Here is a 144179-nt window from a genome sequence, read left to right as displayed (position 1 = left end):
TCAGAGTCCTCCTTTGTACAATGGGAATGATGAGAATACCTGTACTCTGTTCATTGGGAAAATCTTAGAATAGTATCTGATGCATAGGAATGCTAAATAATGATAGTCAACAATATTTATCCTATGCTTGATAATTAGGATTACAGACATACCTAAAGACTATGGCTCACCCATGGATCAGAAACAGGCACAGAGACCTGGATACTGAAAAGAATCTTTCATTAATGGTCTCTAGCTGCAGAAAAATTTTGCATGCACAACTCAGGTATTCAAATTTTTGAAGTCTTCCCTCTCTTTTTAATTACTTTCCATTTTTCCTTTCATTTCTCCTCTAACCCAATGGAAGTTCTTTGGATTTTTTAATTCTTGGGTTTACAGCTATCATGATGGGATTATATATTAGTTATATATTTCTTTGTAACAAATTTTCATGAAATTTAGGGTCTTGAAAAATAATATATATTATCTCAGTTTCTGAGGGTGAGGAATTCTGAAGCAACTTAACTGGGTGAATCTGTCTCAAGGTCTCTCGGGAGAGTACAGTCAAGATGTTGACTGGGTCTGTAACCATCTTAAGACTTGAGTGGGGTTAGGGGATCCACTGCCAAGATGGCACACTCAGACAGTGGACAAGTTGGTGCTGGCTGTTGGAGGCTTTAGTTCCCCATGACTTGACCAACCCATAAGACTGTCTGAATGTCTTTATGGCATGCTCACTCCCATCTACAAGACATGTGATGGAAGAGAGCATGAAGTGAGAGACACAGTATATATTTTTTTAAAGATAATTTTTTAGAGCAGTTTTAGTTTCTTATCAAAATTATCAAAATTGAGGTGAAAATACAGAGATTTCCCATACCACCTACTCCCACACATGCCTCCCCCATTATCAACACCCCCCACCAGAGTGGTACAGTTGTTACAGTTGATGAACCTACTTTGACACATAATCAGGATTGTAGAGTTGAGAAAGCAAACTGAATTTTGAAGCCAGCAACCAGGACACCTAGAATGTAAGTTTATGTAGTGAGGTAAAGGGAGAAAAAGGTAGACAGAGGCCAGTTCATCTAAGTCTTTAGAAACTATGTTAAAGCTTTTAAAAATCATGCAGTCATTCTGTAAACAATGAGAGCAGATGAAGTTCTTTTGCTGGCAAAAAAAAGTTATACAAACGGTCTTTTAGATTACTCTCTAGGAGTCAGGGAGGGAGAGATCAGAAACAGGGAAACTGGGTAGGAAGAATTTACAATAATCCTAAGGAGAGTAGGTAATACAACAAATGTAATATTAGAATGTAACAGTAGTCCTGAAGGGGCAATTCGCAGAACTGGTTGGATACTTTGAGAAAGCTGTCCTAATGACTTGGGATTTGGTGCTTGTATTAGAGAATTAGTTGGTTTAAGGAGGAAGATGAGGAGTTTGTAGTGAATTACAAAGGACTAGAGGACTCCTTGTATGCTCTCTTTTCTTTTTGCCCATACTAACATAGAGTTTCCCTGGGTAGTTGCTATCTGAGATAGATTAAATCCCCAAAGTTAGGGGGAATCCTAACATGGAATGAGGAAATAGTGCAATGTGGGGCAGAGCTGGGCTAGAACATCAGGAAACTGAGTTGAATTCATTAGCTCAAGATTCTATGGAGCTCAGCTGGTAACCATGATGGCAAGCCAGGGATGGAGACGTCAGAAGATTGTGGGCTGAGAATGATATAGTCAAGGTCACAGATTTGGGGTCATATAGATGCGTTTTCAAATCCAGCTCTCCATTTTCTAGTTGACCTATGGTTAATATATTTGCAAGAACCTCAGTTTACTAATTTTTAATGGGATACATAATAGGGTCTTGTAAATTTTCAGTGAAATGTTTGGCATTAAAACTCTCAGCATGGTGGCTGGAAGAGAGTAAACATTCTGTAATAAACTAAGTAGATTTACTGGCATGGGCTTTATGCTACTGTAATAGACTGAAACTGTTCTAGGATCTTTTGGACAAAGTGAGTAGAATTGCTGGTCTCTTTTGGAATTTTATTAGTCCCTTATTGCACATAGTTGGGGGAGATGAATTCCCACATATGCTTAAGTTATCATGTGTTTATATCAGGAGATAACAGGTAAAATTGGTTAGCAAAACAATTGGTGAATGTGCCAATTGATAAACCTACTCTAAAATTCATTCTCATTCTCTATGAACTTACATTCTTGATCAGTGATTTTAAGTGTAGTCTTCCCTATACTCCAAATTAGGAAATAAGTGTTGGTCTCCACTTGTGGGTTCCATCCCAAAGGGAAGGTATATTAAGATAAATTACATGCTTGTGCAATTGAATATAAGAACAAAATATATGATTTCTTAATGATTATCTTTCAATTTACTGAAGGGTAATGAGAGGAAAGTATCCTTTGGGATAATTCATCAAATACAGGAATAAGCTTCTCAGTATTTTTTGAGTTGTGACAATAAATCCAATTCAAGCTGGGTTAAGAAGGAAGAGAATTTATTGGTTCAAGTAACTGAATTCCAAGGGGGATGGCTTCTGGGAAAGGTGGATCTCAGGGCTCAAACAATGGCTTTGGATTCTTTCGGCACTTGGCTCTGCTTGCCTGTGGATTAGGTCTTTTCTCAGTCAATATCATTCTTTTAATGGCAGTATTATTGCCATCAGCTTGAGGCCCTTAATCTATGCTCTCAGAAACTTCCACAAAGAGGCATCTCTCTTCTGTGGTTCTGGAAAATAGTCTCAGGTTTAACTCAGATTCGCTGTGATATTACCATGCGCGTTTTCCTTGAACCAATCTCCGTAGCTAGGAGAAGGTCATGCTCTGATCATCTTAACGTGTATCACATGCCTTTCCCTGTTGCTGGTGATGGAATCAATTTTAATGAATGTGTTAGAGTGAAAGTAGGAGGGGGTATTTCCTGAGAAAAATCAATATCCTATTACCAGGGGTAGAGGGAATGGATACTCTGAAGGCAAAAGTTTCCACAAAAATTTGCTATAATTGATGAGTTTAAGTTGTTAGTCAGGATTCAGATATAAAATAGTACCAAGGACAACAGGTGAGAAAGCCATAATCACTCTTCTCTCTGTGGGTTTTCTGCTTTTCAGCCTGCTCACCCTGTGATAGCACATGCTAGGTAGTCAATCAATACTTGTTGAATTGAGTTGAACCTGCTTCATACCCACGCTTTCTCTCAGGGTTGAATGATTCAGGTTTGCTCCCACAACTCATTCTATTTAATTTTCAGAACCACTTCTACGGATACATAATACAGAGCAGGAAACCAAGGGTTCTGAAAACAACATGAATCTTCACATTTTTTTTTTCAGATTGACCTATACTCCCATCTTCCTGCCCTTTAAGCCTCTCAAAACTTTTTCAGAGAAGGAAAAAATGGATGTCTCTGAATGGCCGATGGTTTTTAAGAGGAAGCCCTGGTGGAAAGGTAGAAAAACTGTACCAGATGTAGAAAATTAATAAATAGATGGAAAAACTTATGCTGCCCTGGATGAGAGAGAAGGCATCTCTCTTTCCAAGTGCTCTGGAGGGGCAGCTCAAAGCACTTTCATCTTTGAGGGATGTGATTGGATTCCTTCTGCTACTCAAGGAAAGAGAAGTGCTCACAAGGGCTCATCCTGCACTGACTCCCTGCCACCATCAACCCTGCCTTCTGCATAATTATCAAGCCTTTAATCTTTCTCTGCTCCTATTTTAAAATTCCTCTTTCAAACAAGACAATATAATAGATAACATACATGTAGCAATTGGAAACCAGATATTAAAGTAAGAGAACTCTGGAATGGAGGCCAGGAATTTGGAGGGGAGTGTTGCATTAGTAGACTTTGTGCAGCTCTAAGTTTCCCATATCTGTTCTACTCTTTCATCTACCATGGCCTCTCCAAGAGTTCTTCCTAGCTACACTATCCAGGTATCATGGCAGATGTGCTTGGATAAAGATGCCATGGCAACAGATCCAGTAATGCTAGGATGAAAGCCAATGAGAAAATATGGCTTCTGGGTCAATACGCAAGACTTTTGCTAGTTAATTAAACATATCTTTATTTGATGGTAAAATACTTATGATTGCACAAAAAAGGATGAAAACAGCTCAGTGACATACATCTCAATGCTTATATATGGGAATATTCTCTATTACCTGTAACACAGATGCAACTGGACTGAGAAAAACAAACACACATATCAACAAACCGACAAATGATGTCAGGGAGAAGACCTGAAAAAAGATAAAGATACCCACCAACCACCAGGATCTGTGCCTACTACAAATCCAAGGTATTCTTTGTCCACAGTGGAGTATTGCTCTTTGTAGTGTCAGTCAAGATCCCACAATTTCCTAATAATCCATCTACATGCTTTCTGAAAAAGCATCCGGAAATCAAGAATAGAAAGTATTCATGTGTGTGTGTGTGTGTGTGTATTCATGCTTGTATAGAATAGTGTGACATATTCTATCTTGGAAGATGAAATCCTTAGAGAAATGTAGGAAGGATCTGAGAAGCTGTATATGCTGAGAATTTTCATTGCCCATGCATTTTCTGGATTCAGAGAATCAGACTGAGAGGTGAATGTGACAGATGCTGCACCTTAGTGCAGGTGAGCTGTCCCAGGTCAGTGACTACACAGAAATGAGGAATGAAACTGTTTAGCCATGATTTAAGCTGAAGTCTGAGGAAGGAATTTGCCCAAGTTTGTATTTCTGTATTTTCCAAATTTTCTAAAAGCAGGGAACTAGTATATTAAAAAGACCAACTCTCATTGCTTCTGCACATTAAACAGCATATTATATATTCATCTCACTTGATTCCTGAAATAATACTATGACCTAGTCATGGTAGATGTCATTCTATAAATGGGAATGCCAAAGCCCACAGGGGTTCAATGTTTTGCTTAGCTTGTAGAAAGGGAGTGGAACTCAGATGTTCTTACTCAAGCCCAGTTTTCTTTCCATGAAGCTTCAGACAACAACTTCAACAACAAAGACAAACAAAGGTTAAGCCAAGACCCATCAGAAATATTTGGAGCCCAAAGCAGAATGAATGGTAACAAATGGCTTGTTATTAAATGATAACAAATAATGACTTATTATTATAGTCTGTATGGTAAGGGTAAGGTAATACTGTGGAGAGGATGAACTTATAGATGGAAGCAAGGGAAGAAATAAAGTTGGAGAAGACTGTTGTGGAATAGCTTTTGTTGCTGTCATTAGTAGTGCCCCTGTTTTTAAATTGCCAAGCTGTACATATGGTATAATGCTTATGCTTGAATTCATGACCCTCTTTTATAACAATTGTTTGTTGTCTCTAATTTTTTCCTGTGGTTTAAAAATAATTGTTTTCCTTGCTGCTAAGTCACCTCTACTACCATAATCAGACCTTTTGGTTTTGCTAGAACACCTATACCCACTCCAAGCAATGTCTGCCTAATTTCAATGCAAATCCACTGGGGGAAAGCCCTGGTAATAATCATCTAGTCTGTAGCCCACCTGGAACAGACTTATTGAATCCCAGGGCTCACTATGCCTCTCCTTTACACTCCTGACTTGATACCCTGGTCCTCTGGTCACCACTCCACACCTCCCTGGGAGAATAAGCCTACAGCTACACAGGTGGCCATGGAGCTTTATTTCTGAAGGACATGTGAGTTTAATCTCTGCTTCAACTCCTCAGTGTCTGATTTCTTTATTTTACACAGCTCTGCAAATCTATGTCTGGGTGTGTGCTCTCCTGATACCAGAAACAGATGAAACTCACTGGTCACATCAGTATTTTTACTGATCTTCACTGAGAACCTCAGGAAACAAGCCATGCATGATATCCTCAGCTTTTATCTTCCTTTTTTCGCTCAGGTCTGGAAATTTACAGAGAGGATACATCTAAAATTGGAGTTTAGGAGAAATACTTTTCAAAGGGTTTTTACTGGGCAGGAAATGCTACATCTTAAAGGGTAGCCCTGTGTTCCTATCACTGGTCAGACATCTGAAGCCATTTAAAACCAACATGAAAGATAACCAAACTTTTGGCCTGCAAATTCACAGGGTGGATGAATGAGTTGGCAGTTATTTGCACTGTGTATTCAGTGTAAAGAGCCAATTAAGACATAGACAGTTCAGGATCTTACGGACTTTGTTGGCTAACCAACAACATAAATGAATTACAATCATTATTTATATTACTTTAAATATATAACCACAGCTATACATTCTGAAATGTTGAATGGAAAAATGAAAATTAAGGTTTGGTCAGTGCAGAGAAAGCCTTTGCAGTAGGCACCCCTGTGGTCTCGGCTTATTTTCCTAGCACAGCACTGAGATGGCATGTAAAACTTTCATCAGCACTGGTGTGTTGCTCATTTAGCATTTAGGAAACACAGTGAATAGCAATTATCAGCCAAATAGCAGGGAAACGAAAATGACCTAGTAATCAGAGTAAATATGCATTATGCTGTCATATTATAATGTGTCAATATTGGAGAGAAATAGCAGAACATGGATATGCTGAACCTTTCTTTTCAAGGCTTATATGAATACAAGTCCTGTCTTGGCTCTCAGGCATGTGTTTTGGATGACTGCTATTAAACATGCTGATTTGGTGAATAGTAGGCCATCTTCATCATCATTTGCTTGCTTACAGGTATTATAACCAGAAAAGGCATTGCCCTGATTTTTATAAACCCTTAACTTGCCTCCCAATGACCAGGGGACATATGGAGAGATGATGGCAGCTTGGTGGGAGTTTAGATATTATAAACCTTGCACAGCCAGTTGCTTTAGTTGTTTATTCTAATGCAACTGTATGGTATTATTACAGAATCCTTCTTCCTTTAATCTTGGAAAATATTAAAAGCTGCCAATGTCATTATGCTTAGCATTATCTTCCAAGCAAATCAGAAGGGGATAGTATCAATGTTGTAAAATGTTGCTAAATTGAGCACCTGGATTACATGCTGTGATACATAGGGACAGGGAAGAATAGGCAGCATCTCTATTACAGAAGCTTATGTGACTGGGAAAATTAGGCTAGCTGATGGGACAAGTTCATTAGCAAGGTTCTAAACCACAGGCACACATAATTTTCCCACTTTTTCTATTAAGAGCTAACAGACTTAAAATAGATCTAATAATGCCTCTACAGCAGAAAAAGTAGGGGATTGATGGCTGTAGTGAATGTCTGGTGTTTTGGAGGCACCCAATATCCTTTTCCCATTGCTCAAAGCTTCTTGATATTTTAGGGGGTAGAAGGTGGCAGATACTCTTCCTAAACTGCATATAATCTTGGTGGATTGGTGAATTCAGGTGCCTGTCTGGTCTTTATGGAATTGCAGGCATCCATGGAGATTCCTTCTGCTAGATTATTTTTCCAGGACAGCCAACCAGTGAGCATGTGCCCTAACTTTTTTTGGGGAAAATGTCCACTCATTCCAGCAGAAAATATCTGGTTCTTGATAGTTTCAAGTTGAGTTCTGCAACCTTCTTTTTGATTGTGTGCATTGCTCTGTAGCTTTCCCATAATACAGTTCTTGCTCATATTAACCAGAGTTCTCTTCCTAGCAATCAATGAACCTTAATTAATTTTTTTTTAAACCTGAAATGCTGAGAATGACTGCTTACAAAAGCAAAGGGTAAGAGGGACTACCAAGTCTGAGGTGGATCTTTGGTAGTAATGGAATCAATCTGAATACACTATTATAGTATTTGGATTGTTTAAGTCATAGGGAAAGTCTTAATACTTCAAAATGGTAGTTCCTGACCCTGTGTTCAGGTCTTTCTGTACTTCATCTTGTCACAGTTTGATTAATTAGGATAGAGTTGAAACATGTATGCCTTTTGTCCTTGATAAGACCTATATGTAAGACAAAATTACTCCAGGGATTTGGATTCAGTGTCTACCTCAAACACTGCCTATACTCAGTAGGCAACTTGCAAAGAAAATTGCAGTCACTTTGAAAACTGAAAACTGTGCCCAGATGGAATAGTTTCTCTTGGCCATATCTCACCAGCAGCCAGGAGGTATTTTACTGAATTTTTTTGTCTTTACAGAATCCTAAAATCAAAACATCTGTTAACAAGGATATACAAGTTTTTTGTCTTAGCTGCTCTAAGGTAGGCAAACATAAGGTACAGTTTTTGCCAACAGAGAACATATATAACCTATAACTTTTTTGAAGAGGTATCAGATAAACAAATCTGAAAATTCTGAGAAAGAAGGCAAATAGTCAAGGTGGAGAGACCAGGAAAGAAGGTGGGGATTCTGTTCACTGAGAATTACTGCCGACTTCCATCAACAAGCTGATTTCCCAGGTCTTCCCAGTGCAGGCTAGACCTGGTCACTCACTGCTCCGTCAGGTCAGTCATGAAGCTGATTTTACCCAGGCTGGCCTCTACCAGCAAGGACTTGGGATGGTGATCAGTAAGTGATTTTAGCCAGCGTGTGTGTGTGTGTGTGTGTGTATAAGTGTAAGGGAGTGGCAAGGAGAAACTTCCCCGTTGGCTGTTTTCCCGAGCTTCCTTGAAGGCAGAAATGGAAGGCAGAGAGTATTGCAAAGCAATATCTTTCCTAATGTTATAGTTGTTGTCAGGAGGACACCTGTGAAGAATCAAAGGCAGTGCACAAAGAACAAAACAAAATGTTTGAATTGGAGCTCAGAGGATGAGCACCCCTCTCTATCCACCTGTTCCTTCATTGTGGCCAAACATGTATGGATTATTTTAGGATTGGCTGTTTGCTAGAAGTTCCAGTCTCTGTACCTGGTAGGTCTATTTGCACTTGGCTAAATCAGTCTGGATTGATGATATGCACTCACTCTCATTTTGTAAATATGAAACTCATTATACCAATTAACAACTTTACTCACATTCATTATAACAAAATACAGACAGCAAAAGCTGTTCTCCATTTTTGTCAAATGGGGAGAAACTGAGGAACACTCCAAACAGAACTCAGTAGCAGAGTTGAAAATGAGAGGTCTGGTTTTCTGACTTCAAGATAGCTTAATTCACTAGGGCATGCCACTTCCCTTTGAGCATAAAATAAAAATAGGCCAACTTAATCAAACTGTGTTTGCCAAGTTCCAGTCTATAGGGAACTTTTATTTTTATAGCCAAGAATAACATACACTTTATACTAGGCAATTTTAATGGCAGTACTGGGACAGCCTATACTGTAGTTTCACAAATGGAGTACAAAAGCCCGTGGGTGTATTTACCTATTAAAAGTTGTGTTAGAGAAGGAGAGCAGTCTGCAAAGATAAATGTATGACCTCTTCACCCAGCTGGGCAAAATCTTTTGTTCAATTCCAAAACTGAAATATCATTTGTGATGCTTTCTGTCCTCTATTAGTCTTTTCAGCATTAGTGAATTACAACTCCTACAAGGCAAGGCCTACAGCTTGTCTCTGCCTCTCTGCCTCTCAGACATAAATGTTTGTTGAATGAATAAAGAGATGAGTGAATAAACTTAATGAATCATTTTGGAGGCAAAAAAATTGTCCTTTGTATCTATCTGGGTAGGAAGCAAGGTGTACATTAATAGATTGAATCCAACTCCAATGTAATAACAATATTTATTGAGTACCAGTAGTATTTACTGAGCGTCACTTAGAGGTGGGTTCATTATAAAATGCAATCTTTTTTTTCTGTTCTAGCTGCTTTGTGTATATTCATTTAATCAATTGAAACAATTCTATGAACTAGGTATTATTGTTAGTTCTATCTCAAAGATGAAGAAAAATGTGGCCAGTCACTTGCCATCATCTCAGAGCTAGTAGAGGGAGGAAGGAGGGATATGAATCTAAAGCCAGTGCTCGTACTATTTACTCAACTTTGGTACCCAGTTAGCATCGGCAAATGCCAATCAGTCTGAGTTTCCCAGCTAAGGCTCCCTAACCAGCCACCACAGCAGTGAACTGTTAACTATTCACCCAATGTCACAAGGTCCATGGGTTTCTTTTCTAGAGAGGCTTTGGCTTCATTCAAAGCATGGAAAACAATTGTTGACAATTCAACAATTAAGCCGTCAGTAGGCAAGTTATAGAATTTCACAGAAAACTTTGCAAATGTGAGTGTTCCAGTATCACTACATCTTCTGGAGAAGGCTTAGTTAGCGTGTCCTTGGGAAGTTCAGGGTCCAGGCAGCGATGTGAGAGCCTCACCCAGCGGTGGGTTCATTATGAAATGCAATCCTTCCCGAATGACTGACACCTTGGGCTATAGGGCAGCCCTCAGCTCTCAGTCTAGTGTTGTTGCCCTGGCCTTGGAGTCCATTTGAGTCTTTCAGAGAGTCTTTCCGCAAGGATTTCCTATCACATTGGCTTAGCGAGGGACACTTTAATTTTGCCTGCCTCTCCCCTCCTCCAACTCTATTCTAAATAATTGCGGAGTGGTAAGAGTCGAGTAGCTGAGGATTCACAGTGGAAAGAAGGGTCGCCCCCATTTCTCTTCTCCCTGGTAGAAGTCTGTTCTCTGTACCAAAGTTTGCTTGTTCAAAACCCTGCCTTCATCCTCCAGTGTTTGAGTTCTGAGGGAAAAAAAGGCACTTCAGAACACAGAATCTTTGTTTTCACTAAACAAGCTACTTGGAAAAAGAAAGAGATCAATTTGAAGTTCAATGTAATTTGGCTTTTGGTTTAGGAAAATTTGTTTTGGTTTTGTACCTTTTTTGGTCAATACATACAAAAACATTCTGAAAACTACTAGTCAAACTTATTTTGCTTTCTCATAATACAGTTACAGGAAAATTCTGATACAGGACAAACTAGCAACTCTAATCTAGGCCAGAAATCTCAAGAAAATGTCCTTGTGTGACCTGACATGGTACGAAGAGGACACTAGGGTTGAGAGGTGCAGAGGCACCCTGGGGCATCTCGGTGGGGATGGTGACATGAGAGCAGAGATGACCCAGGACTCAGGCTGGGCTGCAGTGTGGTTATTCTGCTGCAGTGACCAGTTGCTTGTGGAGGCCACACTTTGGATGAAAATGTAACACTGCGCATTCTTACCATCTTATGTCAAAAAAAAAAAAAAAGGGAAATAGGATGTGCCCACAGCTCTACCTTGACCATTTCCCAAGGAATACCGCACACTCCATGATTGGTGCAATTCCAGAAATATGTGTGATTCTTTCTGCTGCTTCTAACTTGACAAGTGTGATCCACAAATCTCTAAAGAATTATGCTTTGCTAAATATTCAAGAGGGTGCCTGACAGAGCAAAAGAAGGGAAATTAGCAGAGACAGAAAGAGCTAGGCAAGAGAAATAAAACAGTTATGGGAATTTAACAAATAGGAAGGAACTTTTACATACCAAAGAATTTACTGGATCCTTTTGGGAAAAGCAAATCTACCATATCAATTATTAATATTTTAACCATTTCCATTAAACTATAATATTTCAGAAAAGAGGATAATCAGCTTAGGACAGCATGATTCCTTTGTAATTCCTTCTGTTTCATTTTATTTAAAACATTTTAAAATAAGTTATTTAGAGGAAGTATCCTGTCTCCTAATAAGAGGAAAACCCCACCCCTTTTTACATGGTGTGATGATTCTAGTCCAAACGCAATGAGTTTCTGGAAATGGCAAGTGAGACACTTGTTGCCATGGTGATTGTTAATAGTTCTGACTCAGATATAGTGTTGCTATAGCAACCACATCGAAGCCCTTGGGAGGTGGTGCAGTCTTCGTTTGTTTTTTTTTTTTAAATCAGCAGAAAGAGGCAAGGAAGAGCCATTTTAGTAGCTTTTTGCTGCACTGCAGTGACGAAGCTTTCAAGGCTGTTTCACCCGAATGAAAGATCTTGTTCCTGCACTGCTGAAACAGATATATTATGCTGTGGGATAAATATAGTTTCATATATCATAGTAGCAAGCACATTAGCTACCTGTTAATGAATTCTAATTTTATGACTAATAGTTTCTAATAACACAGGTAGTCTCAAGTGAATACCTTGAAGAATCCTTAATGTCACTGGCAATACAAGAAAGCCAAAGGTCAAAGACCGAATAGGCCCAAATCATTGCAACATAGACTGTTTAAGCTTAAATGTATCCCCGTAAGGGTGGTGCACATGGCTAACAAAGTATTTGAAGATCTGTTTTGCATCATCTGGGTTTGGTCTTCTAGATTGTATGCTTGTATACCATCTTACATTCCCCCAGTGATTGGCATGTAGAAGGTCCTCAATATTGTGAGTGAATGAATCAACTTGTCAGGCAGTGGACAATGGTATTTGCTTTTCCCTAAGGCCACTCATGTGATCTCACATCACAGCAAGGCGTTGGTACCTTCTGTTGTACCCAGAGATGACTGCATTAAGCAGGTCTGTGTTCTTATAAAACTGCTAAGTAGGTGTGATTCTTTTAGGTCAGGACTTATTCATGATTTTTGTGTTAATTATCGAGGATTAGGCTTTCTTAGAGACCCCAAGCTTTGACATAGATGTGGGAACAGCAGGAATGGAATTTAAAAGCAACTCCTCTCTGTAGCCTTTTCTCCAGTCAGTAGATCAGAGCAGGTCTCTAAGACTATCTTCACTGCTGAGTCAGAATTGAAAGTGTAGCCCTCGGGCTGTACCCTGAGATTGCCTTCTCCCAGTTTAGTCCACTATCAACTGCCCCTTTTTGTTGTTTTCTGCCATAGACTCTTGAGCTCAGGTGAGATTTCCCACGTCCACTATAAATCTCCCTTAAGGGCTAGAATAGTGTGTTGTTCACCTGTGCATATTTCACAGCACCTACAAGGTGGTTTCCTGTAGGAGGACCCCAGAAAAACCAAGTTAAATGAAATCAAAGGAAATTAAATGTCTTCCCTTACTGCACCTTGCCTTTTGATGGATTCTTTCTCCTGTGACTGAAGGTAGCAACTAGTTAGTATGATAAAATCGTAGGTGTTAACGGGCAGGGTTTGTGTTAGGCAGCATTGCCGTCGGGTGGAAAGAGAGGACATAAGAGAGGACAATTTCTGAGTAATAAGAGGAAGCATTGGAATTCTCTGTTATCATAGACCTTGAAAGTAGCTGCTTGTTCTGCTAATTTAAGAGGCTAAACCTGATTCTGTGTATGTAATAAATATTTGTGGAATGAGTGATTGTCTTTTTCTTGAATCCATAAGCTTTACACATGGATTGATGATTCCAGAAAGTGGGCTTAGTTTTCGCTCTTCTTATTGCTCCTGCACAGCTGGAAACTGTAACAGAGTGTTGGCTATATGCTAATGAAATCTACCCTTCATTAGGCCAGTAGTGAAGACAGTTATTCCCTTAAATAAAAGTTCTTTTGCAGCCAGCTTATGAGAATGTAATGTCTTCTTTTCCCATGATACTAGACTGTACTTTAAATGCTTGAAATGCCCGGACCCTCTCATTTCCCATCTTGAAAGTTCATAGCTGCTTCTATTCCCTTTCTAATCAGTTTCTAAATTTTTCAGGGACTTGGTATTAGGCTGTTGTCTTGCCAGTGGGTTTCAGCCCTGGGCAAGTTCGCTATGAATTCAATGTGACCAAAGAAACTGACAGCAAAACGTTCTGTGGGGTGAAAGGGTTTATTACCCAGCGTGTTCTCCCCTCGGAAGGTCGAGCACTACTATCTCTGCCTCCGCCCAGAGCACTGGGCCGAGCTCTCTATATAGCGCAATAATAGCTTATTGCCTAAAGGTGTGGAAGCGGTAGCCTAGCAACAGGCCAGTTACATCATCAGGTGGCGTAAGTTCAATGAGGATCCTGGCCCTAGGAACCCCAACTTCCCCACAGCTGTCTTTTTTTTCCCCCCTGAGTTAACGTTTAAACACAAATGGAAAGTTGATTAGAAATTTGTTCAATGAGCTTCTTTTAAATAAGGCTTGTAATGTAAAACATGATCTTAATAGTGGTTCCTAGTAAGTTCTGTCATGCCTTTCTATAAACGTGCCTGTGGAGGTGAGAAAAAGGTAAAAATTCACAGTAACACTGAAATCGATGATGATCAACCTATTCTGGAAACTGAGGGAATTTCTATCAGCTAGAGGATCTTTGGTTCCAGAATGAAAATCATATTTAGTGGTTTTACCTTTTATGCTCAACCGAAAGTACTTAGGAGGACCTTAGCTCCTTCCTCACCACCACGGTCCGCCCCTTGGGTTACAGAAGCTAGCTTTATTTCCAATAACTTGGGCAGCTACCCCTCTGCCACTTCACTGATGCTTTTTAAGGTAGTCACAGTGCTGCCTTCTCCCTCTTTGCCTTCCCTGTTCCCAATCAAGGGCTCTCCCTCTCTTTGTTTTTGTATCGTGGGAAAAAACACAACATACCGTCTTAACCATTTTTCCGTGTATAGTTCAGCAGTAGTAAATATATTCGCATTGTTTGAAGACCTCACCAGAAAAGGAGGAGGAAGTAACAAGGAAGCGGGGTGCGGTGGTGGGGGAGGGGTGGGTGGGAGGTGAAGCACTGCATCTTGGGAAGTGTAGTCTCCACAAGTGAAATAAAGAGTCTACGGTTTGTATGACTCCATCATTTCAGTGCCAGAAAGCTAGGAAGTGGGCCATTTCAGTCCAGTACATGTTCATAGAAATCCAAGTTGTAGACATCAATCCGGACTAGTTGTATATCTGAAAAGAGGTTATTTTGTATGGTATGACTTTGCTTAACAGGGTGGTAATAGGAGCCGGCATGGTGAGTACAGAGAAATACTGCAGAATTAGGGGAATAAAATTATTAAGACTCAAAAGAAAAAGCATACCTTTGAAAAGGAGTTTGCAAAACCCAGGAGAAAATTTTAGAAAACTGGCTTTTCTAAGAGACTACAAGAATACATCAAGTGTGGGAAAGAGAAGAAGAAATCTGAAAGGATTATACAATGGACAAGGACTGACACAGTGCTCAGCCCTATGGACTGGTATAAATAGCCTGAAGTTGCTGAATATTAACACATTAAAGAACGCATAGAAATCAAGACAACAGGCAATAACCTGCTAATCAAGGGCCCAAATAAATGATATAGATCTTCTGTGCTCTAGACAGTCAGAAAGAGGCAAGATCAATGTTGGCTGGAATTATCAGAGCTAAAAAGATTTGGTTGGCTCAGTAGGAGAGAAGCAAGAACAGAATTCCAGAAAGGGACAGTGGCATGGCTAGAGGCTTTAATTTGTTTTGGGCAAATGTCATTCTCCTCAAACTGTCAGACTGTCTGATTCTCACAATCTGTTTCATTAATTTAACATTTCAAAATCTGACATCACTTTCTGGCCAATATTATCTTACCTGGGCTACTTCTGAACCTTTTAGACAAAGTTTAATTCATCCATCTATCTCCAGCTCATGGACTTCTCTCCGATAAGATTGTCAAATATCTAATGTCCCTACAACTTGTTAATTTTTTATAACCTCAGTCAGTTCATGCACTTCTCAGGCAATCTCCTGTCTCAATAATTTTGTGTGGTACTCAGAGCTGATGATGATCATCCCATTTTACAGGTGAGAATGTTAAAAAGTTAAAGGGCTTTACTAGACTTTCCTTCTGTAGAGCAAGGAAGTGGTTAGGCCTTAAATCCAGGGTATTTTCGATTCCCAGTTTCTTGATCTTTGTGGCAACATAGGTGACAAAATAGTAAGAGTAAAGGATGAAAAGGTGGTGAAAATGGGCAAGTAAAGATGTTTTAATTATTTTTGTAACATAGGAGTAGGACTGTGGCTGTTGGAAGACACTTGGAAGGCATTTGACTTCCTGACAATAGACATGTCTACCCCACTTATTTATTCAGCTGTGGAATAAGGATGGTGAGATTAGAGTGTCCTTTTTGCAGAAGAAGAGAAATGGGCAGTGAAAAGGGACAGTCAGCCTGGACAGGTTCTATTCACCTACTCTAGGGAAGAGGTATGAAATTTAATGTTTCTTGATTCAGCAAATGCATGCAGCTCAGTAGAAGGGAGAAAGACTTAAAGAACAAGAAGTGAAGACCAGAAAAAGGAGAAAAGCAAAGAGGGACAATGATTTGGGGAAAAGTGTCTTTCAGTAGGGCACCTCCTAGAAAAGAGAATATCCCATAACAGCTGTGATGTGAGTTTGGTAACAACCATTTGACAGTGGACAGCCAGGAAGATTTTATCATATTCCTTTTCAAGGCAGGACAGTATGTCCTTTATCACTGCTTTCCATATTCCTACTGACCATGGTCTAAGTTAGGGAATAGTAGTCATGCCGTATTGACAAATGGAACTGTTGCAGGAAAGCAAGGTTCTGGGATGACTGGGGAAATGGTTGGTGGCATGAGGTGTTCATGTGACAACACAGTGTTGTAGCTCAGGATTGTCAAGCTGATCTAACAGTATGATGTCACGCTTGCCAGATTCTTTTATGCAATTATGCAATTGTATGTGTTGGTTCTTGTACTTTCTTGATGCAGACACTTTTGATGGCCAAATACATTTTTCACTGCCTCAAACTTAAGTACCCCCCTCTCCTATTTTTAATGTTTTCTAGCTTTAGGAATCATTGTATGTTCTTTGTCCTCCATGTAGTCTTATATGCATTTGACCTTTTGTTTAATCTATAACTTTAATAATTCCAGTGGTCACTTCTCCCTGTTTCAGAGGTGTAAAAGACTCATATGTGGTGATATAAAGGCCAGAGGTCCTACAACTGTGAACATAGTAACTCCTTATTCATTATCTGTGTGAAGTTACAGAGCTGAACTTAGTCATTTTAAAAAGAATAGTTAACAATTAACATGTGTTTCATTTTGTTTTACCCAGAAGTTACCACTCAAGCTGCAGGCGCTCCCATCCTCTACAGCATTTTAGCCTGGAGAGAACCCAGCGGGCTACTGGGTGAGCGACTGTTCAGGTTTCTCTCATACTCCACCTTGCCTGCCCTGTTTGCTGCCGGAAATACAATTCTGAACCCTAGAGGCACTTGTAACCCTCTCATTATTTTAATGTGCTTTAGATATACCTAATAAAAATGTCTGATTTTCCTCCTGTCTCTTCCACTGAATTAGCACTAATTGGCAGTCACTGTGGAGCTGGTGGGTCCCTTCCTACCTTGCCCATAATTCTCTCCATTTCTAGACCCTCAGCAGAGGGGACCATCTTCCCTGATAAATGTACGTGGGTCCATCTTCTTGAGGACCACTGCAGCCACCTTGGAATTATATTAGTTTGGTTAGGGCTGCCATAATAAAGTGCTACAAATTATGTAGTTTATATAGCAGACTTTAATTGTCTCACAGTTCTGGAGCCTGAGAGTAGAAAATCAACATGCCAGCAGGCTTGGCCCTTCTAAAGACTGAAGAAGGATCTGTTTCATGCCTGTCTTCTAGCTTCTGGTGGGTTGCTGGCAATCTTTAGTGTTCCTTGGCTGGTAGAAACATCACCCCGACTTCTTTCCTTATCTCGACACAGTGTTCTCCTTATGGGCACATCTGTTTCCACTTCCCTACTTTTATAAAGACAGCAGTCCTACTAAATTAGAGCCCTAATACCATGACTACCACTGTAAAGACCCTGTCTCCAAATACAGTCACATTGTGAGGTACTGGGGATTAGGGTTTTGACATTGATTTTGGGGGGACACAATTCAACCCATAATAGAAGTACAGACTTTCTATGTCAGAAAAACAACACAAAGTATTTTTAAAGACTTCCTTTGAAATCAGTTCTTCCCTGGTTTGACTTCTTTGTTTGGTTTTTACCTTTCTCAGTTTCTCTCCTTTAATCCTCTCTTGTCTAGGGCCATCCCTTACAAATCTACTTTCTTTCAGTCTTTTTCTGTCCTTCGAATGTTTGTTCTTTTTCATGTTTTTTTCTGTTTTCTTGCTTATTTCCACTTTTTTTTCATTGTGGATACCTGTTTCTCCTTTGTGTCAAAAAAACGGTTAACATCTCTCTGACTCATGATTACCAACCATGGAGGTGGAATACTCTAGTGAGTGCCAGTGTTGTGAAATATGTTCAGATAACTTATTCCTTATAATTAGTAAGATACCCAATTCTACCAATGATTTGCCTTTTTTAAATATGTATTTCAGAGCAAACCCGCAATAGTCACCCATTTGTTTGCATTCCAATATGCTCTCTTAAAGCAGAAAGAAAGGCAAGTTACAGTGGGAGTGTGGGAATTTGTATGGAATGGATAGATGGCCATATCTGTGCCCATGGGGGTGTGTCCCACATGTAACTGATCCAACATATGTGTCAAGGCAGAAAAAAGGACGAGAGTTTCTCCTTCAGACCCAGACTTCTTGGGTACGAGGGGCCTCCCTTGGGAGGTAAAGAATAATTTGTTTTCAGTCTAGACATGTCCCATTTAAGTTTAAATCAGATACTGTATACTATTCTCAGATAAGATTAAGCTAATTTTGTCACATGTGTGCACATGTGACAAAATTTAATCGATTGGCTTTACTTTTCTACTTTGAAATTCAATAACCCTTTGTATTAATGTTAAAATGTTCTCATCAAACTAAAAATATCAATGATCAGTTTCTCACACAAAAAGCATCAACACTGGGCAGGGAGTTATGAAGTTTGAGATTCAGTCATGGTGTAGACGCTAACAAATCACGTCACATTGGAAAGCCACTTAGATTCAGCAGGCTACAATGTCATTGGCTGTCGATGATGGTGTTTAAATCAGTAGCTGCCAATTATTGTTTTTTACATTTTAGTGGATAATTTTTTTGGAAAATATGAAATTATGAATTTCATACTAACATAAAATGAATGTCATATTTTTATTTAATTCATTAGTTAATGAAGGAACCAATAAGATGCAACTAGTTCCCAAGATAATTCAAACAGCATGCACATACATATAGGTAATAAGAAATGTTTGTAAACAGATGCAAAACTGGACAGTCATCCACAAGGCAATATTTCATAAGAGAAAAAAATCAGTTCCCTTTCTACAGATAAGAATTATTTGCATTACTGTAAGTATTCTATAACTTAGAGAGTTGTAAAATGCTTCAACTACAATAAAAGGTACAGGATTCTTAACATGAAAACCTGAAAGGAGGTACACAGCTGGATACCCAGCAGTCTTTTTTTTTTGTCCATTTTGAAATCCTTTACTATTTTTCTGAGATGTATATTGGAGTCTTCTGTGTCACAACATGTTCTATGGAATCAATCTCAGGTTATAACACACAGGAAAAGCAGAGTTGCTTTGGATGTAATGAGTATAGGGGTTCCTGATTAAGCTTCTTCCTTAGTCTTTCTTTTGGATTGCTCACTGAGACCCCATCCCAGAGTTTGAGAACCATTAGAAAGTTTTTGTAATTACTGATGGCCTTATATCCAGTCCCTCAACCTCCCTTTAGTAGTTCCCACACCCACACATTGTACCCATGCCTTTACCCACTCCCCACCCAACGTGTGCACACGTACTCACATGAAAGACATGAGAGACACTCTGCTATATCAGAGAACAAAGGTATCCCTTTCAGAGTCCATATACATCCTCATAAATTTGAAATTCTAAAACTGTTCATGACTGTAGAATTTTCCATCTCTGAAGTTCATAGAATAATGGCAAGTTTTGAAAAATTCTTCCCACTTGACTAAATAGCCCACACCCTAAGAGCCTTACAGTATTCTTGAAAATCATCGAGAAATATATCAGTTGGTTTTTGATGTGATGCCATCTTTAAAATTAATGTATTCAGTTTATTAATTTTGAAAAACAAGGCCATATTTTTTTTAACTGCCTCTGGGCACATGTACCAAAATATCTTTATAAATGCTGCAGTCATTCCTTTTTGTTGTTTATTTCTATTTTAAGGTATGTGGGTTGTGAAAGCCCGTTGTCACGTTAAGACTGTGAATGACTTCACAGATGGGACACTTTTTCCTCACTGCCCCTTCTGGCCCAGAACGTTTCCCTTCTGTCCTGCCTGTAGACTTCACAGAACTCTGGCCTCAGTCCTGATCCTGGGTGTGGCATGTGTGGAATTCTTACCTTGGTGGCAATGGTGAGTTTATCATTACTCAGACCCAGGCTCATTGTTAGTAATCCCCATCATACGAGCCAATGTTTTATGTTCCCAGCTTCTTACAGTGAGACTTAGCTCCTCAGTTAATTCTGATTCTGTTACTTGTTCTTGCAACTGTGTCCTCCATTCCATTGACCTGTAACTGTTCAGCTGATCTCCTAGACTTGAACCCATGTGTCTTCTCATTTCCCTTTTACTACCCTAAGAATACCTCTATTTTCTCAGCTCCTGAGTTATTTCGGGATCTTCCCTGTCCCGCTCTGTCCTTTCGCTGCCATGTCTTGGCCTGATCTTCTATTGTGTCATCCCACTTCTAGGAGACCAAGATACTAAAGTAAATTTCAATAGTACCTAATAAAACCCCAAAACTTCCTTCTCTTATCCTACAACAGTTATGCCCCTCTCCCTGTGTCTCTCAACATCCATCTCAGATACAGAAATCAATATTTTCTTAAAGAAGCATTAAATGAAATCTCTCTTCTAGTTCTACTAGGTTCTCTGGAAAATTCTCTGCTGTTCCTTCCTCTCTAAACCTTATCTCTAGACTAGGGCAGAAGCATAGACCAAGGAGAACCCCTGATGAGAGAGCTCATTTTTCTAAGTAAGCATAATATACTGGATATTATGCCAAATGTTTAAAAAATCATATTCTTCACAATATGCCTCTGAAGGAGAAACTATTTTTATCCCCATTTTATAGGTGAGGAAAGGCTGAGTAAGTTGTCAAGGTCATCCAGCTTATAACTTTTATAACCAGTATTTAAATTCAAGCCTTTCTGACTCCAAATCTCACTACATCCTCCCATGGTAATAGACTAACATCACAGCCTGTTACAGACATACCTCATTTTATTCCACTTTATAGTGCTTCACAGATATTTGCCTGAAGATCTGTGGCAACTCTAATCAAGAATGTCTATTGCGCCATTTTTCAACAGCATTTGCTCATTTTATGTCTCTTTGTCACATTTTGATAATTCTCACAATATTTCAAACTTTTTCACTGTGACTGTATTTGTTATGGTGACCTGTGATCAGTGATCTTTGATGTTGCTGTTGTAATTGTTTGGAGGCACCAGAACAGCACCTGTATGAGACATCAAACTTAATTGTTGTGACTGTTCCACAGACCAGCCATTCCAGGCTCTCTCCCTCTCCTCAGGACGCCCTTTTCTCTAAGCCACAACAACATTGGAATCAGGTCAGTTAATGACCCCACAGTGGCCTCCAAGCATTCAGGTGAAAGGAAGAGCTGCATGTCTCTCACTTCAAGTCAAAAGCTAAAAATGATTAAGTTCAGTCAATAAGGCATGTTGAAAGCAGAGATAGGCCAGAAGCCAGGACTCTTGTGCCAAGGAGTTAGCCAAGTTGTAAATAGAAAGGAAAGATTCTTGAAGAAAATTAAAAGTACTACTCCAGGGAACACATGAGGGATAAGAAAGTGAGACAACCTTATTGCTGATTGGGAGAATGTTTTAGTCTGGATAGAAGATTAAACCAGCCACATCATTTCATTAAGCCAAAGTAAGGCCCTACCAGTCTGATCTGTGAAGCCTGAGAGAGATGACAAAGCTATAGAAGGAAAGTGGAAGCTAGCAGAGGTTTTTTTGTGAGGTTTAATAAAGGAAGGAAGCCAACTCCATCATATCAAAGTGCAAAGTGAAGCAGCAAGTAGGAGCTGCTGCAACTTATCCAGAAGGTCTAGCTCAGATCTTTAATGAAGGCGGCTATACTAAAGAACAGTTGATTCCAACTCTCATGGTTGCTTGTGAGGGGTTCAGTAACTGCAGATGTGGTACAAAGAGCAAGAAAATTAGCAGGGGAGACTGAAGACATGACTTAACTGCTGCAATGTCATGACAAAACTTGAACAGATGAGGAGTTGCTTTGTGCAGAGGAGCAAAGACAGTAGTTTCTTGAGATGGAGTCTACTCTTGGTACAGGTGCTGTGAAGACTGTTGAAATGACAACAAAGGCCTTAGAATAAAGTTAGTTGATAAATTAGCGGTGGGCTTTGAAAAGACTGACTCCAATTTTGAAAGAGTTCTACTCTGGGTAAAATGCTATCAGAAAGCCTACACACATTACAGAGAAACTGTTCATGAAAGAAAGAGTCCATCAATGCAGCAAATGTCCTTGTCTTATTTCAAGAAACTGCCACGACCCCCCCACCCAACCTTCAGCAGCCACCTCCCTGATCAGTCGGCAGCCATTAACATCAAGACAAGACCATCCACCAGCAAAAACATTATGACTTTCTGAAGGTTCAGATGAAGGTTAGCATTTTTTACCAATAAAGCCTTTTTTAACTAAGGTATGTACATTGATTTTTTTTAGATATAATTGTGCTGTTCAGACAAACTTAGATAACTTAGGCACAAGTGTGCTCTTGTACACTTACTAGACTACATGCTGTGTGCTACTATACTAGTACAAACATAACTTTTATATGCACTGGGAAACCAAAAATATACTTGACATGCTTTGTTGCTGTGGTATGAAATTCAACCCACAATATTTCCAAGGTATGACTGTACTAAATTGGTGGCAACCATGACTGATTTACATTTCATGACATTCAGAGAGAAATCATTAACCAGAAGAAATCTCAGGAGAGAAGCATCAGAAAGCAGTGGTGGGAGCACAGGTCCGTAGATAAGGAGGCTCAAGTTCTAGTCCAGCCTCTTGGGCAAGAAGCATTCAGAATTTCTGTTTTCTCATTTGTGAACTTAGACTTTTCTTCTAAATAGTGTCTGAGGTTTCTTCTGAAAAATGTAACTGTTTGCTTCCTGAGGGGACTTAAAAATAATCCACAGGCAGTATAATCAGTCTCTGCGGTTGGAGAGTCACGAGCACTGTACTTGAGGTACGCGTGAATGGTGGGATTAATTATGCCATCAGTTCAGGTCGCCTGTTGGTCTTGTCCTCTTTCATCAGTATCAGGGCAACTGCTGAGTGAGCCAATGAGAACCAGGCAAGTGTGGGCAGTGGTGTTACTTCCTGGGACTATCACCCAAATGGCAGATCAAATCACCCACTGGGAGGTGGAATACATTCTACCTTAAAGCAGGTCTCTCAGCATGAAGAGCAATTCCAACCTGGTTGGGCTTATGTGGAAAAAGGGGGGAAGTTAAGGAAGATATCCATAACAGATGATGTAAGTGAAAGCATAAAACTACAAGATGGAAATCTGGAAAACATGCTGTACAGCTTCCATGGAACACAGCTTGCAGGAGGGAGGCCTGAGTATTGTTAAGCAACAAGAGCAGCAGAGAGATCACTGTAGTAATCAAGAATGAGGGTGTCAGACATCTGTTATTTTGTCTGCCTGGCTCCCCTTCCTGTTGGAAACTGCTCCTCTACCAACCAACTCTGATGTGGCTGCCCCAGAGGTGGGTAAATGACTGGAGGTGCCAGAGTATCTCGTTTCCCAGCACACAGATATTCACTGAGGAGATGTGTTATGAGCCCAAAGTAGGGCCAAATAGTGTCCTTCTGTGGGGAATTTCTATTGTTATGGGATGAGAGAGGATCTTGTTCTGAATTTATGAGCTGTAAAGATCATCATATAATGGGAATAGCTGGCAGGCCCACCACTTGGAAAGAGTAAGCCAACATGAAGGAAGGGGGAGCAAGAGACGACGGCTAAGGTCATTACTTAAGTACCCTGCCCCAAATATGCCTGAAACCAGAAATTATTCAGACTTCTTAAATATATGAGCTGATTAATACCTCTCCCCCTTTTAGGACAGGTTTATTTACATGCAGTGAAATTTACCCTGTTTAGATGAACACTTACATTTATTTTGATCAGTGTATAAAGACTATATGATCAATATCATGATCAAGATGGAAAATATTTCTATCACCCCAGAAAGCTCCATCATAATTCTCCTTCGTCCATTCTGCCTCCTGGCAACCACTGATCTGTCTTCTTGTCTCTATAGTTTTGCCTTTTCCAAAATATCATGTAAATGGGATTATTATGTATGTAGCCTTTTGAGTATGGCTTCTTTCACTTGGCTTAATGCATTTAAGATCCATCCACATTGTTGACATGTTAGTAGTTCCTTTTTTGTCGCTAACCAGTATTTCATTCTATGCCTAATTCATAGTTTATTTATTCACCAGTTCATGGCATGTGGACTATTTCCAGCTTTTGGTGATTAGGAAGAAAGCCAAAATAAATAATTGCATATAGGTTTTTGTATGGACATATGTTTTTATTTTTCTGGGGTAAGTACCTAAGTATAGGATTGCTGAGTTGTTATATGGGAAATAGAAATTTAATATCCCAAGAAATTTCTAAATTGTTCCGAAGTGGCTGTACCACTTTATATTACCACTGGCAATGAGAATTCCCATTACCCTGCTTTCTCACCAGCATGATGATATATACATACATTTGAACTATTCTAATATCTAATATCTATGCAGTGGTATTTCATTGTGATTTCAATGAAAAATTATGCTAAGTATCTTTTCATATGCTTACTTGCTATCCACATATTTTTAATGAAGGGTCTGATAAAATCTTTTGCCTATTTTTTTTTCTTATTATTACATTGTGAGAATAGTTAATATATTCTGGATACAAGTCTCTTATCAAATATGTGTCTTGCAAATATTTACTCCCAGTCTGTGGCTTGTCTTTTCATTTTCTCAGAGATGTTTTACAAAGAGCAGAAGTTTTTAATTTTGACAAATTTCAATTCATCAATTTTGTAAAAAATTTTTTATTGGTTTCATGGTTTATGCTTTTCGTGTCCTATTTTACAAAATTTTAGCTAAACCCAAGGCTATGAAAAATTTTAATTTTTTTTAGACACTTTGTAGTTTTAAAATCTATATTATAGAACTATGATCAACTTGGTGTTAATTTTGCATATAGCACCCTCTCCTTTTATTTTTTTTAATTTGGTATCATTAATATACAATCACATGAGCAACATTGTGGTTACTAGATTCCCCCCATTATCAAGTCCCCATCACATACCCCATTACAGTCACTGTCCATCAGTGTAGTAAGATGCCACAGAGTCACTACTTGTCTTCTCTGTGCTTTACTGCCTTCCCCGTGCCCCCCTACATTATGTGTGGTGATTGTAATGCCCCTTGTTCCCCTTCTCCCTCCCTTCCATTCACCCTCCCCAGTCCCTTTCCCTTTGGCAACTGTTAGTCCATTCTCAGGTTCTGTGAGTCTGCTGCTGTTTTGTTCCTTCAGTTTTGCTTTGTTCTTATGCTCCACAGATGAGTGAAATCATTTGGTACTTGTCTTTCTCCACCTGGCTTAATTCACTGAGCATAATACCCTTTAGTTCCATCCATGTTGTTGCAAACGGAAGGATTTATTTTCTTCTATGGCTGAATAATATTCCATTGTGTATATGTACCACATCTTTTTTATCCATTCATCTATTGACGGACACTTAGGTTGCTTCCATTTCTTGGCTATTGTAAATAGTGCTGTGATAAACATATGGGTTCATATGTCTTTTTGATACTGGGATCCTGCATTCTTAGGGTAAATTCCTAGGAGTGGAAATCCTGGGTCAAATGGTATTTCTATTTTTAGTTTATTGAGGAACCTCCATACTGCTTTCCACAATGGTTGAATTATTTTACATTCCCACCAGCAGTGTAGGAGGGTTCCCTTTTCTATGCATCCTCGCCAGCATTTATTATTCCTAGTCTTTTCTATGTTGGCCATTCTAACTGGTGTGAGGTGATACCTCATTGTGGTTTTAATTTGCATTTCCCTGATAATTAGCGAGGTGGAGAATCTTTACATGTGCCTGTTGGCCATGTGAATTTCTTCTTTGGAGAACTATCTCTTCATATCCTCTGCCCGTTTTTTAATAGGGTTATTTGCTTTTTGGGTGTTGAGGCATGTGAGTTCTTTATATATTTTGGGTGTTCACCCCTTGTCAGATATGTCATTTATGAATATATTCTCCCATACTGTAGGATGCCTTTTTGTTGTACTGATGGTGTCCTTTTCTGTACAGAAGCTTTTAAGTTTGATGTAGTCCCATGTGTTCATTTTTGCTTTTGTTTCCCTTGCTCAAGGAGATGCATTCAAGAAGAAGTTACTCATGTTTATATTCAAGAGATTTTTGCCTATACTGTCTTCTAAGAGTTTTATGGTTTCATGACTTACATTCAAGTTTTTGATCCATTTTGAGTTTACTTTTGTGTATGGGTATTTTTGAATTTGGTCCAGTTTCATTCTCTTGCATGTAGCTGTCCAGTTTTGCCAACACCAGTTATTGCAAAGGCTGACATTTATTTCCCCATTGTATATCCATGTCTCCTTTATCGTCTACTAATTGACCATATGTGCTTGGGTTTATATCTGGCCTCTCTAGTCTGTTCCATTGGTCTATGTGTCTGTTATTGTGCCAGTACCAAATTGTCTTGATTACTGTGGCTTTGTAGTAGAGCTTGAGGTCGAGTACCATAAACCACCTCACTTTATTCTTCCTTCTTAGAATTGCTCTGGCTATTCAGGGTCTTTTGTGGTTCCATATGAATTTTAGAACTCTTTGTCCCAGTTTGTTGAAGAATGCTGTTGGTATTTTGATAGGGATTGCATTGAATTTGTAGATTGCTTTAGGCAGGATGGCCATTTTGACTATTAATTCTTCCTATCCATGAGCACGGGATGTGTTAACATTTATTGGTATCTTCTTTAATTTCTCTCATGAGTGTCTTGTAGTTTTCAGCATATAGGTCTTTCACTTCCTTGGTTAGGCTTATTCCTAGGTATTTTATTCTTTCTGATTCAGTTGTGAATGGAATTGTTTCCTTATTTCCCTTTCTGCTAGCTCATCATTAATGTATAGGAATGCAACATATTTCTGTGTATTAGTTTTGTATCCTGCAACTTTGCTGAATTCAGATATTTGATCTAGTAGTTTTGGAGTGGATTCTTTAGGGTTTTTTATGTACAATATCATATCATCTGCAAACAGTGACAGTTTGACTTCTTCCTTACCAATCTGGATACCTTTTATTTATTTGTGTTGCCTGATTGCTGAGGCTAGGATCTCCAGAACTATGTTGAATAAAAGTGGGGAGAGTGGGCATCCTTGTCTTATTCCTGATCTTAAAGGAAAATCTTTCAGCTTCTTGCTGTTAAGTATGATGTTGGCTGTGGGTTTGTCATATATGACCTCTATTATGTTGAGGTACTTGCCCTATATACCCATTTTGTTGATAGTTTTTATCATGAATGGATGTTGAATTTTGTCAAATGCTTTTTCTGCATCTATCGAGATAATTATGTGGTTTTTGTTCCTCTTTTTGTTGATGTGGTGGATGATGTTGATAGATTTTTTTTAATGTTGTACCATCCCTGCATCCCTGGAATAAATCCTACTTGATCATGATGGATGATCTTTTTGATGTATTTTTGAATTCGGTTTGCTAATATTATGTTGAATATTTTTGTATCTATGTTCATTAGGGATATTGGTCTGTAATTTTCTTTTTTTGTGGTGTCTGCCTGGTTTTGGTATTAGAGTGATGCTGGCCTTATAGAATGAGTTTGGGAGTATTCCCTCCTCTTCTACTTTTTGGAAAACTTTAAGGAGAACGGGTATTAGGTCTTCACTAAATGTTTGATAAAATTCAGCAGTGAGACCATCTGGTCCAGGAGTTTTGTTCTTAGGTAGTTTTTGATTATCAATTCAATTTTGTTGCTGGTAATTGGTCTATTCAGATTTTCTATTTCTTTCTGGGTCAGCCTTGGAAGGTTGTATTTTTCTAGAAAGTTGTCCATTTCTTCTAGGTTATCCAGTTTGTCAGCATATAATTTCTCATAGTATTCTCTCATAATTCTTTGTATTTCTGTGGTGTCCGTAGTGGTTTTTCCTTTCTCATTCTGATTCTGTTTATGTGTGTAGATGATGTTTTTGTCTTGAGAAGTCTGCCTATGGGTTTATCTATTTTGTTTATTTTCTCGAAGAACCAGTTCTTGCTTTCATTGATTTTATCTATTGTTTTATTTTTCTCATTTTTATTTATTTCTGCTCTAATCTTTATTATATTCCTCCTTCTGCTGTCTTTGGACCTCATTTGTTCTTTTTTTCTAGTTTTGCTAATTGTGATCACTCTCCCCAGTTAAAGATGACCTAATTTTAGTTTCTGTTCTTGCCAAAGAGTCTTGACTAAACATAGATAGGTTTGTACACAAATGCTGAATGAGAAACATTTTAAGAAAGGACTTATCTTGTAGAGATGAATTTCTAGATGACATATCAGTTCTTTCCAAAATCAATTTAATTAGAATGAAAATTCCATTAAGATTTATTTATTTGCACTTGACAAAGTGAAATTTTAACCTGGAAGAATAAATTGGTAGGAATAGCAATGGAAAATTTTAAAATAAAATGGACTTGGTCTGTAAAACATTTAAACATACAATAATAAGTTCAATGTGTTGCTAGTATAAGAATCAATGTGCAAAAAGTGAACACAATAGACATATTCTAGCATTTATGTTTCATATCAGTATAAGAAAAAGAATTTTCCAATTAATGGTGCTGATAAAATTACTTTTAAAAGAAATTGTCTCCTTAACTAATGTCACCAGTCCAGATGAATCAGAATAAAATATGGAAAATTAAAAAATTAGAAGAAGACAGTCTGAAATGGCAATCCTGAGCTGGCACCTTCTTGGTCTTTTCTCAAACTGGTTTTACTCTTTTGGATGATTTAACTGGATTGCATGATTGTCATATAGTCTCATCTCATTTCATTTTACCCACATCATGCAGGAATATAGATTATATTGGTCATCTTTGTTGAAAGCAGAACTACTGTTTGGATGCACAAATTTATAGCTTTATCTTTTTCTACTACTTGTCAGAAGTATTTGTGTTCAGGCAAGATTTGTGAAAATATTTCCTCCACCAAATTAAATGTCGCCTCTAGTATTTTCCAAAGGGAGCATTTTATAATTAACTCTGAGGGCGTGGGGTCTGGTGACAAAATAGAGGGTCTGGATTGACGGTAGTAATTTTTGAGAGGTGAAGACACATTTTTCTTCTCTTCATAGATGCTCCAGCCTGAGGGATTAATGTTTACCTTGATTTAATGTCTCATCAGAAGCATGACATCTACAGCAGTCTGACTGCAGTAGGATTAAATGAAGCATGGCAGTTTCTTCAAGAAAGACTAAACCTCAAGTCTTCAGCCCTTGAGGGGAGGGGCAGGAGACAATGAGAGAGAACAGAAACCTATTGAACTACCAATGATAGAATGAGAATGGGAAATATAACCCCCTTCACCACAGACACAATTGGGCTGACGTTTCTACTCCAGAAATTTAGGAATTAAAGCCAAGGAGGACGCTTTGGGCTTACAAGCATGCTGTCTGGGAATTGGGGGAGAGGCTCAGCTGCTCCTGGGCCACTCCTACCCAATACCACACCAAGCAAGTGACCTTGAGACAAAGAAACTCTGTCTTTAAGGGAGAAAGAAAGGGAGGTTATTTTGAGCATTTGGAAATTGAATCCAAAGCCCCCTCAGGACAAATTTTGCCAGAGCAACGTATTCTTTCTCCCAAAGGCAAGCAAATGAATATGAGATGCTCAAGCAGGGCAGGAGGAGGGTTGGCCCACCCAGAATTCTGCCCTGGCTGAGGACCAGGAAGGGCTGTGGGAATGGAGCATTACTGGTTTCTTTTTCTGCTTCAGCCCCTAATTTCTGTGTTCCTTTACCAAACCTTTCAGTATCTGGTGTTCATGAAATTATTTGTTTCTTGTAACTCTTATATTTTTAGTCAGTACTTTCTCAATAGGATAATGACTTCTTTACCTTCATTCACTCATTGCTGTGTAGAGTGGTACTTCTAACTAACCCTAAAATTGACCACTTCAAATTTCAGGGGTGGATGTTAATTCTTACATATCAAAGTTTTGGGACCCTCATGTTCATTCCCCCAGCTTTCGCATGGTCATAGGCTTCTATCCAGACTTTCCTATTGTGGCCACTCCCCTGGTCCACCTCCTATGGAATTAATTACTTCTTTTTTCATTCTGAGACACTCTCTCTGTCTCCATCTCTTTCTTAGTTCTGCTAAGGAGAATCATACATAGTAGGCCTTTGGGCCATGGCCTTTCCTAAAACAGCCAAGCTGTATTCCTGTTTCAGTCAATACTTACCTGTAAGTGGCAGTGAGCCCTAAGAAAGAATTGAGCCTAAGAGTTCATGTCAGTTAGTACCTGTATAACCTTCAGTAATGTAGCTTCAGGTTTTTTATTTTTTATTATGGGAGTAATACATTTTGATGAGTCACTGTGAAGATTAAATGGTTTAAGAAACATTGGGCACCTGGTTCAATATTTTTAAAACAAAACGAATCTAATTTTTAAAATCAATGCAAGTGTCAAGACAGAGTCTCACTTATTATCATTTCTTTCCTGTACTTGGAGTTACAAAGTTATTCCAAAAAGGCCAGGTTAACGGTGAGAACTGCTTTCTTTACTTCATGAGCAAGAACATGGCAGTCATTACCAATAAGTATAGCCATAGCTCATCACTTCCCTATCATACTTGGTAATAGCAGTCTTGAGGGAACATAATGCTGAGAAGTCTCATCAGAGTGAACCTAGAAGCTGACTCTGTATAGGCAAATGATTGTCACCGTCATAGTCAACCACCTTAAAGAAATTGTCCCTAGTGCAACCATTCTCACAAACTTATTTAAAAGCCTTGGCCAACCCAGTGGGGAGCTCTAGAACAAGAATTGTTCATCAGCATGTCACCTTTTGGACTGAAATTGCCGGAACATTGTATTCCCATCCCACTCAATCACTGAATATGGGCTGCCCTAGAAAAGACCTGACCCTCAAAGAGGCATTTCTCAGCAGCTGAGAAAGCTCTGAAGTTGCTGACATTTGGACATTGTCTGCTAACTGCATTCCCCACCTCAGGGCAGCAAGTCTGTCGTAGAAGGGGACTGGGCAGCAAATATTCTGGTCTACCACAATACGTTGTCTTCAAAATATATTCTAGTGCTTTCTATGCCTATATTCCTACTTCTGTAGTAAAATAAAATTGCAACATGCATTACTTATTGCTATGTGGTAAAACACTCCAAAATTTAGTGGCTTAAAATAACAATCATGTAGTATTTCTTAAAAATTCTCTGTGTTGATTGAAACCAATTGGGTGATTCTACCGGTCTTGCCTGAAGTCACTCATGCAGTTCTAGCCATGTTGTCTCTCACTCATGGGTAGAGGGTCTAAGATGGTCTTATTCATGTCCTGGGGCCTTGATGTTGGCCATTGGCTGGGTCTCTCTCTCCAGGTGATCTCCCATTTGTAACTTAGCCTATTTCATTACATAGAAGTGGAACATTCCAACAGGTGAATATGGAAGCAGCCCAGACACCAAAATTGTTATATTTGACTAGCCAAAGCAAGTCATAAGACTACCCAGAGCCAAGAAGTGGAAAGTATACTCTACTTCTTGATGTTAAGAGCTGCAAAATACCGTAGCTCCATTTTTCAGTCTACCATCTTCTATTCTCTAGCTCCCAAATGCAAAATGTACTTACCCTCTGCTGCTTCCATTCCAGTATATCATTATCAAGTTTGAAATCCATAATCTCAAGGCAAGTTGGAATAGAACTCAATCATTTTCATTGCCATCAGTATGGTTGTGCTAAGGCTATCTGGCATCTAAGACTTGCCATTCTTAAAAGAGAAACTTTTGATATCCCCAGTGACAAGTTACTGACAAATATGGACACTGGAGTTGGCTTATTTACATGAGTGACTTACGGAAAGATTTTTAGATCTGCTATAAAGACTGTAGTCATAATTCACATCCTACATTATTAAACACTTATCATTGTAGAAAATCAAGCCTGTTAACGTTAAATCAAATTCTGAACTTATCAGTCTATGTGGCAAATAGGTCTTTCAGTTGGTTCATTACATTACCTAACCTAATTTGGGCCAAAACATGGAAAAGTATTGTTTCTTAAATACATCTTAAAAACTGTAGCTCTTCAAAAAAAAAGTTGAGGATGGGCATTCATTTTTTCTTTCTTAAAGCATGCTGTTCCATCCAAAACTTATTCACATCAATAGTGAAAATGTATGCTTGTGAGAGAGGCATCTCAAAATGTCTCCAGCCTCTACTAGTTTTCAGGAGTCATAAACCTATTTAAAACCCCAATGACAACCATAAAAAGTGACCATACACTCAGGATTTGGAGATTCATAGATCCCTTGAAATCTTTCATGATAAGGGTATAATTCTTAAAATTTAGGGTGCCTATGAATCAGTTCAGGTTCTTATCAACAAAGGCAGAGTCCTAGGCTCCAGGCTTCAGCATTTGTGATTTAAATAGGCCTGGATAAGGACCAGGAATGCCTATATTTTTTGCAAAAAAACAAGTGAGTCTGATGAGTCTGATGCAGGTTAGTTTGGGTGGCACTTAAGAAACCTAGGAGTTCATGAACCCCCCAGGTAAAATCTTTGATCTTTCTGGATGGATATATATATTACATGTGTGATTCAGCTTTTACTTCTGGGTCAGCAGATAATGATGTTGGAGTGGACTTCAATTGGGTAAAGTGTCATTGTACATACAGAAACATGATATGGACTTCTTACTTAGTTGCAAATTTCAAATCTTGATCCCTTGAACATACCTCAAGCTACTACTGAAGACTAAACACCAACTACACATTCTCCAAATCATCTAATTGCTATTAATTTACATGTATTCATTTTCACATAGTGTGAATCAGTGTGATCTGTTTCTTTCTCATAACACTTTCCATATACAAGGCTGTACTTATTTCTATGTATTGATATCATCCACATACTTGTTATTTTATAAAGCCGTAATATTCCACTCTGCAAATGTGCCATGTGTTTCTCATTGGTAGGCTTTAGGGTGTAAATTCTATTTAATATCAGCTGTATGCAGTTTAAATTTTTAAATAGAAGGTATGTGGTCTCTTCTTTAAAATGGCTATTGTGACTGGAATCAAGTGAAAACGGATCTTGAAAGATATTTGTGGCTTAGATTGATGCATAATTAACCCCCCAAAATGGGTAATAAATTGAACTCAGTATGTTGTCAAGGAGGTAAACATAACTTTGGGCATTAATAAGTGTAATTTCATTAGGCCCAGATGGAAATATAGCAACTAGAAATAAATAAAAAGGAAAAGGTACAGAGAAGTTCCCCTAGAAAAAATTTATCAACTGTATACAAATTTTATGAACTTTAGTTTGTAAGCATGGCAGAGGGCATTTGGATGATATAGAAAGAGAACTACATTGAAATGATACTCTGTGATATTTCACAAACATCCTCAACAGATAAAATTGTGCTTCTATATGGCATATTCTAAAAGATATTATTGTTTCAGGAGACTTCAGCTTTCTTGAAATCTGTTGGAAGTCTAATTTGGCCAAAAAGAGGGCATCTGCTACAATTTTGACACAGACTTTTATTACTGAGACAGTGAGAGAATCAATATAGGCAAATACCATCTTGGGCTTGATTTCAACTAAGAAGAAAAAATTGATTATTAATGTGACAGTAAATGGTTAATACCAAAGAAAAGGAATATTGGGCTTGGTTATTCATGTGCCCTAGACTTTAAAAGCCAATTGTTAAAATGCTTCCTTGATACTCTGAAAGGGAAAACAGAGGATGAAGTATATAGAAAGTTCCATAAATGTAATTTGGACTGTACAAAAGTTTTGAGAAGTTCAATGAGAAGGGCAAAAGGAAAAACTTCTAAGGAAAATAATGTGGTTACATAGGTATTCCATTCTAAGCCCAAGTTCATAAAAACTTTTACAGAAGATGAAGAGACATATAATGAAAGATGAGTACAAAAGAATGACAGAAATATAAGAAAAAGCACTGAAAAGCCTAAAGCAAAGGTGAAGGGAATGAGGTAAGCTTCAGAAAAAGGAAAAAAAAAAAGATGACTAAAATGATTATTCTAACTATGTTGAGTAAGAAGGAGCTATAGATACATGGCATCAAAGAGAGGTGCAAGGAAACTTGAGAATCACAAATGCTATTCCACTTTTTAAAGGGAGACATGTCAATGCCACAAAGTATGAACTAAATAACTGAATTTTAATTTTTATCAACAATTGGGATTAAATTTTTAAATAGAAGGCATGTGATCCTGTAGAAAAGAATGTAGTAGTCATTAGGAACCAATATACATCCACTAAACATGAGTGAAGTCATATTGATTTCATATTATTGATTTCATATAATTTTAAAGTAGTGATTGCCTCTAATTTAGGAAAAGATCATTGACTCAGTGCCTTTTGATTTCTGTGAAGAATTTGATCATTTTTCCTTCATGTTATTTATGATAAAATTGCAAAATACTTCATGGATTACTAAATGAACCAATAATTTGTTTAATAGCTGTTAAATATTTCAGGAGAAAGTTCTTCATTTAATAAGAAAATGGCTGTCTTTGGCAGTTCAAAATTTATACCAGTGACTTGAATCAAGGAATATATTGTTTAATATATAGCATGCATGAGGTTTTGATAAAAAGAAATTTTACTAAAACAATTTTGTGTAGGATATTGATTACTCAGAATAGACTCTTGGGTACCACACATGAATCTGAGTCAGACAGAACCACATTGGACTGTATGGATGATAAGAAAGATTGTTGACTACTCCTAACTAACCCTCTGTCTCTGAAAGGAGCTATTGAGAGTTCATCCCTCTGTGGGAGGTAGGCTGAATGTGGAACCTCAAAAGATGTATAAGTTTTAATCCATGGAACCTGTGAATATGTAACCTTATAAGGCACTTTGCCCATGTTATTAAGCTACGGATCTTGAAATTGGGAGATTATCCTGCATTGTCTAAGTGTGACCAGTGTAATCATAGCTGTCATTATGAGGGGGAATGTCATTCTGACCCAGGAAGGTCAGAATCATTCAGGAAGATGTGAAGACAGAAGCAGACAGAACATAGTGCTGTATGTATTTCTTCATATTGGTGTTCTTGTTTTCTTTAGATAAATACCCAGAAGTAGAATTGCTAGATCATGTGGTAGCTCTATTTCTAAATTTTTTAGGAAATTCCATACTCTTTTCCACAGTGACTGCACCAATCTCCATTCCCACCAATAGTGTAAGAGAGTTCCCTTTTCTCCACATTCTCACCAACACTTGTTATTTTTTGTCTTTTTGATAATAGCCAATCTGACACGTGTGCCAAGGATGCCCACTCTCCCCATTTTTATTCAGTATAGTATTGGAAGTTCAAGACACAGCAATTAGGCAAGAAAAAGAAATAAAGGCATCCAAAATGGAAAGAAATACTTAAATCTCTATCTGCAGATGCCATGAGACTATACATAGAAAACCCTAAAGACTCCACCAAAAAAATGTTAGGACTAATATATGAATCCAGTAAAGTTATGGGATACAAAATAGCATACATAAATCAATTTCATTTCTATACATAATAATGAGCTATCAGAGAAATTAAGAAACAATCCTATTTTACAATTGCATAAAGAAGAAGAATACCTATGAATAAATTTAACTGAGGCACAAGAGCTGTACTTTGAAAATTGTAAGACATTGATGAAAGAAGTCGATGACACAAATAAATGGTAAGATATTCCATGCTCAAGGATTGGAAGAATGAATATTGTTAAAATGTCCATATTACCCAAAGCAATATATGGGTTCAATACAATCCCCATCCAAATACCAGTGGCATTTGTATTTGTATGGAACTACAAAACCCCTGAATAGCCAAAGTAATTTTGATAAAGAACAAAGCTAGAGGTATCATGCTTCCTGATTTCAAATTTTATCTCTGTTTTTATGCTGGTACCACCCTGTCTTGATTATTATAACTTTGTAGTACTACAGTTTGAAATGTTCTTTCTGTACTCAGTTTGTTAAATTTTTATCATTAAAGGATGCTGAATTATTTTATTGAAATGTAGTTAATATGCAATGTCATATTGGCTTCAGGTGTACATTCAATGATTTGACATTGATAAACATTACAAAAAGCTCACCACAATATATGTAGTTATCTTCTGTCACCATACAGTGATATTACAACATTATCAACTGTATTCCCTATGTTGTAGTTTTCATAATGGGTGTTGAATTTTATCAAGTGCTTTTTCTGCCTCTGCTGAGATGATCATATGTTTTTTGTCTTTCAGTCTTTTATTATGGTGTATTGTACTAATTGGTTTTCATATGTTGAACCAACTGTGGCTGAACAGTCTACCTATGTGGAGTGTGCACTGCTGTTGAGGCCAGTGATGGAGACTGAGCCAGGAGCATGCAGTTGGACAGGTGGGGAAAGGGAGTCTGGTTTACAGGTGAGCCCAGTGGTGCAGGCCAGTGACAGAGGATAGGGTTAATCAGGGCCCAAAAGAGGCTTTAGGAGACTTAACTATCATTTTACTTCTGTGGCTGTGGGATCTTGCCATGGGTGCACACACAGCAATGGGATGCGCTTCTGGGGTCTAGGCTCTCATTTAGCACTCAGGCAGCTGCAGAGGCCTGGGCTGGCTGCTGGTATAGGTCCTGAGCTCCAGTGGGGGAAGAAGTGGAAGAGCAAAGAGCAGGAAGGAACTCAGGTAGCTAGCATCAGCAAATGTGAATATCTTTGGGGTAAAAACCCAGTGAAATCTGCAGCAGCTGCGCTGACTTGTGTTTTTCAGTGGTGAAAGCTTCTGGGCTTGTCTTCAGAGCTGGTGCCTGTTAACTACAGCCACTTCTGCTGCATGGATCATATTGGTAGTGCCTGCTTTTCTTCCTTGTTCTTATTGGTCGCTATTCATCTCAGCTTTGCCTGTCTCATGGTGGGGTGAAAATGAAGTAGGTTCTTTGTGTGGTACCCAGAAAGGCTGGGGAACCTGGGCTCTCACCCCACTCTCCCTTTCCCCATGATGGGAGCTCAGAACTCCTCAGCTGGGAAGTTCCTCTGTGGCCAACCGGGGCCTCCTTAGGGGATAGGATGACACAGGCAAGAGGAAGCTGCTCTTCTTTCCCTTGTACAGTTATTCTTGTTTTTTCCACTGTGTTGCTGAGGCTTTGATAACTGTCTAATTGTTGATCTTTGTGAAGGAACAGAAGCTGGGATCCCCTACTCTGCCGTCTTGGTGACATCACTATGGAAATGTAGCCTTTCAGTGCTGGCTCTCTATAGATGATTTTCACCAAAGGTTTTGTTTCCTTCAAATGCTGGCACTACTTATAGGGTATTACAGCTTTGTGTCTGTTCAACCCAAACGCTCTGCATCAGTGTTCTTTTTTGTTGTGATAAGTGCCCTCTGCTTTGGCATCATAATTTGTTTTGTCAGAGTTCATTTTGTCAATAAGAGGAGAGTTTCAGATTCCAGAACGCATTCGGCTGAAGAAGAAATGTAATCATTATAGTGATTTCAGGGGACCTCTGGTGGGAACAAATTATGTCAGTTAAATGTGGGTATTGCAGGTCAATTGATAATAGAATGGAAGTAGTAGAGAGTAGTAAGAACCAGTTCTTAGGCTAAATCACACAAGCAGGCAAGGCCATTCCTAATACTTCAAATGAAGGGATAGCAGTCATCTCCACAGAGAGGTAAAGGGGAAGGAGACCTTTCTTGTCTTAGAACCACTCCTTTCATTGAATACTTTATTGGCTAGGAATTTATTACAGGACTCAGTACCAGGTTTAACTAGCTCAGTCTAGCCCATCAAAGGATGACACCTTCACAAAAGCCAGAAGTCATAACAAAGGCATGTTTTACATTCAGTCAGCAAACCAATGGGTAATCACTACCCATGTTCCCATAAAAAAAGCAAGATAATTCTTTGTGAAGAGGGGAATAAAACTGTCAGATTTCTACCAACACCACACTCCTGATAATCCTCAATTCAACATAAACAGGCCATGAAAGGGCAATAGAACCACACACCATCATAAAAAAGATTTAGCTTTGAAAGCAACCACAGAACAGAAAATCCAGACATGAATGCAAGATAAATTTGGCCACACAGAACTTTGGTCATTCTACAGACAATTTTACAACAATATCTAGCTTTTTGTAACATGAAAGATATGTCTAGTTGAAGGTGAAGAATCATAAAATGATTTTTTTTAAGTATTTAAAAATAAGATTGGGGCTAATATACAAAAATAGTATTTTGCCCAAATAAATATTCAACCCAATTCATGGTTAACAACGAGGATACAAAGTCAGTCAGCAGCTTTTCAATTAATAGGGTGAATTAGCTGAATTGGAAATGAAAAATACTTGATCAATGAACAGCATTAGAATGGACCTAGTCCCTGCCACTGCCAAAACCCCCAGCTGAATCTCTTTAGTCTTCATCAGCATTCTTTGCTCCAGTTTGGTTTCTATTATTAGTCAAGGGAATTATAAGAAACTATAGGCTAGTCATTTAAAGTATGTATCAAGACAAATGTCCAAGACAGTTCTGTAGTGACAAGTCTGCCTGGTCTTACCAAGCAAAGAATGTCACAAAGGCCTTTCTGACTTAGCCAATTGAAAATATTTTGACTCCCCATTCAGTCCTGCGATTAAAGAGAACACAAAGAGAGTACTTAGTTGCCATGCCAACTAATAGGCATCAAATAGTGATAAAAATGACTTTAAAATGAGGCTGCTAACTACTTTATTACTGGAGAGGATAGGAAGGAGAACCCTTCCAAAATGTGTAGAGGATATTATTTGAATGCCTTGTAGTTGAGTGTTCTCACCTGTGGCTGTTCAAATGCCCACATGAACTACTTATCTTGATAGTTGTCTGCCAGAATGCCTGTCTGACCTCTCCCTCGCCAATTCTGTTAGTCCTTTAAGATCCAGCTTAGATGTTTTCCGCTCTGAGAAGTCAAGATTCCCTGACCTGGGCTAGGTGCTCCCTCTTAGGAGCTCCTGTGGGATGCTGCACTCTTCCTTTCTGTTTATTAATCAACTTACTCAATTAAGCCATTCAAAGGAAGGGACTGTCATTTTTATTAATGTACCCATAGCAAATTCTGACACACTCTAGATACACAATGATTTGTTGAGTAAATGAAAAGTGAGCTCATGTATGACTTCTATGTAAACCAGAACAGAACAAAGGGCAAATTTCTTATAAAAAGTCTCTAAAGCAAGGATTTTAGAGCCTTATGGTCTCTCCTGGAAAGTACTGTAAGTGCCATGAAGGCAATGATTCCATTGGTTTTACTTACTGTTGTTTCTCTAGCACTGAGACCTGTGTCTAATATGTCACAGGTACACAGTAAGTGTGAAATGTAGGATTAAGTGGTAACAAATGAACAGAGGATCATTTTAAATAAAACCCTGTTTCAAAGACATCTGTGGGAAGAATCTCAAAGACAACCATAATTATAAGTTGAATGGTATTTTACACTTCACAAAACATGCTTGTTTAATCCCCTTAACATTTCTCTGCAGATTTATTACAACCACCTCCATTATAAAGATGAGAAAACCTGAGCTGAGAAAAAGGCAAAGTTAGAACTGAAATTCTGGTTCTATGACCAGAGATTCTAAGATCTTTCTTCTACACTGACCTTTCTCAATCCATGACATTAAACTTTAATGATTAGGTAAAGGAAAAAAACAAGGAGCCTCTTTGCAGAGGTACCACAGCTTTGCTTCAAAAAAAGACATTTGGAAGATCTAACTATAAGTGACTAGAAATAAAACAAATTACTCTGGTTCCATGAATAATACACAAGAAAGATGGTATAAGATACATGTTTAGAGTACAGTTTGCCTTTCTAAAAATAGAAGAAAAATAGCAAGAAAGATCCTCTGCAAGACATTCCATTGATAAAGAAGATGGTTTTAATTTTTAATTCATTGAGTAAAACTGTTAATATTAATGTCTTTAGTGAGAAGCAGCTGACATGTCTTGGAATAATCCAGAAAGAATATGTTCATTTAAGAATTAATATAAGTAATTAATTATTTGTAACTATGTTATAGGTAATAATAAATAGTAATGACAGGTTGGGAAAATATTAGAAGGATTATAATCTTTTATATCTAGGGAGGATGATATCAGCTCACCATCTAGATATACAACCAGATGATTATCGAGTTGGGTTTATAATTCAAGCCCAGGTCTCTTCATCCAGTCAGTGATGTTTACAGGCATTGCCAAAAATACTTATATGAATGTCATAGACTGAAGAATTCCCTCCCCCAAAATAAATCCTTATTCTATTCCCTAAAATAGGGGATTTTACCTTATATGACAAAAAAAGGCTTTGCCAATGTGATTAAATTAAGAATTTTGCAATGGGAGATTATCTTGGATTATCCTGGTGGCTCTAAATGCAATTACATATATCCTTATAAAAGGATACAGAGAAACTCCCTCATCCAGGGGGCGATTTGACGCAGAGTGGCAGTGTGACCAGAGAGGCAGAGATTGGAGTGAGGTGCCCACAAACCGAGGAATGTGACCACTCTCACAAGCTGGAAGAGGCCAGGAATAGATTCTTCCCCAGAGCCTCAGGAGGGAGGGTGGCCAGGCCCAACACCTTGATTTTGTCTCAGTGAAAATGATTTACGATTTCTGGCCTCCAGAACTGTGAAATAATAAATTTTTATTTTTTAAGCCACCAAGTTTGGGATGCTTTGTTACAGCTATCATAGGAAACAAAAACACACACATAAAGCACTGGCAGGTAGTCTTGCTAAGTGCTGCCTTGATTCAGCCCAGGGGGCTTGATAGAGTTAGTGGGGAACAAGTGCCTTTTGATCTTGACTCTAGTCCTGGAAATGGGGAATCTGCTTGATATTGAAAAGGACTCTTGTTTATCTTTTCATTAAAGAATTCAAATTGGATTTGAACTTTTTGGGGGGTTAACATATGAAAGCTGCCAAGTGGAAAGCATGGAGAGAAGAGTCTCATGTTGAATAACCCCCACTGGAAAGTCAAGGAATGACTCCATTTTTTAGCTTCGGCAAGTAGAGGCCATGGAAGAGACTGTTGGATGAACTAATTGGGGTAGTGTGGGCAGAGGTAGAAACTGAGAGTTTCATTTTGAATGCATTAAATTTAGGCTCTCTGTTAGATACCTAAGAACATATGTTTGCTTATAAGCAAGTGAACATATGAATTTGAAGCTCAGGGAAGAGGTCAAGGCAAGAGACAACTTCTGAGAGTAATCAACACAGAGTTAGAGTAAATCTGACTTAGCTTTTTTCAGAGTATCTAATACACTGCTGCTGATTTTTTGTTAGGAGACTTATTTTTAAACAATATTAGTATTCCTTGCCATTTTTGCAACCTCTCTTTAAGATTATGCAATGTATCACTGAATTCCCTCATTCCATTTATTCATTAAAAACTATGATGCTCAATGAAGTGATTCATCTATATATAAGGGAATGTAATAAAATGTATTCCCATTAAGTAGCTTTTTCTCATTATAGGTGACAGAGATCTGAACATTCAGTTTTTAGCAGCTTTATTTTTTTATCAGAAGTGAGTACAAACTGACCCTCACTAAAATAATAACAGAAATCAGAGAAAGAATATCATTATAAACATCATACTACTGCATCAAATTATACGTTTTTCACTTTAGAAATTTAATATTTTTCAGAGCTAACTCTTGTAAGGATAACCTGCTGCACATACTACTAAGAATGTTATAGAACTATGATTATCTCACTAAAAATACACAAGTGCATAGGTAATAGGAAGTGTGCTATAGATATGGTCATAAAATTTTATATTTTTAATTAACAAGTTGATCTACCACCTTTCCTTTTAGCAGGAAATCAAGACCTCATTAAATGTCCAAAAACCACTAGGATTTACTGTTACAATTTACTGACAGTCCCAAAGAGGAGCTAGCGTACCACTCTCTCACGGAAAGCAAATTGGAGTCTGATTAGTCCACTACCAGTGTTGCTTCTTCCTGGCAAACGGTTCCACAGATGAAGACTGGTCTTACACAACCTATCTGGCTATGCTTATCCAATGCTCATAGTGGGATACCCCTGCCAAGGTGTCTGAAGCTTCAACTTTAGCACTCAATTGAATATCACCTCCAGGGACTGGCTGGTGCTGAGATCCCTTTTCTGATACTTATCCTGTGTATCAGAATGCTTTTCTTCTTAAGCCTTCCAAATAAAATGGTCTTATTACTCATTTTTCATCACACAGTGGGGTTATAATCACTCTCTTAAAAGAGGCTGTCCTTAGTGACACTAGGGGTCCTACAGCCACCCCTCTGAACGTGGCTGTGGTCAGAGTCAAAAGTGCTTTGTTCTAAGGAAGAATTACTAGTGATTTGAAGGGGTTTTTTTTTTAGCTTCTTATCTGCTATAAGAAGAGTAGAAGTATGCTAAACATGTACTTTTTAAAAAGGATTCAGTATTTTAAGAGGAAATATCTTTTGTAGACTGAATGTTTGTGTCCTCCCAAAATTCATACATTGAACCCTTACCCCCAGTGTAGCTATTTTGAGATGGGGCCTCTAAGGATGAAATTATGGTTAAATGAGGTAATAAGGGTAGTGCCCTAATGCAGAGGATCAGTGCCCTTAAGAGACACAGAGAACTCACTTGATCTCTCTCCACACATGTGCCCCAAGGAAAGCTGTGTGAGGACAAAGCAAGGTGGCTGTCTATTTGCCAGAAAGAGGGATATTACCAGAAATGAAATTTACCAGCACCTTCATCATGAATATCTAGTCTTCAGACTAAGAAAATAAATTTCTGTTGTTTAAGCCATGAAGTCTGAGTATATTGTATGGCAACCCAAGCAAAGATGGATCCTTTAAACTTTAAGTGGCAAGTTTAAATATATAAAAGTTTGTAATACTTCACAGAATACATAGGAGTCTTAAAAAATTCAGTGGTCCAAAAAGAGAATGTTCAGACTAAAAAGAAAAACTTCAATAACAGATTATGGAAAACTAACTTGTAATTTGTTGTTAGGCAACACATTAGTATATTTTAAGGTTTATTGTTGCTTTTGTAGTGTTCTGGCAAGAATGGAAATCCTCTTCATCCACAAAGGGCTTGGTACTAAGATAACTTTCCTCTGTCTTGGTGAAGACAGTCTTTCCATATATACCCTTGGCTTATCTTTTATTTCTTATTTACTTTTCCAATATTCTGTTTATGCTAATATCACCTGTCAATAGGCTCCATGATTTCCTTGTGTCCATTATAACACATATCAAGTTGGATAAGGAAACATAAGGGCTTATTATCACACCTATTGCCTTGTTATTATCGCTATATTCATAACAACAGCACAGAACTTGATGAATCATAGGGATTATCTTGTACCTGAATGTAATCTCCAGATGTTATTGCCCAACTCTAGTATCCTTCGCACATTTGCCATCCCTTTCATTTCAGTCGGCTCTGCAACATAACGATGAGAAGTCAGAAGAGCTACAGGAAAGGAGTCAGTCAACCTGGGCTCTCATTCTGGTCCTGCAGATGACCTTTGGCTTGGGATAATTTATTCAATCTTCCTAGCCTTAGCCTGTTCACCCATAGAACGGGGATAAAACCCACCACCATTCCTTCAGAGGATATTATGAGAATGAAATGAGACAGAATAGTGAAAGTGACTTCTAAACTTTCAAGTTCAATATGTCTCGATTATCACTCTGTTTACGTTGCTGTTATCAGGCCCCAGAGATTGTACCAGCTTCTGAGCCTACTGTACAGTATTTATGTCTCCTATCATGGCTCAGTTATATTCCCACTACCAATAATGTCTTTTAGAGAGGAAGGGAATTGAGATCTCCTTACATCCATTATTTAATTAGTTGGTATATCAATGAATTAGTAGGCTCCTGTTTTCAAGACATACCAAGTAAAATTAGTGTTATGACTATTCTTGACCTTGACTGCTTCTTAACAGCCAACCAGTTCTTATTTTCAGCCTATTTTCACACATAAAGACTTTTTATTTATATCTTAGACTTTCATTTAATATAAGTCAATTGTGTTAACGTACTAACATTAATATAAATAAAAATGTATTATCAGTTATATCTCATTATTTATCTGAATTTTAGAAAACAAAATGATATAAAAATAAAGTTAGACAAATACAGTAAGTACAATTTATGTACTGTCATACCAAAAATCTAGGCTTTGTAGTATACATCTTTTCCCTGAAAGTTGCAGCAAACATAATGCAGCACTAAAGAAATATATTTAAGATTCTTTTACCAGGAAATACACGTTTATTTGAAGATAAGTTTATGGTGGAACCACATATGATCAAGATTTTGGGACAGCACCTGCAGAAACCAAAGATAGAGTGGTGAAATAAACCTTTTGAAAATATATATGTCATTTGTCAGACTTTTATATCTTAGCTTGTCAACTTTTTTCATTCTATATGCACTTATTTGTGCTCAGCATATGCATTTTCTCCATGAAGTTTATGGTATTTTTATAAAATGAAGTAGTCTCTGACAAATTTATTTTGTTTCTCCATTAAAGCCCATGTTCTCTGTCCTCATTGTGTAGGTGAGGCACCATGTCATAATAAACTTGTCATTTGTGGGCCACTGCCAATAAACACCAAGCACATGGCTTTTCATTTAATTATTAATATGTCATGATTTTTAAAATGGCTTATTTTAAAGAAATCTTTATGAAAAATCCCATTGTTTGTGTGACCATAGAGGAAAACTTGTACAATGTCTTTAGAAAAAACTTTGATGCTCAGAAATATGTAAAATATACAGCATAGGCACAAATTAGAAAGTAGTCAAGTTGGCTGACTGGGAGAACTACAGAGAAAGTGATCTAGAGCTGGGTATGAAAGATGGGTATGAATTTCCAGATGATAATGATGGGAATGCCTTCTTTCAGGAGAAAATAGATGTATGTGTTGAAATGGTGATAGAGAATTGACAGGAAAGTAAAGGCTAGAGGGCCAACTAAGGAGCTTGAACATAAACCTACAGGTAAAGGGGAGATGCTAAAGGATTTTTTTAAAAGTTATAGCTTTATTAAGATGCAATTCACATACCATAAAACTCATCTTTACTGTACAATTCAGTGGCTTTTAGTATATTCATGGAGCTATGCAGTTATCACTATAATCTAATTTTAGAACATTTTCATTATCCCTAAAGATATTCTATACATATTAGTAGTCATTCATGATTCATTCTCATCCCCAACCCCTGGCAATATGGGACCTACCTCTAAGTATAGATTTGGCTATTCTAGAGATTTTATGTAAGTTTAACCACACAACATGTGTTTTTTTGTGACTGGCTTATTTATTCAGCATAATGTTTTCTAGGCTCATCCATGTTGTAGCATGTAGCAGTACTCCATTCCTGTTTATGGCTGAATAATATTCCATTCTATGGATATAACACATCTGTTTATCCGTTTATGAGTTGATGGGCATTTGGGTTGTTTCCACTCTTTGACTTCTATGAACGTTTCTGTATAATTTTGTGTGAATGGATGTTTTGACTTCTCTTGGATATATACCTAGGAGTGGGTCATATGATAACTTTCTGTTTAATTTTGTTGAGGAATTGTCACAGTATTTTCCAAAGTGTATACATCATTCTATATTCTATAAGCAATGTATGAGGATTCCAGTTTCTCCACATACTTGGAAACACTTGTTTTTGTTTGTCTTTATTTTTTTTTTTATCTTAGCCATTCCATCAGTAAGAAGTGGTATTTTGATGTGATTTTGGTTTGCATTTCCCTGGTAACTAATAAACTTGAGCTTTTCTGATTTTTACTGGTTACTGTTTACTGGTTGTTTATATGTCTATTTAAATCCTTTCCCCATTTGTATTAGTCTGCTAGAGCTATCACAATGAAGTACCATAGACTGGGTGGTTTAAGCAACAGAAATTAATTTTCATATGGTTCTGTAGGTTGGAGTTCAAAATCAAGGTATCTTCAGGTTTGGTTTCTCCTGAGGCCTCTTTCCTAAGCTTGCAGATGACCAACTTATCCCTGTGTCATCACATGACCTTTATGCTGTGCATATTCCTCAAAACTCCTCTTTTACGGATGCCAACCATTTTGGATTAGGGCCCCACCCTTATGGCTTCACCTAACTTTAGGTGAAGTTTAGCCTAACTTTAGGCTGTCTCTCCAAACACAGTGACACTGAGAGTTAGAGCTTCAACATATGAATTGTGGGGGGGACACAGTTGAGCTTATCACACTGTTTTTAAATTGGGTTATATGTCTTTTAATTGATGAGTTGTAGGAGTTCTTTTGTATTCTGACTACAATTCTCTTATCAGATATATGGAATTATGAATATTTTCTCACATTTCATGGTTTGCTTTTTTCACTTTCTTGATGATGTCCTTTGAAAGAAAAAGGTTTTCAGTTTTGATGAAGTCCAATTTATCTATTTTTTTCTTTCACTATTTGTGCTGTAACTGCCATTTCTAAGAAATCATTGCCCAATCCAAGGTCATAAAGATGTGCTCATGGGTTTTCTTTAAGAATTTCATAATTTTAGATTTTATATTCAGATATTTGACCTATTTTGAGTTAATTTTTGTATATGGAATGAGGTAGGATTCCAACATTATTCTTTTGCATCTAGATATCCAGTTCTCCCCATACCATTTGTTGAAGATTATTCTTTCCCTATTGAATTATCTTAGCATCCTTGCTCAGTTGACCATAATGAAAGGGCTTATTTCTGGAACCTAAATTCTACTCCATTGATTTATATATCTCATTGTATATTGATACCACACTGTCTTGATTAGTATAGCTTTGTAGAAAGTTTTAAAACTGAGACTGTCCTCCAGTTTTGTTCCTTGAATTTCCATCTGAATTTTAGGACCATCTTGTCAATTTCTGCATAAAAGGTAGCTGTAATTTTTATAAATCTTATATTGAATTTGTAGATCAATTTAGGAAGCATTACTACCATAACAATAGTAAGTCTTCCAATTCATGAACTGGAATATCTACACATTTATGTCATTCTTTGATTTCTTTCAACAAGGTTTTATAGCTTTCAGTGTATAAGTTCTGCATTTCTTGTGCTAAATTTATTTTTAGATATTCTAGTATTTCTGGTACCATCATAAGAAAATGGCTTTCTTAATTGCACTTTCAAGCTGTTTATTGTTAGGGTATAAAAATACAATTGATTTTTATGTATTGATCTTGTATCCTACAACATTGCTGAAATCATTTATTAGTTCTAATGGGTTTTTGGTGGATACTACAAAATTTTTTATATATTCGATCATGTCACCTGCAAATAGAAATAGTTTCACTTGTTCCTTTCCAATCTGGATGCCTCTTATTTCCTTTCTTGCCTAGTTTTCCTAGTTAGAATTCCACAATGTTGACTAGAAGTAGCCAGAGTGTATAGCCTAAGGAATAGTGTATCGTTCCTTATGTTATGCTGAAAACACTCTTTCACCATTAAGTACTATATTACATGTTAGTTATGAATAAATATTCTTTAACATGTTGAGGAAGCTCTCATGTATTCCTAGTTTAGGTGTTTTATCATTGCTGGATGATAAAAGGTTGCTGGATTTTGTTAAATGATTTTTTCCTATGTATACTTGAGATGATCATATGGTTGTTATGCTCTTTGTTCCATGAATATGGTGTATTGATTGGTTTTACTTTTTTTATTTTGGTATCATTAATCTACAATTACATGAAGAACATTATGATTAGTAGGCTCCCCCCTTTACCAAGTCCCCCCCATATACCCCTTCACAGTCACTGTCCATCAGCATAGTAAGATGCTGTAAAATCACTACTTGTCTTCTCTGTGTTGCACAGCCCTCCCTGTGCCCCCCTCCACTATACATGCTAATTGTAGTGCCCCCTTTCTTTTTCCCCACCCTTGTGCCTCCCTTCCCACCCATCCTCCCCAGTCCCTTTCCCTTTGGTAACCATTAGTCCATTCTTGGGTTCTGTGATTCTGCTGCTGTTTTGTTCCTTCAGTTTTCCTTTGTTCTTATACTCCACATATGAGTGAAATCATTTGGTACTTGTCTTTCTCCACCTGGCTTATTTCACTGAGCATAATACCCTCCAACTCCATCCATGTTGTTGCAAATGGTAAGATCTGTTTTTTTCTTATGGATGAGTAATATTCCATTGTGTATATGTACCACATCTTCTCTATCCATTCATCTACTGATGGACATTTAGGTTGCTTCCATATCTTGGCTATTGTAAATAGTGCAGCGATAAACATAGGGGTGCATCTGTCTTTTTCATACTGGAGTGCTGCATTCTTAGGGTAAATTCCTAGAAGTGGAATTCCTGGGTCAAATGGTATTTCTATTTTGAGTTTTTTGAGGAACCTCCATACTGCTTTCCACATGGTTGAGCTAATTTACATTCCCACTAGCAGTGTAGGAAGGATCCCCTTTCTCCACAACCTCACCAACATTTGTTGTTTGTCTTTTCGATGATGGCCATCCTTACTGGCGTGAGGTGATATCTCATTGTGGTTTTAATTTGCATTTCTCTGATGACAAGCAATGTAGAGCATCTTTTCATGTGTCTGTTGGCCATCTGAATTTCTTCTTTGAGAACTGTCTATTCAGCTCCTCTGTCCATTTTTTAATTGGATTATTTGCTTTCTGTTTGTTGAGGTATGTGAGCTCTTTATATATTTTGGCTGTCAACCCTTTATCGGATCGGTCATTTATGAATATTCTCCCATACTGTATTCCCATACTTTAGGATACCTTTTTGTTCTATTGATGGTGTCCTTTGCTGTACAGAAGCTTTTTAGCTTGATATAGTACCACCTGTTCATTTTTGCTTTTGTTTCCCTTGACTGGGGAGATATGTTCATGAAGAAGCCACTCATGTTTATATCCAAGAGATTTTTGCCTATGTTTTTTTCTAAGAGTTTTATGGTTTCATGACTTACATTCAGGTCTTTGATCCATTTCGAATTTACTTTTGTGTATGGGGTTAGACAGTGATCCAGTTTCATTCTCTTACATGTAGCTGTCCAGTTTTGCCAGCACCATCTCTTAAAGAGACTGTCATTTCCCCATTGTATGTTCATGGCTCCTTTATTGTACATTAATTGGCCATATATGTTTGGGTTAATGTTTGGAGTCTCTATTCTGTTCCACTGGTCTGTGGCTCTGTTCTTGTGCCAGTATCAAGTTGTCTTGATTACTGTGGCTTTGTAGTAGAGCTTCAAGTTGGGAAGTGAGATCCCTCCCCACTTTATTCTTCCTTCTCAGGATTGCTTTGGCTATTCAGGGTCTTTGGTGGTTCCATATGAATTTTTGAACTATTTGTTCCAGTTCCTTGAAGAATGCTATTGGTAATTTGATAGGGATTGCATTGAATCTGTATATTGCTTTGGACAGGATGGCCATTTTGACGATATTAATTCTTCCTAGCCAGGAGCATAGGATGAGTTTCCATTTGTTAATATCCTCTTTAATTTCTCTTAAGAGTGTCTTGTAGTTTTCAGGGTATAGGTCTTTCACTTTCTTGGTTAGGTTTATTCCTAGGTATTTTATTCTTTTTGATGCTATTGTGAATGGAATTGTTTTCCTGATTTCTCTTTCTATTAGTTCATTGTTGGTGTATAGGAAAGCCACAGATTTCTGTGTGTTAATTTTGTATCCTGCAACTTTACTGAATTCCCATATTAGTTCTAGTAGTTTTGGAGTGGATTCTTTAGGGTTTTTTATGTACAATATCATGTCATCTGCAAATAATGACAGTTTGACTTCTTCTTTACCAATCTGGATTCCTTGTATTTCTTTGTTTTGTCTAATTGCCATGGCTAGGACCTCCAGCACTATGTTGAATAACAGTGGGGAGAGTGGGCATCCCTGTCTTGTTCTCGATCTCAGAGGAAAAGCTTTCAGCCTCTCACTGTTCAGTATGATGTTAGCTGTGGGTTTATCATATATGGCCTTTATTATGTTGAGGTACTTGCCCTCATGCCCATTTTGTTGAGAGTTTTTATCATGAATGGATGTTGAATTTTGTCAAATGCTTTTTCAGCACCTATGGAGATGATCCTGTGGTTTTTGTCCTTCTTTTTGTTGATGTGGTGGATGATGTTGATGGATTTTCGAATGTTGTACCATCCTTGCATCCCTGGGATGAATCCCACTTGGTCATGGTATATGATCCTTTTGACGTATTTTTGAATTCGGTTTGCTAATATTTTATTGAGTATTTTTGCATCTATGTTCATCAGGGATATTGGTCTGTAGTTTTCTCTTTTGTGGGGTCTTTGCCTGGTTTTGGTATTAGGGTGATGTTGGCCTCATAGAATGAGTTTGGGAGTATTCACTCCTCTTCTATTTTTTCGCAAACTTTAAGGAGAATGGGTATTATGCCTTCTCTGTCTGTCTGATAAAATTCTAAGGTGAATCCATCTGGCCCAGGGGTTTTGTTCTTTGGTAGTTTTTTGATTACCGCTTCAATTTCATTGCTGGTAATTGGTCTGTTTAGATTTTCTGTTTCTTTCTGGGTCAGTCTTGGAAGGTTGTATTTTTCTAGGAAGTTGTCCATTTCTCCTAGGTTTTCCAGCTTGTTAGCATATAGGTTTTCATAGTATTCTCTAATAATTCTTTGTATTTCTGTGGGGTCCGTTGTGATTTTTTCTTCCTCGTTTCTGATTCTGTTGATGTGTGTTGACTCTCTTTTTCTCTTAATAAGTCTGGCTAGAGGCTTATCTATTTTGTTTATTTTCTCGAAGAACCAGCTCTTGGTTTCATTGATTTTTTTCTATTGTTTTATTCTTCTCAATTTTATTTATTTCTTCTCTAATCTTTATTATCTCCCTCCATCTGCTGACCTTAGGCCTCATTTGTTCTTCTTTTTCCAATTCGATAATTGTGACATTAGACTATTCATTTGGGATTGTTCTTCCTTCTTTAAATATGCCTAGATTGCTATATACTTTCCTCTTAAGACTGCTTTTGCAACATCCCACAGAAGTTGGTGCTTTGTGTTGTTCTTGTCGTTTGTCTCCATATATTGCTGGATCTCCATTTTAATTTGGTCATTGATCCATTGATTATTTAGGAGCATGTTGTTAAGCCTCCATGTGTTTGTGGGCCTTTTTGCTTTCTTTGTACAATTTATTTCTAGTTGTATACCTTTGTGGTCTGAAAAGTTGGTTGGTAGAATTTCTATCTTTTTAATTTGCTGAGGCTCTTTTTGTGGCCTATTATGTGGTCTATTCTGGAGAATGTTCCATGTGCACTTGAGAAGAATGTGCTTTTGGATGTAGAGTTCTATAGATGTCTATTAGGCCCATCTGTTCTAGTGTGTTGTTCAGTGCCTCTGTGTCCCTACTTATTTTCTGTCTGGTGGATCTGTCCTTTGGAGTGAGTGGTGTGTTGAAGTCTCCCATAATGAATGCATTGCATTCTATTTCCTCCTTTAATTATGTTAGTATTTGTTTCACATATATTGATGCTCCTGTATTAGGTGCATATATGTTTATAATGGTTATGACTGAGCCCTTTATCATTATGTAGTGTCCTTCTTTATGTCTTGTTACTTTCTTTGTTTTGAAGTCTATTTTGTCTGATACTAGTATTGCAACACCTGTTTTTTTCTCCGTTGTTTACATGAAATATCTTTTTCTATCCCTTGACTTTTAATCTGTGCATGCCTTTGGGTTTGAGGTGAGTCTCTTGTAAGCAGCATATAGATGGATCTTGCATTTTTATCCTTTCTATTACTCTGTGTCTTTTAATTGGTGCATTCAGTCCATTTACATTTAGGATGATTATTGAAAGATATGTACTTTTTGCCATTGCAGGTTTTAGATTCGTGGTTACCAAAGTTTCAATGTTAGCTTCTTTACTACCTTACTGTCTAACTTAATTCACTTATTGAGGTATTATAAACACAGTCTGATGATTATTTATCTCCCTTCTTATTCCTCCTCCTCCAGTCTTCATATGTTGGGTGTTTTGTTCTGTGCTGTTTTAAGGAGTGCTCCCATCTAGAGCAGTCCTTCTAAAATACCCTGTAGTGGTGTTTTGTGGGAGGCAAATTTCCTCAACTTTTGCTTGTCTGGGAATTGTTTAATCCCTCCTTTATATTTAAATGATAATCATTCTGGGTACAGTATCCTTGGTTCAAGGCCCTTCTGTTTCATTGCATTAAATATATCATGCCATTCTCTTCTGGCCTGTAAGGTTTCTGTTGAGAAGTCTGATGATAGCTTGATGGGTTTTCCTTTGTAGGTGACCTTTTTTCTCTCTCTTGCTGCCTTTAATACTCTGTCCTTGTCCTTGATCTTTGCCATTTTAATTATTATGTGTCTTGGTGTTGTCCTCCTTGGGTCCTTTCTGTTGGGAGTTCTGTGTACTTTCGTAGTCTGAGCAACCATTTCCTCCCCCAGTTTGGGGAAGTTCTCGGCAATTATTTCTTCAAAGACACTTTCTACCCTTTTTCTCTCTCTTCTTCTTCTTCTGGTACCCCTACAATGCGGATATTGTTCCTTTTGGATTGGTCACACAGTTCTCTTAATATTGTTTCATTCCTGGAGATCCTTTTATCTCTCTCTGCATCAGCTTCTATGCGTTCCTGTTCTCTGATTCTTTTCCATCAATGACCTCTTGCATCTTATCCATTCTGCTTATAAATGCTTCCAGAGATTGTTTCACTTCTGTGATCTCCCTCCAGACATCATCCCTTAACTCTTGTATATTTCTCTGCATCTCCATCAGCATGTTTATGATTTTTATTTTGAATTCTTTTTCAGGAAGACTGGTTAGGTCTATTTCCTTCTCAGGTGTTGACTCTGTGATTTTTGTCTGTCTTAGATTCTGCCTTTTCATGGCAATAGAGATAGTTTGCAGAGCTGGGGTGAGTGACGGCTGGGAGAATGTCCCTTCTTGTTGGTTTGTGGCCTTCCTCTCCTGGGAGAACAGTGACCTCTAGCAGCTTGTGCTGGGCAGCTGTGCGCAGACGTGGCTTCTGATTCTTGCCTGGCCACTATGGAGTTTAGCTCTGCATTTGCTGTGGGCGTGGCCTGCCTCGGGCTGCTGCTCCAAAATGGCGGAGCTGTGTCAGAGGGGAAATGGCTGGGAGGCTGTTAATGTCCGTGAGGGACCTCCAAGCTGCCCTGATGCCCAGGGAGTTAGAGTGCCCAGAGTTCCCTGGGATTCCCAGCTGCTGGGCTAAATGTCCTGTGGCATTTCTGTCCAGCTGTGGGGTCCCTGTCTCTTTAAGACTTTCAAAAAAGCACGTGCTTTCCTTTGGCCCCCGGGTGCCGGCTGCAGGGACCTGCCCACAGGTCTTACTGTCCTATTTCCCTAGTTTTCAGCACCCCATGCGTGCACTGTGTCTGCACTCTGGTGCGGATGGCTAGGGCTGGGTGTTTAGCAGTCCTGGGCTCCCTCTCCCTCCCCGCTCTGACTCCTGTCCTCCCACTGGGAGCTGGGGTGAGGGGCCTTGGGTTCCGCCAGGCCACAGCTTGTATCTTACCCCCTTTGCGAGGTGCTGGGTTCTCACAGGTGTGGATGTAGTCTGGCTGTTGTACTGTGTCTTATGATCTCTCTTTTAGGAAGAGTTGTATTTGTTGTATTTTCAAAAATATATGTGGTTTTGGGAGGAGATTTCCAGTGCTCTACTCCCACCACCATCTTGGCTCCCCACCTATTGATTGATTTTTATATGTTGTAGCAACCTTGCATTTCTGGGATAAATACACCTTGCTCATGGTATATAATACTATTTATACATTTTTTGATTCATTTTCCTAGTGTTTTGTTAAGGATTTCTGCATCTTTATATTCAGTATCTTTTTCTCTTGATAACTGGTTTTTGTGTTGAGGTAATACCGATCTCACAGAAGATGTTGAAGAATTTTAAGCAAGGTAATGGTGCTAAGACTTACCTTGGTCAGGAATAAAAAAATTTTTTAAGGCAGATCACCTCAGAGCATGGTGAATGGATTAGAATATGTGAGGTTGGAGGGGTGAGACTTGGAGTCTTGGGGACCAGTGAAGAATTAATGAAATAATGCAAATTGGAAACAAGGAGTTTCTGAATCGAGACTGTGGTCATGAGGATGAAGAGAAAGTGCTAAATACAAAACATATTGAGGAGATGTGAAAGAAGTCTCATTTCTGCATTCTCTAACCTGTCTTTTCTTGGTGTTCAACAGATATGTATATAGGCCCTTGAGGTTCTTTATTTTATTTTTGCTGATGCTGCTGTTGTCCCTTTCTTTATGACACAACCATTGGGAAAACTGTTTACTGTCTTCATACATCTGAGATAAGATTAATTTTAGAAAAGGAATTTTTCTAAAGGACCCAGGGAAAAACAAAAGGGAAATAAGAAAAGAAAGCATGAAAACATACAAAAATGTGCCTCAAAACACCATCAGACAAACAGTCTAGGTGTCTGATCCTCCAGTCGCCAGTTCTTAGCAGGTAAGAAAGCCTGATTCTAACTTATTCCCTCAATGAGGACCAAACCTAGAGAATCTTTTTTTATCCCCTTCCCTTTGATGCCTCCTCTACTAGAGGCCATTTTCAAATACAACAGATTATCTGTAAGAATCAAGGGTGCTTGAATCATCTTTCATAAAACAATTACACTTTCCTTAAGAGTATGCCATCACAGAAAGAAATTATCTAGCAAGAGAGACTGACTTTTTCACTTCCCTTCAAAGATAAGATCACTAAGCAAGTTTTTCTTTCCTCTGTGGCAGTCATCCTCCAATGCCTCGGTAGAGATATCAGTTCTGCCTTGTGTCTCCCAAAGGGCATAGAGGGGCATCTACTCTTCCATTCATTAAACTAACTTTTTCTGACAGCTCTCTATGCCTCTGTCAGTAACTTGCCAGGCCCTCGATTCACAGCAACAAAAAGGCCCATCCGTTGTCCCAGGAGGCAGGAATTGAGGGAAACAGGGCAAATACCTAAAAAGCCATTGTAGTACAGCATAATAAGAACTGATAAACAGTGATGAAGTTTGCTGAGAGAGCACAGGACATCTCAGCTGAACTGGACATAAGAAAAGGACATCTAGGAAGGCTTCTTCAAAATAGCAGTGATGTGTGCTTGAACAATGAGTAGTGGTTAGCCAGGATAGGAAAAGTGGGGGTGGGGGTGGGGATATATGTGTTCAGGAAAATAATTAAATAAAAAAATCGGATTTTGCATGTATTCACCTTCAGGATATATTAAAATTCTTGAAGTTCCCCAAGAATTTTATGGGTTTCACAGATTCTTATTAGAAAAACTTGTATGAGCTGCTTTATCTCTTTAAACCTTAATTATTTTACCTATAAAAGAAAGGATCTGGATTCTATGAACACTACTGTCCTTACATTGTGTGCTCTTCCTGTGAGGAATGTTTTCTTCTTTGGAAAGGTAGTAGAGATATCCAGAAGGGGCTTTTTGGAGTGTGATTGGAATTCTGGGAGAGACTTTTGGTGCAGGGGAATTGATGGGACTGGAATAGTAGGTAGATCGGAAAGCAGTGCTGTAGCTACAGCATCACTTAATTTGGGAGTAAATCAGAGGAAGGAGAGAAGCTAGAGATGGTCATAATGCACTTGGTTGTAGGAGATTCAGAAATAAATTTGAGAAGCTTCATTATAAAGTTGCTTATTAATTGAATTCACTTCTGTTTGCTGTACACATAGTTTTTTTGTGCATTCTGGAATTCTTATATAATATCAGTGTAGTGTGTGAATCTATGCAAACGCTATGGCCCAGAAATTAATTAACTAATTTCTTCCCTCCCTCCCTTCCTTCATTCCTTCTTTCCTCCCTTCCTTCCTAAGGAATTCTTAATCTTGTCACTCTTAACAGTTTTCCAGAAAGAAAATGCAGAAAGTGCTCACTGTAGCGACATCATTCTTGAGGAAGATCCCTTTATTAAAGTGCACTAAATACCAGAAACATAAACTTGTGTCCTTTGGGCTGAATGTTGGACATGTTGGTCCATAAAATATGTGTGAAGATCATGAGCCATAGTTTAAAATTAAGATTTCACATACAAGTTTAAATTCCTGGTTTCTCTTATAAAATTAGAAGAAGATTTGGTAACATTGGATCATAAATCTTAATTGACAACAAGTACTTGGACTTGAGTAGTAAATATGCCCTTTATATGGGAGGTGCCCTCCCATATAATTAAATGCTTCTTGTTTCAGTTTTCCCACTTTTAAATTGGGGGATAATAAGGGAACTTAACTCATATAGTGCTCTCAAAGGTTAAGTAAATTAATAGATGCAAAGCCCTTCAACCTGTACCTGATACAAAATAAGTACTATGTTGATATTTGTGATGATGGTGATTATTACTCCATCCCAATTAAACACAGCCTTTAACACTCACTGTCTTATGTCCATCTTGACTTACTCATTTATGTTTCCTGTCTGGCTCCTATAAACATTTGTGTTTTGATCCCTGCTGTAGGCTTTTTAACATTTGTGGATTTGACATTTGTGATTTTTAACCACTCTAATGCCACCAAAATATCCACGACTCATTGAGATTTGTGATTCTCTTGAAGCCAATGCTAGAATCATCTTGAAAGCCTGGGCAGCAGAAGCAAATCACTTAGGCAGTGAGCGGGCTCAGCTCAGCATCCACCTCTCCCGTGGAGCTGTTGTTCTATTCTAGGCAGTAACTCTCCTGAGGTGCGCCTGAGAAGGGAACATCTATTGTGGTATTCATTTGGCCATCAACACATGCCCTCTGTGCACCTCAAGATCTATGGTCTGTCTTTTTCACTGTGACACAATGTTATCCCTGCTTCCATAATAAGCACTCTGACAAAATACTATTCTATGGCTCAAAGGGTTGGGACATTTGAAAAATAGATAAAATTCTGACTAGAATTGTGAATAATTTCTGTAAGAAGGAAAAGCAGGGAAATAGTTAGGGACTGAAATGGCACCACAGAGTCCCTGCAAGCTCAGCTTTGTTGATAGACCCACACTCAACATGGCAAGAAGAGCATCAGAAATGAATACAAAAAAGAGCATTGAACTGCTGGTCTAAAAGAAGAATTGGGGAATATGTTGTCATAAATCTAGTGACCAAATGAATTAATTTTTTTCTTTATTTTTATGGCCTATTTTTCTTTTCTGTTTGATGAGATCCCACTGTAAGTATATTGGGCTCAATTACCTTTGTAGACAGGTTCATGTAATCTGAAGATTGTATGATTTTGAGAAAATAGATGCATATTTTCCTAATAGGGTTTAAGGAGAGGTAACTACAGGAAGAAGTGGATAAGTTATTTATTTTCCCATTGTCCCTTTCTCCTTCTACTGGACTTAAGTTTCTTCCTACTGGTAAGAAGGCATGTGCTCTGCCTCTACTCCCCTATGTCAGGTCTTAAAAAGCCAGAAAGAACATGGGATCACAGCATTATGTGTAGCTGCAGTCAGGAGTCCTGATGGTACTGCTGTCACAGTTATCTTTGGCTTTAGTGGCTGAACTGGAGCTCACAATGGAAATTGGCTCTTAGCTAAATGTAGTCAGATACTGCTTCTCCAGTTCCTGGCTGTCCTAGTAGAGATTGTCGGTTGATCATGAGTATAATTAATGCTCCTCTCTTCCCAGGTGACAGAAGTTACCCTTAAAGAATTGGCTAAACATTTCCCTTCTACAAATCCCAATTGCTCCGTGAGAAAAACATGAAATTCATTAAAAATATTGGAATGGTCATAATAGGATATTTATATGTGTGCTTTCAAGATACAGAGAAATGTCGCTGAAATCTCACGATAGGGAGGAGGGGTAGCAGGATAGATAGGGGTGGGGTGGGGGGAGAAAAGAGAGAAAAGTTCTTTCTTGGCCTGGAAAATATGGAAAAATATTTCTAGGCCATGGTGTTCCAGAGAACATGCTGAATGGACAGCCTTGTGAAACCCAGAGGCAAATAGCGGAGCTTTGCCCCACTGACATGGCATTGTGACTAATCTCTTTCTGCTTCTTTCTCTGTTTTTGAACCTCTGCGACCATTGAATTCCTGGACGTGGCTTCAGTTTCCCTTTTTCTTCCTTCCTTCTATATCCTGTAACTTAACATGGGTGCCTCGATTGATCTCCCTTCCATTCATTTCCACACTGGGCCCTCTTCCTCTGCCGAACTGTGCATGGCCACCCCTTCCTGTCCTCAGGCATTGACTCATGGTGTTGACATCCTTTCCTGCCCACCTGTGCCCACACACTTCCTGCACTTCATTGTTTCCATTATGGCTTTGTTGGTGTCCTCCTTTGCCAGCACTGACTCAGTGGGGCTTCCTCTGCAATTCTGTGTTGGTGTCTATTTGGATCAGTGTCATCCTAGTCTGACATGCAAATCAAGCACCATTCATTTTTTGTCCCTGCAGAGCAGAAAACACGGAAAATGGTCGGGTGAAAGAGGCAGTGCCATCTGACTCTTTATTCTCACTGTTCTCTGTAAATCCTTGGCACATGTAACCTTTTTAATGAGCTCTGGGTTTTTCCCCTTGCGAAAAATTTCAGTTCAGGAAGTTTTAGTTTTTGTTTTCTGTTTGGTATTGTTTGTAAAAACATTGAATTTCTTAAACATAATTTTATTTGTTCATTCATTTGCTTTTTAAAAAAGACTTATTTTTTAAAAAATGGTTTTAGATTCACAACAGAATTAAAAGGCCCAGAGACTTCCCATATACCCCCTCTCTATACGTGCATAGCTTCCTCCATGTGTCCAACTTTTTAAACTTCTTTTTGTGTGATTTGTTCTGGCATTTGTCTTCCAATCTAAAACCTTCCCCAGGGGCAGTTGGTTCCCTTTGCCTCTGTTCTGCCATAGTAATTTGTTCACATTTCCATCGTGTCACTTCTGATGATGTATTATAATTATGTTTACATGTGTCACTTTCTCTTGAAGACAAATTTTTTATTTTCTTTAGGTCAATTCTCAAATTGTATAGTAACTAAAGAACTGACTTCTCTAAACATATGGTGGAATACAGTCATGCCTGTTCTCAGAAAGCTGCCAAATTGACAGAAATAGAAAATTCTTAGGTCCTGCAATGCAGTCGGACAGAGTTGTGTAATCTGAGGTGAAGGTTCAGAAATATCATTGTCACACTAGCAAGAATTTCAGTACCTAGAACCCTTACAATGAATCTGTATAATGCTATTTGCTAAGGAGCATAATTTTGCCCCACATAGAAGCACAGGTTGTTTCTGGGCACCTTCATGGCTATTCCTACAGGGAATAGATAAAATCTTGAGAGACTCCTTTTCAGGTACTCTGATCTACTGGTTTCTTTCTCTGTGCTGACTGTCAACACCAACACCCTAGGTCACTCCATCCCCAAGAAACAGGAGGGATCTGTGGGAAGTTTTGTTAATGCTGATGCAACCCTTTGTCTCTGTGGTTCTCAGATCATTTTGATGTTTGAGAAAGTTTGGGTGTAGAACTGGTTGGTATCAATGAGCCTTATTTCTTCACTTCCTCAAATCCAGTCCTTATCTTTGTAGTCCTGTGTCTAAGAATTTAAAGAATAGATTTACCACAAAATAATGATTTTATGTTTTAGCTCCCACCACAGTCACAGTTTCTGCACACACCCAAGGAGAGGATTATATAAGGAGCATACACTGGTGAGTGGAAATGTTTCCTCATCAAATTTTCAGTTTTTACTCCAAGATTAAAGTTCACGATAATATTATGTATTGTCCTATCAAGCAATAAGGACTTAGTGATCTGTACTGAAGGCTATATAATGTACAATATATGATTCCTTTTCTTAAGGAATTAGTTATAACCATGTTAGGAAAAGAGAGCATTAGATATGGTAAGGAAATTAAGGTAATCTATATGAGTAGTGTGATATGTACAAACACTGTAAAAGATAATGTGTGAGCAGACTCTGTGCAGGTTGGAATAGTATAGAAAAGTTGAAAGATGAGTATAAAAGGTGGACAGAAGCAGACATTGACCTGTATAGGGATCTTATTCCTCCATTGGTTACTTTGTAGATACTCAGGACAGATAACAAGAAACAGGAAGAACAGTGGACAGTACAAAGTAATCCATGTGCTTGAGGGAGCTCTGACTCAAGGTGGAAAACACTGGTATGGAGAAAGGGATTGGCAGACAGTACAGGGGGTGCTATCCAAGGTTCTGAACCATAGTGGGTTAGTTCTCATAACTTTGCTGATTGGTCCAACCTCTCATGAATGCTGAACCATATGTGGGCAGAGGTGTTGATGGGAGATGGGAAAGGGGGAAAGAAAAGAGAAGTCAGAAAGTGAGAGATTGTTCCACTGATATGTCACTAAGAGCTATGACAATTTTCAAACAATTACAGGTACAGGAAAGCAACCACAAGTAATCTCAGAAAAAATAATGGATAACTATTGGTTTTCTATTGCTGCATAACAAGTTCCCACAAATGTAGGGGCTAACAACACCATGCATTTATTATCTCATAGTTTTTTTGGGTCAGGAGTCCAAGTATGGGTTAGTTAGGTCATTTTTCAGGGTCTCATGTGGCAAAAAATCAAAGATTTGGCTGGATTGCATTCCCTTCTGGAGCTTGTAGTCTTCTTTCAAACTCATGTGGCTTTTGGAAGAATCCAACATCATGGTTCCTTGTTGTAGGACTGAAGTCTCTACTCTCTTGCTGATTCTTAGCCAGGGAACCACCCTCAGATTCCAGAGGCTACCCACTGTTCCTCATCACATGGCCCCCTCCATAAGCCCTCTAAACCTCTATAATTTCAGAAAAAAACCATTCCCCTTTAAGAGCTCACCTGATTATGTTAGGCCCACCCAGATAATCTCCTTTGTACTCAACCTAAAATCAACTGATTACTAACCTAATCATAGGAGTGATATCCCATCACAGTCACAGTTTATATGTCCACTCAAGGGGTGGGAATTACACAGGAAATCTATACCATGGTGTGGGAATCTTGGGGGTCATTTTAGAACTACCTATCACAATAAGCAAAGGAAAAATTAACTTAATTAACAATTTTTATATTAAGATTCTTTTGATTGCAAGTAGCTGTATTAATGCTAAATAACATAGGCTAAAATGGAATTCAATAGACATATACTAGACTATCTTACAGATTCCAAGGAAGAATTGAATAACTGGCCATTGGGAGGTATAGGTACTGGGTAAGCTCTAGACACCTCAGTTAATAGACCCACCTCTCCAAAGCACTAATACTTGGTCCAAAGTAACTGTGCCTTTCAGTTGAAAATGATAAATTCCTGGGTGATAATTTTGAGAAAGGCTTCTACCCTTCATCAGTCAAGTACAGCTGGGGGTAGGGCCTCATAGTACAACATAGTTATGGAACCCATTCCTGTGAATTAGGTCTAATTGCCAGAGAAATAGCAATAGCTGTGAACTGTGCAGCTACTCCAAAGGATGAGACAAAATGTTACAGTGTCGACATACATCAACAAGTATGTGTAGATGGCATGAGAAATATCAGCCAGGTAGAAATGATGTGATTAAAGTGTCATTACTGTTAAGTTATATTAAAATACCCCCCTATTTTCAGTTATAAATGTTTCTATTCTGTTTAAACTGTTGCATTTTTAAATGACACAATTTAAATAGCGTTTAACTGCAGTCTATGTAGTTTTATTTATTTCCAATAATTTTAAAATGTTTCCAATAATTAGGATATCCACCCTTCCCATCTTGGAAATTTGGAGGTGGGTGGGAAATATTCACTCTTCCCAATTAGTCTAACAACACGTTACACTTGTGAGATGGACAAGGAGGGCTGATGGGCAGAAGTAGTTTGAAAAAATTTTGGCTTTGGGGGTCAACAGCACCAATCATTGGAAACAGCCCTTCTGTTATTATACTTGAACCTTTGACATGGGTGGGTTTGACATCATAGTTTCTGATGTTCATAAGCAATACTGAATTTATAAATGATGTACTTTTGTTAAGTCATGAATTGGAACCATGTGTACTGAGAGACAGAGGTGGATGGAGATTGACTTTCCTAGTATGTAAGCTTAGCTGACTGCACATATCCTGAAAGTCTTCTTCAAACATTTATTTTTTGTCTCTACTGCTATTGTACATTTTATAAGATGAGAGGAATTAATTGCAATAGTGGTATACCCTTTGGTTTCATTAAATTTCTAGGGTATGTTTGTTTTTTAATGTAGCATTTTAAGTAGTATTTATATTATACTTAACAGATTTCAAAGCACTTTCCTATATATGATATCTCTTGATTCTCACCATAACCCTTTGAGGCAGTCAGGTAAACCCTAATCTGAGGAAAGAACTCAGAGGGGATTCAAATACAATATATTAGATTCTGGAGCAAAATTCAGTTCTTTTGACTTGTACCCCTGCCCCTGTGTCCTTTTCCTGGATAAAAAGGTGACTGTTTCTTTCTGAAGTTGTGACCTCCAGAAAAAATAACAAAAGCCCAGCATTATCATACCTGTGGGCTCTCCATACATATTCATTGTGATGTTTAGGCCATTTTTCTCAACTGGGAGTCCACAGATCTCTTAGTTAAAGGTAGAATCATCCTAGTAATGTGCTTTCAGTATGGGCTTTGTTCCATACTGGAAAAAAGCTCTTTGAAGCACAAACAAATAGACTCATCCATTTTAATTATTTTTTAATTTCTTTCTAATAAGGGCATCAGAGAGAAAAGACGCTGAACGGGAGAAAAGAAGTGATCCAGGGCTCTGTGACAGGTCAGGCCTTGGGGAATCACCGGGAGTACAACAGTGCAAGACTCCAGTCTTCATTACTAGAGACAGGGTTTAGCTGTCTTCTAGTCCTTTGTTAAGTGAAACAGAAAATACTGGACATGAGGGTATGTGTGGAGGGGAGTGATGTTGGTAACAAGGTGGGCTGGAAGGAGCAATGATAGATGATGCTTCCTATATTGCTTTTTTTGACCTCAATAGTCTTTTGACTCACAGCTGTGTTCTGCTAGTTGGTTGATGTGCCAGGTATCTTTTTGTAAGGGTAAATCAAAATGAAATATGAATGCAGTATCCTCATTTTGTACTGTTTAAAGATACAGTGATGACTATTTAAATATAGTGCTGCCCAAGGGCTCTGCATGGTCCTGAAAGCTGTGTTCAAGATACGTATGACGCCTGCAGGCAATAATGCATGATCAGAGAAAAGAGTTTTGCCCAGGCAATAAACATATGCTACTGTGGTCTTCACCTTGGCCAATGCCCTTTGTATTAATGCCCTTTTCCTCACCTTCTCTCCTTATCACCCATGGTACAGGTTTTAAAGAAAAGGAGTCTCCTCTTAGTGTGATTTTGTGATCTAGGGACACTGTATCTCTGGTAATTTTTTCACTTCTCTTTTTAAAATTTATTCTTTCAATGTTCAAGTCTCCCTTTTTCTACCAGAACAACCATTTACCCAAAATCTATAAAAGAGAAAAACTATCTTGTAAATAAATCATAACAAAGTAATAATGATTTCATGTAAATTTGCATTTAAAATGGGAACTTTAAAAAACAGTTTTTCTACACTGGGTTGTCCTTTCACAGATGAGGAAGTGGGCTCAAAGGAGGTGGGAAATTTACCCAGTTATAAAAGGATACAGGTGAGATTTTCTGTTCTCCAAAATCTGATCTAATTTCATTGCTTCACAATGCTTACCACAAAGGAAAGAATGTTATAGAGGGAATTTCTAATGGAAATTATGGAATTCTAATAGATGGTGCTGTGAAGTCTTGCAAAGAACTCTTAGACCTCACTGCATTTACTTATTCTGCGCAAAGAAAAGCTTACGGCCCAGAATCAACTTTGGTAAAAATCCTGCTTCCCTCTCTTCATAAGGGTAGGTTCATTGGGAACAAAAAGCAATGGGGGTGGAAGGCCAAGCAACATCGGATCTGTGCTTCCTTGGGTCTCCAGGTTTTTCCCTGCAAAAGTGCTCAGGGTCTAAATTCCCTGCAGCCTGACGAAAGTGTCTGCTCATGCCAGCGCAGGGGACTATGATAACCTTCCATTTATCTTTCTCATGGAAGCAGTCACTCTCACCTGCCTAGAGTATGGTTGGAGCTCAGCAGGGAGGGATGGTGGGAATGAAGCTATGTGCACAATGTTTAAGCATATGGAGTCTGGTATCAGCCAAACCCAGGTTTGAGCCCTGACTTTGCCATTTATAACTATGGGACTTCAGGAAAATTAATTACTGACTTTACATATAAGATGAGATGATATTAGAGCCTACTCCATGGCTTGTTGGGAGGATTAAATGGTATACTGAATATAGTGTGCCTGACATAGAGGAAGTGTTCAATAAGCGTTAGCAAATTTTAAAATGCTGATTTGAGTAACACCGATGTGAGCTCCTTTCTGCCATAGGAATAACGCTGTGGCCTGCTTCTGAATGACATGCCCTGATGGAAGAGAGACAAAAAAGGAGTATGTGTGTGGATGAAAAGGGGCATACCAGCTAGAGAGCATGCAGATGCTGCTCTAAGCAGTGGCTTCAGAAGAGCCCTGGATCTCCGTCTCTGGAGCCACGCCTAGGAAAGAAGTCTCTGCTCTGCTCTGAGAAGGTGAATGTGCTCTTTCCTGCAGTCTTGGCTGCATGCTTCATGTTGCAGGGTTAGCTCAGCCCCCACTTTGCCTGTCTCTGCAAGGCTGTCATTGTGTGATTCATAACTCAGTATCAACTGCAGACAAGGGAGGAGTGGATAGGGAAATTTTCCTTCATGTGACATGAAGTAACTAGCTAGGATCAGGGCTTTTCTGTAGAAGTATTAATTACCCTTGTCAGTCTAACCCAGAACAAATTTTGCTTCAACCAAGGATCTTGGTATTTCATTGGCATCCAGTGAATGTGCAATGAAGGCTTTGCCATTTATCCATGAGTATAATAAATTTAGAATCTCCTGTGATTTATGTTTTCCCACCTTTCTGTTTAAACTAGTATGGTATCTATTAATAATAAGCACACAGTTCTGGAATATGAGACAGGAGGAAGGTTATTGGTGACAAGACTAGATAATCAGTGTGTAAGTTAAGTTTTTCAGACTTCTCAGTCTCAGTTAATTGCCTCTCATCTTTTTCCTTATCTTTACTTTTCCCTTTATTAATTGTGGAAACTAATTGAATATTAGAATTGGAAAGAGCCTCCGAGGTTATGTAACCTAGTGTATGGAAAAAATGTGAAGGACTAAAATTTGGTAGGTGTCCTGACTAGTTCTTGCCTTTGATGAGGAAGTTTTACAATGCTACCAAGATAAAAGCAAACTAACAAAAAGCTGACAGTAATGCAGATAATTCCTGTCCATAGAAATACATCTGATAGAGTTCAATTGATTATCACCTATGAATATAGGTCAGTTGTACTAGTTTTGCATATGTAAATATTCTTACCTAACTACAATTGCATGGCACTTTGAGTTATCTTTTTGAACTAGTTGTAGTATCTTACTGGTTCCCTCATTAAAATCTGGGGCACGTGTTCATTTTACATTGGGTTTTACCCCTTAAGAAGCAATGTTTTAACACTATAGATGATGAAACAAAAAAGAGAAACTGAGTTATCCAAACTTTTTATCATAGTTGGACTCAAATCCGTGACTTCTGATCCTGTCTCCAGAAACTAGAATTTACCCCATGATTCTTTCCCAGTCTACTTGCCTGTATTCTATCTTCCTTAATTTTTTTTGGCCCTTCAAAATCAGACTGTATCTCCAGAGTATAATTAATTGATAGCTTCAATTTCTGCTTGGTGCATACCATGTGTATCTGCATTAGATTTGAGAGATTACTTCACAAAAGGTGGTGAAGATGACTGACTATGGTGTATGCTTTTAAAACTATGGGGTCCTCTGCTTCCTTCTCCACACTCCTTCCCCAGACTAGTCAAAACCCATCTCCTTATTTAACTCTCCTCGATACTTTGGCAAGTCAATGGAGTATCATTTATTTTGCCAGAAGGGACTGGCCCTAAATAGAATATAAATACACTTGGGAGGAACAAATAAATACATTAGTGCATTGAATCATTTCCAGTTTGAACTCCAGATGAAGGAAGTTTTTTTTGTTTTTTTTATGTTTTTTTAAATTTATTTATTTATTTATTTTAATTTTTTTGAAGAACATTATGTTTACTAGGCTCTCCCCTACCCCAAGTCCCCCCCACAAACCCCATTACAGTCACTGTCCATCAGCATAGTAAGATGTTGTAGAATCACTACTTGTCTTCTCTGTGTTGCAAAGCTCTCCCCTTTCCCCCACCCCCCACATTATACATGCTAATCACAATACCTCCTTTCTTCTTCCCCACCCTCCCATTCTCCCCAGTCTCTTTCCCTTTGGTAACTGTTAGTCCATTAGACGAAGGAAGTTTTGATAAAATAGAAGACGGGTGTAAAGGATGCAGACATTTGATGTGTGAGGGGCTTGTTCTGTCACACTTTTTTGTAGGTTTGGTATTTGAGATAACTAACTTCTACTCTTATGTTGCTTGATTCATTGATTATTGTGCATCTACTTTACATATATTTATGCTCTTATAAATGCTAAAACTTAATGGTGAGGGCTTTCCTAAGACTGAAGGTGATGGCTGTTGGAATCTCTCAGGCTTATATCTAGTTATTTCAGTTTAGTTTACAAAGTCATATTTTTGTACCAGCTCTTAGGGGTTATAGTTTTTAGACCTTACTCTCTTTTAACCTATTCAGCATTAACACCTTCTTATATTCATTTGTTTAACTTTGGTGTCCAATCCTCTCCTCTAACCTTTCCTTATGGGTCTAGCAAAAATACATCATCATTCCCCTAGATCACAGGTTTCTATCTGGTCATTGAAACAGGTACTTACCAGGTTATTTAAATTTGGCTATAATCATCTCTAGTATTGCAGTATTATACAACACTTTGGAAGTATTAATTTGTGCAGACTCTGACTTTCTGAATATTTGTATACTTGAGTGAATATCTACTTCTCTGTATCCAAGGCACATCCTTAAGTTTCTTAAAATTAACTGCCTTCCATCTCTTCTTCTTTTGTCCTTCCCTTCTTTCTTTCCCTCTCTTCCTTCCTCTCTTCTTCTTTCTTTCATTAAGTATTTCCTTCATTAAGTTCCTAATGTGTGTCCAGCACTTTGCTAGGCACCATGGAATATGCTGTATTATCCAAATTGAGTATTTTTAAATCAAAGTTTTACATAAGCTTAGAATGTACAAAAGCCCAATTTTGCCTGGAGTTGATTTTTTTTAATTTTTAAAATTTTGTTATCATTAATATACAATTACATGAGCAACATTGTGGTTACTAGATTCCCCCCGTTATTAAGTCTCTACCACATACCCCATTACAGTCACTGTCCATCAGCGTAGTAAGATGCTATAGAACCACTACTTGTCTTCTCTGTGCTATACTGCCTTCCCTGGGCCGCCACCTACGTTATGTGTGCTAATTGTAATGCCCCTTATTCCCCTTCTCCCTCCCTTCCCATGCACCTTCCCAAGTCCCTTTCCCTTTGGTAACTCTTAGTCCATTCTTGGATTCTGTGAGTCTGCTGCTGTTTTGTTTCTTCAGTTTTTGCTTTGTTGTTATACTCCACAGCTGAGTGAAATCATTTGGTACGTGTCTTTCTCTGCCTGGCTTATTTCACTGAGCATAATACCCTCTAGCTCCATCCATGTGATTTTTGTTATTGCAGGAAAACATGGAGAACATTGTTTGCAATGTCTACCATTTAGAGAATTTAGAAGAAAAAGGCCATCTTTTGGTCAGATCATGAGAAAAAGTACTCTTTCAACATGGTTAATTATTACTAGTTTTTGTATATTTTTATAAAATACTAATGACTATGATGATGGTAATAATTATATACAGTTTGAGCATTTTGATAAAGTACTTCTGAGACTGATATTTAGATAAGATGTTCTCCAGGTCAAACTGGCCAAGTATCAGCTATATTGAACTATTCTTTTCCTTTCCCTTTTTCATTCTGGAGAAATTCACCAGCACTACAAATTAACCTTGGAAAAGCTTTCCCTGAATTTCATGTTTCTGTGAAATTCCCCTTAATTAAACTATTTAATGTTGTAAGATACAAGAGTGAGACCTGCTTAGATGTTGGGAAAATGGAACTCGTATGCACTATTGGTGGGAATGTACAAAATTGCGTTTGGTAAAATATTTTGGCCTTTTTTCAATATGTTAAACATAGATTTACCATATGACTCAACAATTCCACTCCTAGGTCTATTCCCAAGAGAAATGAAAACATATGTTCACATAAAACTTATACACCAATGTTCATAACATTATTTATAGTAGCTAAAAAGTGTAAACAACCCAATGTCCATCAACTAATAAGTAGGACAATAAAATGGAGTATGTCCATACAAAAGAATATTGTTTGACAATAAAGAGTAATAAATTTTGATACATGCTACAACATGAGTGGACTTAAAAGTATCATGCTAAATGAAAGAAACCAGTTACAAAAGACAGTGTATTGTATGATTCCATTTATATAAAATATCCAGAACAGGCAAATCCACAGAAAGAGAAAATAGATTAGTGGTTGCTTAGGCCTGGGAATGGGGGAGAATTGGAGTGACTGCTAATGGGTAAGAAGTTTCTTTTTGGGGTGATGAGAATGTTCTGGAATTAGATTGTGAGGATGGTTATACAATTCTGTGAATATACTAAAGCCACAGAATGTGTACTTCAAATGGCAGATTTTATGGGATGTGAATTATATCTCAAAAAAGTTGTGGAAGCAAAAAACTGAGGAAAATATGCTAAAAGTAAAAAAAAAATCCTGTAATATATGGATTCATTTCTGTACCAGACCCAAGAATTGTACTGTGTATATATGGAAACTGAATAAATGTTGGTATGGCTGTCTGGAAGTTTGAATTTGAAGTCCTAAGGAATTCTCGGTGGTAATTTTAGAAAATTTGGAAGATTCAGTAAGTGCTGTGGAGTTCCTGTAAGGCATTTACTTCTCTACTGTTAGTTACTTACAAGCTGTGACTCCTGGCTTTTGTTTACTGTTCTTTGAGAAAGGACAGTAATGATGTCCTATGGGGGTCAGGTGTGTGTTTGTGTGTGTGTGTGTGTGTGTGTGTGTGAATGAGAGAAAGAAAATGAAACAGAGACAGAGAAAATGTGAGCATGACACATAGCAGGTACATTATTGTTGTATTATTAGTGTTACCATTGTCTTTATCTAGGAGAACACAGCTTTATTGACAGATGTAACATTTAGGACAGGTATTTAGGGTAGTGAATAAATTAAAACAGCCATAGAGATATTTGGCCTTCAGCTTTGGTGTGTCTAAAAATTTCTCTTCTTTGTCTAAGCAAATTATTATTTCAGTGAAGTAAATTTTTTTACTTTCTGAATTTGCAGAGTATAAAAATTTTTATACTACAATATTTTGCTTCAGAAGGACTTTTTCAAGGAACACTTTTTAAAAAACGTAAGGGCTCCTGAGGTAAATGCCTAACTAGTGGACAGCTATGTGAATTAAAAAGCAGCTGAATTTAGTTACTTTTTAAGAGAAAAAGAATTATCAGTTTAAAAGCAAAGAACAAAGCTTTAATTAAATAATGCAATCAATAGTGAAAATATCCCTTTGAGATGGAAAGACTTTAAGGACTTAGTGAAGGAACTAGGTGTAAAAGAAGAGATATTGAGTAGTTAAAAAGGTTAGAAAGGCAGAGAGTAACATCCATGCTTCCTAAAATTCTGAGTATTAAAAATCTTTAATAAAGCTTCTAACTAGTTTAAAGCTTAAAAAAAACACAAGTTGGGGAGCCAAGATGGCGGCGTGAGTAGAGCAGTGGAAATCTCCTCCCAAAAACACATAGAGCTATGAAAATATAACAAAGAAAAATCTTCCTAAAATAGAGACCACAGGACACAGGACAACATCCAGACCACATCCACACCTGCAAGAACCCAGCACCTTGTGAAGGGGGTAAGATACAAGCCCCAGCCCGGCGGGACCCGAGCGCCCCTCCCCCCGGCTCCCGGCGGGTGGAGAGAAACCGGAGCAGTTTTTTTTTTTGGCGAGCGCTTTTTGGAAGCCTTAGAGGGACGGGCCCCCGTTGCTGGGGAGGCAGGGTGGCGGGACCGGTGAGGAGGTGCCTGGGAACGGCGCCGGAGGACAAAGAATATCCCGCGTTTCTCCCTGCGAGACCTGGGGGCGGGTGCCTGAGACCGGTGCCTGAGGACGGAGGAGGTCGCGCGTTTTTCCCCTTTTTTTTTTTTTCTCTTTTTGGCAAGCGCTTTTTGGAAGCCTTGAAGGGACGGGGACCCCAGTGCTAGGGAGGCACGGTGGCGGGACTGGTGAGCGGGTGGCTGGGACCGGCGCCTGAGGACAAAGAATATCCCCCGTTTTTCCCTGCGGGACCGGTGGGAGGGTGCCTGAGACCGGCACTTGAGGACAGAGGAAATCGCGCGTTTTTCCCCTTTTTTTTTTCTCTTTTCTGCGAGTGCTTTTTGGAAGCCTAAAAGGGACAGGGACCCCGGTGCTAGGGAGGCAGGGCGGCGGGACTGGTGAGCGGGTGCCTGGGACCGGCACCTGAGGACAAAGAATATCCCGCATTTTTCCCTGTGGGACCGGTGGGTGGGTGCCTGAGACCAGCACCTGAGGACGGAAGAAATCGCGCGTTTTTCCCCTTTTTTTTCTCTCTTTTTGCCAAGTGCTTTTTGGAAGCCTTGAAGGGACAGGGACCCCGGTGCTAGGGAGGCAGGGCGGCGGGACTGGTGAGCGGGTGCGTGGGACCAGTGCCTGAGGACCAAGAATATTGAGCGTTCCTTCCCTGCGGGACCGGTGGGTGGGTGCTTTTTGGAAGCCTTGAAAGGACACGGACCCTGGTGCTAGGGAGACAGGGCAGCAGGACCAGTGCGCGGGTGCCTGGGACCGGCACCTGAGGAAAAAAAAAAAAAATCGCGTGTTTTTTCTTTTTTTTTTCCTTTCTGTTCCCTCTCTCATTGTTGCTGTTGTTGTTTTGGTTTGGAGAGTGCTTTTTGGAAATCTTAAAGGGGCAGGACAGGTCACTTAGACCAGAAGCAGGGAATCTGGGGATCTCTGGGCACTCTAACCCCCTGGGCAGCAGGGAGCACAGAGGCCCCTTACGGAGATAAATAGTCGCCTGGCTGCTCCCCCTCTAACGGGGCTCCACCATTTTGGAGGAACAGCCCCAGCCAGGCCAAGCCCACAGCAACAGTGGAGATAAACCCCAAAGCAACGGGGCAGGAAGCAGAAGCCCTGTCTGCGCACAGCTGCCCAGCACAAGCCACTAGAGGTCGCTATTCTCCCAGGAAAAGGCTACAAACCAACAAGAAGGGAAGCTCTTCCAGCGGTCACTTGTACCAGCTCGCAGACTATCTCTATCACCATGAAAAGGCAAAACTACAGGCAGACAAAGATCACAGAGACAACACCTGAGAAGGAGACAGACCTAACTAGTCCTCCTGAAAAAGAATTCAAAATAAAAATCATGAACATGCTGACAGAGATGCAGAAAAAAATGCAAGAGCAATGGGATGAGATGCAGAGAAAAATGCAAGAGCAGTGGGATGAGATGCAGAGAAAAATGCAAGAGCAGTGGGATGAAGTCCGGAAGGAGATCACAGATGTCAGGAAAGAGATCACAGAAGTGAAACAATCCCTGGAAGGATTTATAAGCAGAATGGATAAGATGCAAGAGGCCATTGAAGGAATAGAAGCCAGAGAACAGGAACGTATAGAAGCTGACATAGAGAGAGATAAAAGGATCTCCAGGAATGAAACAACACTAAGAGAAATATGTGACCAATACAAAAGGAAAAACATTCGTATTATAGGGATACCAGAAGAGGAAGAAAGAGGAAAAGGGATAGAAAGTGTCTTTGAAGAAATAATTGCTGAAAACTTCCCCAAACTGGGGGAGGAAATAATCGAACAGACCATGGAATTATACAGAACCCCCAACAGAAAGGATTCAAGGAGGACAACACCAAGACACATAATAATTAAAATGGCAAGGATCAAGGACAAGGAAAGAGTTTTAAAGGCAGCTAGAGAGAAAAAGGTCACCTATAAAGGAAAACCAATCAGGCTAACATCAGACTTCTCAACAGAAACCCTACAGGCCAGAAGAGAATGGCATGATATACTTAATGCAATGAAACAGAAGGGCCTTGAACCAAGGATACTGTATCCAGCACGACTATCATTTAAATATGATGGTGGGATCAAACAATTCCCAGACAAGCAAAAGCTGAGGGAATTTGCTTCCCACAAACCACCTCTACAGGGCATCCTACAGGGACTGCTCTAGATGGGAGCACCCCTAAAAAGAGCACAGAACAAAACACACAACATATGAAGAAGGGAGGAGGAGGAATATGAAGGGAGAGAAGAAAAGACTCTCCAGACAGTGTATATAACAGCTCAATAAGCGAGCTAAGTTAGGCAGTAAGATACTAAAGAAGCTAACCTTGAACCTTTGGTAACCACGAATCTAAAGCCTGCAATGGCAATAAGTACATATCTTTCAATAGTCACCCTAAATGTAAATGGACTTAATGCACCAATCAAAAGACATAGAGTAATAGAATGGATAAAAAAGCAAGACCCATCTATATGCTGCTTACAAGAAACTCACCTTAAACCCAAAGATAAGCATAGACTAAAAGTCAAGGGATGGAAAAACATATTTCAGGCAAACAACAGTGAGAAGAAAGCAGGGGTTGCAGTACTAATATCAGACAAAATAGACTTCAAAACAAAGAAAGTAACAAGAGATAAAGAAGGCCACTACATAATGATAAAGGGCTTAGTCCAACAAGAGGATATAACCATTCTAAATATATATGCACCCAATACAGGAGCACCAGCATATGTGAAGCAAATACTAACAGAACTAAAGAGGGAAATAGACTGCAATGCATTCATTGTAGGAGACTTCAACACACCACTCACCCCAAAGGATAGATCCACCGGGCAGAAAATAAGTAAAGACACACAGGCACTGAACAACACACTAGAACAGATGGACCTAATAGACATCTATAGAACTTTACATCCAAAAGCAACAGGATATACATTCTTCTCAAGTGCACATGGAACATTCTCCAGAATAGACCACATACTAGCTCACAAAAAGAGCCTCAGTAAATTCCACAATATTGAAATTCTACCAACCAATTTTTCAGACCACAAAGGTATGAAAGTAGAAATAAATTCTACAAAGAAAACAAAAAGGCTCACAAACACATGGAGGCTTAACAACATGCTACTAAATAATCAATGGATCAATGAACAAATCAAAATAGAGATCAAGGAATATATAGAAACAAATGACAACAACAACACTAAGCCCCAACTTCTGTGGGATGCAGCGAAAGCAGTCTTAAGAGGAAAGTATATAGCAATCCAGGCACACTTGAAGAAGGAAGAACAATCCCAAATGAATAGTCTAACATCACAATTATTAAAACTGGAAAAAGAAGAACAAATGAGGCCTAAAGTCAGCAGAAGGAGGGACATAATAAAGATCAGAGAAGAAATAAACAAAATTGAGAAGAATAAAACAATAGCAAAAATCAACGAAACCAAGAGCTGGTTCTTTGAGAAAATAAACAAAATAGATAAGCCTCTAGCCCAACTTATTAAGAGAAAAAGAGAGTCAACACAAATCAACATAATCAGAAATGAGAATGGAAAAATCACGACAGACTCCACAGAAATACAAAGAATTATTAAAGACTACTATGAAAACCTATATGCCAACAAGCTGGAAAACCTAGAAGAAATGGACAACTTCCTAGAAAAATACAACCTCCCAAGACTGACCAAGGAAGAAACACAAAAGTTAAACAAACCAATTACAAGCAAAGAAATTGAAACAGTAATCAAAAAACTACCCAAGAACAAAACCCCGGGGCCGGACGGATTTACCTCGGAATTTTATCAGACACACAGAGAAGACATAATACCCATTCTCCTTAAAGTGTTCCACAAAATAGAAGAAGAGGGAATACTCCCAAACTCATTCTATGAAGCCAACATCACCCTAATACCAAAACCAGGCAAAGACCCCACCAAAAAAGAAAATTACAGACCAATATCCCTGATGAACGTAGATGCAAAAATACTCAATAAAATATTAGCAAACAGAATTCAACAGTATATCAAAAGGATCATACACCATGACCAAGTGGGGTTCATCCCAGGGATGCAAGGATGGTACAACATTCGAAAATCCATCAACATCATCCACCACATCAACAAAAAGAAAGACAAAAACCACATGATCATCTCCATAGATGCTGAAAAAGCATTTGACAAAATTCAACATCCATTCATGATAAAAACTCTCAGCAAAATGGGAATAGAGGGCAAGTACCTCAACATAATAAAGGCCATATATGATAAACCCACAGCCAGCATTATACTGAACAGCGAGAAGCTGAAAGCATTTCCACTGAGATCGGGAACCAGACAGGGATGCCCACTCTCCCCACTGTTATTTAACATAGTACTGGAGGTCCTAGCCACGGCAATCAGACAAAACAAAGAAATACAAGGAATCCAGATTGGTAAAGAAGAAGTTAAACTGTCACTATTTGCAGATGATATGATACTGTACATAAAAAACCCTAAAGACTCCACTCCAAAACTACTAGAACTGATATCGGAATACAGCAAAGTTGCAGGATACAAAATCAACACACAGAAATCTGTAGCTTTCCTATACACTAACAACGAATCAATAGAAAGAGAAATCAGGAAAACAATTCCATTCACCATTGCATCAAAAAGAATAAAATACCTAGGAATAAACCTAACCAAGGAAGTGAAAGACTTATACTCTGAAAACTACAAGTCACTCTTAAGAGAAATTAAAGGGGACACTAATAAATGGAAACTCATCCCATGCTCATGGCTAGGAAGAATTAATATCGTCAAAATGGCCATCCTGCCGAAAGCAATATACAAATTTGATGCAATCCCTCTCAAATTACCAGCAACATTCTTCAATGAATTGGAACAAATAATTCAAAAATTCATATGGAAACACCAAAGACCCCGAATAGCCAAAGCAATCCTGAAAAAGAAGAATAAAGTAGGGGGGATCTCACTCCCCAACTTCAAGCTCTACTACAAAGCCATAGTAATCAAGACAATTTGGTACTGGCACAAGAACAGAGCCACAGACCAGTGGAACAGATTAGAGACCCCAGAAATTAACCCAAACATATATGGTCAATTAATATTTGATAAAGGAGCCATGGACATACAATGGCAAAATGACAGTCTCTTCAACAGATGGTGCTGGCAAAACTGGACAGCTACATGTAGGAGAATGAAACTGGACCATTGTCTAACCCCATATACAAAGGTAAACTCAAAATGGATCAAAGACCTGAATGTAAGTCACGAAACCATTAAACTCTTGGAAAAAAACATAGGCAAAAACCTCTTAGACATAAACATGAGTGATCTCTTCTTGAACATATCTCCCCGGGCAAGGAAAACAACAGCAAAAATGAGCAAGTGGGACTACATTAAGCTGAAAAGCTTCTGTACAGCGAAAGACACCATCAATAGAACAAAAAGGAACCCTACAGTATGGGAGAATATATTTGAAAATGACAGATCTGATAAAGGCTTGACGTCCAGAATATATAAAGAGCTCACACGCCTCAACAAACAAAAAACAAATAACCCAATTAAAAAATGGGCAGAGGAACTGAACAGACAGTTCTCCAAAAAAGAAATACAGATGGCCAAGAGACACATGAAAAGATGCTCCACATCACTAATTATCAGAGAAATGCAAATTAAAACTACAATGAGGTATCACCTCACACCAGTAAGGATAGCTGCCATCCAAAAGACAAACAACAACAAATGTTGGCGAGGCTGTGGAGAAAGGGGAACCCTCCTACACTGCTGGTGGGAATGTAAATTAGTTCAACCATTGTGGAAAGCAGTATGGAGGTGCATCAAAATGCTCAAAACAGACCTACCATTTGACCCAGGAATTCCACTCCTAGGAATTTACCCTAAGAACGCAGCAATCAAGTTTGAGAAAGACAGATGCACTCCTATGTTTATCGCAGCACTATTTACAATAGCCAAGAATTGGAAGCAACCTAAATGTCCATCTGTAGATGAATGGATAAAGAAGATGTGGTACATATACACAATGGAATACTACTCAGCCATAAGAAGTGGAAAAATCCAACCATTGGCAGCAACATGGATGGAGCTGGAGAGTATTATGCTCAGTGAAATAAGCCAAGCGGAGAAAGAGAAATACCAAATGATTTCACTCATCTGAGGAGTATAGGAACAAAGGAAAAACTGAAGGAACAAAACAGCAGCAGAATTACAGAACCCAAAAATGGACTAACAGGTACCAAAGGGAAAGGAACTGGGGAGGATGGGTGGGCAGGGAGGGATAAGGGGGGGGAACAAGAAGGGGGGTATTAAGATTAGCATGCATGGGGGGGAGGGAGAAAGGGGAGGGTGGGCTGCACAACACAGAGAGGACAAGTAGTGACTCTACAACATTTTGCTAACTGATGGACAGTAACCGTAATGTGGTTGTTAGGGGGGACCTGATATAGGGGAGAGCATAGTAAACATAGTATTCTTCAGGTAAGTGTAGATTAAAAATTTAAAAAAAAAAAAAGAAAGAAAGAAAGAAAAGGGGGATTACTCCTTAACAGGATAAAACTATTGGTAAATCAAAGATCAACGCATGCTTTAAATATCCTTAATGTTGATCACTTAAAGGGTGTCAGATGATCAGCTATGGAGGTACTCTTTTCTGATAATATTCCTTTCTCTTAATTAAAAAAAAAAAAAAAAAGCAGTTACTGTGTGCTGACCTCCAATGAGTTCTGCACAGTGGTATAGAGGGCATGTCAAAGTGTGGGCAAAGGGTCTGTTTGTTTCTACGCAGAAGATCAAGGCCTAGCTTGGATACCCAGAAAATGAACTAAGATACGATATGAGGAGGAGCTTCCGGCATCAGCACTCTCTGGAGGACTCGTGCCGGGGGATGATCATCAAAAAGCCTCCACAGGGATCCGGACGATGCTGCGGTTGTGGCTGCATCCAGCCCACCATCTCCTGGACTTGCCATAAGAAGGAGGAGGGAGATGTCTAGGCTGGCATGTGCATACAGTGAGACAACGAATTTGACTGGATCTGTACTGTTGGAACTCAACCAGGAGTTGGGAGGGGTGCAAGTTGTAGCACCCCAAAATCTCATGACTATAGACTATCTATGGTTAAAAGAACATATGGGATGTGAACAGATCCCAGAAATGGGCTGCTTTAATTTGTCTGATGGTTCAAGTACAGTTGGAAAATATCCATCATATCATAGATAAATTTTCACAAATGCCTAGGGTGCCTAAATGGTTTTCTTGGCTTCACTGGAGATGGCTGGTAATTATAGATTTGCTTTGTTTATGTCACCGTATTCCTATTATGTCAATATGTGTGTGCAAATTAGTTAGTAGTTTAAAACCTATACATACTTAAGGTACTATACAAGAAGATATGTCAAAGAAATAATCAATCCTCCCAAGTTTCCTTCATATGCTACATCTATAGCTTTTCTTCTTCCTTCCTAATTACAAACTTTAAATAGAATTCGTGCCTCATATCGAATTTACCGAGTATCATAATTCCTCCAGGTGGTAACAATACCTCGAGACAAGTGCTGGGCATAGAAGCCACAGGGCATAAATCTGCAAAGAAGTAAAAAGCTAACCTTTGCAAACAATATGGCTTCTCTCTCACTTACCAACTTTACATTTCCCTGTATGGCCCCGGAAGATGACTGGTTAGCCAGAGACGGGTAAGATTCCTCAAGGGAGGAACAACCTAAGACAGGCACAGTCGCAGGGGGGCCATCAGGTGAGAATTTGGGGATCAACAGAGGTGAGGCTCAGAACCTCACCCCCCCTGCTTTGAGAGAAATCCTCTGCATCCGTGGATGTCTTGCTGCCCTTGTCTAGCCTGGATTAATACTTAGTCCATAGGCACACACCTGATCATCTGATCATCTACATTTGCCTTCTTACAGCACTAAACTATGTTTTCTACCTTTATCTTGCATCTACCTACCACTTCAGCATTTTATTAAAAATAAAAATAATAATAATAATAGGAGAAATGTGGGATCAACATATAAATCAAGTACAAAAATCAAATGAATATTCATATTTGACCTGATGGTTTATAGGTCATATTGCATGATCAAAACCGAAAGTTTCTGTGATGACTGCCCTTGTACTGTTCACCATGTAAGAATTTATTCACTCTGTAAGAATTCGTTCACCATGTAAGAACTTGTTCGTTATGCTTCAGAAGATTGGAGACTGACGAGAGTTAGGCTTGAGATGGATTAATGATTGTACATTGAGCATTGACCCCCCTATACTGAATTTTATTGTTGTTAACAACCATTTGATCAATAAATATGAGAGATGCCCTCTCAAAAAAAAAAAATAAAAATAAAAAAATAAAGTTAAAATAATAATAAAAAAAAAAAAAAAAAAAAAAAACACAAGTTATTTGAAGTGTACACAGTTTCAAAAACTATTGTTTTTCAAGGAGGAATAAAAATCTCTATTCAAGAATGCAGAGCTCTTGCTGTTCATTTTTAGACAGAACAATAGACACAAAAGGGATTGTCCTATATTTTCTACATCAGGAACCTAAATAATTTTCTATTTTAAAATTTTAAGATATACATATTTTCATATTATAATTCTGAAATTTAAGAAAGTCATATTGAAAAATGCTAGGGATTTTTATGTTTTCTTTTTTCCCCTTTTTTTTCTGAAAAGCTTTATTCAATCAAGGTTGCCCTTCAGCGGCATCAGAGAATTAAGGAACTTTGTGGATGAAGTGTTACATTCTGGCAACAGAATAGGAGTTTCTCATAATGAAGCAAAACTTCTACCATTCCTAGTCCATTTTTGTGTTATTGGACAAAGAAATGTAGTAGAAATTTGGACCATCACTAGTCAGGAAGGTAAACTGTATCATCCATGGCAATATATTGGGATGTGTTTAATGGCCAAACACTGGAATATATTTAATGTCCATTCACATTCTGAGCCATATAGAACTGTGCTATTTGAAATGGCATGTGGCTCTTTAAATTAAGTGCAATTAAATAAAATTAAACATTAACTTCCTCAATCACACCAGCCACATACAGTGCTGGCTACCACACTGGACAGTGCAGGCATAGAACATTTATATTATCTCAGAAGGTCCGGTTGGATAGGACTTACATACACACCTATCAGAAAAATACTTATCTTTGCTGATGGACTGACTTGGTATCTATGTTGATTGGTTGAGGTTACTAAACCAAGGCATTTGTTTCACATAGAACTTTCTCTTTGGTGTCCTTGGGCTTATCAAGAAGCATCACAGACATGTGTTAATAGACTCAGGGACTGGATGAGACAATATAAAAGAATCATTTAATCATTCGTTCATTTATTCAGCAAATACTCATTGAATACCTACTATGTTCACTTATGCTGGGTATATGTGGTACAAAGAATATACTGTCCTTAACCTAAAGAAACTGTATCAGAGTAGACAAAATAAAGTACGTACGTCTCTTCCATTCCAGGGCCAATAATAGAAGTAGGTTCTGTGTGAGCACTGTGGAAGGAGCATTTTTTTTTATGGAAATGAGTAGAAAAGGGAAGAATCCTTTTTTAAAAAAAATCATCCTAGGTTTGTGACACTTAAGAAGGTGGCTTCCTTGGTAATGGGGGAGAAGGTGGCACGGAATACTTCTCCTTTATCCCCCACAGAATTCAGCATGACCCTAACTAAATTCATAATACTTGGTCAGTATACCATCTGAATAACATAAAAAATGCCAGACTCTTAAGATTTTTTTGATCTTTAGAGGATTTTTCTTAAGTAGCTATCTCTTTTAAAAAGAGATTAAAACAACAACAAAAAAACAAAAACAAAGAACAGAACAACCAAAGGAACATGATGTCAGGATGTCATGAAGTCCTGGGAGCTCAGGGTGATGGTATGAGCCAAAATTAAGGAAAACATAATTTTCTTGAATTTAATGTATTTTAAATTTACCCTTATTTCAATATCAAACAGAAGGTCCTTACAGATATCAACCTACAGTAGCTCATTTTCTTCTTGCTAATTTCATGAGGAACTATAGATGAATGACAGAAGGAGCCCTACCTGTGGTATTGGAAGTAGTTTGGCCTGGGTAATATTGGGACCCTGCTAAGGAAATCAAGCCAGTAACCAGGAAGATGCTGTGTAGATTAAGGCGAGTGTAATCAACAGTAGGATGGGCATCAGCTCTCCTGAATGTACTTATGGATCAGGCAATTCCAAACTACCATTTTATTCTCATAGTTGCCACCAGATGGATTGTCCAGTTCCTCCTACTCTGTATTAAATAACATGTCTAATAAATATTCAACACTTAGCACATGCAAAATATACTCGTTGAGCCTCCCTAACAGCCACTAATGAGGACATTAGCTTTCAATTAACTATATAAAGTTTTGGGTTTGGACTAGAACATTCATTCAACACCGGCATCAATTTGTAGATCATTATAGGGCATTAGTTGGTTGCTAAACAACCACATGTCCTTGCAGATTTTAGGCTGAGCTCCAATATTCAGACGCTTCAACTCTTAGATTATATCTGATTCTCTCCTCCACCTGGACTACAAGTCTCAGTGGCAGATTTTTTTGGGAGAAGCAGACACTAAGTTCAAAAGATGAGGTGAAATATGAAAAAGTAGAATATCTATCTTGAATTTAATGTATTTTAAAAATGTGAGTTAAAAATGTGAGTGTAGCTTGAGACTGGTGACTGTCAGTCAGATGGTCAAGAGGCTGCCATACGGGGCAGAGAAATCTGCTCATGGGGTATCAGGTTATGACTTTGCAGCTTCACTTTAGTGTTTTCTTTGAATTTACTAGTTTCTTGATTATTTTACTATCGTTTCAATAAAAGTTTTCTATCAGAACTGTGATTAACAAATATTTTCTGTAGTTGTTATTTTGTTTCATTATATACAAGGGTTTCCCATAACACTGTGGTATTACAATGGAACCAGGGAGAAAAATAGGATATAATATAAATATCATTTTGCTAAAGCCAATTGCTCCACTGCAGTGATCTATTTAGTTAAGTATTTCTACAAGTAAGCCTTAATAAACAGACCTCCCAGATTGCGTAAAATGGCCACAAGAGAGAGTTCACAAGTTGAAAGAGAACAAATGACTCATTTTGTGTTACATATACATTTGAGATGGGTTTGCAAATTTTGTGAGGTTTATCTATGGAGCACCAGTCATGGTTGTAGCCTTTGGGATTGTTCTGCAGCCTATTATATTCAGTCCATGAAGCAGGATATGCGCCCTGTCTATTCCTTCCCTACTGTTTAGAGTTGAATTACCTTTCCCCCAAATTCATATATTAAAGTCCTAACCCCCTGTACCTCAAAATGTGACTTTATGTTGAAATAGGGTCATTGCAGATGTGATTAATTAAGATGAGGTCATATGGAAGAAGGACTGCTGTCCTTTTGAAAGGAGATTTGGACACAGACACACATACGGGGAGAACAACAGGCAAAGACAAAGGCAGAGGTTAGGCTGATGCCACTCGAAGCTAAGGAGCGCTGAAGACTGGCAGGGCACCACCAACAGACATTTAGAGGCTTAGAACAGGTTCTCTCTCACAGCTCAGAGCAAAGAAACCCTGCTGACACCTAGGTCTTGGTCTGGGCTCCAGAACTGTGAGACAACCCATTTCTGTAATTTAATGCCCTTTCTTGTGGCAGCCCTAGCAAACTCATATGCCTGTCATAGTGAAGGGTGCAGATGTCCATTTGCTTTCTGGAGAGGTCAGGTCTACCAAATGTCCTGCACAGAGGTAAAGCCTCAGGTGACCGGCCACACAACTTCCAAAATGTAGAGGAGATGGAATCAATAGGCTTAGATGCTACTACAAATTCATTTGTGTCATTCATCAATAATACAGCCCTCGTGGCTGATTCATATCAAATTCATTCCAGCAAGTGATATTCAATGATATCAAAAGAAGCTACACCCTCTATTCATTTTCAGAAGCATGTGTCAGCGCTCCCTAAAATCTGCACTGATCTCATTCCAATAGTCTCTTCTGCGTTGAGGAAGCAGAGAAGGACCTGATGAAAGCCCAATTAAAGAGATTTCATTGACCAGGGCACTTTTCCAGATATAACTAAAAGCACCTGATATATCTTCAGTCCATTAGAGTAAGCCACACCAGCCAGAGGCTCATCAGCAATTAAAAGTTACAAGACACCGAAAGTCCCCAGTGGGTCCTGTGTAGGTGAAAGATAAATACACACTGAGGGGAAAAATGCGTTTACATGTGATTCAAGGCCCTGGTGGAGCCCCATGGCTTTTTCTTGCCAGTATTATTTCTATTTGAGACTGAACCCCTTTCATCTCACATAGTAAGTACTTACTAACATTTGGTAATAGAATCAATGGATGGATAAATAAATAGAACTCTAAGTCCCTGAAAGTGGGTTCTGATTTGCCCCTAAGCTCTAGCTCTTCCTTTTTAAGGATTGGGTATTAGCAATGTGTCCCTGATACCACTGTCTAATACACTCACAAAATGAAGTTCCTAGATATTCTGGTAAACTCTCCTTGCCACAGGCTTCCTAACTGTTATACCCCTTATCTCTTACTTGGCATCAAGTTGTACACCTTTCCTCAAAGTGTGTCAAAATCCATATAGCTCAATGATGCATTTGACAGATACTATAGAACAGTGTGTTTATTCAGTTGTAAAAATAAGTTGTATACATTGATTAAAGTTTGGTAGGCACATAAGCTGCAGCACAGATTGAGGATCACTAGTTTATTGTTTGTTGGGAGTCAGATCCATTAAATCTCTCCTGAAGGAGCCCTAAGACCCTTCAGTTTATGTTATCAATTAGCCACTCTAACCGTTACCATATGTGTATCCTGATATCAGCAGAAATTCTGTATGCTGAATTTAGCATCATTCTGTATGCTGAAGTGGCAGTGATGGAGCAGCGATGGAGACGGGAGTCAGGATTCACAGCTGTGGTCCTCAGTCAAAGGGCAGGAGTGAATTAGCAAACAAGTAAAGCCAGCAATTTTTGGTTGGTTATTCTACTAAGAAGGCTGTGATTAGTCAAAATGCATCTGGCGATTTCCTCTTCTGAGTTAGAGAGCTGGAATCCTTATAATTCCCTTCTCTGACATGGTGAGTGATAGATAGTGCCCTGTCATTTGATGGACAGGGAGTGACATAACTTTATGGGAAGCTAGAGGTCTGGTTGTGTAAGACTTTGAATACAAGGAAGATGGCATTGGTAACCCAGCATCAAGGCAGGGGTTTACCTTTGTTTATCCGGTGCTCAGCATGGGTTTTACACATTCTCATTTAGTATCTTTTAAAACCGCACTTTGGGTCTGTGAGGCTCTCGTCTAAAGCTGGAGGAATGAGGGAGGCAGGCTATAGCCTGGACTGAAGCTGATTCAAGGTATGATCAGTCCGATGGCCTTGGCCTCATCCTCACGATGCACACATCTGAGAGGAGCATGAAAAGTAGGAAAAACGTGTTTCTCAGAGTCAGACACACCTGGATTGGAATCCCATTTCTGCTTCTCATAAGGTATGTTTTATTGAAAGACCTATTCAAACTCTCTTAGGAACTCAATTTCCCTTAATTTAAACTGAGGCAAGTAATAGTACCTTCCTCCCACATTTGTGTATATGTGTGTGTGTGTGTATAGTCCAGTAGACAGCATATGTTAGAGAATATCCTGGAAAGTATCTGCTACCATGCCCAGCACCAAGCAGGTGTTCAATTGCTAATCCTTTCTTTTCTTCTTTCTTTAGAACTAAACCAGAATGCTGGAAATGTTCCCTCTGACTCATATATCCTTGCTGGCAAAACATTGCCCCTTTTAATCAGAAACACATGAAGAAATAAAAATCCAATTTGAGCAAATCTGCATGTTCTTTTAAACCAATAAAAATAAATTTCACCTTGTGGGACCTTAAACTATACAACATAAAGACCCAGTTGTTTTTTTACCCACTGTGTAATTGTTACAATGTGATCTGAAAGAGAGGTGGGTATTCCGCTGAAATACAAATGTTGTAGAAGCTCTGGGTGTATGAATAATGTATATCCAGTGTCCGCTAGAAAAATGTCATTTTTAAGACCAGAATTTGGAGAATAATCTGAGGCTATAGACATTGATAATGAACAAACCTCTTCCCCATTCAATATATATCATTTATGTCCTCTCTTATTTGATATTCTTCATTTTCTGTGTTGGCAAAATAGAGATCCCTCCATAGGTAGTGCAATACTGACACAGGTATTTGTCAGGAGAAGGGAGTTGTTTGTGTCTGTTTTGTTTGTAGTTAGACAAAATGCGAGGGATCTTGTGCTGTTGTGTAATCTTTCCTCTTAACTTAGCATAGTGTTGGCCACATAGGAAGTAAATTCTCATTGATTAGAGTTGGGTGAGTCAGAACACACAAGTATGACCAAGAATAAAAGAGCGGATGAGTCAGGGAGGAGTGAGAGGAGGCAGGGCTTGAATGGAGAAGTGGGAGGAACAGCAGGGAGAAGCTACCGTGGAGAAAAGAACTGCCCTGGGGGTGGGGACTGCTTGGAGATGCAGGCCTACTAACACCCACCAATACCTGTGGGAAACATCAGCCAACAATGATTCTATTTTGTACCGTCCTGTGAAAGTAGAGAGGGACCTAGTTGTATTTGCTATTCTACTAACCTTCTGTGGGTAAAACTGCAATATTTCCAGGATCTCTCACTTGGCCTTAGTGCATCTCCATATCAATAGGTGTTTGCAAGATGTGAAGAGAAGTAGCCTATTTCTTTATCAATAGGTGCATAGAAGGGTGGAGGGAGTGAGGGTATTTCTGGACTGGAGAGACTTGGTGGGGTCCCTTTTTACAGCTGGGTTGCAAGAGATTGGGGTGAGCAGAAATGGACAACTGCTTGTAAGCAATAAATGGATTTCTCCCACTTTATTTCTCCTTTTGACTGATTTTGGCTTCAATGGTAATTTGCCCTGGGCTGGGAACTTATTACTCTCACCCAGAGTTACACTTCCTCATCTCCTACTGATCATTGCTCAACTTATTCATGAGGTCTTTTATGGCCCTGTTGAAATCCAGCACCACCATCTCCCCACCACCCTGTCCCCTGGTAAATCCATCCTAGCATTCCTTATACCTTTTGTTATTTTAATTTTTCTCCATAGCATAAATCCTCATCCAACATACCTGCCTGTTACATATACCTCCTTTGTAATGTTGGCTTTTTAATTGCAGGATTGTTTTTTCCATTGTTATATTTCTAGTGCACAAATCAGTGTCTGGCTCAACATGTGTTAAGTAATGAAAGAATGAACTAATGAATGGATGGGTGAGTTGAGTGTCTACTGCATCCCTGGAACTCTTCTAAAGTGGGTACCGGAGATATAGAAAGTCACTAAGACAGGCTCTTTGCCCTCAAAATGCCTATTAATGCAGACAAGAAAAACAACAGCTTCCATAAATTACCATCAGTGCCCTGAGTGTTACAATAGAGGGAAGTGCAGTTTCTGCAGGATCACAGAGGAGGGCCCTCTAACCTTGATGTCACTGGGACATGGGAGGATGCAGGAAACCTCCCTCAAATGAGTGAAGTCTGAACTGGGGCCTGGAGAATGGGTCAAAGTTAGCTGGGTACTAAGGAAAGAAAAGGACATAATCTAGCAATAGATGTCTTGCGGGTGAACAGCCTGTTAACCAATAATATAAACCCAATTGATTTGTTTGTACCTCTGACCATGCAGGCCTTGTGTGTAAGGAGAGACTGGCCATCACAACTGTGATAGAATCATAGCTTCTAAAGCTGAAAATTAAAGATGAAGCCCTAGATTAGGCACTCAAAAATTAAGGCAGATGCCTAATGGCAATGAGAAGAAATCAAGGTAATAGGAATTTCATTTCCCATCTTAAAAAAAATCATTAGGAATTTTTATACTTAAGAGATTATCTAATTTAGTTTGGAAAAAGCAAGCCTATATAATTGTTGATGTCCAAGACTATGAAGATACTAGCCATATAAGAAAAAAACATCTACTTTGAGTCTATGGTGTTCAGCTCAGGAAAGCAAATTTTTAAACTTTCAGAAATCCTGTGAACCAGTTACTAAATGTCCATTATTAAAAATTAGATTATATAAACTTACAAATAATTCAAATTAAAACAAAGGTGATAAATACTCAAAACTTTTCAGTTACTAATTATTTTAGTACATTTCACTATTAGCTCTGCTCTTGAGGATATTTATATCTATTTTATCTGCATGGAGATATTTTGGAGTGGCCTGTTGCCATACATTTCTTCCCCAAACCCTGAATTCAGGGAAGTCAGCCATATTATAGCATGGAAATGGGCAAACACTAGGAACCAGGTGTCCCCCAGCGCAGAGTCATTAAACATTTTTGTGCACATCCCTGGCTAATAGTTTGAGACCTAATCCAGAGACCTAATAGTTTGAGGGTCTGCAGGTTGAGTTGGTCAGACTTAGCCTGCAGAGTGGACCTGTTTCGTAACTGTGGTTGCTTGGTACCTCTTATGTGCTTCCCTCATACTTTCATAATTTACTGTGCTTGAGTTCTGAATGCCTCCTAGCCTCCTATATCACTGGGTATAGGCATACCACCTGAAAAGGGGATGTGCTTGGAATGTGTTGCTCACAGGATTGTGGAGTGTGGTGGAGGGGCAAGGGGAGTCAGGGACTGCAGTGGATGCTCCTATGGACTTCCTTCTCTTTCATCTGCTTACCTTCTGTTTGAAATGACTAGACAAGTTCTGGGGTTTTGAAACACACAACCTGGATTAATGTAGCAGCTTATTTCTATTTTAGCACAACATAAATGAAACTATAATTGTTTAAACTTTGACATTACAGAACAAAAATACAATTACATCGTATAAATTAAAATCTTCATACTGATTAATATTTTTATAAAAACATTGGGAAATATAGGAGTATCTATTACTCATGACTCATTACTGCTTCCTCTTTTTGTATGAAGTATATATGTCAATAAGAACAAGCTCACACAGTTTATATTACATTGTATAATCCTACACTGGTGGCATTAGTTACATATATTTAATAAAAATTACCTGCCTTTGTCTTCCTAAATCAAAACTATATTCATTTCTCAATTTAGATATACTTTATATGAAGACTTCATTTTGAATGTTTCCTCTGAAGCCTTTTTGAGTTTTTGCTTTTCTGGACAGACAGTCTGATGTCTTGAAACAAGCATGGCCTTTGGAATTCAATTATTCACTAACTCATTTATTTAGTAAATGATTATTGAGTATCTACCAGGTGCAAGGCACTGTCTTTAAGTGTTGAAGTGAGTATATAGACAAAAATCCTTGCCCTCCAGGAGTCATACTTTAATGAAAGAGATGGATGATAAAGCTAATGAGTAAGTAGATTATAGAGTATGGTACAGGTGGTAATAGAGAAAATAAAGCTGGGCAGGGAAGATGGAAAGTACTGGGGGTGAAAGGTGCTTACAGTTTAATAGGGCAGTGAGAGTAGATGTGGATGAAGTGAAGGTTCCTATGTCCAGGATTCTCACTTTGCCCTGGTCAGCTTGCTCACTACACATGTGTGGGAAATACGTTGTTATTAATTGTATATGAAGAGCTCCACCCAGTTCTCTGGGTGACACGGCTGCACAGCTGCAGGAGAGCAGAGACTGGAGTGGTGGCAGTGCCAAGGACAGAGATTGAGACAAGCTGAGACTTGCTCTGAGTGGACAGGAGTCTAAAGATTGATCTGCCATCATGGGAATAAAGTTAGGTATAAACCCTTTCACCCCAAGAATGTTCCATTGTCACTCTTCAGTCTCATTGAATCCATAGTGAACTTGCCTGGGGCTGAAACCCATTGGCGAGACAACTGGCGAGAGTCAGCAGGATTCACTGTTGCCTGAGGAACAGAACAGGCTGCCCTCACTTGAGGAGTGGCTCAGCAGGCTGCACCTGTGGGCAGGGAGACATTTGAGTGTCCCCCCGTGGACATGCGGTCCAATGAGGCTTGCCTCCTAGAGGACTGGGCCCCATCCCAAGACTGGGAAGGAGTGGAGATGACAACTGAGGCAGTAGGGGGGCCCTTGGTATAATAAGTAGGTCCTTTAAGAAACAGAGTGCCTGTGAGGCAGCGGGAATTGTGGGAAGTTTTCCCTCACAATATTGAGAACGGCCCTAAGGGAAAAAGATGCCTTCCTGCAGGAAGCACAAGAAGAGTTAGCATGAGAATGTGAGCTCCACTGAAGAGGTAAAAAATTTGTTGGTGACTGAAATGGCATCACTCCGAGGTGCTGTAGAAATGGTCAAGGTAGCCTGAGAAGGAGCAGCATGAGAGTGCAGGCTGCCAGGTGCAGGGAGGCAAGTGAAGGATGTAGTGGAGCTGTCAGCCCCAGAAATGGAGGAGTGGAGATTTAATGAACAGGTGGGGTGGAGGCCCTGCTGGTGCCGGAGGCATCAGCCCCTCCTCGGTTGAATCCCCACCCGGTTGAAAGCTGGTGAGAAGCCCGAAAGAAAATAAAGATTTGGCCACTGTGGGTTCTTCCAGGAGAGGTGCAGCCCCCTCCCCAGGTCGTGAAGCACTCCATGCTCTGCTCCTATCCTCAGGCTCAAGCAATGAAAGCACGAAAGGAAATACAATCTGCTTCTTGAAGGAAGAATTTAAAGGGCCCTGTGAAGGTCATGAGGGCCCAGATGTGGGTTGATTTGGTAAAGGCAGGAGCAGACAGAAAGAAATTGGATGGAGAGTCAAATAGAGTCTTACTGGGGCTGCGGCAGGAATTGAAACCAGTGTAGCTGTTTCAGCTGCTGAGGATGAAGCAGAAGCCAGAGACAAAGAAACAATATTGGCCTGTGTGCCTGCAAGACTTTCTGCTGGAGAGGCTGGAGAAGGTGGGTATTGTAAGGCCCACCCATGGTCCTTTTGGTTAACTCATTTGAGTAGAACTGGTTTGAATACAGACAGGATGACCACTTGGTGGCAATGGATATTCTCAGGCTTTATTATAATTTTTTGTAAATTTTGTTATTTGTATATTGTTGTAGCCTCTGTTTTTATGGAATTTGGTTGCAATGTTTCAGCTTCCTCACACAGGCACTATTGCAGAGGACTGAGGGCACATAGATTGAGAGGCAAGAATCCTGGAGGGGTAGAGTGTGGATAAAGTGAAGGTTCCTATGGTCAGGATTCTCACCTGGCCCTGGTGTCCTTGCTCACTACACATGTGTGGGCAATTCATTGCTATTGACTCTATATGAAGAGCTCCACACAGTGCTCTGGGCAATGTGGTGGCATGGTTGTAAGGCTGCAGGGGAGCAGAGACTGAAGTGGTGGCAGTGCCGAGGACTGAGATGGTTGCGGGAGTAGAGATCCCCAGAGGCAGAGACCGGCTTGCTGTATGCAGACTTGCTCTGAGTGGACAGAATTCTAATGATTGACCTGCCACCGAAGGAATAAAGTAGGTATAAACCCTTTCACCCCAAGAACATTCCAGTGTCATTTTTCAGTCTCATTGAATCCACAGTGAATTTGCCTGTGGCTGAAACCCAAGACAGTAGGACTTGTTGATGACACCACAGTTGACAGTTGGGCCAGGCCTCAGAGGTGAGGGTGTTTGCTGCAGTAGAGCCATCCAGGTAGAGGAACTAGTGGAAAGGCCCCAGGGGAAGCTTGTTTATAGTGTTTGAGGAACTCTGAGGAGGCCAGTGTGGCTGAAGTGGAATTAACAAGGGGGAGAGCGTTGGTAGATGAATGTGGAAGAGGTGTGGATCATTCAGGATTGTTGGCCGCTGCAAGGAGTATGCTTTTACATTGAGTGAAAAGGGAAACTATTGTATTATTTTGAGCAGAGGAGAAACATGATTTCATTTATGCTTTAAAGATACCATTCTCACTTCTGCTACTCAAAGAGGTTCTCTGGGACCCAGGACTATCGGCATCTCCTGGAGCTTGTTAGTCATGGAGACTCTCAGGCCCCACCTGTGACCCACTAAATCAGTGTCTTTCACTAGGTCCCCAGGTGATTTGTATGCATGAGAAATGGTAATGCAGATGGAGGAGGAAGCTGAGGAAATAGCCAGGGAACAGTTAGGAGGCTCTTGTTATACAGCTGGTAGAAGATGGTGATAGCATAGTCCAGGTTCATATCATTGGTGGTGGAGAGAAGAAAAACTGGATGTGGTGTGTAAGGGAAAGGACAAACCAAGAATGACTTATTGTTTTTGGCCTGAGCAAGCAGAAGGGTGGAGTTCTCATTAACAGAGTTAGGGAAAGGGGTCAAGTTATGTTTGAGATATGTGATGGTTAATTTTACGTGTCAGCTGGGAGGGTGTTCTTAGATGAGATGAACATTTAAATGAGTGAACTTTGTGTAAAGATTGCCCTCCATGTGAGTGGGCTTTATCCAATCAGTTGAAAGCCTGAATAGAACAAAAATTCTGACCTCCCCCAGCAAGAGGGACTTCTCCAGAATACTGCTTTCAGACTTCATCTGCACCACTGGGATGGGGGGAGGCTCTACCTACCAACCCACATGGCAGATTTGCATTTGCCAACCTCCGTAATCATGTAAGCCAGTACCTTTTAGTAAATTATATGTCTTCTGTGGGTTCTGTTTCTCTGGAGAATCCTAAGTAACATGAAATGTTAAATAGTTATATATGTATGTCTAAAGTTTAGGGAGAGAAACAATCTCTAGACATACAAAATTGAGAATCACCAGTATCTAATCTAAATGTAAAGACACTGGATTAAACAAAATCACTAAGAAATGAGGTAAATAGAGAAGCAAGGAAGCCAAGCCAGAAGGACTAAGCTCTGATACCCCCAGTGCTAGGAGGTCAGAGAGAAAAGAAACCAGGAAAAGCTGAAAAGGAGGGTTCCAGGAAGAGGAGAAAACACAGGTGATGCGATACCTTGATGGCACGTGGAGTTTTTGAACAAAGAGCTTGTGATTACTGTTTCTAATGCTATTATTGGTGAGTTAGGTAAGATGAGGATTGAGGATTAGCTGTAAAAATATGCAGGTCTTGGATGACCTTGATAAAGTCAATGTCCATGGAGAGGTGGGACTGTGGGAAAACCTGACTGGTGTGATCTTAGGGAAGAGTGAGAGAAGAATTGTGAATCTTTTACTTACTGGTTTTTATGTTTTTTTAAGGCAATTTCAGGTTTACACAAAAATTGAAGAGAAAGTACAGAGAGTTCTCTTGTGCTTTTACTTTCCACAGTTTCTTCTATTGTTAACATGAATTGATGTGGTACACTTATTAAAATTGCACCAATATTGGTACATTATTATTAACTTAAGTCCATAGTTTACATTAGGGTTTACTTTTTCTATTTGTATGTTCTGTGGGTTTTGACAAATCTGTAATGTCATATATCTACCATCACAGTTAAGTTTTTATATCGCAGATCCACCACTGACTAGCTGTGGACCTTGAACAAATTACTTCAAACTGCATATCTATAAATTGCTGTATTTAAATGAGATAGTATAGGTGAAAATGCTAGGCACTACTAGTGCCTATTAAGTGTCAATTCCATTCCACTCTCTTTTGAATGGAAACAAGGAAGTATAGCCAGATACTATAGTTTTATTAAAATGCAACTTTGCAATTTTGTGGTAATTTAAATATCTTCAGCTTAATGTAACTATTTTCTTTTTAATTTCAGGATGTGTATCTTCTTGAAATAATTGTTTTTCACTTCCATAATTGTTAGTATTTGACCCAGATGCCTGTGTTGGTGCAGGGGGGTAACAAGGAAGCCAACTCATCAGTTGATCTCTATATGGGTTAGTTAGCTCTACAGTAAGAAAAATGGCTCCCTTGCCACAGATAACACATCTCACCTACCCTGGCCATCCATCTCTCAGCCTCAGGCAGAGCCTTCAGACATCCCAGTGTAATTTTACCACTTTTAATGAAAACAACAGCTAGTATGGGGCTTTCAATGATAGAACACATTCTCAGGTAAAAGCCATTACTATATAGAGTTTTAGGAGCTTAAACATTGCATGAGAAGTTAATAATATAACTTTAAAGGATGCTTTCAACCTGACACCCCCATAAAATTTACTTAAGAGCTGCTAAAATAAGTTTGAGGTTCTGGAGTCAGCTGTACTCTTAAGGGAGAAAAAAAGTTGACTGTTGGAAGGAAATCTATTTAAAAACTTGAAAATTTTGATGGACTTCATAAAACAGAAGAAGGGTGGTTATTTCTAAAGGTTCTACTAGAAGGAGTTTTTTTTTTTTGGTTTGGTTCTGGAAGCTGTAATGATCTTCTGTTTCATAGAATCAATATCTTTTTTGATCAAACAGTATTTGGGGAAAACACCTACTTTGTGGAATGATGCCGCTAATGACTACATGAGCTGAACTGAATTGGTGTAATAATACAAAGTACAGAAACAAGTGTTTTTTCTCAGCTTTTCTGAAAAGTGTATTATTATAACCTGTCCCTTCTAAATTTTGAGTGGGAGTTTGATTAATACTTGTGAGGCCTCAGACTGACAATAAATCCTGGCGTGGAGTGCAGTTAGCTAAGAGGAGTGAGCATGTTCGTTAAGGTGGCAGTAAGAACTCAGAATGGGACACAATCCATCTACCAGGTAGAATAACTTAAGTTAGCAGTGGTATTGGTAGCAGCCCAGGGTTGGATAAGGGAGGATTAAAGTGGGCACGGGTTTATGGATTAGAGTTTTGGATAAAGACTTGATAAAATTTAGGGTCTGGTTGACCAGATCAGACAATGGATGCAAGGAAAAGCAAGGCCAAAGAGATGCTGAAGGGAACTCAGATGTGGCCAGAAGCCAGGTTGTTTCATTTTTACTAGTTGCCCAGGTTTCCAGGGGGGAGCCGTCTACCAGATAACTCATTGTGGCCCCCACATAGTTAAGTTTCCATTTATTCAGTCATTCATGTAACATCTTTGTGAGTTTTGGTATATTCAAGTACCATGATGTGATTAGCTATGTAATATATTTTCTAACACAGATTGACTTTTTAAAAACCTTATGTAAACCTATTTTAAAAGGAAGCATATTACTAGTTTAAATAGAAAACTTTTACTATAAAAAAAGGTAACTATAAATACAAATACAATGGGAACAAACCAATGCTAATTATGACTATTCTTACCTATACCTTTGCCACTTTGATATTGTTACCTACTTCCTTTTTATTAATTGACAGATTATCCTACTGTTCAACTATTATAGACTAATACTAAATCTAGTCTCCCTCTCCAGAAGTGATGAATAAAACAGAGAAAGACATTTTAACTTTTTCACTATGTGATTCAATGTTTTTATCACCCAGTCTAGGCATAATGTGAAACCTTATATACCACCTCAAGTCATCTCATTTACCACTCAAAGTCATTTAAAATGTCACTTCTCGGGAGATATTACTCTAGAATTAAATTTCCAAAAACTGGGGTTACAATTTCCAAACTTTTGTGTGTAGGCCTGTGCTGCTCTTTAAAAGCATTGCTGTTGGTCCATAGTGAAATAAAAACTAAAGACAATATGTGAACTTAATGTTAAGTTCATTCAATTTATGACTATTATGAGATGGTATTTTAATGTTAAAGTATTTACTCATATGAAATAATGATGGATGATGAATATTTTTCTGATTTTATATTTAAAACATATAAAGGCTTGTTCTTCCCTATTCTGATAAATATTTTGTATGATTGGTCAACACAACTATTTTGGAAAGTCCATGTCTGAACTTTTAACCTTGAAAGACTGAAGATTCTCTACTTATTCTGTGCCCCTTTTGTTCCACCATCCTAGAATGTGATTTCTATACTCAAGGTTACCTTCTGGTTCAAAGTGTCTGCTATTGCTCAGTCATCATATTAAAGTTCCAGGTCCAAGAAAGAAGAAAAGGTCAGAGTATTAAAAAATGGCACATCTGCCTGCTGATTCATGCCACTTTAAGCAGCCTTTCTGGTTTTCTGCACATTTTGCTTCTATCTTGGTCAGAACCTAATTACATGGCTACACCTAAGTGTGCAGTATGCTGGGAAATGTTGTATGTTGACTTGGTTTCCATACAACTAGAATCAGGTTTCTTTTCCCAAGTATAAAGAGGAAAATAGATATTGAGTGGCGTCTGGTGTCTCTACCACACCATTTTTCAATCTTAGTTCAAGTCGCATGATTCTTTTCCTGAAACATGATCTCTTGTAGATTCTCCCTCATCTATAATAACAGCTCTATTCAGTAGAATTAATTTGATCTTTTATCACTTTCTACTTTGCTTGCTTCTCTTTTCTATCCAACTATAGGAATAGCTGTTTGAGTTATTTTTATACCCCTTCAGACTCACATGTAGCATCTAACACAACATCTTGTATATGGTTGGTACTTACCAAATTTTTGTCAATTATCTCATTAGGGTATCAAGAATGAGTAAAGAAGTATAATAGCAGAGCTGGGAGGATGTCAAAGTAAACCTCAATTTTTCCTGCACCACTATCCCTATTTCCCAAAGTTTTTCTAGGGTTGACTTCTCAGTCATCTGGCAGTCCATCTTTTCTATCCATGCCATTGGAAACTTTTGCCAGCGTTACTTTCCCTTGCATGAAACTTCCCTTCAAACTTCATTTATGTAGTTTATGAGCAAGAGAAAATCTCTCAGGAATGTAGTTGGTTCTCTGTGAAGCAGGAGTTGGTAGCCATCCAGCATCCCTGGCAGAAATCCACACTACAAAGTGTGACTGTCTAAACTGGCAAGAAGTCTCTGGACTCAGCAGAAAAGACACTCTCTGGACAGATAGAAAAATTTGAAGTTCAAACAGCCTTTTCTGGCTTAAGCAACTCGGCTAAAACTCAGTACCCAACAGAGTGAGCTCTGTGTGTTTCACAAGCTTGAGACAATGTCCTAGGATCTCCGGTCTGGGAAGAATTAACTTGAATGCCCCTCCCAGGGCTGTATTTTGCAAAAGAAGAAGAAAGTTAAAAGAGTCTTTGTTTTTCAGTTACCTATGAGTATATCACTACAGCCTAAGAGAAGAAGAAGGTTGAGGTTATTTTAATAGCTGCATCACTGATTTCTGACCCCGGTGTATTTTCTTTGGAAATTTCAGCTGTCTCTTAGAAGTTCTGGAAAGAGTACTTGGTTACTCTGGATATTTGACTCCATGACTTTATTTTGCTGTGACCCTCATAGATCCAATATACTTATCTAACAAACTCCTTTTCTTCAGTTATTCCTTCAAAGTAACAAAGGCTATCTAGATTAAAGCATTCACAATTAAAGACTCCCTCAAAGATAAGAATTTACCATATATATTTAACATACTGATTGTGTACACACACACAGTCTTACTACTTAGTTTGACACTAATCTTTCATATATGTAAATCTGTGGTGATAATTACAGGAAACCAGCAGCTTGGAAATGTAGCCATTGTGGTATGAGCGAAGAAATCAGTGATTCCTGACCTGAGAGATTCTGTAAACGGCTCTGTCCTAACTGTCTAAACTAAGGTTACAGCATTTGAAATGTAAGGAGATAATTTGTTGTTAATCAGGACCATAGCAAGAGGGCATCAGAGTGATTTTCATGTAAACATTTACTAACATATTTAGGCTTTGGTTTTCTTCACCTGTAAAATCAGCTAATTGGACCAGGATATCCCAGAGGTTTATTTCAGCTCCATTTTTCGTGGTTCTACAGAACCAGCTGATTAGACTCAAAATGGTGGATTGACTTCATGCCAAGTTTGAAATTTCTGATACCCTTAGGAAAGTTTACCTGTCTGAAACAACAGTCACATTGAACACTGATCGCATTATGCTTCCTACCCCCTCCCCATTTCCTCATAAATATGGGTTGTTGCAAATAATTTTCCTAAGGTTTAGGCTGGGGTTTGGTAGAATTCTTACTGACTCATTTGGATGCTGTATCATTATCTAATTTTGTTCATTGCTCACTTAATCAGGTGCTTCTACGGAATGGCAGTCTCCCGAATGTAAAAAGCAAATTGTTAATCAGGGCAAGACATGGGAAACAGGTGCACTGTGCTCAGCACTGCTAACTTAATATAGCCAAAACTGTAATCAGGTTTCAGGGGGCACCCAGCCCTACCTATAATAACTTGGGTAAAGTTACTGCTTCTTCCTCATAACTTAATCACTTACCTTCATTCTCAATATAAGTGAAGCAATAACAACATTGCTACCACATCCCCTTCAGGCTCTTACAACATCCGCAGCTTGCATTTTCTGATTGCTTTGGACTTCAGTGAAAATAGGGCACAAATTACTTTTTTAGTGCCCTCTCTTCTCTTTCACCTCTTTCACAATAAAGGTGTGACTTTCTCTTTAATTAAAATAAGTAAACTTAGAGGGCTTCACTTTCTTCATCTACTTCTGTTCATTTCTACCGCTGATCTCAAACTATGTCCTTTTAAAGAGTGAATGTATGTTCACAGTCTTTCACAGACATGTTTCTAACTATCCAAAAATTCAATCAGCAGATAGTTACTAAGCATCTACAATGTGCTAAGGGCCAGGGATGCTCAAACAAATAAGGCATGTTCCCATAAAAAGCTCAGTGTCTAGGGGGACTGGTAGACATGTAAATTGACAAATACCAATAGAATGAGCTATGTCAGAGATACGTACAGGACACAGGTGCTTCTCCCGTCTTTGTTCTGTAAGTCAGGTAGGGCAGTGAGACAGGGCTAAGCAAAGCTGCTCAGAGGAGAAGACATCATTAGCAAGTTTTGAGACACAACAGTGAGTTAAGTACTGAAGGTAGGAGATAGATATTTCACACACACAGAGAGCTAGAAACTGTGCTGCAGATGGAGCAGGGGCAGAATTGCAAATGGCTGAATAATAAAACTGGAAAATAAAGTAGGAGTCCGGGTCAGGGGAGATGGCAAGAAATAACATGGACAAACTAGGCAGGGGCCATGACATGGAGACCCCAGGAAGCTATACTATGGGGCTTGGATTTTATTCTAAGGACTCTAGACACTGCAAAATTAAGGGACTTGAAGCAAGAGAATCACATGATCCCATTTGCATTTCAGTCATATCACCCTGAATGCAAAGTAAAGTCCAGAACAAGGGCAGAGCTAGACACATGGTATGCCCCTAGGAACTTTTGCTGACTAAATGAGTGAATCAATGGTGTTAGGACAAGAATGGATCACATTTAGGCCAGTCTGGAGCAGGGAGTGCTGGTGAGGGATGTTGTAATAATGACTTAAAATAATGTTGAGGATGGGAAGAAGAGAATGCATTTGAAAACAAAGTATGATTGATAGAACTTGGTGACTTTTTAATGTAGGTGAGCAAAGAGAAAATAAAGAATATAAAATGTCTACCAACTTTATGAATTTAAAAATTGGGCAGAGAAGCTCTGGCATTCAATTAGCACAGATGGTGAAACAAAGGAGGAGAGGGTGGAGATGGATCATTCCAATTTGGACAAATCGGATTTGAGGTGAATAAGACATGCAAGTCAAAATATTAAGTTGGATGTTTAAATCAGGACCTTGGGAGATAAGTGTATGTTGAAGAAATAAATTTTGGAGTCATTAGTAAATAAGTAATAATTGAAGATCAGACCTGGATCCTAAGTGGAACAACATGAGGGCCTGCTATAAAGTTAGGCCAAAGATGGAAACTTCAGAATGCCAACCATGGCTGGATTTCCCCACTTGTCCCTTAGTTGTGAACTGCTTTCCTATTCACAGACCTATCTATAACATGCTGATGAAAATTTGAGTGTCTAAATGTAAATTTTTTAATGAGCCTGATTAATAATAGAACAAAAGAAAAAGAATAAATGAATATGATAATCTGTACATGTGAGTAGGAAGATAATGACTGTGGTGGACAATTTAAGAAAACTGACACAAGGAAGACTTGTAAAAGATTTTGGGATATGAAATTCAGGGAAACATATAGCTCAAGGCTCAGTTATTAATGGAGACTGGAATTATTCCTGGAGTGTAACAAGATGCAGTATCCCTGAGAACCAAGGCTATGACTTGGCTAACTAGCCTGAGAATGAGATTGGATTTGTGAAATTCACTGTTCTGAATTATGCTTTGGTAAACTGAAAGCAATGACTTAGCTGGTACCATGATTCATTTACCTATATGACATCACTCTGGGGATGTGGGCTTTCTATATAAAATAAAGCCTCACTATCTCAGAGGCTATTTATATATGAAATGAACTGTGACCCAAAAGTAAGTTTGTTTCCTTGGGTGTTTGTGGCAGAATTCACTAGAAAGTCTCCTGATGGTTTTGATACAATAATATTGTCTACAGTCCCATTAACCTTTGAGTTAAGGGATTTTTAAAAAAGTCTGTATCACTTTGGTTGATACTAAAGCTGATTTACATTTGTTCTTTCCTTAACAGGAACAAAAAATAACCACCCACCATCAGTCATACATTATCCAGGAATACCTAAAAAATTAATTAAGTCTTCCTTCTTTTTTTTCTTTAAGACATATAATCTCAGTTCCTTTGGAACTTCATACTTACATTCATTCCACTAATCTGGAATCATTTTTCTTTCTGTCATCTTGAATTTCTCCAAGGACCCCATATCACACTTTACTTGTGGCATCAAAATTCAAACAGTTCTTCCACTAAAGACTGACAAATATTAAGAGTAGAAAGGAGATTCAAATACAATCCAATATACTATGGTTCAGTCTTCTAAAGCCTACTGTTCACAGCATTTGATTGCCGAATCTTATTTAGCTTGTGCTGAAGATAGCATTCTAATCTAGTCAATCAGGTTTGGGATTAAAACCTTGTTTTCTATGGTGCTCTAGCCAATTTACTTGATGTCAGTTTTGTGTTAAGAACACAAAAAATAATGAAAGAAATTAGGAGATGAACATACTGAAATTTAAAGAATACAATTGTGTTTGAATATTTTTTTAAGAAAGAAGGTCACAATGGAGAAAATATTAAAAGTCAATATAAAGGGAGCAGGAAAATTTGAAGATGTTGAGAAGTTGTAGAAATGAAGTAGCATGGTTCAATCCACTGGTTGAAGAATACTGAGAGAGTAATTTTAGTCACCCTCAGTCCAGTCTCTCCTGTAACCAGTTCTTCCTCAGGGTCCCTATTCAAAGCTCTGATCCCCTTCCCCTCCCCTCCTCTTCATTCCCCACTCTCCCGTTCTTTCTCCCCACCCCCGTCTCTAGGCTTCCTCTTCCTTTTTCTCCTCTGCTTTATTACTGGGGTCTACAATAGGGAATTCAGAAAACTTGCCAGTCTATACACAAGTGTAAGGAATAAGTAAATGCAAGGGTAAGTACAGAATAACTGGAAAACATGTCAAATATATTACATTATTCAGTAGAGTTGAATTCCCTTCAGCAATAATTTATAAAGCACCTCCTACTTGCAAAACATTGTAGTAAGTATTAAGGACACAAAGATTGAATTTAACATGTCACTGTATTAAGGGAGATTCCACTATATTCAGAAATTAATTGACTACTTTCTTTTTGCCGAAGAGATTTGTCCTATTTTTCACTTTTCATCTACTGTTTATTGAAGAGTTTATTATGTAGTAGCATTTGAAAGCTAAATAAGATTTAGCAAAGATGATGGTTCGTGGTTTTGTTGCCTGGCACAGTAAGAATTTTATCAGAGTTCTCTGTGTGCCTAGAACAACCTTGACATTTAAGACTGTAGCATTATACCATTATTCAATTTCATCTACTTGAAATCAAGAACAGAGAGATAAAATTAAGTCAGCTCAAGGCTTCCTTTCTAGTCTTAGTGTAACTATGTCACAAATAACTCATAGTGAAGTATGCACTCTTGCTCTGCAATGGTAAATTCTTTCAGCATTTTTAGCTGTTTATTTTGAAATATACCTCTGTATCTTTAATATGCCTAAATTGCTGTTTTTAATTTGGTTAGTTAGTTTTAGGCATTATCTGTGGTTGGAAACACTTTGGAAGATAAGTCTGCAGCTCTCTATTATTACTGCTCCCTACCATCCTTTGTATTTGGGGAATGGGCCTGGTATAATCCTTAGCAGTTGAGACTGAGGAAAGTGCACTGGGAGGGGTGTTAGAAGTTATAGGCCCTGCCTCACATTCTCTCAGTCCACCTCTTTGCTCTGGCCATTGCTTTAACAAGAAGATGTGCATCCAAGAGTAGCTTGCAACACTTTGTGAATTTCTTGCCCTCTGCCTTGGACCATCACTGTTCTTCCTCGTGGGATGCTTTTGGAATATGCTTAGCCATATTCATGTGTTCCTAAAACTGGAAGTGCAACAGAGTGAACTTCTCTGGGTCAGCCCCTGTCTAGTGGGGGACAGGGGCTGGTAGACACAAGGTTCCCTTCCTCTGTGTCTCGGACTGATTGCCCTGAGAGCAGTCTACATGGTTCTCCTGAGGACTCCAGTAGGACAGAGCTCCAACTGCCTATGGTAGTAGTCAGCTTAATAAGGCATATTCCCAATGACGAATCTAAAGCCTGCTATGGCAATAAGTACATACTTATCAATAATCAACCTAAATGTAAATGGTCTGAATGCACCAATCAAAAGACATAGAGTCACTCAATGGATAAAAAAACAAGACCTGTCTATATGCTGCCTACAAGAGACTCACCTCAAACCTAGAGACATACACAGACTGAAAGTAAAGGGATTGAAAAAGATATTTCATGCAACTAATAGGGAGAAAAAAGCAGGTGTCGCAGTACTTGTATCAGACAAGATGGACTTCAAAACAAAGTAACATGAGACAAAGAAGGACATTACATAATGATAAGGGGGTCAATCCAACAAGAGGATATAACTATTATAAATATCTATGCACCCAACACAGAAGCACCTACACATGTGAAACAAATATTAAAAGAATTAAAGGGAGAAATAGAATGCAAGGCATTTATTTTAGGAGACTTCAACACATCACTCACACTGGACAGATCAACTAGACAAAATAAGAAAGGAGACAGGGGCACTGAAGAACATATTAGAACAGATGGACCTAAAGGACATCTATCTATAGATTACTCCATCCAAAAGCAACAGGATACACATTCTTCTCAAGGGCACATGGAACATTTTCAAGAATATCATATACTAGGCCACAAAAAGAGCCTCAGTAAATTCAGACAGATTAAAATTGTACCAACCAGCTTCTCAGACTACAAAGATATGAAACTAGAAATAAATTATGTAAAGAAAACAAAGCCCACAAACACATGGAGGCTTAATAATATGCTACTAAAAAAATAAGTGGATCAATGACCAAATAAAAACAGATCAAGCAATATATGGAGACAAATGACAACAATAATTCAACACTGCAAAATCTGTGGGATGCAGCAAAGGCCGTGCTAAGAGAGAAGTATACTGCAATACAGGCCTACCTCAGGAAAGAAGAACAATCCCATATGAACAGTCTAAACTCACAATTAACTAAACTAGGAAAAGAAGAACAAATGAGGCCCAAAGTCAGTAGAAGGAGGGACATAATAAAGCTTAAAGCAGAAATAAATAAAATTGAGAAGAACTGAACAATAGAATCAATAAAAGCAGGAGCTGGTTCTTTGAGAAAATAAAATAGATAAACCCCTAGCCAGACATATCAAGAAAAAAAGAGTCTATACACGTAAACAGAATCAGAGATGAGATGGGAAAAATGGACACCACAGAAACACAAAGAATTATTAGAAAATTCTATGAAAAATTATGTGCAAGCAAACTAGATAACCTAGTAGAAATGGACAACTTTCTAGAAAAATACAACCTTCCAAGGCTGACCCAGGAAGAAACAGAAAATCTAAACAGACCAATTACCAGCAGCGAAATTGAACTGGTAATCAAAAAACTACCTAAGAACAAAACTGGACCAGATGGCTTCACTGCTGAATTATATCAAACATTTAGTGAAGACCTAATACCCATCCTCCTTAAAGTTTTTCAAAAAGTAGAAGAGGGAATACCCCCAAACTCATTCTATGAGGCCAGCATCACTCTAATACCAAACCAGGCAAAGACCTCACACAAAAAAGAAAATTACAGACCTATATCCCTGATGAACATACATGCAAAAATATTCAACAAAATATTAGCAATCCAAATTCAAAAATACATCAAAAAGATCATCTATCATGATGAAGTAAGATTTATTCCAGGGATGCAAGGATGGTACAACATTCAAAAATCCATCAACATCATCCACCACATCAACAAAAAGAGGGACAAAAACCATGATCAACTCCATAGATGCTGAAAAAGCTTTTGACAAAATTCAACATCCATTCATGATAAAAAGTCTCAACAAAATGGGAATAGAGGGCAAGTACCTAAACATAATAAAGGCCATATATGACAAACCCACAGCCAACATCATACTTAACAGTGAGAAGCTAAAAGCTTTTCCTTTAAGATTGGGAACAAGACAAGGATGCCTACTCTCCCCACTTTCATTCAACATAGTTCTGGAGGTCCTTGCTATAGCAATCAGACAACACAAAGAAATAAAAGGCATCCAGATTGGTAAGGAAAAAGTTAAACTGTCGCTGTTTGCAGATGACATGATATTGTACATAAAAAACCCTAAAGAATCCACTCCAAAACTAGATCAAATATCTAAATTCAGCAAAGTTGCAGGATATAAAATTAATACACAGAAATCTGTTGCATTCCTATACACTGATGAAAAACTAGCAGAAAGAGAAATCAAGAAAGCAATTCCATTTACAGTTATATCAAAAAGAATAAAATACCTAGGAATAAACCTAACCAAGGAAGTGAAAGACCTATACTTTGAAAACTACAAGACACTCATGAGAGAAATTAAAGAAGATATCAATAAATGTTAACACATCCCATGCACATGGATAGGAAGAATTAATATTGTCAAAATGGCCATCCTTCCTAAAGCAATCTATAGATACAATGCAATCCCTATCAAAATACCAACAGCATAATTCAACGAACTAGAGCAAATAGTTATAAAATTTATACGGAACCACAAAAGACCCCAAATAGGCAAAGCGATCCTGAGAATGAAGAAAAAAGCTTGGGGGATTATGCTCCCTGACTTCAAGCTCTACTACAAAGCCACAGTTATCAAGACAATTTGGTACTGGCACAAGAACAGACCCTTAGACCAATGGAACAGACTAGAGAGTCCAGATATAAACCCAAGCATATATGGTCAATTAATATATGATAATGGAGCCATGGACATATAATGGGGAAATGACAGTCTCTTCAACAGGGGTGTTGGCAAAACTGGACAGCTACATGCAAGAGAATGAAACTGGATTATTGTCTAATCCCACATAGAAAAGTAAACTCAGAATGGATCAAAGAAACCATAAACCTCTTAGAAGAAAACATAAGAAAAAATCTCTTGAATATAAACATGAGCAACTTTTTCCTGAATGCATCTCCTCAGCAAGGGAAACAAAATAAAAAATGAACAAATGGGACTACATCATGCTAAAAAGCTTCTGTACAGCAAAGGACACCATCAGCAGAACAAAAAGGCTTTCTACAGTATGAGCGGATATATTTGTAAATGACATATCTGACAAGGGGTTAACATCCAAAATACATAAAGAACTCACATGCCTTAACACCCAAAAAGCAAATAACCCTATTAAAAAATGGGCCGGGGATATGAACAGACACTTCTCCAAAGAAGAAATTCAGATGGCCAACAGGCACATGAAAAGATGCTCCACATCACTAATTATCAGGGAAATGCAAATTAAAACCACAGTAAGATATTACCTCACACCTGTTAGGATGCCCATCATAGAAAATACTAGGAACAACAAATTCTGACAAGGATGCAGAGAAAGAGGAATCCTCCTACACTGCTGATGAGAAGGTAAACTAGTTGAACCATTGTGGAAAGCATTCTGGAGGTTCCTCAAAAAACTAAAAATAGAAATTCCATTTGACCTGGGAACTCCACTCCTAGGAATTTACCCAAAGAAAACAGCTTTTCAGATTCAAAAAGACGTATGCATCCCTATGTTTATCGCAGCACTATTTACAATAGCCAAGATATGGAAGCAACCTAAGTGTCCATCAGTAGATGATAAGGAAGATGTGGTACATATACACAAAGGAATTCTATTCAGCCATAAGAAAGAAACAAATTGTACCATTTGCAACAACATGGATGGAGTTAGATGGTATTATGCTCAGTGAAATAAGTCAGGCAGAGAAAGACGAATACCAAATGATCTCCCTCATTTGTGGAGTATAACAATGAAGCAAAACTGAAAGAACAAAATAACAAACTAACAGATTCCAAGAAGGGACTAGTGGTTACCAAAGGAGAGGGGTGGGGAGGGAGGGAGAAGGGGATTGTGGGGTATCATGATTGGTACACATGGTATGTGTGGGTTCACAGGGAAGACAGTGTAGCTTAGAGAAGACAAATATGGACTCTGTGGCATCTTACTGCACTGATGGACAGTGAGTACAATGGAGTATGGGGGGGTACTCGATAATAAGGGTGAATGTAATAACCACATTGTTTTTCTTGTGAAACCTTCATGAGAGTGTATATCAGTGATACTGTAATAAAAAAATATATATAAGGCACCTTCCCTCCTCCCTTGTTTCATTCATCCCAACCCCTCTTCCGTAGTAACTGTGTCTATGCAGGCTTTTACTCTAGCCTGTGTTTTTTGGGGAAACTCGGGCTGCTACAGAGGATTTGGGGAAAGGATTCACCCTCTCTTTTCACTTCTGGACATTGTGTTAAGCATATGAGGCTTGGAACTATGAAGAAAGAGGCCAAGGACTCACAAAAGAGGGAATCCACAAAGAACACCAATGGAGGTGGCTTCAGATTGTAAACTGCCAAATTAACCAATTCTAGTACTGCCTTCTTATAGATTTTTTATGTGAAATAATAGTGTCTTAAAATATTCCTATCTAAGAAGTTCTTAATTGAAGACAAAACTATACATTGTGATCTGTCTTGGCTTTATGTCCATCCTGGTGGGAACTGAAAACAACTTACTCTCATGCCCTACCCTTTGCACCTGCTCTTCCTTCTACTTGGAAAGGCCTTCTGTTTCCTTCCTTTTTGTCCTATTCTTTCTTCTCAGCTATCTAATTCTCAGTCTTCTTTCAAGACTCAACTCAAGCTCCATATTTAGTATGGATTAAATTCCTCTCCTCCATGCTTGCCTAACGCTCTGTGTATGCCTATGTCAAAACACCTGAAACACTATCTTATCTATTTGTCTTTCTGTGTCTTCTCCTGATGACAGGAATTACATTTTTAGGGCTTAGCACAATAACTAACATTTAGTTTTATGTCACTGACTGTGATTGATGGGGAGTATGTTGCTGGAGTGGTGATGTGGGCAAACCAGGTGTTAGACACACTTTCAAGGTCATTTGGCCCAGCACTCCTAGTTCATAGAAAACAAAATAGGTAGCATATAGATAGTAAACAATTCCTATAGTAAAAAAATTACCAAGATACTTTGTAAAACAAATGGGAAAGATTAGATGATCTTTATGATTCCTTCCCAAATAAAATTTATATTACCTATTTTCTCTGAAAGGTTTTTTTTATTTTCTTTTTCTTTTTTGTTTTTTAAATACCAAATACTGGCAGAAGCAGTAGAGTCAAGGTTTCTTGACATTTATTTAGTCTTCTCTTTTTTTATCTCCTTTGTCAACTAGTTCAATGAATACATGAATACACCTAGTTCAATGAATACATTATTGAAGTTGGCCCAAGACAACTGTGAGCAGAATTTATGGGTCAGTAACAGACTATTAAAAACAAAATAGTGTGTTGGTTATGAAAGCTATTATTTTTCATATTCAAACTTACTCTTTTATGCTCTGCTCTTTCTGATTCTGAGGGTGGTACCCTGCAGACCGCGCGGCTGCTTTGCGAGCTGGCTCCCCGAAGGTTCTGCTGATAGAACCCTAGCGGGAGGCTGGAAAGAAAAGTGCGATGCTTCTTCCTGCTGGCCTCCTGTTTTTCTCACTGTCACATCAGCAATGGTTCTCAGGGGCTAGTTCCAGAAGCACCTTGTTTCAGTTCTCAGTTTTTCTTCCGTATTCCCACATTCATCCCTCTTTATACAAATGTCCATGCCAGCTGTGGCCCAGCAAGGACCCTCCTCTGAGCACCTGCATCATCAGACTGGAGCATCCTTAGAATTGCAGGGTCCTTCCTTAGAATTCTGGGTCTCAGCTCTTTAGGGCCATTCTCCAAATTTCCTTCTTCTAATTACCCCTGTCCCTGTGTCACCCCAGCCTTAAGGTGGTAGCTGCATTCTATTGTCACTATCTCCATGTTACCTCAGTGTCCTCTTTTGCCTCTTTCTAATTCTCCAAAACTTTTAAAAGAAATCCCTATATTAAATTTTCTCTACTAAAATAACTGGAATGGTTTCTATTTTCTTAACCAGACCCATGGTATGAGACATAAATGAATCTACTAAAAAACATATGTACATATATTTTTATCTAAATTCTTTCTATACATTAATAGAAAGTAACTTACTTGACATCTGTAAGCAATTTTTAAATGTTAAACTGTTGTAAGCTCCTCTGAGCAAACTGAAAACAGTAATGATCTCATTAATTTATTCCCTGGCCTAGTGCAGTGCCTGAGCCATAGTAGATAGGTTGTTGAATGAATGAATGAATTCTCATTCATTAATCTCTAGTTAAACTGTTGCCAGTACAGTTGGCCCAATACCTGGAGCCATGACTTACTTAGCATGAACTTAGCCTTAGCTGTGGCAAAACAGAAGATCATCCCAAGGGAAAGGAACTGTGGTATCTTCTGTGACATAACCCTTTGAATTTTACATCAATTTGGAGATAGGTTTATTTATGATTCAAAGAAGCTAAACCTAGAAACAAAATTTCTGGCCACAGAAAGCTGGAATATGCCAAGATAATAAAAGTCACTATCATTCACTATGTCCTTATTGTGTACCTGCATGGTGCTAACCATTTTGCATATATTATCTCTAATGCCCCCACAAATGTTGGTTAATAATATATTACTAACTGAAAGGGTATCTTGCTGCGACCCTCCTTACCCTAGAATGACTCAGGAGACACGGGCCCACGCAAGAGATTTTATTATCTGAAAGAGAAAATGGCTGCCCCCAGAGAGAGGGAGCAGCAGCTCGTGGGTGAGGAAGCACGTTTTTAAGGAGTAGGGGTGGGGTGTGTTCTGCGTTGGTGATTGGATCTTAAGGGGTGGGGGTCTTACGTGCCAGAATTTGCCTTCACTAACTTTGTTAAGAAACAGACTCTTATAGTCTAAGTAATTTGATTGTCCAGGATCATGTAGCTAATTAATAACTGAACTATGATTTAAACCAGGTTTTTTACTTCAAAGACCTTTTTTTCGGGGGAGCGGATGGGGGAGAAGGATGTCTTCCCAGGACCTAAGATTTGGGCTTGTTAATTTGAGATAGAGACAAATACGCCTGTATTTAGTGTTTTCATATCAAGAGCAATATGCTGTAGTAAGAGCCTGCATTTATTGTTGGCCTGTATGAGAGAGAACAGTTTTAAAATAAAGTTTGAAGTTTTTTTTTCTGTGGAAATGCCAGTAGAAAATAGAACTTTTCTTGCACTTGCCTAATCATTTTTAGGCATAGTTTAATCTACTGCTGATCCAGTGATAGGCTTTGGTCAGATTGTTCCCCTAAATCTGAATCTAATTCCCTTTAGAAATTTGATAGAGATTTAATTTTGATTATTTTGGTGTCAAAGGTCCTAAGGGCTTTTTCTTTCAGGCTCCAGTGGCTTTGCCCTCTCTGACTCTCAGTCTAGGTTGATGAACTCTTGGCCAGCATTAGAGAGTTACCTGTATCAGATACTCGTCTCATTGTTCAATCATTGATCCTTTTTTTTGTTTGTTTGTTTTTCCTGTCTAGTTTTCTCTCTCCTTCTGGCCAAAGGCCAATTCACTCAGTGAAATGACTGAGGCACAATGACTGATTTTGTCTGGACTAAATCCCCAATCTGGCCAAAGCTAGGGAGATTTCCCAGTATAGATTTCTGCTGAATTTATTTCTTATCCTTCTTGCCCTTTAGCAGAACAGAACAACCTTCTCCTCCTTTACTAGAACAGGAGTAAATTGATTCACATATAATAATAGAGAAAGGCCATTAACCTATCAGATTGTTGCTATTTGAGGCTGGTTTCACATTTACACTGCCTCAGCTCATGGGCTGTTTATGTCTTACACAAAATATTTTGAACAAGAAAATGAAACAGAATATTTGAAATTAGATTTCCACAGATAGAAAAGAAGTAAGTTTTGGCATTACTGCAGGTAGGGGAATACATGTTGTATGTGGACAAAGAGCTGACTTGAGTAAGTTGACATTAGAGGGATTCTAGGAAGCAAAAGGAAACTTGATCCCATTCCCCAGGAATTCCTTGGAAAGTGGTATAGAAAGGGAAACAGGGTTAGGGTTCAAAGCAAGTTTTATTTACCTCCCCATTTTTCTTAGAACTTCCTTGGTCAGTAACCTATCTTTCCTAGAATGGTGCTGTTATGGAAAAATTGATTAAAGTCATCTTGAAATAAAGATGGAGCTTTATTTGAGCATAGCTGAGGACTTACATGCCTGGAAACATTAACTCATGGATAGGAGGAATGTTTCAAGTCATACAAAGGCTTTTATCCTTGAGGAGACAGGCAAGATAGAATTTCAAAAGGCGTACATCTTTTTACATAAAATATGCAATGTTAGAAAAAAGGATTGGGGTCTGTACACATTGTTGAACCAAAGGGCATTAAAGGGAAGGACAAATGCTCTTGCTTACCTTATGTCCTTGAGCAGGAATCTGAACAGCAAAGGAGAACAGATGTGGTGGTATGTACGTAACTTTGTTTAGCTTTTAACTCGAGTTTAATTAATAGATGGTATTATAGTTAGAAAGTTTACATTTTCAAGGCTGGGCATTTTGAGACTCCCAGAGTTAATGAAGCCCTCCATAGAAATCTTTCTTTGAAAGGTCTTAGAAATCATTATGATCATTCCTAGTATGGTGGTCAGCTTTTCTTTATTTCACAGAGCTAATCATTAAAGTTTTCTGGTTTTAAAAATACAGATGCAAAGCTATATGGCACCCACATATGCAGTCTACATCTTAGAGCTTAGGAAGGGAAAGGGGTGCTGGTGATTTGTGGATTAATTTCAAACTGAGAAAAACATTCAAGATAGGAATTGCTATCTTGATTAAAGGATTAAAAAAATCTTGCTGGAGATGATCCTGTGTTTCAGTAGCTGGTTATTACGATTTAGCAGTGCACTGCTGAAGAAGATCCCATGTTCCAGTGGCTGATTATTAGGATTTAGTGGTGCACATTCTTTTCTTAACTGCCACAGCTACTTTTCAAATCAGTCCCCTGGGGATGTGGGAGGATGACACCAACGTTACAGTTTAGCTCAAAGCTAACTGAATTTGCCTTAGAGACATAAATATGCAGGCCTACCCAGAACCAAAGAGGGTGTTTAAGCAATTATCTTGAAGGGCTATGCAGACTGAGGCAGGAAAGCAACATTTATTGAGCATGTGCTATGTATAAGACACTGTACAAATGTATAGAAAGACTTCAAATTTGAGGTAATTGTAGATTCGCGAGAAGTTTTAAGAAAAAATGCAGAGAGATCCCTGGTATCTTTAACCCAGTTTCTTTGCCCCACTGGTAACAAACTGTAAAACTATAGGGTAATATGGTGTCAAAATTAATAAAGGGAAGTCTCAGTCTCAGCTGAAGGGGAAGCTCTCATGCCCATCACTCCTCATATACCTCAGACCCCCCTCCAGAAGAGACAGATGTCACACTGTTTTAGGTACTTACCCACCTAGCAGGAGGAAAGGTTTTTATATTTTACCTCCCGGAAAGAGCCCAGCCAAGGAGAGACTGTCACAGCTCAGCCAATGGGAAGCCACAATACATGGGACTCCAAGTATACTTTGATGGACTTTTTTTTTAGGGCAGCCCTCCCTGCTCAGCCATTTTTCTCTATAAAAGAGTGTTCCTCTTCTTTGTTCTCTAGACTTGCCTATGGTTTTGCCAGCGCTTGTTTGTCCCAGGTTGCATTTTTTTGCTATTCCCACAATAACGCATTTTTGCTAGTAAATTAACTATTTTTTTAAGGTTAAAAAGAGAAAGCTTACTTTCTGTAGAAATTCAATTCTGTCCCATTTGAAATAGTAAAATTAAAAAAACAGATGGTTTAATTCCTATTAGCTGTTAAGAGATGATAAATCTACAATAATAAAAAAATTTGTTATCAGTGAAGAGTATCAAAATATCTCAGTAGATCATAATGTCCAGAAATAAAGCCAAATAGGTAGATGTGGTTTTAATTTATTAAAAAGGAAAGCCTAGAATTAGTGTGGAAGAGATAGCATATTCAAAAAACGAACATAATTTGGTGAGGGGTAAAAAAAGCTGATATTTTACCTAACTACTTATATTAAATTGTGGATGAAACCCAAATTTTGAAGGGAAACAAAGCTACAGGTATTAGAACTAGATAAGGAACTATTTTAAAAATATTATTAGAGCTGAGAACTTGACAGTCATGACACAAAACCCAGAAACTATATTGGAAAAAATAGATAAATTTGACTACATGCAAAATAAAGCTACTAAATAGGGAGAAAAATGCCCTTAAAAATTAAAAAATCAAACCAAACAGGGACAAATATCAGTGATATTTGTCGGAAAGGTTTCATTTCTTTGACAAAACTCCTCAACAAATCAATAAGAAAAAGACCAACAACTTGGTAGAAAAGGGCAAAGAATACAGAGGAAGTGTATAGGTAAATGCAAATGATTAATGACAGGAAATAATTCTGAACCTACTCATAATTAGGAAGTTGCAAATTAAAAATTAGTGGAGTGCCATTTTTCTTCTATCAGATTGGCACAGATTAAAAGTTAGATACTGAATAGCATGAGAAGGTGGAGAAAATAGGCACTCACTGATGCATGAAGATATGCTTAGAGATGCTAATTACTACATTGTTTTTAATAGCAAAACAAAGCAAAGCAAGAACAGATGTAATTTAAATGTACCTTTTTAGCGAAGTCTCAGTTGGGTGGAAATGGCTAGGCGTTTTTTCCGTTGTCTGGCTCAATCTTTGATGAAACCACTATTGGCTCAAAAGCTGAGGCAGACCTTAAAAGCTAGAGGCTATCAGCTCATTATATCCCTTGTGACTGGGCAAGTTCTTTATTGAAGAGGGATCTGAGTGGTTCAGAGGAATAAGCTAATATTGATGCCATTTGCATAAAAAGGCTACCCATATTTATATATGTATTTCTTTATATACATTGAAAATATTTAGAAGAATAGACAAGAAAATGGTTAACAGTACTGCCCTGAGTAGTTAGGGTTTGGGGGAGGATATTGCTCTTCTTATATCCTACTATGCTATAAAAATATTTTAGCAAGTGAACATATTGCTTTTATAGCTATTATCAAAAGTTCTTGATGAATTTAGAAATAGTTTCCAAATTTTACTGAGATCCTCCTTAATCAGAGGCTGTGTACAACATACTAAGAATTCTTTACCCTTCACCTGCTCGCAGGCCTTCACAGAATCTCCTAAGGTACTTTCCCCTGTTCTGTCTCAATCATTTTCTATCCAATTATCCTGTGTTGTTTTTCTTTAGGGTTCCTGGACCCAATTATAATGCACATGCACAGGGGGGTGGGGGGTTCCCCAGCAGCGAACAAGGAGTGCATTGGACACCAGCTTGGTGCCCTGCAATTCAACTCAATTCTTTTACTATCTATCCAGAGATAGCTTCAGATTCTAGAGATTAAGGGTTCAGTCCCATATAACTACCACACCCCCCACCCCACTACTTCAGACACTAAACACAAGCCCAAGTTGTTACCTGTGCTTCTGACCAACTGCCCACAGATTCATGGTTCCCATGACCTCCTCCTTGGGTTTGATGGATTTGCTAAAGCACCTCAACAGAACCAGTAAAACTGTTTACTTACTGTTTACCTGTTTATTGTAGAAGGATACAGATGAACAACCAGATGAAAGAGATGGATAGGCAAGGTATATGGGAAAGGATGTGGAGCTTCCATGCCTTGTCAGGCACGTCACTCTCTCCCCAAATCTCCATGAGCTCACCTACTCGGTAGCTCTCCTCATCCTTTTGAGATTTTGTGGAGGCTTCATCATATAGGCAGGAGCAACTAAATCATTGGCCACTGGTGATTGAACCTCCAGCCACTGTTCCCCCCCAGGAGGTCAGGGGAATGGGACTGAAAATTTCCAACCTTCTAATCTTGTGGATGGCTGCACAGACAACCACCCCCACCATCTGGTGCTTCCCAAAAGTCACCTCATTAACATAACAAAAGACACCTTACTCTCTCTCAACATTAGGAAATTCCAAGGGTTTGGGGAGCTATGAACCAGGAACTGTGGAAGAAGACAAAATATACATGAGAAGTATATTTTGGTCATGTAAATGAACAAATGTACATTTTTTTCTCATACATCACAATTTTATTTATAACAATTCTCATCTGAATTTTTATTCATTTGTTTACATGTTCATTTTCTGCCTTCACCAATAGGTAATCAATTCCAAGAGGGCAGGACTTAGTACTTGTCTTGTTTATTGCTTGTAGTAGAGTGCCTGGTACATAGTAAGTACTTAATAAATACTTACTGAATGACTGAATAAGCTACAAGCGATATTAAAAAGAACTAGGTCTTGTTGTTGACTCATTTCACCTGGACATAAATTGGATTTCTCCATCTTGGAAACCTGACTTCATTTTCTGTTCTTTCTGTACAGAAAGACAGGACCTACTCTTTGGAAGAGCTATAAGCTGTGAAGAGTAACAAAATAACATCTACTTTGTGCTTCTGAAGCTTAAAATCAGTAGATAGAAACACAGGTTATTTCTTATCAGCCACACATCCACTTCGGGGTACTTGAACCAGGAAAGACCAGGTGGGAGTGAGGATGAGAGAAATGGTTCTTGCCTCAGGAGCTGGTGGGGTACAGAGAAGTTTCTTCGCCCCCACACTGGAAGACAAAAGTCCCGGGAACCACTAGCTTATCGAGTCTCCTGGGATTTACCCCCATGTGGCAGTGATTCTAAAATGCCTCCCTCCTCTGCCAGTGTTCCTCACACATATGGTTTCTATGGTCCCCCTGAATCTCTGCTGCCTGAGAGGGACCCCTGCCATGTATGCCAGCTGGCTTGTGGGCCCTGTTTTCTCACCTCATTTCTGCCAACCCTGTTTCAGAGAGCTGGGCCTGGTTCCCACTTTATCTAGCCTTATCTGAGAGAGCATTTCCTGAACACAATCATTCTCTGAATGGGAAGAGAAATATAAGCAGGGTACAACCACCTTCCAGTCCTCATTGGATACTCTGCCTGGAAATTTCCACTGTAAGAGATTCATTTTGGGGGCTTAATATACTGGCCTCTTTTGGAATTCAGGTGTTTCTGGGAATAAAGAGAGGCACATTAAAATACTAAAACAATAAAGAGGAGGAAAATAAAACTATTAAAACCTTGGTGTAGAAAAAAATGTGAATTTTAGCATTCGGATTATAAGCTATCAGAAGTGAAAGGAAATTACATTTATACAATTTTTTATTTTAATTCTTTCTTGTTTTTTTTTTTTTTTGCAAAATGAGGACAATGAGCCCTAGGAAAGCACAGTAGTGTGGCTAAAGTTACAGCAAAATTTCCTGAATCCTTGCCTCTTGGGAATTTAAGGGGTAGATCCTGCAGTGTTAGGTGGAAATCCTTGGGCAGGAAGTCAACAGGCTGAGACACTGAGCACCTGGGTTAGCATCATGAAGAATCATGTTTCTGAGGGCCTTTTCCAGTTGTGTAGCGGTTAGCCTTGGGTTCTGGTTAGAGAGTGACAGCAAGATTTAGCTCTTGCTTTGCTATGTGAACTGGGCAAGTAACAACATCTTTAAGTTAATTCACCTTTAAGAGACAGATGGTGATAGTATCTGCTTCATGGAGCTGTTATAAAGATGAAATGAGCTAAAGTAGGTAAGCACATCACAAAGGCCTTGGTTCATAGTAAGTACCTGATAAACACTGGCTACTGAAAGTGAGTTAGGAAAGACAAGGTTTACCTACCTTACATGTTGTGAAGAACTCTCCCAGCACCTGGGGGTTGCTCCAGCCATTTGTCCTTTCCTCTCATGCCCACTGTTTCTCTGCATCTCAATTTTCACAGCTTCAAGAATGGAATAGATGATTCATTTCCCCTACCTTCCTTCCAAAACTATCTCATATTTTTTATAAAAGCAGTTAATTTTAGATAAGACAGCATGTCCTTGGATATCTTCAAATCACAATGTTTTTGGAATTAGGAAAGGGTTAGGAAAGGTGGGAGAAACAATGGAAATGGCAGGGGTTTGTGTTACTTAAAGTTACCACCCACCTTTTCCACTGGCTGAAATGTAGCCAGATTGGAACCTGAATACTTAGAAGGCCATTGTGTTACCTAGAAACTTTATCTTGGGATTTGGAGGTTAGGAGAAGGGACAATGTGGTTCTAGTATATTCCATCCAGCAGTCTGATTTCTCTCAAAGATCCAAGAGGGATATATTGTTTATCTACTTGGCTTACCCCAGCAGAGGACATGGACATGGGCTCAGAGTTTACTCCAAAGGAAATCAGCTTCACTTGGAAAAAAAAAAAAAAAAGCTCTGAGTCTTACATACTCAAGTGAAAAGACTGTGTCATGCTAATAAATTATCTCTGGCTTTCCCAGTCTTATTCTACTCATTGGCCAACTTAGGTTGGCTGGAGGTCCATGGAATCATCCAGCAGTTTTAAATGTAGATTCCTGAGCTCTACCCTACAGAGAGTTTGATTCAGTAGGTTGGAGTAGAGCCTTGGAATAAGAATTTTTAACAAACACCTTACATGAATTAGACTCAGAGGGGTATTTGAAACACACTTTGAAATATATTAGTGAAATACATGCACATAGATCCCTGTGTCAGTTAGAAAGTTAACCTTCTCTCTTTCATACTCTTAACTCCCTTTTGCAGGAACCACTAATTTTACCTAGAGCTGAGATACAATTTCACTGCCAGAGAAGTTGAATAGAACAGATCTAGAGGATTTAGAAAGTAGTTCAACCCCTCATATGGAGTAAAAAAAGCAAGGTACACCACATTTTTGTAAAAAAGAAAAGGAAATAATATATACATGTATATACACAAATATCTTCAAGAGGAAATACAAGGTTAACACAGTAACTAAAGAAATTGGTTGATTTTTAGGGAAGGATGGAAATAAGGTATAGCAATAATTAAAGGAAGCGATACTTTTCTAAGTTTACCTTTCAATCAAGTTTAACTTTGAAAGCACATTAATGTTTTACATATTCAGGAAAGAATATTAATTCATCAAGTAGATAGTAAAATCCTAAAGTTGATACAAATAGAAACAGATGAATTGAACTGTATATCAAACTGATGATGTGAACACAAAGAAGCAAAGCCAGAATTACTTCCAGTAAACTTTGAAGGCTGTATTCTGACTACATCTCACTTTCAGTGGGGTATTTTCTAAAGACGAAAGTAAAGTGTTGGTAGTAGAATAGTTTTAAAGTGAACTGAGCAAATGAATAAATATATTCGTGTTTTGGAGGAATGGCGTTCTCATGGTACGAGAGTGGAGAAAAAATATGGAAAAGGGAAAGGAGAAGTCTGTTGTGTTGGATTAGAATTGGAGGTATTAGTATGAATTTATGACTTTATCAAAATATATATCACTGGGTACATATATTGCTTAGAAGCAATTACACCTCAGGAGCAATGAATGTACCATTCATCCTGATTTGGCTTCTAACTAACCATTTCCATTCAAAGGAGCCAGAACCTCCTGGAAAACTGCCTGATTCTATGTCTGGCACAATGAAGTGCAAGGTAAGCCTGGAGCACTGAGTTGTACCAGAAAGTATAAAAGTGCTCAAGCTCTGGTAGGAAAATGTCCAAAAATATGGAAGCCAGATTGAAGGGGTTCCACTGAACAAATTTGAGACAACTAGAATGTCAAAATAAATAATGCTAAGAATGGGTTATAACAGATTTACTTTTAAAACACTGCAAGGCCATAACAGTACCAAAAACAGTGGGGGTGTAAATAATTGACAGAAGAATAACAACTCATAAATGTAGAAAAGAATATAAAATGATAATTTTCTAAGGCTGTCAATCACTAGTATAATTGATTCAAGCAACAATCTTCAAAGCATGCTAAAACTATTGTGTAAAATGTGGGTCTTTACAGTCACTCAGTTTCAGAGCTATTTATTAATTACAGAGGGAACATGTTCCTTTGCAGTGGAGAAATCCAGCAGCATTACATAAACCAAATGATCAAACTTACAATCGCCAAGCTTGACAAACCGACAACATATGTCTCTTGATATGATGTGTTAAGGACACATCCTGCCCCAAATGTTCAACCTTATTCTGATCATGAGGAAGCAGTAAAAAAAATCTGAATTGAGAAACAATCTGCAAAACTACTGGTCTGGACTCTTCAAAATGTCAGCGTCTTAAAAGCTAAGAAAAAAAAGTTTCGGCAAGGTTGTAGAATACAAATTATTAGAAAGACATGACTAGATGCATAATTCTTGATTGGATCCTGAATTTTTAAAAAGTTATAAAAAAGAATTATTACTGGGGCCATTTGGGAAATTTGAACATTGATTATATGTTAATAATGTTACCTATCAAGGTTAAAATTTTCTGATAATAAATTCCATTAGGGATTAAGTAGGAGAATGACCTTGTTTTCAGGAGATACGTCCTACAGCAATTTAGGGGTGAAGCATATTGACATCTGCCACTTAACAGTTCACCAAAAAGAGAAGGAAATTGAGAGAGAAAGCAAACATGGAAAAATAATAATTGGTGAATCTTGCAAAACAGTACCAGGTGCTCATTCTATTACTAGTGCAACTTCTCTGTGGGTTTGAAGTTTTTCAAAATAAAAAGTTGGAGTGGGGGGAGAGGGCAAAAAACCCACAGAAGCTGGTGTTATGCATTTCCACCTAGCACTTACTGGGCTGGGCATGGCCTGCTTAATAGCCACAGTCATTAATTCATTTTCACTGGACAGTCTGCCTTTCTCCCTTCCCCACCCCCTTCACCAGGATGTGCTTAGGTACAATAGTGAGCAGAGGAGAAGTATGGTGCACATTTTCTGTACTACCATCTCAGAGGGATAGTCCCACTTGAAACACCTCTCCAGGGGGCTAATGGCCTACAGAGCCTTATTACCATCCTGGGATAAGTTCAATTTTTTTTTTATGATAGCAATTTGTTACACCAGTTTGCCACTTGCCTGCTGCTTCCTTTTTAATCCAATAATCTATATGAGAAAAGCAATTTGACGTAGCTCCATCCCATCTGCCAGCCATCATCCAAGCTATATCTTAACTATCAGTGATTTATTAATGGCATCTGCATTAAGCACATCTCCGCTCCACTGGTGTCCTACTTCCCAGCTTCCCACTTGGATACATTCTGTGTGTGTTAGAAGATAAACTCAGCATAGAGATTCAAAGCAACAACAGAAATAATAAACTGGGCCTTCGTTCCAAGAGTAGCTTCTTTCAAACAGTTAGCACTTATGCACATCCATGCACTGAGCAGGTTCATTTCAGAGCCAATTTTAAGCAATGTGAGAAAGTAGGATACTTCTGATCATGCTTTTCACTCAGTCCCCAACCTGGATTTGCTTAGCTGGCTGCAGTTAGCTATTGGAAACTGCAGACGGTGGTAGCATTGTCCCTGTGCCCCAGCTGAATGTCACATTCCTCATCCCCATCTTCTGGGATGTCCATTCACTTGAATTGAGGGCCTATGTGAGCTCTGCACTCTGAACTCTTTCCTGCAGAGACCAAAGGAGCAGGTAGCTATTGGCTGGATGTATGAAGCAGCTCTGAGGAAGGGCCTTTGTTCTCGAAGGTGTGAGCCTGGCTCTTTGCACACCAGGGCATTTCTTGTGATTGCAGAGCTTTATTTTTTCCAGGCACTCTGGCCTACTCAGAACAGAGGCTCTAGGATAACACTCCCAGAGGAGGGACATAATGGGTTTGGGCAGGCAGAAAATGATAGTGTTTAGCAATATCTGCTGTCTGCTGTGAGCTGACCATGCCATTCACTTAGACTCTGAGTGGTTCTTTACCTACAGAAGCTTAGCACATATGGCCCAACCTAAAACCTATGGTGAGAGAAGAAACATGAATATAGGCTGGAAATCTCAGGATCCCACTGCTACCAGTATCTATTTGCAGTTGGCACTTAGTGGGAGTCCATATTGCATAGTTGTTACTATTGGCCGAGTGAATTCTGGTCCCGCAACTTCCTCTCTGCTCTATGACAAGTTTCGGAACCTATTCAAGTCTCAATAATTTCTGTAAAATGATCCTGCCAGCGCCACCTCATAAGATGGTGCTCAAGAGTAATAATGATTAATCAGCAAATCGTCTGTTCCTCCGTTTCTCATCAAGTGTGAATTAACTTATAATTCTCTAATGACTCTTCCTTTTTTTGTAAACAATTTTATTTTTTCTTAGGTGCCCCAAGAGTCCTGGTTGCATTTGCTTTCCTCTCCTCAGTTCTGTTTGCTTTGGACTGACCGTCACCTGGCTCATTCGGCTGTTTGCAGGCTTGCCGTTGCCTGCTGTTCCTGATACCTCCATTCCAGACAGTGGCTTTGAACCCTCTGCTGGGTGAGTGACATATTACCTGTGGTGTGAGCAAGCTGCAGTGAAGAGAGGGGCATTTTCCTGAGCTGATAGGTTTCAAGCAAAGGAGAGTGAAAAAGGATGGTCAGCCTGACTCTCCAACCTATATTTAACAGTCCTTCCGGACTCTAAGGGGGCATGTTAAGTTGTGCTATTAGGTTCACCTAGCAATGTGATTTATAAGGCAACAGTTCTGAATAACTAGCATGTTCCATTTCACAAGTGACTGAAACTCATGGTTTTGCATAGCAAGTTGTTGGTTATGAGTATTTCATCCTCCCAACTAAATGCCAGTTGTTGAAAGGTAGGGATTGTCTGATTTCATTTCTCTTCCTCTCACAGAACTCAGTGCACTGCCTTGTACTCAGTCAGTGCTCCATAAATGCTGGAGTAATAAGTGACAGTGGTTTCAACCTCATGAGCAGAATAATAACATATTTAACTATGATTTCTTGTTCTTTCAGGTGTTTTCTCTCAAAACTCACTACTAAGAAACTTCTGTCCAAGAGTTGCATTTCTTTCTAAAGAAAACATCCCCCTCCATCTTTTTTTAATTAACAGGCCTTTCCATTACTTTTTTTCCCTTTCTCTGTGAGTTTCCCACTATTGTCTGTTTGCAGCTGTTACATGGTTGAGAAACTGAGTAGACATACTAATGAGTGCCTGGTGTGTGGGAGGACCACCTCTAAATTCTCCTGGACTGGCCAGGCAGCCTGTTCTTACTTAACTCATTCTAAAATAAGCCTCTGGTTGGCAGCCAGACGATGGATTATTTGCAGTTTCTTTCTGTGGAGGAAGTTCTTGCTTGGACTAGCTATCTGTATTTCTGTTTAAGTACAAATAAACATGTTGCTTTCCCAAACTCCTTAGGTGTACACCACCCTTCAAGTTGCCTGATCCAGCCTTGCTTACAAACTTGTCCAAATGACTGGAAACAACCGTAGTTTATGTGTTTATTTCAACTAGTTAATTTAGCAAATTATTCTGTGTGTTTTTTCTTTTGTCCACATCCACTTTCTTCCTACAGATTTTGGTCCTTGTAATTATCTTCAGAACTCTTGTGGCAGAAGTTGAAAACCTCCACCAGGGAATTTTGAGCACTTTATTGTTTGTTTATTCTTCCCAGGAGCTTTTAGAAAATGATACTGATAGTTTGTTTTCCAAGAGAGGTTACACAGGTGTCTGAATTTCCTCACATCTGGGAGGACAGTCTGTAATACTAATCTGAGCTTCTCATTCTGAGTCATGCATTTCAGCCAGGAGGTTGGAATCAAGCTAGTTAATCCCCCTTTGGTGTGTTTTGCAGCTGTTAGGATTCCATGACTGTTATACAAAGACACAGACACTCTCACTGATCAGAAAGCCATCTGGGGGAGATGGGCTGGAGGCCTGCAGGCTGTGAACAGGGCACAAGGTTGCTGCCAGCTATCTTGGGAATGCAGGCACCGTCTCAATGATAAAGATACTTTTGGCTTTCCCATCTATCTTGAGACTATTCTTCTTTTCCCATGGAATTCTTAAGTTTGTTTGTTTGTTTGTTTGTTTTTAATACAAGAAAAGCCTGAAGTCCCCACGCCTAGAGAAGTGGCCCTCACTTAAGACTTGAGACAACAAGTTACGTTCTTTCTGTCTAGGGGGCCTCTTTAGAGCATGACCACTTTGTCCTTTAAAAACCAAGAGACTACATAGAAGAACCTGGAACTGTGATGTCTGATGAATCCTCTACCCTGCTGTCCACTGGGTAGGCACTGTGGAAACATGCAAATGCCTCCTCTGTACCACTCTTTTTTCTCTAAGGAGGTAGAAATAAGGGATAGACAATATTAGATTATATATTCTTGTAAAGGGGGCTTGTCTTATTCATCTTCGTGTCCTGCTTCTTTGCCAGCCTGTACTTCTCATTCCTGTCCCTCCAGGACATACACAAATAAGTCTGATAACGTTTGGTATTTTCCTAAAGTAATCTTATCAATCTGTATCTCTCTTTACATCTGTCTATATCTACAGTCTCCTGCAATAGTAATAGGATTCGCTTTGAATTTAGCACTACTTTCACTTACATGTGCCAGGAGCTATGGACTTCCTCAGAGTCTCAAAATACAGCATTTCCTGAATTCTATTCCATGGCTCAGTTGTACCACTGGTGCTACTCTCAAGTATTTGGGTTAAATTGCTGGTGGGTGTTCATGATTTCACCCATCATTTGTCTCAGCTCGGAGAGTTCTTTATTGAAAGAGTCAACGTAAAAAGTCACTCACAGCTGGAGAAGTTGAAAATATGTGATGAGATAATCAGACTAATTGACCAGGTCTGATAATCAGTAGGTAACCCAGTAATTTTGACATGGAAAACAAACAAGGGATTGAGTGGAATGGGTTGATTTTTCCAACTAAGAAGAAAATACCCTTTTAAGATGGGGAGACTATTCTGGCCAGAGATACTGGGATATTTTAATTTCTTTGTATTACATATTGGTTTTACTCACAGACTGTGAAACTAGGTACAGATGATTGGTGAAATAAGAATTGCAGTATGTCTATGATTCAGGCTAATGTGGAGAAAATATGGAGAGAAAACTTGGGAATACATAGCAAACGAGCCTATAGTGGACATTTATTTTTAATCCAATGAGAGTATGAATACATTGACACTGCTGTTATCACCAACAGTAAAACTAAGGCAGAAATACCAACAAGCCCCCACCCCTCTCCTGATACTCTGTCTCTTTAGCTGAGATTCAATGTCTCTCTGATCTAATATCAAAACAAGAAGACATAGCTGTGGTTTTCCATGTGTGGGCCCACATAGCAGCGTCAGCATTCCTGGGACCTTTTTAGAATTACAGATTCACTGAGGTTCACCTACTGAACCAGAGACTCTGGGGGTGGGGTATGGAAATCTGTCTTAGCAAGTCCCGCACGTGATCCTGATGCACACAAGTGTTTGAGAACCACTGGTCCACAACCTTGCTGTTCAGTATGGTGTGCAGATCAGTAGTCAGGGAATCATCAAAAACTTGTAAGAAATGAATCTTGAGCTTCTATTCACAGTTTGCATTTTTAACCAAAACCCAGGTGATTAGGATGCCCACTGAACTTTGTGAAGCACTGGCCATCATCCCTACTTTCTCAAGTCTTGTTTCAACCCCGTCTAGCTCCTGCCCCTTCCAACCCCATGAAACTGTTCTTATTAGTGCCACAAGTAATTCTAATCATGACATTCAATGGCCATTTTTCTGTCAGCCCTCATATTTTACTTTATTTCTCTGCTGCATTTCACAGAACTGCTCATTCCATCCTTTCAATTATGACACAGCATGTTCTCCTGAAAACTTTTATGACTGCCTCTAAGGCTCCTTCAAAGGTGCTTTTTCCTTTTTGAGTCTTCTAAATGTGGGCAACCTCCTTCCATCCTGCCTGCCAGCCAGGGCTCCACACTCAGCTCATACTTTTCATTCTATACACTCGGTCATGTTAGCTCAAATCCCAGTGACACCTAAATCTAATTCTAGACCATTCTTCAGTGTCTAATTGTGGGATATTTCTACTTGTATGTCTTACAGAAACTATGAACTCAGTATTGAAAAACCAGCCCCTCATTAAGTTCAGCTTCCTGCTACTTTTACAGTTTCTCATTCAGTTGGGGTCACTACCCCCTACCTAGTCACCCAACCTACAAACTTGGAATTTAGCCATGGCTAAATTCTTACTTTTCTTTATTCCCTAATAGAGAGTGCAAGTTGCCATCTAATATCTACTCTAAATGTGAAGAATTGAAACATTTATTCTGATATTGGAATAAAGATTACATTTCCTAGCTTACCTTGCAACTGGACCTAGCTATGTGCCTGCGTGATTGGCCCCTGAAATGTAGGCAGAAGTCTTCTGGGAAATATTCTCTAAAGATAGGAAGTGTGCACTGTTTTGATGCTGATTGATTTACAAATATTGTACTATCCTTGCATCCCTAGAATAAATCCCACTTCGTTGTGATTGATGATCCTTACAATGTGTTTTTTAAAGCAGTTTGCTAATATTTTGTTGAAGACTTTTGCATCTATGTTCACCAGTGATATTGTTCAATTATTTTCTTGTTTTGTAGTGTCTTTGTCTGGGTTTGGTATTAGAGTGATACTGGCCTCATAGAGTGATTTTTAGTTTTTCCTCTTCTATTTTTTGGAATACTTTCAGAAGGATGGGTATTAGCTCCTCTTTAAATGTTTGGCAGAATTAGCTGTGAAGCCCATCTGGTCCTGGCTTTTGTTTGTTGTGATATAATTCACTGATGTGAATACTCTAATTAAAATGAAAATTCAATCTTTCCATTCCTTTGCTTATAATTCTATTGATAACCCCCACCTTTCTAATAGAATAGCTTTCCTGCTCATTCCCTGTTAATTTTCTAGCTCATGATAATGCCGAGGAATATGAAATGTCTATGGGTCCCAGAATACCTTTTGTTTTTTCATGGATCCATGCTGTTACTGTTATTCTGGAATGCCCTGTCTTACTTCTGACTGGAAGGCACATATTTACTTACTCTTCAAGATGCAGCTCAAGTCTCTAATCCCCTGGTACATGGGTGACATTTTAGTTCTGCACCCATGAGACAAAAATCAAGAGCATGTAACCCAAATTTGGGTATGGTAATTTATAGATTCAAAATTATATACTTGTATTATTATATGTATGGTATATGTATATACCATACATATATATATTCATTCTATGTGTAACATATATACATTACAAAGCCTACATAAAAACATAAATAAAAAATAATTGGAAGTTTTCAAGTTTTACTTTCACTCCCATGGACTAGCTTATGTCTCCTGGGATAAAAGATAATTTCTCTAATCTGCAATGTTTTCTATGATGATTCCTAGCAAAGCAGAATTGATTGTGCTCTCTTTCATGCCTCCATGGTATTTTACTATATGTTGACCTGTTTCTACTTCTATTTCATGAGATCCTTTAAGCAGGGACTTTATCTTGCTCATTTTCTTATTACTACCACCTTTTGTTTGTCCAGTATTTATTAATTTTTTTAGCTCATTCAGTCAGATGCCAATCAATATTTACTGACATCTGCTATATATTAAGCATTGTTCTAGATTCTGGGAATTCAACAAATTAATCAAAGTTCCTACCTCACTTGGCTTATATTTTAGTGAGAGAGTTGGGGACATACATAATGAACAAATAAATGTAAACAAAATGATAGGTGTGATAAATTTAATGAAGAAAAATAATAATAGTGACATCATTTAGAAGTAGACCTAAGCTGAGGTCTTGAACCGTTGCCATATTCTTGTTAGCCTAACCACCTGAGACATCAAGCAGCTGTGTAGTTCTCTTCATATGGTCCCTTTATCCCCATCCTGTTCCAGCAGGAAGTGTGAATCCTTGTCAGTGTGATAAAACACTGGAGAGGAAGGTTTATAAAACATTAGGTTCTCCTTCCCCTATATTTTATTTCTTCTACTAGAAAACTGGGTTTATATAGTTCTGTAATTGCCTGTATTAATCACTATTTCCTGGCACTTATCCTACACTGTTGCTAAGAAGTCCTAGCGTTCCTCCCGACCCTACTCCTCTAATGTTTATCCTGGACCTAGCCCCGCATGTGAATCTTCCTCCCTAACACCTGCCTCTGTTCAGTTCAGCCATGACATCTAAAAGGCCCTCTGATGTTCAGTCTATTCCTCAGCCAGTTCCTTCCCTCTGCCCTTTGATTATGGATAGGTTTCCCTTTTTCTTCAAATCTTACCTCAAATATTCAGCCAACTTTTTGACATTTTCTTCAGGGATGATACCATTCTCTCCCAACCCTCTCCTAATGGAGCCAGGTCAGTTTTTAACTCCCCTGTCTCCCACGATCAGGAGACAAGGCCAGCATGTCCTTGCTTCCCAGAGGTTATTTTCAGTCCATTAACATGTCCATTAATATTCTTCCATTTGATTATGCTGCCTTCTCTCTTTCCTTGTTACAGAAATCTACCTACACTCAGGGAACTTTTTTACTTTCAAGTTCAATGCATGAATCACAATTACTAGTTATTTACTCAGTCATATTTTTTTGACTAGCACATCTCTTGTGATGTAGTCCTCTATAAGACTTAGCCATCATGTGGTTGGGACTTTATAATAAACACTGTAGTGCCGTACCCATCACTCGCACTGTCACAAGTTTGTGTTTCTTTTAGAAAAGTATTGTTCCTAATGCCTTCACTCTACTTCAGAATTTCATGACCTCTCCACTATACCTTAGAAGTACATTCCTAGCTAGTCTCCCATCTCATGTCTACTGCTTCCCAATCTGTAATAGATACACTTGGAAACATTTCCCAATGTAAGACCGTTTTGGTGGCTCCCGTTGCTCTCTGCATTCCAGGTCCTTTGTAATGTTGTCCTAACCTGTTTATCACTATCACTGCTCTAGTCCTAATGTCTTACATTTCACAAGACTGGAGTATTTGCTCTTCTCTGAGCATGCCCTACCTCCTCTGCCTTCATTAGTATATTTATAGTACTCCTTTGGTTTGAAATGCTTTCTGGTTCCCTTTTTACAGTTTGAAATTCTACCCAGCTTTCAAGGCTCACCTCAGATCTTTCCTCCTCCCTGGGATCATTTATGTTCCTCATCCACACTTCTCTTAACTTTAAACATTTCTCTTTTCTTTGAGAGAGAAATAGATTTCTTGCTCATATTATAGTTATTTATGTATATATCTACTGTGCTACATTATATGTTGTCTAAGAGCAAAGGTGGTGTTTTATTTATCTCTGTCTCCCATTTTGTATTTAACACAGTATCTTGCTGATAGCATTTACACCACAAATATTTGTTGAATCAACTTGAATCAGCAATGCAAACTACTTTATTATATGCAAATCAAAACTCTGATTTAGAAAACAATGGCAGAACAAATTTTTGATTGTTTAGGATTTTTTAAATGTATAAAACAATATAGAAATCCACAAAAATAGCTGATAAACACAAAAAGGTAAGTAGCTGACCAAGAGTGGACAATCAGATACATGCAGTAGAGCAAGAGGAAGAAGGAGACTTTTTAGAACTGTTTCTAAAAGATTGTCATGGGAGCAAAAAAAAAAAAAGTCACTTGATTTGGTAAATTGGCTGCCTTTTGTAGAATATTTAGTTTAGTGTTTGAGAAATAGCATTTTTTTATTTGGCTTCTTATAATCATTTTTAGAGTAGTTGACAGTTATAAAAATGATAATCTTTAAATTCTGTGCTACTAAAATACATATACAAATGTCAATACTATTTCATTCTCAATGGATGTGGTAGTGTGTGCTACATATCATTGATAGTGTGCCTCGATTTATTCATTTTTCTAATGTCCCCGACTGAGGCCCTCCCTGAGCCCTCTAAACAGCATGTCTCTTTCGTATGACTATCAGTTCCTTTCCTTTTTTTTCTTCACTGTACATTACCGATCTATTCTTCACTGGAGTGTAACTACCATGGGGTCAAGGACTTTATTATTTTGTTCTCTGAATATCTCCACTGTAGTCTAGAACAGCCTTCCACATGGTGAGAGTTCAATACATAAATATTTTTAAAAGAATTAAAATGGCAGAAATAATTGATTCTCCTATGACATGTTTGTTACAACACCCAGATGTTGGATAGGATGTTACTTTATATAACTGTAAAGGTCCTTCATCCTTTCTAGAAATCATCTTTTGTAAGTTGACCAACCTACTCTTTCCTTTCTCTTTCCATGATTTACCCTGTTTATCCTATGAGAGAAGTTACCAACTTTAAAAATTTTCCTAGTAAGTGAAAATAGGTTTCTAATTCAGGCTTTCACTCCTTATCCCATCCTTTTAATTCACGGTCATTCTGTTCCTAGCTGGGCCTGGTGACCTACTAGAATCATTACTGGGAACCAGAAGAGGGTACGTAATTGAATTGGTATCGCTGCTGTCACCATCAATTTGTGTAGGAAAAAAGGCTGAGGAAACACAAAGGCAGAAACTATAATTGAATTTGGTTACTCCAAAGGTAAAACACAGTTGCAATTTTCAGAGAGCATAGCAGGTCAGATGGTGTATGGGTAAGGGCTGAGTGAGATGGATTAGCCTTAGGGGATATGAAACCAAAGACATGGACTTCTGCCAGAATGGATGGTCAGAAGTCCCTAACCCAGTTTTCTCAAAGTCAAATCTTTTTCTAGGCATTCAAGTACAATGTATGCTGAATTATAAAGTGAATAGGGGATCAGAAGGGGGTTCTAGTTCCAACTTCTCAATAAAGGTAAAACATTAAGCAAATTATTTAATTGACCTGGGCCACAGTCATTTCACTTATAAAATTGGGACAGTAATGTAATTCCTGCCTCTCAGGGCTGCTAAGAGGACCAAATGACATGGTATTTTTGATTGCTTTTGAATATTGCTTCATGCTGTTTGGAAGCTTAGTCTTATTATTATTACATGATCAATGTCTACAATGACTTATCATTTCAGTTAGCTCATTATCCATTACAGAAAGCATACCACAGAGAATTGGCTTGCTCAAATTATGTTTATTTAACTTCCAACCTCCCATTAATATGTACTATCATGGTTGGGAATTTAACAGCCTGTGAGCTAGGAAACAGGAGAATGATATCTGCCTAACATCCTTACATTTCAGCACTTCTGTTGTCACAGCAAGGGATAATGTTTACTTTGATAATATTTTATCAATGTCATCCCTTTACTCTGTTGCCTGAACTATTATTGTTGTGACTTTGTTATAAATACTACTTTTAAGGGTGACCAGACAGTGCAACCATTATGGATCAATTCTCTATCCTTCTCTGTTCCACCCACAATTTTCCCCTTCCACTATTTTTGCTTCTTCAAACTTCATTGCATGTGGGAATATTCTAGAGCTCATTTAATGTGTTACTCCAATTCTGATATCAGTCACTTAACAAAAAGAGTGTGAACTGCTGAAATTGTGTTCCCCTATTTCATACATCTCCAAAAATGTTGAAAAACTACTAACAGGCTAATGTTCATTTCCATTTGTGTCACCTATTACTCTCAGAAATATTGCCAGCTGGATATAAAGATAAAAGTTTGAAATCCCAAACAGGGTCTGGAAATTGATTGTCTATGAAGAACAGGGTCACCATATGACCCAGTGTGCCCAGAGGATTCTGGTTTATCTCTGGTATCTAGGACTAGCTATTCAAAGCAATCCCCTATCACTCACAAACATGTCTTACTTTAGAAAGTAAATAAAAGGACCACCCTTATTGAGAATGTTATTTCCAAAACAACTAATAACTCTTGGAGCTGTGGGTTATTAGAGCAAGAAGGGCGTTAGAGTCATCTGCCATGCTCTGACCACATGGACACCCAGGAAAAGCTTCAAAAGCTCTGGTCAACCACACAATTTAATTTTGCTGAAAGGTAGTCATGTAACTTTTGATCAACTGAATTCTCTCTCTGACTTTGAGGTTTAGTTCTAAAACGATAGTGTTGGCCTAGAACATACATGGTCAGTCTCTCTCTCTTAGTCTTTATTGATATTTTCTGATTATAAAATTAATACATAATCTTTAAAAACTGAAACATTATGAACCATGTAATAATTAGTAAAGGGCCCCTATAACTCTCTTCTGTAGATGTAGCCAATATTAAATATATCTGACATATATTTATGGTTATGGATAGAGTTTTAGAGATCTATCTAAAGGCCATATGAGTCATATAGAGTGTTGCAGAGGCTGATGACTCTTACTGACTTTTCTAGATATCTATTTAGGTCTCATGAAATCAAAAGGGAGTGAGGGTAGCTTTGTTTTTCTCCCCTTTATGCCTCCCTGCCTTTACATCAGGACCTGTCATTTGACTGTGCAAAAGCTCACACTGATGAAGGATAGTGTGCTGTATTTTGCCTGATTCAACATGGTATGAATTACCTGCCAGTCATATTGTGGCTCCTGGGCTAGAGCAGCTAGAACATCCACGGTCCCCTTTGACTCCTATGGCTATGTTTAGTTGCAATGATTTTGCTGAACTGATCAATGGCGACAGGAGGCAGATATCCTGAGAATCCTCATTTCCCTGGATGAGCTATCATGGCGAAGACTCTCCACTGTGCGCTGAATATAGTTTAGATACCAAAGACACATGTCTGAAATGAAATTCTGGACTTTCCATTATAATAAAACCAGTGCCATAGAAATAAGTAGCAAATCTGGGTCCTATGCTTGCATATGTAGCTTTTGCTGCTAATGAATTAATATGACAGTAAGAGAAAAGAGATAAAATGGAATATAATAATACTGTCATACTTGTCTCACTTGCTGTAAGAAATCAAGAAAGCCACAAGAGCACTTGGGAGAATGTAAAGGGTGTAAAGGGTTACTGAAATGTTAGGTGTAATTAAATTTATTTGACTTGCTTTGTGGTATCAGGTGGAAATTCTGAATACTTCTGATGTCATATCCTGAGTAAAATGAGATTATTATAGTTTATGCTATTTCAGCCCCATTGGTTGGATATAGTTCAGGTGTACCTTACAGCTCTAGGATATGCCAGGCAGAAGGATTTTAATACTGGTGCCTCCATTTTTACGATAAGATACACATTTGGTCTGAGTTTTATCTCTTGGTTTTTATAATCAGATAATCAAGTTGGGCCACTTAATTCTTTATCAAATGGCAGTTTGGATAAATATCATCCCTAAACTATTTCTCACATTAAATCAATCCAAAAGTAGGCTTCTTGATGCTTCTCTACTGCTTCTTCTCATCTTCCCATCTTTTAATTCCTCATTTTCTAATGCTGAGGGCTCACACTCCCTGGGTCCCTGACTTCTGCTCTTCCTTAAGGCCATTTGTGTTCTCAGCTTTGCTATCAGGGACCTGATGCTAAAATTCTATGCTGACACTATCTTTTGAGCTCCTCAGAGGTATGTTATTAATGCTAATAATAAAAAAATACTTTCATATAAAGCACATTTCTGGAATTTGATAACAGCATAAAAAGAAAAAAATTATAACAGGCTGTGATATTTCTATGATTATCCACCTGGCTTGGGTGGATAGCCTATTTGATAATCCACAGCAGTAACAATAGTAGAAGATGGAGGTGTTTGAGGAAATTGCAGTGCATAGGATTACCCCAGCTAGTGTTAGTCTTGCAACTTCTGCTCATCAAATCGGTGATGCAGTCTTCTCCATTGTCTCAGGAGGCACCTCCCTCTCCAGAGTGACAGCGAATGCATTTGATGCTTCTTACCCTCCCAGAGAACCACGACTGCCCCTTTGAACAAGTCACTGCTGCTAAGGAAGCGGGTGACCTGGTGGCATGCAGCCTCAGCCCAGTAGCCCATTCCATCTTGTTTTTTATTCTTTGCTGAATTGAATTGCAAATCTAGGCGGGCCTCAGGGAAAGCACTTATATGTCTGATCTGCATCCTGACTCCCCTCCTCCTCAGGGACAGCAAACACCCTGAGGTAGTGTAGCCAGCCTCAGTTAAGCCATGCCTCTCATCAGATTAGCTCCTTGTTTAACAAGACTTGAGGTAGGCATCCCAGCTGCGCTCCATCCCATTTTACATAACAGAAGGATCGATGCCTGAATACCCTTATCCCATAGAGGGGGGCCTACGACTGTAACTTTGGGCCCTATTTCTCCAGATTCATCATGAGGTTTAGACCAGAAGGCATACTTCAGGTTTCAGTAGGGAGATTTAAAACATAAGAAAGAGCTGAAAATCCTAGAAGAGGTGACAAAAGTGTAGACTAATAAAATGTTGGGTCCTGTTTACTCCTTATAAGCATTTAGCTCAAACAAAAAATGATTTTCTGGATAGCATAAGATCACTATCCTTTCACCTCTTCAGTCCTCTGGCTTCTTTTCCTAATATGTAAAATGTATTGGAATAGTACAAGATAATTCTTGAATACCCTCTTTTTCCCAGACATTCATAAAATCCTTTGAAGGACAAAACATTTTGAGGAGAGAATGAAAAGACCATAAGTTTGGTATTCATTCAACTACTCATGCATTTGGTAAACATTTTATTCAGTGCTAATTACACACAGGCACTCAGGTAAGTAAACACAGTGCCTGACTACAAAGAACTCAGTTATTGGGGGAGATAGAGCCATAAAGGGTAATCATAATCCTGTGGTCTGTGCAAAATCAAGACCATACGGTGTATCTGGATGTACAGAGGGGAGCCTGTAAAAACTATTACAGAAAGAAAAGTTGTCATGACTTATTTACAAGCTAAGAAGGACTGTAGGTGTCTCCATTCATCTCCCCCTTGGAGTCCTCATTGTTATCTTCCAGGCCTGCTCTATGCCTTAACCTGGGACCTGAATTATGGTCATTTTTCCTAGTATCAGGATGATAATCCACAGAAATGATCTGAGCAACCTTAAAGTCATATTTAACTACAGCACAGAAGGCCCATAGAATCCCAAAGCAGAGCCTGTTGAATCTGTCTTGGGTTACCTTTGAACCCAAATATGTCACCAATAATGGAGGTCAGCCCAGCAAATGGATGTATCTGATTACTTATCTAAAGGGAGAATAGGAAATCAGCAATATTTTAAAATGTAAATGTATGTTTCTGAAAACATGACAAAATTATAGCAGGAGGGTTTGCTATTGAATGCTCTGCTGTTATTTGACTTTGCAAGTTGTTGTAGCATGCTGCATTCCTCCTCAGGTGAGGACAGAGGCCTTTTCTCTCTCTAGGACAGTGCCATTGTGCAGTGGGAAAAATAAGATCATTAGGAGACTTGGGGTTTGGTTTTGGTTCTGCCATTCACTAGCAAGGTATCCTTGGTCAAATTAAATAAACTCAGAATCTTTTCTACTAAATGAAGTGGTTGGATGAAACAAACCCCAAGTTTCCCTCTGGCTTTGATAAGATAGTGTCTGTTTCCCTGTGAGTCTCCCATAGTCTGTATTCAGTAAGTGTGTGTGGTTAAGAAAATAGGCTCAAAGCATAAGAAGTTAGCATGACCATGTGCCATAGGTTGGGTTCTCTGGGAAGCAGGCGCTGAGCTGGAGATCAAGCAGGTGGCTTATTAGGGAGTGCTCTTGGGATAGAGCCCTATGGAAGTGTTGGCAGGGGTGGAGTTTGTTCTCCTCAGTTCTTGTCCTCACCATAATAAAGAATTAAAGGGCAGAGCACAGTAGTGAGGCAGAGTAAAGGTTTTATTTGCATACATTCCAAGGGAGGAGCAGGCCAAAGTTAAGGTAGACAAAGGCAGGTTAACTTGAATAAAGCAGAGAGGAAGGAAAAACAGATCGAGGAAGGGGAAGCACCTTGGACTGCTGCTCAGTCAAAGGGCATAATCGCTTGCCAACTCCTTGATGCAGGGTCACCTGGCTCCAGTGTCCACTTGAATCTGCGGGGCATGGGAACTAAGCCCCTACCACCTCAGGATTTGGGGGAGCCACAGAGCACCTTGGAGTGAGATTATGTTCTAAGAACTTCCCAAAGGCAAAGAAAGGAATTTTCAGGCAGGCTACTAAGGAACAGGATGGTATAGTAGCAGTCCTGTCTGGGTCACCCAGGCAGTGGGAACTTGCAAGCCCAACCAGAGCTCTCAATACCCCTCCTTATTTATCTGAAATGGAACAGGGAGAGTGACACACTCAAAGAAAGGTGAGTGTGGGCAACCTCAGCGAGGAGGCACCCTTAAGGGGTTGGGGTCTGGGATTTTATAGGACCTTTTTTGGGTAAGGGTCAGCATGAGGCATGATGTATACAGGTGATTTATAATTCCTTTGGAGTTTTGTCTTAAGAATAGGGTTATTTAGGTGACTGTTGGTTTGGGACTTTAGCATTATTTGTCCACATAGTTTTTGTTTACACTTCCAAGATCTGTCTCCTGCCCTGGTTACAAAGTTACTTGATTAGGGGCTGAAGGAAGAGGAAAATAACAGGATATAGGTTAAGTTGAAGAATAAGCTGGGCTGTTTTGCAGGCTAAGTACATTGCACAATGGCATGATCTAATTGTCATGACAACATGGGCCACACTCACATACTTTCCTTTAAGTGGTAAATATTCGGACATTCTAAGTTACTCCTGACCTTTGAAACTTCAACAAATTAACTCATGAACTCTGAGAGTCCTTTCTGGCTCTCTAGTTTTATTGGCTAACTCTTTGAGTCCCTTTTAGTGGGGCTTTACTGGCCTATTCTCTCCACCCTCTCTTATCTATTTTTCTGCCTAACAGAAGGGGATGGAAGGAAGCAGGACTGAGCGAAGGGACAAGTAGAACTTTAATGTAGTCTCAACAGAAAACCCAGATGGAGTGACCTTTCTGAGACATCCTGAGTTGGAGAAGAGGGCTGGGCTGTGTGTCCCTTTGTTGAGCAATCTGTGCATGCAGCCTGGGATGCAGCTCTCTTTAGCCAATATCAGCCCCCCAAAGGGGCTGACAGTTGAGGGCTTTTTGCCAACAGCACTCCGAGTAGCTGGAAGAAGAAGTCCTTCATTCCTGAAGGGGACAATATGTCTTAGCATCTGCCCCAAGATGTCTGTGTGCTCTCACCCTCTTGTGAGCATCAGTAAATATACATGAAAACACCTGACACAGTGTCTATGCTCCATAGATGTTCCTTTGTTTTTCCGTCATCCATACATCCATCCTTTTATTATTCTTTTTTCTATTCAGTGATTACAGGACTGACAGGAAAGAATCAGATGGTGATTTGTCATACTAACAAAAAAGAATTCCATTTAAGGAAGGAGGTCGAATCTATTAATTCCTTTGCAATCTGAAGCACTTCGGTTCTATTATTCTATACTAATTAACAATAATAAATAACACTTGAACATTGCTTTGTGGTTTACACAGTGTCTGTAACTTATTTTATTTGATTCTTACAAATAACTTATGTGGCAGGCTAACCTGGTATTAATGGTCTCATTGTGGAGATGAAGAATCTAGGGATAAATCTAGTACTTTGTTTAAACCATGGTGATATGACATGAGACACTGAATCCCGGACTGCTGATCAGATCTGCAGGGCTGTTTTATGCACAGGGCAACAGAGATTGTCCCCTGTGACTTAGTGTAGATTTGTGGTGAGGGAAAATACTGAAAGGTGAATGGAGGTGTCACCCTCCCTTAGACTTGTGCTTCTCAAACAGTAACTTGCATTTGAATCACCTGGAGATTTTGTTGAATTTCACTATGGTTCAGTAGGTCTGGGCTGGGGCCTGAGATTCTGCATTTGAATCAAGTGCCCAGGTGATGCTGAGGCTGCTGGACCATCATTTCCCTGTCTTCCAGAGACAGAAACCCACAGTCTTTTCCACAGAGAGCTCAAGATTGGTCCTTGCTTTAAAGTCTAATTGGAGTCAATGATCTGAAAGAAACAGGTCGTAATTTTACTGTAGTTACATTTTCTTATCTCTTCCTACCCTCCATCCTTTCTAAGAAAAAAAGGAAAGAAAGAAGGTAGCAAAGAAGGAAGGAAGGGAAGAAAACAGCAGAGAAGGAAAAGAAAAGAAAGGCAGACTGGCCATGTCACATGTGGTCAGAACCAGCCAAGCTGCACGTGTACGTGATGCAAGTGGAGGAGCAGGTGCCGTGACATGGGATGGAGGCTCTTCTTATGAAACAGGGTCAACACTGTATTCTGTGACAGAGAAAGGAACCCGTCTGCATGAGATCTGAAGGTACTATAGGGAAAGATGTTCTGGACAGGCAGTTGGAGTAAAGGGAGCCCTTGGGGTGAGAAGACCAGAGGAAAGCCCTGTGCTTGGGCTAAACCAGCTCCATTTAATGGGCTGTGGCTGGGAGTTAATGCAACAGAATGCCCCTCGCTGCAGTCCCTGGGGTGCTGATTTACTCCTTGATGGTGTCTGTACTGTGGGATATGGCTTCATTTCCTGGCTTCTCAGGCTGGTGGAGGGGGTGGATAGAAGCAAATGCTTTTGAAGTGATTTCCTTGCTAAAACATTCAAACTGCTTTTCCTAAGGGGATGAAATATTTTCTGAGTTTTTCCTGTATCATTTATTCAAGCAATAGAAGGAGGGATCAGGGAATGGAGACTGGAAAGAGCTTTCATCAGGAATGTTCCCCAGAGTAATACCAGACAGGCTGGGGGAGGGGAGCTTTTTCCTACAAGGCAAGCTCTCTGAAAGCAAGGAGAGGAAGTATGAAAATTGGCCCCGGCTCCCGGGGAAAGCTGTCAAGGCAGTGGTGGAATATACATGCAAACAGAATACTTAACTGGCTTGGTCAAAGCCCCAAAAGGTATTCTATGCAGAGCAGCGCCTCTGCCAGTCACCTGCCACCTCCCGACTGCCTCCATGCTGGCCTGAGGGTGCTGGGCAGGGCAGAGTAGGCCTGTGTTCTCAGGGTGTGTGTGTGTGTGTCTGTGTGTGTGTGATGAAGCCGGACTGGGCCGGATGCGGAGGGCCATGGCTGAGGCTTCCCAGGAGCATGTGTCTCTGGAGATTTTTGGGAGAGCTGAGTTCAGGCCCTGGCGCCAGCCTTCCAGAGGGAAATCAGAAGTGCCGTACATAATTAGGCATCTCCCTTGTCAGGCAAATGGGGAAGGAGTGTGCTTTCCCTGAATGTCAGACTGGGAAATGAAAACCGGGAGTCAGCAGCTCAGGATTCGCCTGCCACTCCGGCTCAGGACCCCTGAGGGCCGCGGTGAGAGGAAGGTGCCGCTTTAAGCATCTATCACAGATGCCACTAGCTGTTGATTTGAGCATCCTGGTCCCTTTTTCATGGAACATTTTTACCCACTTGTTTGAGTGATTTATCACAAAGAAATCACATTCTATCCTTGAACATTGAAAACGATGCCTTTCTGAGAAAACTGCACAGTGAGAGGTAAGAAATAAACAGAACAGGGTTTTTACTTGAAGGAAATCTCCAGGGAACTGAAAATCACTCATAGCCAATTTTGTGAGAGCACTTGCAGCTGCCTAATGGATTTGCATGTGTTATTCCAGTTGAGTTCCACAGCAGGCCTAAAGGAGGCCTCGTGATGGCCATTTTACAGGTGAGAGGGCTGAGGCTCTGAGAGGCTGGGACTTGTCCAAGGTCACACAATTAGTAAGTAGCAGGCTTGGCTCTCAGTAAAAGGTGCTCTGCTGCCTTCCATTGCATTGTGGCAGCTCTCCAAAAATGAGCTCCAAAATGAGCTCTCCCAAAATTACCATCTCCATATGGCAATCCTACTTGGGGATCTATTTTTATTATTGCCTTTAGAAAATAGACTGACCCTCACTTACTTTATAATTCTGGGCCACAGCCTTGGTTGTTTTCAACTTATTAGATATATATATATATATTTTTTTTTTTAAATTTCTCCTACTAGGAAAAAAGAGGAGGCTGCCATGCCTATCCTTCCATCCTTGGTGACGACAGGGGCAGCCCTCTGCACCAGCATCACAAAGATGACCCCACATCCCAGCTTTCACCAATTCTGGTATAAAGCAAGGGAGAGGCAGTGGCATAAATATTAGTATGGGTTTGGAATCCGACTCCCTGCATATTCCAACTTGCTCACTGTTTAACTTTTCTAGGCCTTAATTTTTCCATCTGTAACACAGGACAAATAATACTTCTCTCAGAGGGTCACCATGAGGGTTGAGTGAAATATGCATATGAGGCGGTCAGTAGAGTCCATGGTCCCAGAATGTTAGTGACTGCTATTTTTAGGTGCATGGACTTTGCAAAGGATCCTTGAGAAAGGGTTTGACTTTGAAAGACTTGCAAGAATATAAAGTAGTTTAAATGCTGTTCAATTGTAAGACCTTTACTTTCAGCTCTACGATTCTGTGGGCCTAGGAATTACCAGAGCCAAGTCTGTTTCACGCATCATTGCATTTCTCACCAAACACAAGGCCTTCCACGGAAAAGGTGCTCAGCGAATTCCGGTTGAAGGGGTGAGATGTGGGAGAGGCAGTGTGTGTGTGTGTGTGGTGGGGGGGGGGATGAGTTGGAGGCAGAGTCATGTGAAGTATGGGAATGGGGAAGTGACCTTTGACCATGACAACCCAATGTCTCTGGACTTCCTCTCTATAGTTTTGCCTTTAGGACATAATACTTTTCCTGTACTTTTTCCAAGTACAATGTCAACAGAGATACTCTCAGGATTGTTGTCTTAGGCATGATACACTGCTTTACTAGGGGTATGAGAATCTTTGTTCTTAATAAAACAGAAAAGCAGTTACCTAAATAGGCAGAATTTCTAATTTTTCTCAGCTTTAGAGATTACTTGAAGACTGTTTCTGAATTTACCACCCTGCTATTGTTGGCCCACACCTTCCTCTTCCTGATTATTCATTAAGCCCACCTTCTTACAGGTCTCATCCTGTTTCTCTTCACAGACCAAACTGTGCTTTCCTGGGTTCCCTGCCATTTCCATGGTCACAGCTATACCTGTACACAGGCTTGATCCTCTGCTTCAATGGATTTTGCTCTTCCAGCCGACTTGCCAGGCTTATATGAACTGTCCTGGGAGATCTCCATTTCTGAACTGGAGAAAGCAGAGAGGGACTGTGTTTAAGACCTATAGCGATTTGAGATCAAGAAACCTCTCTAGGTCTGTTTATTCTCAGACTGATGACGAGTAAAATGTTTACCTTTGATTAGGGTCATCTTGATGGGTAGAGCTACCTATATGCCCAGATGGAGAAGGGGAGCTAAATTGAAGTGTGATGTGCAGGTCATTGAGAACTCTAGTTACCCCCAATTCACTTTACTATAACATTGAAAGTGCTTTGTGATGATAGTTATTATTTTTAGGACCTAAAGTCCTATGTTAGAGATGCTCAATCAGATTGAATCAGGCACCCCAGAATCATTTTCTAGCTTTGTCCATTACTGGATCTATGGCCTTAGGCAAACTGCTTTAGTTTCTTCGTTCTGTAAGATGGCAAGTATAATACACCCCCAGTGTGACTGTGGCATGGACTAAAAATAACGGATGTAAAGTGATTCTTGGTGTCTGATACATATTAAATGTACAATAAATGGGAGCTATTTATTATTTTAATATTTATAGGCTGTTCCCCCCATAAGCCACTCACTAAAATATGAATATGCCTCCTGGGAGAAATAATACACTCAGTTTATCAGTTTCAGTAGTTTTCACCTTGGGAAACAGACAGGTTCCAAGGTATGGGGCAAAGAGAAGGGTGTGGAGGGGAAGTGGTCTAGGCAGCGAGCAGGAATGGCAGGAGGGTAGGATCCAGATGGTTGCCCATGGCTGAGAGTCTTGGGTACCCAGGGAAGACAGAGAACCCTGGATGCCTGGGAGGAGATGACCAAAGTGGAAGGCAGGGGCGCCCACAGACTGTGCTGGGAGCAGATGCCTGCCGCCAAGAGTGGACTGGCTGTATGCATGATGGTTGTGCTGGGACCATATGGGTCAGGCCACAGAACTCCTGGCAATGGAGGAAGCCCTTCACCTCTGCTCTGGCTCACAAAATCTTTCAGTGACTCTGTTCTCCGCCATATCCAGCTGCAGCAGAAGGGACCTGGGTCAAAGACAAATTGGCCATTTCTTCAAATACTGTATGAAGACCAAATGAAAGCCAGGCAGCATGTATTTTTTTGTTAGGTGGTCATTTAGCCAATTGTTTTCTCATGAGGGATTTACTTTTACAGAACTGATCTAGAGGCAGAATCCAGAGGCTTCTTTCCCATTTCATCCATATCAGTTCTGTGTTTTGTGTTTTATTTATAATATTTAGGTTCTGTCAAGTAATAGAAAACACAGACATATTGTTCTCGGTCTCTAGTCTTTGGCACAAAGCTCCTAAAACCCTTGTAATTTCCTAAGTGATAAGAGCATCCTTTGTTCTAATATTTGGTCTTTGACCCCGGTTTCTGACACAGCTCTTAAATCTCCAGGGATTGCCTGAGGGATAGGAACATTTCTCCTCTGATGAGGGAGTTCTTCTTGGCCATCTGGACAGCTTCAGGTTGGGGACTGGGCACCAGAATGGCCAAGCCATGATTAGAAGGTTGGAATTTCAGCTCCATCCCTGTCCTCTGGGAAGGGAAGAGGGGCTGGAGGTTGTCTTAATGATCAATCATGCCTGCATGATAAAACCTCTATAAAAGTCCCAAAAGTACCAGGTTTGGAGAGCTGCTGGGTTGGTGAACACATCTACGTGCCAGGAAATAACACCCCTCAGCTCCACAAGGACAGAAGTGCCTATGTTTAGGACCCTTCCAGACCTCACCCTATGTATCTCTTCACCTGATTGTTCATTAATATCCTTTAAAATAAACCAGTAAATGTAAAAATTTCCCTGGGTTCTATGAGCTACTCTAGCAAATTATTGAACCCAAGGAAGGGTTCTTGGGAACTCCTATTGAAAGCCAGTTGGTCAAAAGTATAGGTGGCAACCTTAGACTTGCAGTTGGTGTCCACAGTGGGGGCAGTCTTGTGAGTCTGAGCCCTTCACCTCTGGGATCCACACTAACTCCATGTAGTTAGCGTCAGAACTGAATTGAATTGTAGGACACACAGCTGGTGTCAGAGACTTGTTTGATATGTGGAAAACCCACACAGCTGGCATCATAAGTTTCATGTGGTAATTGTGTGCAAGTAAAGGAGAAACACGGAAGTGTTTTTCATAGACAGCTTCCCTTCTCCCTGGGACACTAGGTTATATTAGGGAGCTTTTTATGTGACATTTCAAGGTTGAAGAGAATGATTTCTTTTTACCATAATGAGGTACAGAAAAAGGCATTTCACTGAAAGTGTTGATCTCCCATTGGTATGTGATTATTTCTGAAGAACTGTCCTCTGAGTTGAGGCTGCTGGAAACCCTCCATCGGTCACTCACTCACCTACCCAAATCCAGAATTTTTCACCTGGTGGCCCATGAGAAATTCTCTGAAATTGGGCTGGAATATAGAAGTAGATGATTTAAGGAAGTATATGTGTGGAACATTCATTATGAATGGTGAGGCAGCAGCATCTTGCTCCCTTCCTTAAATGAGAGCAAAAATATCTGGGTGGTTGGGGGTATGCTGAGGCTTGGGAGCAATTTACGGGCAATTTACCTCGGCTACCACTCCAGCTAACTTCTTCTGGAGCTGGAGCCCCAAACAGATTCATTTGCTTCCTATGCATTTTTTAATGGAAGGATAAAGAGCACTTTAAAGAATACCTGCCATGTTTCATTGAGGAGCTTTGATGCCTCTTAAGAATAAACTCAGTCCCAGAAAAGCCTCAAGAGCAGAGGAACAGCCGTGGGGATGCAGCAGCCATCTGGAATGGCTGGCCAAAGCAGGAGGGAGGCCCGGTTGTAGTACACTAAGTGTGAAGTCCTTTTTTCTAAGTTGGCGTAGAAACTTGGTTTAATTACATTTAAAATAAGAGAAAGAAGAATAGTTTAAGATGCAGTATTCTCCACTTGCAATTGAGAGAAACAGGCCATTTTAAGGAAGCATCTGACCAAGGCCACTCAGAGAGTTTATCCTGGTCCACCAGAGGTTAGCACACAGAACTACCTGGAATATAACTTCAAGTATTAGGATTTCACTAATAATTATATTATCACTTATTAAACAGTATCAGATATTGTTATACATATTTCTCACCACAACAGTACGGAGCATTGAAGTTTTCATTATTTAGATGAAAAAAGTAAAAATACATCAAGTGTTGACCCAAGTTTATAAAACCAGCATAGGCAAAAACTTGGATTAGAACCCAAAGTCTGTTCTCTTCCCAAAATATCACTCTGCCTCCTTACTTGCTTACTCTTTATTCCACACAAAGTAAATGTTTCATCATTAACCACATATTCCAATGATTCATTCAACATTCACTTAACCCACATTTGTTGGAAACCTCCTATTTGCCAGGAATTATAAGGGATACAATTCACAGGGCAATGCCCCTTATCATGCAGCGTTTACAGTCTGATGGGGAAGGTAATTGTAGTACAAGGTAGAATGTAAAATATGCCAAGGGATAAGTATTTGTCTCTGTTTCTCCATTTCTCTTTCCCACAGATAATCAATAATTAATCCTACTTTGTATTTTGCTCATACGTGTCTTCCAAGGAAGCCAAATGCTTTGCGTATAGTATCTTGTCAATACTCCCAATAGTAGATTCCAAAAACCTATCAGCTTATGAAACTTGGAGCCAATCTCACAGTCTCTCGTGTCAGACATAATGTCTTGCAATAAGCCTCAGTGACCTCAGATACATAGTTTCAGCCCCGGGGTGGGGGGTGCCACACTTCAGTTTTAATTAGATCTGCATGGGCACACAGCCCAATTTTTCTTTCATAGGTTATTGAAAGAAGGCAGTCAGTGAGACAGTGGTTGGGTGAATGATTAAAAGAAGAAAATGATTTTATTCCATTTGGCAAAGAGCAGAAGGCAAACCCCAAAGGGAAGTTGAGGGGCACAGGTAACATCTGAATACCGAGTCATAATGAAAACTGTCCTTTAGGGGAAATGATTGTGCTAGGCATGGTGCTGAGGGCCTTATTTTCATCATCTCATTCAATCCCACCTTCCCCAGTTTAAGGGGGGTGTCCTTATTTTTGGGTAAGCACTCTTACTATTTCCATTTCCTTACCAGATGAAGGAATGGGACTCAGATTGGTTGAGTAACTTAGGCCGGGTAGATTGTCTAAAGGGAGCTGGTGTTCAGTCACAAATCTGTTCCTTTAAAGCTCATGTCCTAACATCTATGCCACACCCCTCCCAAGACTGGGAGAATCGAGGAAAGTTGTGAGTAGCTAGATGGTGGATATCTGGGGAAGGCTGCACGCAAGAACTAGGAAAACAGGCATGGGAAAAACCCAGGTTTAAGGGGAGGCTATGAATTGTGTAACAGTAGGAAAATTTTTGGTTGAAATGACAGAAGCTCAACTGAAGGTATCTTAAATCACAGAGGAACTTCTGGCTCAGTGAAGCAAAACAATAATGGGAGAAGAGTGGGCCCAGTGGTCTTCATCTGGGGAAACAAAGTCCTCAGTCTCTGCCTGACTGTCTCCCCACACTTCAACTCTTCTCTCTCTTCTTTTTATTCTTTGTTACCAGTTCTCCTCATACCACTGAAACCATGTCCCTAATCTGCCTCAGAATTTTATCTTTAAAGCTTCATGACTTATGAGGAAAAAGAGCTGTTACCATACACGTTAGTTATAAAAATCCCAGGGAAATGTCTGATCAGTTTTGCCTAGATTACTTGTGTCCCTGTGGCTAGGAATTGGAATCTTGCCTAACCAACTGGATAGAGGAGATAGGAGGAAAACTGTCTCCTCTTCTAGAAAAAGAGAAAAAAGAGATGCTGGACTTATCATAACTACAAATGTCTACTACACACAGAAACCAGATTAGCCATCAGAATAACAGACATAAGAAACTATGTGTGGAAAATACACCTTAAAATCAGCTCTTTTCTGCTCATTAAGACTTCCTGCTGCCAGAAGCTAACCCATGCCAACTCAACATCACAGAATGAATTGCAGAAACCTCCCATTTCATTGCTCGTCATGGTCCAGCCACATTGTTCTTCCTTGGTTACTTCTTGGATCTCGAAGCCCATTTATACATTACACTAGCTCTTCCTCTGTTTGCAGTGACTTGCCCCAGTTACTCAGATATCAACTCAATGTCACCTTCTTATAAAGATCTCCCTGACTACCTTTTTATTCTAAAGCAATCCCTTGCCAGTTTTATCTTGTCATGGTACTTAATACTCATGTTCTTACTCTCTTTTCTTCTCTCCTATCTTCTTTTCATTTCTGTTTCATTTCTCAAAACAAGTTTTGTGGGAGAAGAGATCTTTTCTGTCTTCTTCTCCATTGTAATGCCAACACAATAGTATCTGGCATACTATGCAGGTCCTTAATATGTATTTGTTGAGTAAATAATTGAATGAATGAGCCCTTGACTTAGAAGGGGCTACAACATTTTTAACTTGGAGATTTGTACACAAAAGATGCTTCAAACATGTTTTTGAATGAATGAAAAATAGAAGACTCCAGGAAACCTATACTACTGGCATGTGCTGGGAATGTTGCTGAATTAGAGTGTTATAACCAAGACTTCAAATCCTCCCATCAAGGTTGAAGCACAAACCTCCCCTTTCACATTTGCATTAGGTTATATTAGCTATGTAAGTGATATTTTGGAAAGACCTAGCTTCTTGCATGGCTATCATTTATTGAGCATATGTTATATGCCAGACACTATGCCAGGTGCTTTACATGGATTAGGTCCAATTCTGAGAGTCAAAGCAGTAGATAACTTGCCCAGGGCCCAACGGTTTATAAAAGGCAGGAATGAGATCAGAACTCCTTTCAGTACATCATAATGGAAGTGTTTGCTTGACTGGTCTAGCGGATCAGGGAGATCTCAAAGCGGTGCGCTTGATGAGTTCTCATAATTAGTACCTGCCCACAAGCTCACCTCATTTTTATCTATGCCTGGCTTGTGGGTAAAGAAATGAAATTCTAGTCACGAATTGTCCAGAGGATTTTGCTCTGAGGAAAGTGGTTTAAAAATATGGTCCTCAGATGATCCCATCAGCATGTCCTGAGAATATGTTAGAAATGCTAGTTCTCAGGTTCCATTCTTGACCTACTGAATCAGAAACTGGGGGTGGGGGTGGGGGAGTAGGCTTTCAGGTGATTCTGATTCACAATCATGTTTGAGAGTCACTGCCTTAAGGCATTTTTTGGAAAACCAGGTAATTAAAGCTGAAGGATACCCAAGTATCAATGGAAAATTCTAGATCCTAATACTAGCTTCTTGCATGGCTAGAAGGGGATGAGAATGAGGTAGGGTGATAATTGTGCTGGTTTATCCAGGACTGAAGAGGTTCCCAGGATGTGGGACTTTTAGTTTTAAAATTGGGACAGTCCTGGGCAAATCAGGATGAACTGGTTACTGTATTCATTTATTATTGCTGTGATAACAAACTGCAGGGAACTTATTGATTAAAACCACACATTTATTATCTTTATAGTTCTGTAGATGGAAATTCCAATGTGGGTTTCACTGGGCTAAAATCAAAGTGTTAGCAGGGCTGTATTTCTTTCCAGAGGTGTGACAAGAATCCATTTCACTGCTTTTCTCAGTTTTGAGAGGCCTGCTTCTTCTGTCTTCAAAGCCAGAAAGGTTGTCTTTCTGTGACCATGCCTCTGGAGTCACCTCACCCTCTGACACTAGCCAGAAAAGATTCTCCAATTTTAAGCATCCCTGTCATTAGAT

This window comes from Manis javanica, chromosome 3 (genome assembly GCF_040802235.1).
Source record: "Manis javanica isolate MJ-LG chromosome 3, MJ_LKY, whole genome shotgun sequence".
Classification (NCBI taxonomy): Eukaryota; Metazoa; Chordata; class Mammalia; order Pholidota; family Manidae; genus Manis; species Manis javanica.
Note: the sequence above shows the minus strand (reverse complement) of the source record.